The 144,179-nt window shown below is 38.4% G+C and overlaps 1 protein-coding gene and 1 long non-coding RNA gene across 4 annotated transcripts in view; one reads left to right on the top strand and one right to left on the bottom strand.

Annotated features, from left to right (window-relative positions):
• Positions 1 to 34,199: 34,199 nt before the first annotated feature.
• On the bottom strand, positions 34,200 to 94,512 carry LOC122000076 (protein SAR DEFICIENT 1-like). Of its 2 annotated transcripts, XM_042554632.1 has the most exons (9): positions 94,485 to 94,512; positions 94,323 to 94,407; positions 94,046 to 94,136; positions 93,903 to 93,964; positions 35,400 to 35,908; positions 35,148 to 35,302; positions 34,779 to 34,982; positions 34,576 to 34,675; positions 34,200 to 34,478 (listed from the first exon to the last, which is right to left on the bottom strand). In XM_042554632.1, exons 2-9 carry the CDS (start codon positions 94,388 to 94,390, stop codon positions 34,369 to 34,371), a joined length of 1,299 nt encoding a protein of 432 aa, XP_042410566.1. In that variant the 5' UTR covers positions 94,391 to 94,407; positions 94,485 to 94,512; the 3' UTR covers positions 34,200 to 34,368. The 2 variants fall into 2 exon arrangements, with proteins under 2 accessions (XP_042410566.1, XP_042410565.1); XM_042554631.1 differs by lacking the exon at positions 94,485 to 94,512 and having other exon boundaries at positions 94,323 to 94,476.
• Positions 94,513 to 134,084: 39,572 nt separating this feature from the next.
• The window catches only part of LOC122000075, a 10,689-nt gene continuing 594 nt past the window's right edge, over positions 134,085 to 144,179 (top strand). Inside the window, exons 1-3 of one of the 2 annotated variants that reach the window (XR_006116925.1) lie at positions 134,085 to 134,497; positions 134,626 to 134,820; positions 135,436 to 135,575. This is a non-coding gene — a long non-coding RNA (uncharacterized LOC122000075). Of the gene's footprint in view, positions 134,498 to 134,625; positions 134,821 to 135,435; positions 135,576 to 144,179 lie in introns of those variants that run through there. The other variant, XR_006116924.1, reaches the window with a different exon arrangement.

Raw genomic sequence — 144,179 nt, 5'->3', positions numbered from 1 at the left:
ATGCTCCACATCATCAAAGTGTGCCACCTCATGGGAGTTACAATGTCATTCTCTTTAATGGCTACATTAATTGTGAATGGGGGTTACACTTCATGAGTGGCCAGCCACTTTAGTATTGGAATGAAAATTGATTTTCATTCAAGTGCTCATTTACTTCTTCTTCCTCCTTGAGTTTTTTTTCTCCTCTCCCTCTCCTCCTCTCGTGGCCGAACAAGACAAGGTGCTAGCACACCTTTGTTTGGTCTTCTCCATCAAGGATTGTTCGTGTGGATACTTCTAGAGGACCATACGCTTGACGGTCTAGAGATCCGGCACCTTGGATGAGCGGGATTTGCAAGGGCACGCTTCAAAGGTATAAAATGTTTTTCCTTTGTAGATCTACTGTAGATCATAGTTTGAAACTCGTACTCGTATTTTTGAAATCTATCCTTCGCACGAGATCCAGTGGCATGGGTGATTCGGGGTTTCCGCGATGCGAAAAGCGATTTTCGCGGCCCGAAAAACCCAACAGTACGAAGGTGGGTATAGGTGGGTATAGTACTCTATAATTAAGAGGCTACGATAGGGACCGAGAGGAGGAATTGGTTTTGGTCTCCCGATGAAATTAAGCTTCCCGTGTTCACCCCGAACACACAACTTAACTTCATTAATAATAATTCATATTACTAAAGAATTATTATTGAACTACCGCACCAATCCCAAATTACATTTTTGGACTCTTTCTTATTATGAGTGTGTTAGTCTCCTTGTGTTTAAGATGTCGAATGCCCACTAATTAAATGAGTTACTGACAACTCATTTAATTAATATCTTAGTCCAAGGGTAGTACCACTCAATCTTATCGTCATGTCGGACTAAGTCCACCTGCAGGGTTTAACATGACAATCCTTATGAGCTCCTCTTGGGGACATTATCAACCTAGATCACTAAGACACAGTTTCCTTCTATAATCAACAACACACACTATAAGTGATATCATTTCCCAACTTATCGAGCTTATTGATTTATCAAACTAAATCTCACCCATTGATAAATTAAAGAAATAAATATCAAATATATGTGCTTGTTATTATATTAGAATTAAGAGCACACACTTCCATAATAACTGAGGTCTTTGTTGCTTTATAAAGTCAGTATAAAAGAAACGACCTCTAATGGTCCTACTCAATACATTCTAAGTGTACTAGTGTAATTATATAGTTAAGATAAACTAATACCTAATTACACTACGACCTTCCAATGATTTGTTCCTTTCCATCTTGGTCATGTTGGTTACTACTCGGAAAACCTAAAAGTTCCACTGTACAAAAATTTTGTACAAAGGTCTGAACCTTTTCCTAGCTACCATGTGTTCTTTTAAATTAAATTTGGATCGCCTGCGGAACTTAACACGTTTGATCCAAAACTTAATCTATTTGTTCTTTTAGGTTTTGACTTGGATCTCCTGCGGAACTTAACACGTTCGACCCAAACCACCTTAAGTTATTAATTCCATTAAATATTAATTTCCATAATTGGTTCCCAGTACTGACGTGGCGAGGCACATGGCCTTCTTGGATATGAGAGCAACCACCACCGACTAGACAAAACCTTTTATGGAAAGCTAATATTTAATTTCCTAAAATAACTTTAAGTTAACCGAAAGGAACAATCAAATCACAAGGAAAAATAAAATAAAAGAACACAACATCGAAAAACATAATCGAAATACTAGAATCGTAAGACTCTTGTATTTGGTATTATTTCCAAAAATAACTAGTATGATGCGGAAAGAAAAATTACTAGTTATACCTTTTAGAAAGACCTCTTGATCTTCTACCGTATTCCTCTTCTAACCTCGAACGTTGTGTGGGTAACAATCTTCTGAGATGAGAAACCACCAAACACCTTCTTCTCCTCCTAGCTAGGTTCGGCCAAAACAAGAAAGCTTCACCAAGGAAGAAGAAAAAAAAACACCAACCAAGCTCCAAGGGATGCAAGCTTTCTCTCCTTCTTCTTCTTCTTCTCCAAGTAGTATCCGGCCACCACAAGAGCTCCAAGCCAATAGAAAGTTTCGACCACCACCAAGAGGAAGAGGGGAAGAGAGATTGGCCGGCCACAACACCAAGGAAAAGAGGGAGAGAAATAATAGAGGTTGTGTCTCATGAATGCACCCCCACCCCTTCTTTTATATTCCTTGGCTTTGGCAAATAAGGAAACTTACTTATAATAAAATTTCCTTAACTTTCTTTGACAACAATTAATTAAGAAAAATTAAATAAAATTTCTCTTCAAAATCCCTTCATGGTTGATAAAAAGAAATTTCTATAATTTTAATTTTTCAACATGTGAATAATTTTTAAAGAGAAAATAAAATATCTCTCCAATCCACAAATAAGGAAAGAGATCTAATCGCTTTCTTTAATCTTTTGTGGATCCTTTTTAAAAGAGATATTTTAATTTTAATTCTCTTTAATAAATTATATCTTCCAAATAATAAAAATTAAAATTAAAATTCTTTTTAATTTAATTATGGTCGGCCCCCTCTAGCTTGGGTTCAAGCTAGGGCCGGCCACCCTAAACCATGCTTAGGTCGGCCCTACCTTGATTTCCAAGCTAGCTTGGCCGGCCCCCTTTAGGTGGGTATAGAAGGTGGGTATAGGTGGGTATAGTACTCTATAAATAAGAGGCTACGATAGGGACCGAGAGGAGGAATTGGTTTTAGTCTCCCGATAAAATTAAGCATCCCGTGTTCGCCCCGAACACACAACTTAATTTTATCAATAATAATTCATTTCACTAGAGAACTATTATTGAACTACCGCACCAATCCCAAATTACATTTTTGGGCTCCTTCTTATTATGAGTGTGTTAGTCTCCCTGTGTTTAAGATATCGAATGTCCACTAATTAAGTGAGTTCCTGACAACTCATTTAATTAATATCTTAGTCCAAGAGTAGTACCACTCAACCTTATCGTCATGTCGGAGTAAGTCCACCTGCAGGGTTTAACATGACAATCCTTATGAGCTCCTCTTGGGGACATTATCAACCTAGTATCTCTAGGACACAGTTTCCTTCTATAATCAACAACACACACTATAAGTGATATCATTTCCCAACTTATCGAGCTTATTGATTTATCGAACTAAATCTCACTCATTGATAAATTAAAGAAATAAATATCAAATATATGTGCTTGTTATTATATTAGGATTAAGAGCACACACTTCCATAATAACTGAGGTCTTTGTTCCTTTATAAAGTCAGTATAAAAGAAATGACCTCAATTGGTCCTACTCAATACACTCTAAGTGTACTAGTGTAATTATATAGTTAAGATAAACTAATTCCTAATTACACTACGATCTTCTAATGGTTTGTTCCTTTCCATTTTTGTCATGAGCTACTGTTTATAATTTATAAGGTACTGATAACATCATCTTCTGCATGTGGCACCACATACTATGTTATCTACAATATAAATTAATTGAACAACTACAAACAAATGTAGATAATTTGACCAAATGTGATTCTTTATTCAAACTAAATGTTTACAAAAGCTTAGGCTTTCAGTATACACTCCAACAATCTCCCACTTATACTAATGACTAAGCTGCCATATCTTCTGCCATACATCTGATTCTCATTCCCTCCACATGCCGATCGAAAGCTTTCGCCGGAAGGGCCTTAGTGAACGGATCTGCTAGGTTATCCGCTGATGCAATCTTGGCGATGACAACTTCTCCTCGCTTCACGATATCTCGTATCATGTGGTACTTGCGCTCTATATGTTTACTTGCCTTATGAGCTCGTGGTTCCTTCGAGTTTGCAACTGCACCGCTATTATCACAATAAATCGTGATAATTTTGGGCAAACCAGGAATCCCATCTAAGTCCATTAGAAAGTTCCTGAGCCATACTGCTTCTTTAGCTGCCTTAGAGGCTGCTACATACTCAGCTTCCATGGTTGAGTCTGAAATGCATTTCTGCTTAACACTCCTCCATGAAATGGCTCCACCTCCTAAAGTAAACACATAGCCTGATGTAGACTTATTGTTGTCCCTATCTGATTGGAAATCTGAATCCGTGTAACCCACAGGGAGCAATTCGTCTGCTTGGTAAACTAGCATATAATCTCTAGTCCTTCTCAAGTACTTTAATATATGCTTTACCGCAGTCCAATGTCCTTATCCAAGGTTACTTTGATATCTGCTGACCATGCCCACAGCAAAACAAATATCAGGTCTCGTACATAGCATTGCATACATAAGGCTTCCTACAGCCGAAGCATAAGGAACTGTTTTCATGTCTTCTATCTACTTTGATGTCTTTGGAGACATCTCTTTAGATACAGTTATTCCATGCCTAAAAGGTAAGAAACCTTTCTTGGAATCCTGCATGCTAAAACGAGCAAGGATTGTATCTATATATGAAGCTTGGGACGGACACAACATTCTTTTCTTGCGATCCCTTATTACTTTGATCCCAAGAATGTGTGCACACTCTCCTAAGTCCTTCATATCAAATTGTTTGGACAACCATACCCTTACGTCTGATAATACCTTGACATTGTTGCTAATTAACAAAATATCATCTACGTATAGTACAAGAAATACCACCACGTTTCCGTTACACTTCTTATATACACAAGACTCATCTGGACTTTGAATAAATCCATATGACTGGATTACTTCACTAAACCGGATGTTCCAAGATCTTGAAGCTTGCTTCAATCCATAAATGGACCGATTGAGCTTACACACTAGATGCTCTTTGCCTTTTTCAATGAACCCTTCTGGTTGCTTCATATGGATGTTCTCTTCAAGACTTCCATTAAGGATAGTTGTCTTGACATCCATTTGTCAAATCTCATAATCCATATGAGCAGCAATGGATAAGAGTATCCCGATAGACTTAAGCATGGCTACCGGTGAAAATGTTTCCTCATAATCGATTCCCTCTTTCTGAGTGTACCCTTTCGCAACAAGCCTAGCTTTGAAGGTTTCTACCTTCCCGTCTGTCCCTCTTTTCCTTTTGTAGATCCACTTGCATCCAACGGCTTTTACACCATCAGGTGGTTCTACAAGCTCCCAGACCTTATTAGAGTACATAGACTCTATTTCAGAATTCATCGCCTTTTGCCAAGATGCTGCATCTATATCTTGGAGTGCTTCGTCATATGTCCGGGGATCAGGTTCATGTTTACCCGGGATCAAGTCCAAGACTCTCCAAAACATGAATCTCTCGGTGCCTTACAACCCTCCCACTACGACGAGGCAGCTTCTGTGGTTGTGTATCATATGTGACACGTGTTGCGGTTTCTTGTGGTACTTCATCTTGTCTTGTTGGTACTAAAGTAGACGTGTCCTCTCTTTCTTCTAAAACAACTTTACTACTGGGCTTGTGATCCATTATATAGTCTTCTTCTAAAATCGGGCATTGGTGCTAACAATGACCTTCTAGTCTTAGGACTATAAAATAAACCACCTTCGCTCCTTCGGGATATCCTAACAACTTGACCATGGGATTCTAACTTATCAAGATCTGGTTTCAAAGACATGTGGGACTACCCCAAATCCGAATATGTCTTAGACTGGGTTTCCATTATGTGGGAGTAGAAGAAACTGATTTAGAAGGTACTAAGTTCGGAATGTGTGCATATCCCCAAAACGAATTTGGTAATTCTGAATAACTCATCATTGATCTAACCATCTCCATAAGAGTCCTATTCCTTCATTCTGCCACACCATTTTGTTGGGGTGTTCCAGGTGCAGACAGTTGGGATTGAATCCCGGCCTCTGATAAGTAATTCCTAAACTCTCCTAAGAGGTATTCGCCACCACGATCAGATCGTAGTGTCTTGATACTTTTACCTAGTCGTTTCTCCACATCAACCTTGTACTCTTTGAACTTATCAAAGCACTCGGACTTGCGGCGCATTAGGTAAATGTATCCATATCTTGAATAATCGTCTATGAAAGAGACAAAATATTCAAAACCTCCTCTTGCCTGGACAGACATAGGACCACACAAATCAGAGTGAACAAATTCTAACACTTCCTTGGCTCTATACCCCTTGGCCTTGAAAGGCCTTTTGGTCTTTTTACCTTCCAAGCAAGATTCACAAGTTGGAAAATTTTCAACTCTAATGAACCCAAAAGTCCATCGGCTATAAGCCTCTGAATCCTATTTAAGTTAATATGACCAAGCCTTAGATGCCAAAGATATGTTTGGTTCATTTCTGAAGGTTCTTTTCTCTTATTTGAGTTAGAAGATGAGTTATAAATTTCCATGTTTTGCTTTGTGGGAGAAATTGGATTTAAAGTATACAAATTGCCAACTAATGCACCAGAACAGATAATCACTTTATTTCTTTTAATAACTACATCGTTACTAAAGGAAACTGAATATCCATCTAAAAACAGTTTAGAAACTGAAATTAAATTCTTTCTAAAACTGGGTACATAAAGATAATTTCTTAAAACCAAATTTTTATTTCTACTAAAAGATAAGTAGACGTCTCCCACTGCAACAGCCGCCACCTTAGTAGCATTGCAGACATGATCAGTGGCTCCTGTATCTACACACCAGGTGCTGGTAGATAACACCGCTAAACATGTTTCAACAACTAGAGTATGAGATATACCTTTGTTGTTCTGATTCCTACGAGGGCAATCCGCCTTCCAATGCCCTAACTGCTTGCAGATGAAGCACTTTCCCTTCGGCTTCTTCATTCCAGCTTTAGGTCCCATACTCTGAGATTTATTCACTTTCTTTGCTGAACCAACTTGTTTCTTCTTCTTCTTTCCTTTCGGTTTAGAAGTAGAACCATTTTCAGCATAGTGAATTTGAGAATTGTGACGAAACAAACCTTCTGCTGCCTGAAGTTCTGTCAGTAGTTCTGCCAATGAATATACCCTTTTGTTCATATTGTAATTCAGGCAGAATTGCTCAAAACTTCTAGGTAGTGTTTGGAGGATCATATCGATTTGGGTTTCCCCATCAATTTCTCCTCCAAGGATCTGTATCTCGTTCAGATAAGCCATCATCTTTAGGATATGATCCCTTACAGGAGTACCCTCTTGCATGGTGGCTATCATTATCTTTCTCATGGCTTCTTGTCTAGAAGCCCGATCCTGATGACCAAAGAGTTCCTTGAGATTGTTCATAATATCATAAGCTGTTGGTAAATCTTGATGCTGATGTTGCAATACATTTGACATTGAAGCCAAAATATAACACCGCGCCATCTCATCTGCTTTTACCCATTTCCTATGATATTCAATCTCCTCTTGGGTAGACTCACCAGTGGGTGCATCAGGACAAGGCTCAGTCAGTACAAACTTATAGCTTTCAACAGTAAGAACAATGTCCAAGTTCCTTTTCCAATATATGTAGTTAGGACCAGTAAGTCTATTCTGTTGTAGTATGATGGACAGTGGGTTGAAAGTCATCCTAAGAATCACAAATAACTTTTGGTCAGAACTCTAAATTTAGAATAATATTGATTCCTCAAATAATACTATTTTAAATTAACCAACACCTTAAACCACCGTGAATTTTGTATGCCACGATAGTGTGGACGTATACAAATTCAACATTTGTAAAAGGAGGGTTTTAACCCATTAATTTTATTATCTTGTCAACCTAACTTTTTGACAAATAAAATTAATAGTTGGTATCCTTTGGTCACACAAATAATAGCAGTGACTCCGATGGGGAGGATACTATTAGTTGTGCCTAAGTGTATACCATTACTTGACACTAAGTCCATTAATAAGATTGTGCCCCTTCCGATGGGGAAGATCACACGCTCTTAATTAACTTCCTATAGTCATTCCAAATGGAAGTTTGTAATAGTGATACACAAACAAGCTCATCCGATATGGAGGAAAGCACTCAGAGCCAACGCGCAAGCTTGTTTGCATCACTTACAAACTAGTAATGGAGACCATGGGTTTTACTTAAAAATCCCTCTCCCACTTAGTTATTTATAAATGAGGAATTTTAACTATGCTAGCCTACTAAACATGTATACTAACATACACACACAGCACAATATAAAAGCAATAAATAGAAAATCTAATTTTCAACTATTATGGCTTTTATCTATGGTTGTCCTCCGTGTGTTGTCATCCCAAGCTGCTGCCATATTTGGCCACCGCCACCGGGTCTAGCTGTCGCATCCATCTTGCTCCTTGTTCCGCTGCGCCTCTGGTCCTCAGAAGGTTTCACGCTTTGCAAGATTCGATCCGCGACATAAATAGAATTTTATAATTTTGATCCTATATTCTATAAAAGGAATGTACATGTATCTAGATCAAAAATAAAATCCTAATAAAACTAAATACAACTCCTGTTGTATTTTATAATACAATCATGCACACACATATAAATGCCCTTGACATGTCCAAGGGTCCAATCACACACATAAAACTATAAGCCATAATAGTTGGATCCTGCATCCACAAAGTTAGCACATCCTACTATTATCCTGCCTAAATTATGTATGACATGTGCATAATTAAACTAATACCAAATACACAGAGGAAAAACCCTAGCTCTGATACCAATTGTTGGTTGCTACTCGGAAAACCTAGAAATTCCACTGTATAAAAATTTTGTACAAAGGTCTGAACATTTTCCTAGCTACCATGTGTTCTTTTAAATTAAATTTTGGATCGCCTGCGGAACTTAACACGTTTGATCCAAAACTTAATCTATTTGTTCTTTTAGATTTTGACTTGGATCTCCTGCGGAACTTAACACGTTCGACCCAAACCACCTTAAGTTATTAATTCCATTAAATATTAATTTCCATAATTGGTTCTCAGTACTGACGTGGCGAGGCACATGGCCTTCTTGGATATGGGAGCAACCACCACCGACTAGACAAAATCTTTTATGGAAAGCTAATATTTAATTTCCTAAAATAACTTTAGGTTAACCGAAAGGAACAATCAAATCACAAGGAAAAACAAAATAAAAGAACACATCATCGAAAAACATATTCGAAATACTAGAATCGTAAGCCTCTTGTATTTGGTATTATTTCCAAAAATAACTAGTATGATGCGCAAAGAAAAATTACTAGTTATACCTTTTAGAAAGACCTCTTGATCTTCTACCGTATTCCTCTTCTAACCTCGGACGTTGTGTGGGCAACAATCTTCCGAGATGAGAAACCACCAAACACCTTCTTCTCCTCCTAGCTAGGTTCGGCCAAAACAAGAAAGCGTCACCAAGGAAGAAGAAAAAAAACACCAACCAAGCTCCAAGGGATGCAAGCTTTCTCTCCTTCTTCTTCTTCTTCTCCAAGTAGTATCCGGCCACCACAAGAGCTCCAAGCCAATAGAAAGGTTTGGCCACCACCAAGAGGAAGAGGAGAAGAGAGATTGGCCGGCCACAACACCAAGGAAAAGAGGGAGAGAAATAATAGAGGTTGTGTCTCATAAAGGCACCCCCACCCCTTCTTTTATATTCCTTGGCTTTGGCAAATAAGGAAACTTACTTATAATAAAATTTCCTTAACTTTCTTTGACAACAATTAATTAAGAAAAATTAAATAAAATTTCTCATCAAAATCCCTTTATGGTTGATAAAAAGAAATTTCTATAATTTTAATTTTTCAACATGTGAATAATTTTTAAAGAGAAAATAAAATATCTCTCCAATCTACAAATAAGGAAAGAGATCTAATCTCTTTCTTTAATTTTTTGTAGATCTTTTTTAAAAGAGATATTTTGATTTTAATTCTCTTTAATAAATTATATCTTCCACATAATAAAAATTAAAATTAAAATTCTTTTTAATTTAATTATGGTCGGCCCCCTCTAGCTTGGGTTCAAGCTAGGGCCGGCCATCCTAAACCATGCTTAGGCCGGCCCTAGCTTGATTTCCAAGCTAGCTTGGCCGGCCCCCTTTAGGTGGGTATAGAAGGTGAGTATAGGTGGGTATAGTACTCTATAAATAAGAGGCAACGATAGGGACCGAGAGGAGGAATTGGTTTTGGTCTCCCGATAAAATTAAGCATTCCATGTTCGCCCCGAACACACAACTTAATTTTATCAATAATAATTCATTCCACTAGAGAACTATTATTGAACTACCGCACCAATCCCAAATTATATTTTTGGGCTCCTTCTTATTATGAGTGTGTTAGTCTCCCTGTGTTTAAGATATCGAATGTCCACTAATTAAGTGAGTTACTGATAACTCATTTAATTAATATCTTAGTCCAAGAGTAGTATCACTCAACCTTATCGTCATGTCGGACTAAGTCCACCTGCAGGGTTTAACATGACAATCCTTATGAGCTCCTCTTGGGGACATTATCAACCTAGTATCTCTAGGACACAGTTTCCTTCTATAATCAACAACACACACTATAAGTGATATCATTTCCCAACTTATCGAGCTTATTGATTTATCGAACTAAATCTCACCCATTGATAAATTAAAGAAATAAATATCAAATATATGTGCTTGTTATTATATTAGGATTAAGAGCACACACTTCCATAATAACTGAGGTCTTTGTTCCTTTATAAAGTCAGTATAAAAGAAATGACCTCAATTGGTCCTACTCAATACACTCTAAGTGTACTAGTGTAATTATATAGTTAAGATAAACTAATTTCTAATTACACTACGACCTTCCAATGGTTTGTTCCTTTCCATTTTGGTCGTGAGCTACTGTTTATAATTTATAAGGTACTGATAACATCATCTTCTGCATGTGACACCGCATACTATGTTATCTACAATATAAATTAATTGAACAACTACAAACAAATGTAGATAATTTGACCAAATGTGATTCTTTATTCAAACTAAATGTTTACAAAAGCTTAGGCTTTCAGTGTTCACTCCAACAGGTCGTGAGCTACTGTTTATAATTTATAAGGTACTGATAACATGATCCTCTATGTGTGACACCACACACCATGTTATCTACAATATAAATTAATTGAACAACTACATTTATCATAAATGTAGACATTTGACCAATGTGATTCTTATTTCTTGAAAAATATTTATACCAAAAGCTAGCCTTTTAGTATACATCCTAATAGGACGAACTCATTCTCTTTGACTTTTCCCAAAAACCCGCACAAGAAAGTCCCCTCTTCCTTTCTCTCTTGTGCTCATCTCATTTTTTTCCACCTCTCACCAATTGCCTTGGACGTCTATTTTATAGAGAAAGATGACTCTTCATCTTCCTCTACCTCCATTAATGGAGGAATGATAAAGGGTTGGAAGGTGAAGGGGAAGAGGCACCCTTTCACCTTCTTAACACCAACACTGACGACGACTACGCTCATGACCTGCTTCTAAGTTTTCGGTATTGTTTACATTTCAAATTGCATGTACTTATTGCATTTGCAATCTTTCCGATTGATTAGGGATTGCTCATCAAAACTACTCAACAAGTGCGAGCCTTGGAGTATGAGTTATCATAGGCTCCGAACCAAGTAAAACTTGGTCATATTAGTATTATTTTACTTTCTTTCTCTTTTTTTTCTACTGTACTTACTCTTTACGCAATCGATTTCCAAAAACGTAAAAAAGCTACTAGCACTATTCACCCCTCCCTCTAGCGCTTTAGATCCTACAATTGGTATCAGAGCGAGGTTACTCTGAATCTGTATAACTACCGTTCAAGCATTCTTTTTCATTACTTTTTTGTCCATTGTTTTTGGTAAAAATAAATTCTTACGTCTTTATTTCATTTTAAAAATTTTTTCGTAAATCAGAATTGGTCTAAGAACCTCTCCTGATAAATTTATTGATTTTTCAAATTTGTAACATCCTTAAGATGAGCCTGAACATCCTTAAGCAACCAAAAAAAAAAAAAAAAGGAGAACTAGCTAAAGTTTTAATCTCTTCTATTTCCTCTCTTTTATTGCTTCTTTTTTGTGAGAGTTTGAACAATTGTAATATTGCTATAAGAGGTTTCTTCATCTTTAATTTTGGTCTGAGAAGGAGAAGGTTTAGTAAAAGAAGAGAGTTAAGAATGGACCCTTTGATTAGTCTCCAGTCACCCTATAGAAGCGAATACCAAGTAAAATCATCCGAATTAACATTGTAGTGTGTTTTTGTGTTAAGATTCTGTTGCACTTTCAACTACGATACAATTTGAATTATTCAACCCCTTCGGCTTACAAAGTTCTAACAAGAATTAGACACTCAAGTACTTCACGTAGGACAAACTACTCTCGCTCATGGGTATGTGTTCCTTCATTGTAATCTATCCTTAGTAAATGAGGGATCCCATCTCAAATGATGACAATGATATTCTGAGAGAGTAGTGTAATGAAAATTTTATGTGTATACTAGTCTACCATGAAAAAACTGACGCTTCATAAGGTTATGAGAAAATAACACATCAAAAGAGTAGTGATATGAATAATTTATTGCGATATTAATCTTGTGGTATTATTGGAGGAAAAGGTGAATCCCTTACTTATAGCATCCTCTTTAGGATAGTTCTATACTCTTTAAAAAGGATAAATTATGAGAAGTATTTATCCTAGAATAACGCCTCTTTAGATAGAGGAGATTAGACTCTGAGTAAAGTATTTTATATCCGCTAGAAATTAATTTCAAAATTTATTATAATAATCATCTATGTAGATACCAACTATCAGACAAATCTCATGGTACTGTTGATGATATGCTAATTAGGAGTTATTTATTGTGTTTCTTCTCAATTTACTACTTGAGGTAAATGTGAGGAGTTCTGGTCGTTTAAGTATTTATTTTCAACGGTGTTACCTACAAACCTACACAAATTTTAATAGAGACGATTTAGTACTTTAATTGTACAATTAAAATTATTTTATCAATAATTTATTGTACCGCGTAACTAAGGATGGATCCAGAGGAGGAAGGGGGGGGGGGGGAGGGGCGGCATCGGCGGTCACCCCCCTTTGCCAGTAATGAAACCCCTAGTATTATGGGATTCCACCGGTGAAGATATAAAAATCGCTCCTCCATACCACCACTGCGCGTAATTAACTTTCCGTAATACCAAACAACTATTCAAATTTCATATTTATCAAAACACATACCTATATATTTTCCATTATGTATACCTCTCGCATTCGATTGCTACTGCATCATTAGTCAATTATTGTGGATTGCCAAACTTTTTATGCTCTCATTATGCCATAGTTCAATGAGTTAGTGATAAAATAATTCAAGGCTGTGTTAATTTAGAAATCCACAACTTTTATTTAGATAGTAAAATCTATGTCTCAGAGCATAGTTTCATTCAAGAGGATATAAATAGTGCGATAAACTTAACTTGAACTATTTTTGAGATGTTTAAGATGATCAATAAATTTTAATTAGACCTCGCTAATGATCCTATAATATTTAAAATTTTAAATTCTAGACATGGTATGAACCAAGGGAGTCGAAGGAATTCTATGGTGATATTTATGAGTAAGTATGACAAACTTAGACCTTTTTAATGAGTTTATATTAAATTGTCTAAAGATGGTAAAGATTTAAAAAATCCATAGAAAATTTTAAAAAATCATAAATTCTAAATCCTAATTTCAAATATGAGAGCATGATTATACTCAAAATACTCCTAAAAATATTATAATTTGATTCAAAGTACTTCTGAGATGTATAAAATTATTAATGAATTTTAATCAAAATTTATTGATGGTCTTAGATGCCGAAAAAAATACTTCAACCTAAGATAATTATACTATTTATAATTTTCTAATGTAATTATTCGGTCCATATGAATTTCACAGTTTAAATAGTTTAAATAGAGAAGTTTAAATTTGTAAATCCTAAATCCTATAATTTAATTATTTAATTAAACATTTATTAGACTGTAACTTAATAAAAATATAAAAAATTGAATAGTCATCATAATAATAATCGATTATTTATATTAATCGATCGATATGCTCAGAAATAATTAGACGTTTTAATAAATATGAAATTTAGTACGTATTGCTGTGATACTCCATATGTCAATTAACGTGTCACGATGTCTGGTCCTATGGATCGGCATGATTATGCTACACTGGTCGATTAGCTTTTCTACGTGTCATGTATGCGCCATTCTACGATGTCTTGTCTTGTGGAGGGACGTCCAGCACTGAGTCACGACGAGTTTGGCTCTTTATCGTAATTATGGCACGAAGAAGTCGTGTCGTTTGGAGGGTGACGTTTTCTATCATGTCCGTCTGTTTAACTTGGTAGATTCTTCTCTACGTGCTAACTACTAAACAGTTAAGTTTGCCACGAGTACCACCTTGCATTATTCCATTCTAATTAACTTAAGCTCTTTGGCATTTTACACAACAATTAAGCCTGGATGTTGACATTCACATGATTGGTAATATATCACCTAACGTTGTGCCAACATCTGTTTCCCTGAAATCCCGTATAATGGAAATTTTGTGTATCGGATTGTCTTTTTTGCGCTAACATCTATTTCCCTGTATTGGATGTATCTATCATACTGTATATAACGGAGCTAATACCACAAATTCATTATCACCAACAGCTAACTGAGTGTCGTAATCCCTGTTCTAAAATATCCATCTTCATAATCTTAACTTGTTTTTGTTTTTGTTTTATTTTTTGCCATTTTACCGGTCAATCAATGCAATGCAAGAAGGTTTTGAATTCATCAAACAGTGCATTGAACTATAGAATTGCATTGAACTTTAGGATTGTCTTAACCTGCACTGTCGTGAACTGAAATGAAGAAATTTATTATCCTCCTGTACTTTTGCCTCTTGCTCAAGCCACACACACGTCTTGCCTGAACTGTAAGTGAATTATAAATCTGACCATTCCATCACTCTGCAACTAGGGCGGCAAATGAGCCAAGCCGAGTTCGAGTTTGGATCGGTTCGAGGTCGAGATCGAGGTCAAATGAATTCCTGAATTTGAACTCAAGTTCGGTTCAATTATTTAATCATGAACTCGAACTCAACTTAAAAACAGTCAATTTAAATATAAAAATAAGCACGCAATAATTAAGTCTGGATGTTGACATTCACATTGTTGGAAATACATCAACTTAACTGTGCGCCAACATCTGGTTCCCTGTATTGGATGTATCTATCCTACTGTATATAACGGAGCTGATACCACAAGTTCATTATCCTTATCTGTACTGTACTGTACTGGCCAACAGCTGGCTGAGTGTCGTAATCCCTGTTCTAAAATATCCATCTTCATAATCTTCTTAACTTGTTTTAGTTTTTTTTTTTTTTGTTTTTTTTTTGCCATTTTACCGGTCAATCAATGGAATGCAAGAAGGTTTTGAATTCATCAAACAGTGCATTGAACTATAGAATTGCATTGAACTTTATAGGATTGACTTAAACTGCACCGTCGTGAACTGAAATGAACAAATTAATTATCCTCCTGTACTTTTGCCCCTTGCTCAAGCCACACACACGTCTTGCCTGAACTGAATTATAAATCTGACCATTCCATCACTGATCACTCTGCAACTAGGGTTGTAAAATGAGTCGAGTCAAGTTGAATCGAGTTGGAGCTTGGGTCAGCTCGAGCTCAAGCTCGAGAAAATTAAAGAGGCTCGGCTCGAGCTTGAGGAGTTTCTGAATTTGAGCTGGAGCTCGGCTCGATCTTTTAATCATGGGCTCTAGCTTGGTTCGAAAACAATGAATTTAAATGTAAAAATAAGTGTGCACAAGCTAGGATTTGAATCTATAATCTCTATCAATCTTATAAAATACTCTAGCTACAAACACCTCTTATTTTAAATATTAAAATATTAAATTAGTCGAGCTCGAACATACTCGACGAGCCTTCGAGCCAGTATTAAATGAGCTCAAGGTCGGTTCGAATATTAAACAAGTCGCCTCGAGCTCGGTCAACTCCGAGTTCGGCTCGAGCTCGGTCAACTCTGAGCTCGGCTCAAGCTCAGTCAACTCTGAATTCGAGTTGAACTTTGACCGAGTCGTTCGCGAACGTGTTGATTCATTTATACCCCTATGTTGAAAATATTTAATATATTAGAGATGCTAATGTTGACTTAGTTATGGAGTTAGTGGAATAATATTTGAAATCAAGACTTAATATTTATTTTATAGTTAGTGGATTAATGGTTGTATATGGAGTGTGATCCTGTCCGAACTATGAGTTGACGAAAGCTGGGGACGTGGCGCTCTTTGCTGGCTTCGTGTAGACGGCGGGATGAGATGAACCTTTGGCGAACCTGCAACAAAGTCGGGTCGGGAAGGGGTTCCCGGCGACGACCCTCCGACGCTCAAGTTAGGCGAGAAGAAAGCTGGAGCAAGACAATGAGAGCTGTAGCTACAGTATGGATGATTGCATACCTCCACTGAAGCTTAGGGGTCCTTATATAGGATCCCGGGGAGGTGCGTGCACGTTTCTCGAGGTGTGCACGCTTCCCCAAACATACCTCAAACATGGATGTCAAAAAAAGCATGTCTGACGCCATTCCGCAACCGTCTGAGCATATCCCTGACAGGACAGTGGAAACCTCCATCGTATGATTCTGTGTACGGCCTGGCTATCGACCATGTCGATTGTCGGCGGCAGCTGTCTCTAAGCTGATCTCCCCAGCTGTCTGTTTTGTCTTTTCCTGTCTTTCGTCTATTCCTGGGTCAGGCGAGCCGGTCGCCCGGCGCTCCAGGCGCGCGGGGATGTGAGTGTATCGGACCGAGCGAGAAGGCCCCCGGTCATGTGCTCGGATGAGATTGCGCCACCTTGATCTGCGACTCAGCCAAGCGGCTTGGCCGCTCGGCACAGAAACTCCTTTACCTTGCGTCGGAAACCTGACCTATGGTCGAGTTGTCTTTCGTCCAGCCTAGGAGATTCCGCTCGGCAGGACTTTAGGGTCGACCCTCTTGACCTTTGACTCCTACGTGTCACTGACCTCCTCCTGGGCGGGTCCCTCGTCCTTACCATCAGTTCATGTGCCTCCCCCTCAAGTCTAGTCGAAGGAGCGCTAAGTCCGACTGATTGGACTGCGAGTCGGGCCGAGTGACAGTCGTTCTCCCACTTTCGAAAATGTCATTTTGCTCGGCCAATATGAAGACAAGTATCGTCGTTCGGCCTCCTACTGATGATTGCCCTACAGACCCGCTGGCGGTCAACGCTGACGTCCCTAGGATCTCCCTGGAATACGTGCAAATCCTTACCATTAAGGTTGAGCACGCGGCCCCTGCCTCGTAATGGGGCTCATTAAATGTGCTCCTGTGACCTGATGCCACGTGTCGCCGCTGTCGTCATCGTATGGCGGCGGTGTCACGTTCGATGGGACCTTCGGCGGTTCAAAATGAGCGGCTGGATGCAGGCTTCGGGTCTTGTGACATGCATCCGACGGCTCGGGAGAATCAAACCCATCCTTATAGAGCCTTCGTCGCCCTTCTCCGCCGTAATTTCGTAGTCTTGCGTTCAAAAGCCTCTGCTTGCGCTCAGTGCACCGGCGAACTTGCTCCTTGGCATTCCGGCGACTCCTCGTCCTCTTTTTTCGACCGTCCTCCTTTTTGTAAGGATCCCTTGTCTCTTGCTCCTTGGTTCTCGTGTTTTCTTTGCATTCTTTGGCGTGTTCTTGCTTCTTGGTCACTGTTCCGTTCATCTTCCCCATTGAGCCCCTTGCTTTTTCTTCTGACTTCGCCTTTTCCACTATTCCGGCCATGGCTAGTTCTTCCTAGCCCTCAGACTTCGCCCCCGGCCCGTGGTATATTACCATGGAGTCACGGTTCGATCAGCGTGACGCGGAGGGCCTAGTTAACGCTTTTGATATTCCCTCTGATTTCGAACTTATTCTGCCCTCGCCTTCCACCCGGCCGCACAAACTGCCGCTCAACACTGTTTGTTTTTTCCGCGATCAGTTTATGGCCAGTCTGCGCTTTCCTCTTCATCCATTTATCGTCCAAGTCTGTAATTTCTTCGGTACTCCGCTCGGCCAACTGGTACCGAATTCCTTCCGCCTTTTGTGTGGAGTTGTTGTGTTATTCAAAATCTACAATATTCCCCTCCTCCCAGAGGTTTTTTACTACTTCTATTACCCCAAGCAATCCGAGCTGGGCACTTATCTGTTCCAGTCTCGGATCGGCTTGGTCTTCTTCGATAAGATGCCTACCTCCAACAAACATTGGAAGGAATACTTTTTCTTCCTTCGTCTTCCCGGACTGCTCCCCTTCTTGACTAAATGGCAGGTCGGACCACCGACCTCCCCCGAGATGAAGAGGTACAAGACCCGGCCGGACTATCTCCAGGCCACGAATATGCTGGTTGGCCTCAAGCTCGATATCAATAAGATTCTACCATAAGGGGTGATGCATATGTTCGGCCTGAGTCCGAGCCGAACCAAGCTCCCGAACACCTTCGGTAAGAAGTTCATCTTTGTCTGTAATTTGCGTCTAACTGATTTTTTTATTTTTCTTTCATAGCTAACATTGTGATGGAGTCCGTCATGTTCGGTATCCTGAAGAAGAAGGCGGCAGCAATTGAGGCAGCAGCAACCAAGGAAACGGAGCAGCTGAACATCGCTCTGGTCGGCTCTCACGAAGGTGAGAGCGAAGAGGACGCTGGGGAGTCGGCCGCTCCGACCACCCCTATGGAGGCGACGAGCGAAGCAACCACCAGCAGGGTTCCGACTGCCGGTGATTCCGAACCGGAAGATGATCTCCCCCTCAACAGGAAGAGACGCAGGATAGAGGCGCCCCTGCGCTCGGCCACTTCCGCGATACAAGCGTCCGAGCTGGCGGGCGTTCCTTCCCCGAGAGGGCAGGTGCCGTTTATTGAGGCCATCTCTTCCAACCGGACCCCTTCCCAGCTGGAATTGCCGGCAGATCCCATCGCGGCTCAGCCGGTCCGCTCCCTGCCTCCGCCGTCTCGGAGGCCTTGCTGCTCGACCATACTTTCCGCATCATCCACCCCAGCATCTGATCCCTCCGCATCCGCTCACACTAAGCCGGGCAGGCGCCGCACCATTAAGGCCACTCTGCATCTTCCTACCGAGGATTATCTTGCAGAGTCGGATCAGCCCACGACTCCTGAGCACATGATCGCCATCCGGGGGCCGCTCGTCGAGGTATGGGCGGATGCCCGAGCTCATGTTGCCGTAATGCCTCCCTGTCTGCTAGCTAGCAGTCACATGCGTCATGCCACCGGCGTAAGTCTTCTGTCCACCCAAACTTCTTTGCATCGTCTCCCCGTTTAGCACTAAAAAGTTCCTTTTTCGTTAGCGTTGGGCGGAAGACGTAGTGGTTGTCGCTCATTTGGCGATGCTGGAAGAAAAGCTGAAGCATCTCAAGACTTCTGGCGGGTCGTCCTCTTCTCAGGGCCCTTCATATGCCGAGTTGCAGAAGGAGCTGGCCAAGACCAAGGAGCTGCTAGAGGCCGAGAAGAAGAAGACAGCCGATCAGGCGTACATGCTGGACCAGCTCAAAAAGTAGGTCAAAACTTATGACCACAAGATAGAACTTGCGACCACTCGGAAGAATAACGCTATCGCCTATCTGGAAGCGAAGAATGTGGAGGCCCGCGCCCTGGAACAACGAGTAAAGGAATTGGCGGACCTGCTGGACGGTGAGAAGAAGGGTCGTTCGGCCAAGGTGGTGGCTCTCAAGGACGAGCTAAAGACCTTGCGGGAGGCCCTTGAGGCCTCTCGCTTTACTCTCAAGGAGTATCAGCAGGCTGAGCCGAGCCGGTTCGCCGTACTGAGGTAGAAGTACATTCGCTCGGATGAGTTCGTTTAGAAGGTCTGTGATCGGCTCGTCCATGCCTTCGAGTTGGCTATTACAGCCACGGCGGATTATCTGAAGGCAAAGGGTCATCTTCCGGAGTCCTTCCTGATTCTCGTCCGCGAGCATGCTTCCCTTCTTACCACTATGCTGAAGGATGTTTTTCACTTTCTAGAATGAAGTGTTTTTGTAGTTATGCCGATCAGTCGGCGAACTTCCCCTTTGTTTTATGAAAATTTTCTCGCACTTTGCTGGTTTACTTTTTCTGGTCTAACATAGATAGTCGTATATCCCGAGCGGGCTGTGTTGATTTTGTTGGTTGCTAATCGGAAAACCTAGAGGTTCTACTGTACAAAAATTTTGTACAAAGGTCTGAACCTTTTCCAGCTACCATGTGTTCTTTTAAATTAAATTTTTTTTGATCACCTGCGGAACTTAACACGTTTGATCCAAAACTTAATCTATTCGTTCTTTTAGGTTTTGACTTGAGTCTCCTGCGGAACTTAACACGTTCGACCCAAATCACCTTAAGTTATTAATTCCATTAAATATTAATTTCCATAATTGGTTCCCAGTACTGACGTGGCGAGGCACATGGCCTTCTTGGATATGGGAGCAACCACCACCGACTAGACAAAACCTTTTATAGAAAGCTAATATTTAATTTCCTAAAATAACTTTAGGTTAACCAAAAAGAACAATCAAATCACAAGGAAAAAATAAAACAAAAGAACACAACTTCGAAAAACATATTCGAAATACTAGAACGTAAGCCTCTTGTATTTGGTATTATTTCCATAAATAACTAGTATGATGCGGAAAGAAAAATTACTAGTTATACCTTGTAGAAAAACCTCTTGATCTTCTACCGTATTCCTCTTCTAACCTCGGACGTTGTGTGGGCAACGATCTTCCGAGATGAGAAACCACCAACCACCTTCTTTTCCTCCTAGCTAGGTTCGGCCACAAAGAAAGAAGCTTCACCAAGGAAGAAAACCAAAACACTAACCAAGCTCCAAGAGATGCTAGCTTCCTCTCCTTCTTCTTCTTCTTCTCCAAGTAGTATCCGGCCACCACAAGAGCTCCAAGCCTTTGAGAGAGGTTCGGCCACCACAAGAGGAAGAGAGGGAGATGATGATGATGGCCGGCCACACCAAGGAACAAAAGAGGGAGAGAAAATAATAAAGGTTGTCTCTTGAAGGCACCCTCACCCCTTCTTTTATATTCCTTGGCCTAGGCAAATTAGGAAATTTAATTACAATAAAATTTCCTCAATTTCCTTGACATGATTTAATTGAGAAAAATAAAATAAAATTTCCCAATTAAACTCTAATGGCCGGCCACATCAATGAAGGAAAAAATTAGACAAGTTTTAATCAACAATTAAAACTTCCTAATTTGTTTCCGGAAATTTTAAAAATAAAATTTCTCTTTAAAAATCTCTTCATGGTTGATAAAAGGAAATTTCTATAATTTTAATTTTATCAACATGTGGATAATTTTAAAGAGAAAATAAAATATCTCACCAATCTACAAATAAGGAAAGAGATCTAATCTCTTTCTTTAAGCGTTTGTAGATCTTTTACAAGAGAGATATTTTAATTTTAATTCTCCTTAATAAATTATTTCTTCGACATAATAAAAATTAAAATTAAAATCCTTTTAATTTAATTTGGCCTCAAGCTAGGGCCGGCCACCCCAATTTATACCTAGGCCGGGCCTAGCTTGGTTCCCAAGCTAGCTTGGCCGACCCCCTTTAGGTGGGTATAGAAGGTGAGTATAGGTGGGTATAATAGAGGCTACGATAGGGACCGAGAGGAGGAATTGGTTTTGGTAAAATTAAGCATCCCGTGTTCGCCCCGAACACACAACTTAATTTTATCAATAATAATTCATTCTACTAGAGAACTATTATTGAACTACCGCACCAATCCCAAATTACATTTTTTGGGCTCCTTCTTATTATGAGTGTGTTAGTCTCCCTGTGTTTAAGATATCGAATGTCCACTAATTAAGTGAGTTACTGACAACTCATTTAATTAATATCTTAGTCCAAAAGTAGTACCACTCAATCTTATCGTCATGTCGGACTAAGTCCACCTGCAGGGTTTAACATGACAATCCTTATGAGCTCCTCTTGGGGACATTATCAACCTAGTATCTCTAGGACACAGTTTCCTTCTATAATCAACAACACACACTATAAGTGATACCATTTCCCAACTTATCGGGCTTATTGATTCATCGAACTAAATCTCACCCATTGATAAATTAAAGAAATAAATATCAAATATATGTGCTTGTTATTATATTAGGATTAAGAGCACACACTTCCATAATAACCGAGGTCTTTGTTTCTTTATAAAGTCAGTATAAAAGAAACGACCTCAAATGGTCCTACTCAATACACTCTAAGTGTTCTAGTGTAATTATACAGTCAAGATAAACTGATACCTAATTACACTACGACCTTCTAATGGTTTGTTCCTTTCCATTTTGGTCGTGAGCTACTGTTTATAATTTATAAGGTACTGACAACATCATCTTCTGCATGTGACACCACATACTATGTTATCTACAGTATAAATTAATTGAACAACTACAACTAAATGTAGACAATTTGACCAAATGTGATTCTTTATTCATAATGAATGTTTACAAAGCTTAGGCTTTCAGTATACACTCCAACAGATTTCCTCCTGTCTTCTAATAATTACCACTCGTCTCTTGTTAGTCGTTGCGCTTCAATGTTGCCTTTGGGCGATCCTTAAGCGGGGGGAGGGGGGCTTATAGTCGCTGGTTAGACTCTGGGCTTTAACGTCGCCGCTCGACGATCTTCCGAGCGGGATATTTATGGTCGCCGCTTCGACCATAAATCGCTGCTCAACGGTCTTCCGAGCGGGATATTTATGGTCGCCGCTTCGACCCTAGAGTTTAACGTCGCCGCTCAACGGTCTTCCGAGCGGGATATTTATGGTCGCGGCTTCGACCCTAGAGTTTAATGTTGCCGCTCGACGGTCTTCCGAGCGGGATATTTATGGTCGCCGCTTTGACCTTAGAGTTTAACATCGCCGCTCGACGGTCTTCGGACCAGGGGGTTTATAGTCGTCGGTCCGACTTCATGGGGGTTCATCGTTTGGCGCACATGGCTCATACCCTTTGCCTTTTTTTCTAATCTTTACTCCAGCAGCTAAAGGATACATACGAACGGAACATACATGAAATGCATTACACTAGCATACCTTTCACCCAGCTCGGTACGGCTGGAGATTATTTGCGCTCCATGGTCAATCTAGCAACTGTCCGTCCTCATCTTCCAGGTAGTAGGCGCCCGATCGGAACTTCTCGATAACTTTGAAAAGCCCTGCCCAGGGGACCTCCAGCTTGCTTACATCGCCAACCGGTTTCACCTTCTTCTACACCAGGTCGCCGACCTGGAATGCTCTGGGAATTACTCGCCTGTTGTAGTTTTGCTTCATCCTCTGTCGGTACGCCATTAGCCGAACGCCTGCTTTGGCTCACGCCTCGTCCACCAGATCTAGTTCGAGTAATCTCCGCTCGGCATTGTCTACGTCATAGTTCTGGACTCGATCGGACTCTATGCCCACTTCGACCGGGATGACCGCCTCTCCTCCGTATACCAAGTGGAACGGAGTAACACTCGTTCCTTCCTTTGGGGTCATTCGGATCGCCCAGAGTATGCCTGGCAGCTCATCCACCCAACTTCCCCCAATGTGATCGAGCCGAACACGAAGAATTCGAAGGATTTCCCGGTTGGCTACTTCGGCTTGACCGTTGCTCTGAGGATATGTCACGGAAGTGAAATGCTGCTCGATGCCATACCCCGCACACCATTCTCCAAGCTGCTGACCGACGAACTGTCTCCCATTATCAGACACGAGCCTACGAGGAACACCGAACTGACATATTATATGTTGCCAGATGAACTTCTTGACCATCTGCTCAGTTATCTTTGCCAACGGTTCGGCCTCGACCCACTTGGAGAAATAATCGACCGCCACTAGTAGGAACTTTCGCTGCCCGGTGGTCATGGGGAAAGGTCCCATGATGTCCATGCCCCACTGATCGAACGGGCAGGACACTGTAGATGTCTTTATCTCCTCCGCTGGTCGATAGGAGAAGCTGTGATACTTCTGGCAGGACAAACAAGCAGCGACGGTCCGCCCAGCATCCTCGTGCAGGGTGGGCCAAAAGTACCCGGCTAGCAGAATCTTCCTCGCCAATGATTGACCGCCCGAGTGTTCCCCACAAGTCCCCTGGTGCACTTCCTCCAGTATATACTTTGCGTCTTCAGAGCTGACGTACTTCAGCAACGGTCAAGAAAAAGCCTTTCTATAGAGTTGATCCCCAATAAGGGTGAACCGACCGACTCTTCTTCTTAACAACTGGGCCTCGCCCCAATCGGATGGCGTGGCTCCCGATTGCAAGAATTCAACTATGGCCGTTCTCCAGTCACCTGGGAACGTGAGGCCTTCCATCTTGTCGATATGAACCACCAAGGATACTTGCTCGATCGGCAATTGGAACACCACCGGTGTTATCGAGCTGGCAAGTTTAGCTAATTCGTCCGCCGCCTGGTTCTCCGTTCGGGGTATCTTCTGTATGACTGCCTCCCTGAAGTTGGGTTTAAGTTTTTCGAAGGCTTCCGTGTAGAGCTTGAGCCTCACATTATTTATCTCTAAAGTGCCAGAGAGCTGCTGGGCGGCAAGCTGAGAATCCGAGTAAAGGATTACTCGGCTGGCCCCCACATGCTGGGCGGCCTGCAAGCCAGCTATGAGGGTTTCATACTCTGCTTCATTATTTGTTGCTCGATAGTCCAACCGGACAGACAGATGCATCCGCTCTTCTTGAGGAGAAAGTAGCAAGATACCAATCCCACTTTCCGAGCCGAGTGGATGATCCGTCTACAAATACTCTCCATAAAGCTCCAGGTTCGAGATTTTGTATCTCCGTTATGAAATCCGCCAAGGATTGCGACTTAATCGCCGAGCGGGGTTGATATTGGATGTCAAATTCACTGAGCTCCGTTGTCCACTTGATGAGCCGACCGGATGCTTCTGGATTTAGGAGCACTCTTCCCAGAGGGTTGTTCGTCATAACGATGATCGTATGTGCTAAGAAATAAGGGCGGAGCCTCTGTGCGGCCAAGACCAGCGCAAAAGCGAGCTTCTCGAGACCGGTATAGCGGGACTCAGCGTCTTTTAAAATGTGGCTAAGGAAATACACGGGCTACTCTTCCCCAACCTCTTTCACCAGCGCCGAGCCAACAGCATGCTCGGTTGATGACAAGTATATACGGAGTGGCTCGCCTATGTTCGACTTAGCCATACAGGTAACGAATTCAGATAGGCTTTCAAGTCTTCAAACGCCCGATCACACTCCCCGTCCCACTGAAACTTGGTAGCTTTACGCAGGATCTTGAAGAAAGGTAGGCTCCGGTCGGCCGTTCTGGAGCTGAATCGTAATAACGCCGTTATCCGACTTGTAAGATGCTGCACTTCCCTCAGGTTTTTGGGAGACGACATATCCTGTAGCACTTTCACCTTGTTAGGGTTCGCTTCTATACCCCGCTCGGTCACGATGTAATCGAGGAAGCGTCCGCCTTTTGCCCCGAACAAACACTTTTGTGGGTTTAGCTTGACTCCGTACTTCCTCAGCGTTCGACAGGTTTCCTCTATATCTGCACAAAGATCTGCTGCCCGGAAAGATTTAATAAGTATATCATCCACGTATACCTCCAGGTTGCGCCCGATTTGCTCCCGGAACACTTTGTTCATTAGCCTTTAGTATGTAGCTTCGGCGTTCTTCAGCCCGAACGACATTACGTTGTAGCAATAAGTCCCGTCCGCAGTAACGAAGCTCACCTTTTCTTGATCTTCCCAGGCGAGCGGCACTTGGTGGTAGCCCTGATATGCATCCAGCATGCATATCAGCTCGCACCCAGCGGTGGAGTCTACCAGTTGGTCGATTCAGGGCAGAGGGTAGAAATCCTTCGAGCACGCTTTATTTAGGTCACGGAAGTCGATGTCGATCCTCCATTTGTTGCCTGGCTTGGAGACTAGCACCACATTTGCGAGCCATCTTGGGAATTGTACCTCTCATATATGGCCGGCTTGCAAGAGCTTCTCGACTTCAGCTCGGATGATGACATTCTGTTCGGCGCTGAAGTCCCTCTTCCTCTGCTTCACCGGCCGAGCGTCCGGCCGAACATGAAGCTCATGCTGCGCTATGCTCGGCGAGACTCTCGGCAACTCGTGAGTCGACCAAGCGAAGATGTCGCAGTTCTGTTGGAGGCATTTAACCAGCCTCTCCTTCTGGCTCGCCTCCAGGTCGGATGCTATGAACGTAGTGAAGTCCGGTCGGGTAGGGTAGATCTGTACCTCTTCCTTTTCTTCATAAACCAAGGAAGGTGGCTTTTCAGTTATAGCATTTACCTCGATCCGTGGAGCTTTCCGAGCGGCCTTTGCCTCGACTCTGACTATTTCCACATAACATCGTCGGGCTGCCAGCTAGTCTCCTCGGACTTCCCCCACTTGATCTTCGACGGGGAATTTTATCTTTTGACAAAATGTTGAGACGACCGCTCAGAACTCGTTGAGAGACGGCCGTCCCAGGATCACATTGTATGCGTAAGGGGCATCCACCACGATAAAGTTAGTGGTCCGCATTCTCCTGAGCGGCTCCTCCCCTAGCGAGATAGCCAGTCTGGTCTGGCCGATCGGGAGGATCTCATTGCCCGTGAACCTATATAACGGGGTCGCCATTGGAAGTAGCTCGGCTCGGTCAATTTGAAGTTGATCGAACGCCTTCTTGAAAATGATGTTGACCGAGCTGCCTGTATCAATCAATATACGGTGAGTAGTGTAATTAGCTATTACCGCTCGGATGATGAGGGCGTCATTGTGGGGGACTTCGACTCCCTCGAGGTCTCGGGGCCCGAAGCTGATATCGGGCCCGCTCGCCTGCTCCTGGCTGTAGCCGACCGCGTGGATCCTGAGCTGCCGAGCGTGTGACTTTCTGGCCCGGTTCGAATCTCCTAAAATTAATAATAAAAAGGGATAATCAACTTTACATGAGTTCGCTAGATTGTCATCACAAAGTTTTGGTGCCCCTTTACAAGGATTCGAATTTAAATAAGAAAAGAAAGTCATACTAAGGTCAGCTAAGGAAATAGATCAGGAGGGTTGTCCTCAATAAGTTTGCGACGATTCAGGAAGTGAGGAGGAGGATTGCGAGATAAGTAGTTTTCCTCTCGTAATTGCTGAATCGCCCCTTCAGCTCCCACAGTAAAGGCCGCTAAGATTGACTTCACGATCGGCCTATTGAATTCAGGAGATTCAATCATGATGGTGGCCCGTTTCTTGTAACGAGTATCTTCGTTCGCCTTGTAGACCACCAGAGCTATTTGGAAAGTTTTCAATTCATTTTCTTTGACAGAAACCTCCGTTTTGACTAAATCAAGGGAGGTGTTCAAGGAAGTTATTTCATCTTCCTTCAGCTGCAGGACTTAGAGTTTTTCAGTCAATTTCGCTTCATAATCAGCCTTTAGTTCACCAATTTTGGAAGTTAATTCCTGGTTAAGATCCGTAGCTGATTGGAATTGTGCTTGAAGACTTTCAATCTGAGCTTCAAGTTGTTTCTTGGCAACAGCGGAATATGCGGCAGAAGATAACTCAGCAACTTGCTGTCTCAGCTTATCATTCTCATATCTCAGCTTCTTGTTCTCGTTGTATAAAATGTGCATCAACCGAGATAAGCCAATGTTTTCTATCCATCGCTAGAAATATAATGAGGGGCCATGAGATAATCTCTAAGAAATAGAAAGTAGACGTTAGTAAACATACATGATTCTCATTATGGGAGAAACGATCAATTGTTTCGGGAGTAGTGAGTTCTTCAAAAATGGGACGAACTTCATCCCAAGCGCTGGCGAAAGAACCTCCAAGCAATATGGGGAGGATAGGAATAGTAGAAGAACCAGCAAAGAAGGAGGAAGTAGGAATAGATGGAGGAGCAAAGACTAAATAAGAAGAAGGTGAGGAGGGTAAAGATCCGGATGCTGGAATAGACAATGGAAAGGTAAAAGAGACATTGCCAGAAGCATTGGTATTGAAGAAAGGTGAGGCAGGAAAACTAAGAGAAGGGTAAAGTTCAGCCAGCGTAGGTTCATCAGAAGGAAGGTCAGCAGGAACAAAACCTTCTGAAACCAGTTCGTCATTAGGAAGGATAAGCCTCCTTTTTGACAGAGGAACTCTGGTAAGTTTGCGCCCCGGACGCTTACCGGTAGCAATTTCAACTATCGATTTGCTTGGGCTACCAGGAGACGTGAGTTCAATGATAGGAAGAGGGGTGAATGATAAGGTAGCAGCAGCCACTGGAGAAGCAATAGCAAGTAAAGAAACAGCAGGGATTTCTGCGGGAAGACCTTCTAGAGCCTCAAGAACTCCCGAAGAGCTGGGTACCTCAGCTAAAGGAGTCGGCTCTTCAATTGAAGGTGGCGGAGTAATAGCAGCCAGAAGTTCTTTTTCTTTGGCACGAATTGCGTCCTCCTCCAGACGCAGTTCTTCATCAATCAAAGCGTCATAAAAGCTCTCCACTATATAGAAAAGAAAAATAATTTAGTTAGTTAAAATCAACAAGAAAGAAACAGAGTTTTACCTAAAGAGCCTTGTGTGTCAGGTTTGACGGGGCTTAGGCCGAACAAGTATAGAAGATCGACTCTCAGCCATTTGGAAATAGAAAGTCGACGATTTAACAACTTTTCACAATAAATAGGAAAAGAAGGATGGAGATGGAACTCTCTGATATCGGGCAAAGAGGGTAAGGAGGATTTCCAAGCATAAGACCAAGGAATGAGTCCGGGAAACTTTATGAAGAAGAAGCAGGATTTCCAAGCTTTAAGAGACGAGGGCATATCCTCAAAAAGAACCATTTTAGTTCGTGAGTGGAACAAGAAAACACCAGGTTCCGAACACTTGGGGTAAGAAAACATGAAGAAATTTTGAGTAGGAGGAATATCTAGCAAACGAAATAGCATGTAAGCACCACATAGATAATGAAAGGTGTTAGGGGCAAGCTGTTGCAAAGGAATATCAAAATACTGGCTTATTTCGATCGGGAAAGGAGGAATGGGAAACCTTAAACCTCCTATCAACTGATCCTTGAAAAAAGCCACGCAATTAGCAGGGGATGATGAGGACGATCATCCGGTTTCGGGATTATAATGCCATATTCCCGAGGAATTTCATATTGACGACAGATGGTAAGCCTAGCCCTTTTATCAAAGGAAGAAGACATTTGAACATACCAAGGGGCAATTGCTTCCTCAGCCATAAACAAGAATAGAGGCTAGCAAAACAACAGTTTACTTACTGAAAGCAAGAAAGAAGATCGTCGAGAAACGGTGAGCACGAGGTTTGGTCGAAAACTGCAGCAAGAAAAGAGTGCTAAGGTAAGAAAAGAAGGGACAAAGTTGAAAAGAAGACAAAGGGTTTAGGGTTTGAAAAACACATAGCCGTCGTCAGATCAAAACATTTATCTCAGCAAACGCTGAGGATCACAGGAAAAAGGCAAAAGCTTATGTGACTTAGCAGAGAGAGAGAGAGAGAGCATGTGTCACATAATCATAAAAAAAATATTTATGCTAGATGTGATAGATCGGATCACGCTGGGGTTAGTAACACCTCGTTATACGTTTTCAACATTCTCTTACCAGAGAAAGAGCCAATCATCAACTAGGAAGTTTTGAAAGGAGATGTAGTTAACTATGCATAATAAAGAAGAGAGGGACTGAGTTTGACTAAGCCTAGGCTAAGGACAAGAAAATTTAAGGAGAACGATTTAGGCGCATAACAGATTTTAAATTAATGTCATTATAAGGTACAAACTAGCATTAATCAAGATAATTTTATTTATATCGGCCGACATAACTTCGGCTATGTTAGACAAGTATAATATCAGTTTAAATAACATTGTTTGTGATCAATGGGCCCATACTAGTCGGTATAATGTCAGTTACAATAGATAAATATAACATCGATCAAGACAGTCTTGTTTATGATAGATAAGCTAATATTGGTTGGTATAACATTAGCTATAATATAGAAGTATTCCAGCGGTCAAGATAGCATCGGCCATGATAAATGACACATAAGATATACGAAGGGGTAATGAGCACAACATCACATTATTCTTATAAATCAGAAGGATTCAATAGAGTCACTTAATTCAATACAAAATATTGTTTTTACACTTAGAATATGGTCAAGTACATAACACTACATTTCCCCTCAGAACATTAAACCTCAAACAGATAACAAAAATTACAAACATAAGCTCTTGAGATGCTTAGAAAATTTTAATCCCACTGTAGTCAAACTTACCATGGAGCAGAAGTGGAAACATTTTACCTAGCGCAGAGGAAGCTCGTCCGAGCTTGTCAAGGCGCATAAGTGGCAATATTTTGCCCGGGACAAAGAAAATTATAAAGCAGAAAGATTCAAGGGAAAGGGGAAGGGGATGAATCTATTCAGGTCATGGTGCAAAGGTGACTGAAAGAGCCTCTCCCCTCCTCAAGCCCTGGAGTTCTGCAACTAGAGCCACCAAGCTTAGCCCGTCAGTAATATGTGCTGTGCTCTTCTCATGACATCCATGGGCTATTTAGTTGGCCCTCCATGAGTAACGAAAACCTCTCTGAAGTTTCTTGAGCCTTCAAAGCATTGGCACCTTTGGATGAAAATACTAGACTTTGAGAAACTCCATCCCCTGTCATAGGGCTCTGTGGTTATATAATCTAGCGCTTTACCTCTACAAGCTAACCAATCCACCATAATCCAGATGCATATACCACACACACATTTTGTCAAACATGTACAAGGTACAATACAAAAACATATCATAAACACTTCATTGAACAAGGAAATAAGATATACATAGTACATACCTCAATTAAAACATCACAATTACTCCCTATATCCTAAGAATTAGAGAATCTACTCCTTTACGAAGGCATTACAAACAAGAGACAAGAAAATAGCAATCTACAACTCAATAAATAGGATAAAGAGAGGAGAAAGTTTATCAATGTATCATCAGTCTTCTTGCTTGCAATCCTTACTCTGGAGGTGGATGGATTGGCAAAGATGGAAGCTCTAAGGCTCCCCCAAGGGAAAGAACGCTTCACCAAGGAATAGGGGCGAAGCCCCAAACCAAAGATCCCCGTAAGGAGAGAAACCCCCCCCCCATATAGGGGAGGACACGGCCAGGGTGTGAATCACCCCTAAGTGGGGAGGCACGGACCCTGCTTAGTTCTTTTCTGAAGAGGAGGTAAAGTCGTGCCATTTGGTACAGCCTAGCCCTGGTTGGGCTCTAAAAGTGGGCACAACCTTGTGGCTTCACATTGCCACCCCCTGGAAAGCTGCTAGTGGAGGCATGACTTGCTCCTGGGAAGACACACGGCTGTGTCTCACAGCCTTGGTGAAAGACATGGTCATGTCTCATGACCCTGGTAAAAGACATGGTTATGTCTCATGGGCCTGGTAAAAGACATAGCCTTGGTGAAGTAGATATGATCGTGTCTCATGGAAATATCTTTTATCCCATCTAAATATGGTTTTCTGTAGTTGAAGTCTGAAACAAAGTTGTATACCTCGAAGTTATCTACATTTTGGTATCTGGGATAGCTCATAACTCCAACAAAATAAAAAGTTATGGTCCTTTTACTTTCAGTCCACGGTGTAGAAAAATCACACGGTCGTGTCTGAAAAAAGACATGGTCGTGCCTACGAGGCATGACCAGGCCATGGGTTATGCCAGATTTTCACACGATCATGCCTCATTAGGACTACCCAAATATTTTGGTGGCTCTAGACTCAGTTTCAGCTCCATTTTCTATCGAATTTCTTTCGTAGGAACATACACATGTCAAGGAACATGACTAGAGTGTATTCCTTGATTGAAACTCTAATTTGAAAGTCTTTTCCTTCATGTATGTTTTATCTATTTGGCTAGCCTATGTTGAGTCTTTTTCTACTCTATTATTCATTCCAAATTGTGTCTTATCAATTAAGACAAGCAAAGAGCAAATCTCCGAAGAAATAGAATGGAAGTAAGACATTATAATGAAATAGGGTACAATAAACATAGATTATATGCATGAAATATAAGTATATATACATTAAACAATATCTTGAAACATATATAACCTATGCACATCACTCTTTCCATTATCGAAAGTTTGTGCTAGTAAGCACGATGATGTTATTAAGATTAACAGACATTAAAAGTACTACATAAACACAAATAAAGAACATAACTCAATTTAACAAATAAGACATGTATCTTTATAGCAATGCAATAATAAAATGTAACAAACAAAACATGCTACTAAATGAGCATTAATAGAGATGCCTAGTATAATATTACATCGTCTTTAGACTAAATTATAACTTGCTATTGGTACTCTCCAAATAACTCATATATACCATCATCTGCCACATAATTCACCTTTCTTTGGGCTGACGTATTATACGCATGATACTTTATTTATGAGTTTCCTTAAGTTATATTTTCAACTATCACTCACAATACTTCTAATTTTCATATAGTGCCCCTTCTTTTGGACCGACACATGTGCATGACTTAAAAATTTAACTTAATTTGTAAGTTTCCTTAAACATATATCGGGCATAAGAATGACTTTCCTTTGGGCCAAGCACCCATAGCATAGATATATATCCCTCTACACTAATACTCTTAGCCTCCCCAATAGTTCTTGCTTTGGTGATAGTATAGGTTTGACTAAGTAGCAAGAGCAAAGAAGAATCCAGGAAAAAATGTTGAAAAGCTGAGTTAAATTTAGTTTTCAAATGATTGATGTCAGATACCAATTGATTGACACCCTTCTTAATCGATTAAGAATAGATGGGAATCGATTCACACAAGTGCTAATAAATTGCCCAACATTGGCAATCGATTAGTATGCAGCAATCGATCCTCTGATCGATTCCAAAGCTCACTGTTTGCAGTTCATCCACTTTAATCGATTAGCATAATCGATTGGAGAATACCAATTGATCAACCGATCGATTTAGAAACTCTCTATAGATAACCCAAATAACTACAATTGATTATCTAATCGATTAGTGAAAATCAATAGATCAACCGATCGATTTGGAAATTTTTAATGGGCATCCTCAAACTCCATAATTGATTGGCTCCTCATGGTAATTGATTGATTAACATCAATTGATTACCCAATCGATTGATGAACATCAATCAATCACCCAATCGATTTGTAAATTCTCTGTTCGCAAATTAGGTTCAAGTAATTGATTGGCTCAATTGATTGGTGAACATCAATTGATCAACCCAATCGATTTGGAACTCTATCGTGACCTAGCAATCCCAATCGATAAGCCCTCATGATAATCAATTGGTAAAACCAATGATTAACCCAATCAATTTGGGAACCTTCATCGTGATCTCGCAATCCCAATCTATTGGCCCTCATGCTAATCAATTGGTAAACACCAATCGATAAGCTCAATCGATTTGGGAATTCTTTGTTCGTTATTTTGGGCATATTAATCGATTAAACCCGTATGGTAATCAATTAGTGAAGACTAATCAATTACCCAATCTATTAATAACTGAAAAAGCTTATTTTTTATTGATATTTTTTAGCCCAAAGAACCCTAAAACTGCATTGGCAATCATGTTCTTCACGAATAATGAAATAAACTCGATTCATAGGTTAAATCCTAACCTTTCCATACTACATTCAACATATATACATCAATTTCGTTCATTCATATGAAATCAAATGCAAAAAAATTGATGTATATGTGTTAATATATGTGTTAAACCGTTGAAAAATAATTCTTACGCCTTAAAAACTAATAATAAACTTACCCTTAACTCTGATTCCAATTGTAAGAATTATAATACATCAATAATGAACTAAAGAATGCATCTACAATATGATCTAGCTATCCTCAATCTCTAAAGTAATATAAAAAAAAAGTAAAACAATAGCTAGCAAAAAGATGACCAGAATCCTTCACAAATGACTATTATTCGTTACTTGTCAACATAGATCTTAGCTTGCAAACACAGTGGATATATTCCACAGAATTGAGCCGACAACCCAAGGTCCTTCTCAATGGGGTAGGAGAAGTAAAAGGAAAAGAGCAAGATTCAGCATGCTCTCATTGAACCAATCTCTTCCTTTATATACACGGCCCAACCGATAGAAATTATCCACCATAAAGTTTATTAACAGTCTATCAATCTTAATGAAGCGGTTAATTGATCTACACATTGAATTCATACCCATTTAATTTAAACCCCTTTTATATGCAATTAAACATTAGATCATCTAATTAAGATTTAATTTTTATAATGATAATTAATTATATGTTAATAAAATGTAAACTCATCTTATAATGATTAAATCCACTCATATGGACTTAATTAGATTTAGTTCGTTCATGTAATCTTAATCCTACATCCGTGTGTTTTATAAACTCAAATGGGTAAAGTCAATCAACATAATTCATTTTCCTTTCAACAAAAGCAAAATGTATAGCAAAGAGCAACTTTAACTCCTACTTCTCCTCGCTGTGTGAGTTTGCAAGCAATCAGGGCAGCGGATCCATCGGCCCTCCGAAAGAAGACGGGAAAGGAAAGTAACAGTCTTGTCCAAAATCAAACAGTGATGAGTCCATTGCACTTTGCGCCATTTCTGCATCTGCTAAGACAACATTATATTATATAAAAATCGACAATTAACAACTACAACTTAGACACAAACCAAAATATATAATAATTTTCTAACTAATTTTTACTTGGTTGCAGTGGAATGTCTGTGTTGGGGGGAGGTTCATGGTACTCCTCCATTCTATCCCAGTTTTCGTATGCTTCCCGAGCCAAGTGCTTTACTAGATCCTGCACGTACGATGGGTAAGAAAGAGTTATATCTGCATCTTAATCTAGGCTATATATCTAGACTGAATAATTAATGATCAAGTAACAGAACGGAGAACTTTACTATGTCCTGTGTGCTACTAAGTTCATTTGGAGTGAAAACTCGACCATCGGGTACAATTATCTTCTCAACCTGGCAAACTGAGTTAACGACGACGACGTTCAATTGGTCTCCCCTATGCAGATAAAGTTCGTTTCCGATAACGCATTTTTTTGCGTGATTCGTGATCGTCGCCCATGTTTGATCTGATATCCGTCGTCCGACAATCTGTTGCAAAAGAACTTTAACTAGCCACATGTTGAGTTCTGTAGAGCTAGCACTTATATGGATCTTAGAGAATTTTGATCAAATCACTTAAGTTAATTTGAAAATTATAAACTAAATGAAGACTTGCATATCCTGTATGATAGAATAGAATAGAAAGTTTTTTACACTCCGAAGCTTGGGTTCGTCGATGAAGAGTAGCTTCAAGAAATCTTGGACCGTCTTAATATTATGAGATGCTAGATTGGAGCGGAATTTGTTGCCAATCTTCTCGAGCCGCCACACATCATCACATAGAGCCGGCGGATTATGCTTCTCGTATGCTTCACAAACGCAACATATATATTTGTCGTTGCAGACAATTTAAACATAAAATATAGAGCTATCTTTGGCTCCTTACAAATAGAATGGGAGTCTTACCTCTTCCTCTGCGGTCCTTTACCCTGAATGGCTCGGTGAAGGCTTCTTTAATTCTTGGTCCCTCGTAGCTTCCTGGCACAACTCGAGCACCGATCCTGAACTTCCCACTCTTGTCCCAACTCGAGTTGTCCGTGAAGAGTACCTTGGGGAAGGCCACAGATCCATCACTTAGGTAAGCAGTAGTCTCTCCGACGAGGAGGGGCCTTTTTCCCGGCCGCGGATTCACCATTTTGCGTTCGAACTCTTGATTGCTCCAGTTCCCGTCCTTGGAATCGAAGTCTCCCTCAAGCACCAGCAGCTCAACTTTGGGAGATCGTAAATAATTGGTCAACAATGGACGAGCATCCACGTTGTTGGCGTCTGCGACAATGATTTGGAGTGGATCATGGTTGATATCCTCGATGTTGGTTAGTGTATAAATCGTCTCTGGGAAACGATTGTTGAAGTCAAGCTTCAAGTTTGATGAGGATCCCGTCGCCTCCGGGTCCATAGGAAGGGGCCCCATATACCTGAAATATGCTATATTTAGTTAAATATTTTTTTACTACAAAACTCAAATTACAAAACAATTAAAAAAGGGGGGGAAAAGTCCTTATTAGTTTATAAGGCATTTTACTAAACTGCTTGGGTAGGATTCACTATTATCCATATCACGTTTTAAAATTTAAAAAAAAAAAAAAACACTCGGTGCTTTACCATTATACCCCTACAATCTTTTCACGTTCAATTCTTTCTTTCTCAATTTTTTTTTTTTTTTTTTTTTTTTGAACCCGTTCACTTTTCTCAATTTACACGGTCAAATTCACATGCGATGACATGGAAAATTAAGAAGGATTTTTAAAACATTAATTTTGATTTTAAATAATTAATATTTTTTTCTATCAGTCAGTTTCGAATAAAACTAACTAATAAATATATATCATTCAAAATTTTAATTTTTTTTAAATTAAGGAGTCTTAATAATTCATTGATGGTGTTAAATAGTAAATATCATTATCTTGGACCATATAATGAGTTTGTGACATATTTTATTAAGCTTTTACAAGTTTAAAAAATTATTGTTCTCAAGAAGTTTTAAATCAAGAAGTTCTAAGAACCCATTGATGATGTTAATTAAGTAAATATCATTATCTTGAGTCATATAATGAGTTTGTGACATATTTTATTAAGCTTTTATAAATTTAAAAAATTATTGTTCTCAATCTACGCTGTCTAATTTGTTAGGACACATAAGAGCTAAAGGGGTTGAATAGCTGGCTTCACTTCTTTAAACTTTATGTTACAGCGGAAAACTTATAGCGAAAACTCCATGATATTAATATTTGGATTTTACTTAGTATCCATCTCCTTGAGATAACTAATTCAAGGGTCCACTCCTCACACTCACAGTTCTACTATTAATGCCTCCTCAAAAAATTTTCGGAGACAGAGAAACCTTGTACAAGTTATTCTTAGAAAAATATAATAAGAAAATGAAAATGCAAAGACAAATACAATCAACAAAGATTTTACAATAATTAACCTTGCTTTGCTTTATCTTTTCTTGCTTTGAATTGCTTTTTTTGGTAAGAAATGCAGAAGCGCTTATCTCTCGAACTCTCAAAAACTAGCTACTCAAAATGCCCATGAGAATTCCTTTTCTAGGGTTCCATTTGGGTTGGAAAACTCCCCAATTGATTGTTGGGACATTGTTGGTGCAATATTCCCCAGGTCAAGGTTGACCTAGTTTGACTGAGCTTGAATTGGGTCAAGCTCGAGTCTTAATGTTTATGTTTTGATGGTTTGACAATACATGTTGACAATACATGTAGACAACACATGGAGATTACAGGTGTAATTGTTTATGTGTAAAGATTGTGATGGAGAGTCAAGTAGGTCAAGGTTGACTAGATACTTGACTTGAAAATCCTGGTGAGTGAAATCAGGTGAAAGTCCTAACTTGGAGGTTAGGCAAAGGAAATCCTGGTGAAAGACCTAGTGAGTGAAGCTAGGCAGTGAGGAAATTCTAGTAAGTGAAGCTAGGTGAAAGTGTTGGTGAGTGAAGCCAGGCAGAGGAAAATCCTGGTGAGTGAAGCCAGGTGAAAATCCTAGTGAGTGAAGCTAGGTGAAAGACCTGGTGAGTGAAACCAAGCAGAAAAGAAGTCCTAGTGAGTGAAACTAGGTAGAAGGGAAGTCCTGGTGAGTGAAGCCAGGCACGGGGAAATCCAGATGGGTCAAGGTTGACCAGACATCTGGTAAAAGTCCAAATAGGTCAAAGGGATTGACCGGATACTTGGCACGAAGAAGAAAAGTCCAAGTAGGTCAAAGGGATTGACCGGATGCTTGGCAAGAGAAGAAAAGTCCAAGTGGGTCAAAGGGATTGACCAGACACTTGGTGAGAGAGTCCTAACAGGTCAAGGGTGACCGGATGCTAGGTTTTATGTACCAACAAGTCATGGTTGACCGGATGTTGGTTTAGGGGGCTTTGGACTTGGTTTTGGGCAAAAACCAAGATCTGGATCGATCAGCCGATCGATTGGATCATGCCCAATCGATCAGCCGATTTATCGGGTGAGTCCCCGCAACAGGTATTATTTTTGGGAGATTGTTGGTGCAATATTCCCCAGGTCAAGGTTGACCTAGTTTGACTGAGCTTAAATAGGGTCAAGCTCGAGTCTTAATGTTTATGTTTTGATGGTTTGACAATACATGTTTGACAATACATGTAGACAACACATGGAGATTGCAGGTGCAATTGTTCATGTGTGGAGATCGTGATGCAGAGTCAAGTAGGTCAAGGTTGACCGGATACTTGACTGGAAAATCCTGGTGAGTGAAGCTAGGTGAAAGTCCTGACTTGGAGGTTAGGCAAAGGAAGTCCTGGTGAGTGAAGCCAGGCAGAAGGAAATCCTAGTGAGTGAAACTAGGTGAAAGTCCTGGTGAGTGAAGCTAGGTAGATGAAAATCCTGGTGAGTGAAGCTAGGTAGATGAAAATCCTGGTGAGTGAATCCAGGTGAAAATCCTAGTGAGTGAAGCTAGGTGAAAGTCCTAGTGAGTGAAGCCAGATAGATGGGAAGTCCTAGTAAGTGAAGCTAGGCAGAAGGGAAGTCCTGGTGAGTGAAGCCAGGCAGAAGGAAAGTCCTAGTGAGTGAAGCTAGGCAGAAGGGAAGTTCTGGTGAGTGAAGTCAGGCACGAGAAAATCCAGATGGGTCAAGGTTGACCAGACATCTGGTGAAAGTCCAAGTAGGTCAAAGGGATTGACCGGATACTTGGCGCGAGGAAGAAAAGTCCAAGTAGGTCAAAGGGATTGACTGGATACTTGGCGCAAGGAGAAAAGTCCAAGTGGGTCAAAGGGATTGACCGGACACTTGATGAGGGAGTCCTAGCAAGTCAAGGGTGACCGGATGCTAGGCACGATGAACCAACAGGTCATGGTTGACCAGATGTTGGTTTAGAAGGCTTTAGACTTGATTTTGGGAGAAATCATGAGCTGGATCGATCAGCCAATCGATTGGCTCATGCCCAATCGATCGGCCGATCGATTGGGCGAGTCTTCGTTACAAGCCTCCTCCCAATTGATCAGTGGATCGATTGGGACGAGTGCGCGATCGCATAGAACAAGGCTAGATCGATCAGTGGATCGATCCAGAGCCCCCAATCGATCAGTGGATCGATTGGGAGTCGCGATTCTGCGCGATAAGCCCTGGATCGATCAGCCGATCAATCCAGGCAAATTCCCAGAGCACAGAGGTGCTCTGGATCGATCGGTTGATCGATCCAAAGCCTCCCCGATTGATTGGGAGCAATCCAATCGATCGGGATCCAACCGTTGGCGTCATATTTAGCTGCAGGCGTTCGATTCCTTCAGTAGAACTTCACAGAGCTTACACGATTCATCTCCAATCCTTTGCTGTGCTTTCAGCTCTTCTCCACAGGGTTCTCACCGCCAGTTCTTGAAGCTCTTGGAGGTTTTTCCAAGTCAAGAGGCGGATCTACAGCAAGAGGAAGAAAGCTAGGGTTAGGGTTTTCTGTACTCATTGTAAGCTCTTTCTTATATTTGTGTATCCTTTCCCTTTCTTTTTGTAGTGTGAACTTGTAGGGCTTCTCCGCCTTTGGTAGTTATCATAAAGGAGTGTTATTCATAGTGGAGGGTGTGTGAGTGTGTGGATCCTTGGACTAGTTACCTCCTTTGGAGGTGGATACCAAATAAATCTACTTGTTAGCATTGTGTGTGTTGTTTCTTGTATATTTCTGCTGCACATCTTCGAAGAAACAAGCAACGCCGACCACGAGCACGCAACGAGCTATTCACCCCCCCCCCCTCTAGCTACATTTCGGTCCCAACAATTGGTATCAGAGCGAGGTCGCTCTTCATCGGAGTCATCGCCGGAAGGGGCAAACATAACAAGAAGAGCTAGAGGGTGAAGAAGTTGGAGTAAAATTATCAAAGTCAAAGAATTCAAGAAGCTCAACTTCAAGATGCAATTCCAAGATGGACTTGGATTTGACACAAAGGTGGCTCCACCGTACACATCTACAAGCTTAGATTTTTGGAAATCAATGATTGAAAACTTCTTAATAGTGGAGATAGAGCAATGGTTTGCTCTTATGGAAGAAGCTCTAACGAATTCAAAGGGAAAAGTTCTCAAGAGGAGCAAATAGAGCCCGGAGCAAGTCCAAAGGTGCGAAGCAAATGACAAGGTAACCAAATTATTCGTTAATTTATTGCCTAGCACAATTCTATGCAAAATTGGACAATATGAAGATGCCAAAGAGCTTTGGAGCAAGTTGGCTAAGCTCCATGAAGAACCCTCCACTATACAAGATCAAGAAGAATCCAAAGAGAGCGACTCATTGGAGCAAGACCAAGAGGAGGACTTCGAAGTTGAGAGATGCTCAACTTCTGAAGAAGAAGTCCAAGAAGAAGCTTCATCTTCGAGGGAATGCAATGAAGGGAACAAGGAGGGAGCATACTCCTTGTTCCATGTACAAGATGATGAAGCCTCCACCTCTAGGATTGAGGGGGAGTATAGATCATTGACCCCTGAGCAAGAAGAAGCCTCCACATCCGGGTCAAAAGAAGAAGAGGATGAAAAAGCTTCCACCTCCACAAGTCGAGACAAAACTATTGGAGGAGTATCAAGTTCGGATCAAGAAGAAGCTTCTACCTCCGGATCAAAAGGAGAAGATGCCACCCCTACAAGCAAAGGTATAACAATTTCAATAGAAAATAACAAAAATCATATCATTTGTTTTGAGTGTAGGTAAAAAGGGCATTACAAAAGTAAATGCCCTAAATTGGCCAAGAAGAAGGGCCAAGTGGCACAAAAGGGCAAGGAGAAGCCCAAGGAGACCTCTCCCGGAACAAAAAGGAGCAAGGAGTACATTGTGTGCTTTTTGTGCAATCAAAAGGGACATTACCGGAGTCAATGTCCCAAGGGAAAGAAGGCGGTCAAGGCTCAAGGAGGAAGCTCAACTCAAGGGGGAGCCTCCAAGGTAAAAAGGAAGGTATCATTCATTGAGCCTATCCCCTTAAATAATGGTAAAAAGTATGTTAGTTCTAATTTATATCATTTCAATGCTATTTACCATGAAAATAGGAGGCATGGTAAAGTTAAGGAAAATCATATGGCTCTCCATTCTAAGACTACCACACCTAGGGTTAGGAAGGTAGATGAAAATTTAGGCAAGAAAACTAAGGGTTTTAGTTATAAGCCTAGAAATAAAAATGCTCATGGACTTAATGGAAAATCAAAAACTAAGGACTTAGTGATGGAAAATCAAGTCTTGAGGTCAAGACTTGACAAACTAGAAAAGACCCTAAAAAGGATGAAAATATTCTTAAAGGACAAAATGAGCAAAATCTAGGTTTAGGACAACAAGGGTCATCCAAGGGCCATAGAGGTTTGAGATACAAACCTAAAACAAAAAAGGATGTACCTACTTACCATAGAGTTCCATATAATTATGGAACAAACCCTAGGCCTAGTGGTCAAGTCAAGGATATAAGGGAAGTTATCCCTAGAAGTATCTTTGCAACAACAAATGTGACTAAGACTTCTAAGAAGTCAAAGAAAGTCACTAAGAAAGTCACAAGGGAAGAAATCCCTAGAGTTGACCTAGAAAATGTGACCAAGGCTTCTAAGAAGCCAAACAAGGTCACTAGGAATGTATCTAGGGAAGTTATCCCTAGTGAGTACCTAGAGCATCCAAGGAGTACCAATAGGTTTTGGGTTCTTAGGAGCATCTTCTCTACCCCATAGATGGGTTAGAGAATGTCAACTCTAAGTGGAATGATAGTTAACCCAATCATGATGAAGTTTACACTCAAGGAGCATTTTCAAGGTTATTATTAACCTTTGAAAATGAAATGGATTTAGGGTTTACTCTTGGAAAGAGTAAAATGTGTCATATTTTGAGAAATTGGATGAAATTTTAAATGACAAAATTTGAGAAAATCATAAGAACTACCAAGTTGGAATTTTGGTATGTTTTTAGGAAGTTAAAGGCAAATTTAAGCCTTAATTAAATTGGTTACTCTTTAAAAGAGTAAATTGTGCCAAAATTTGAGGAATATGCTTAATTTAAATTGGCACAAATTAGGAAAAGCAAAAGAAATGTCAAATTTGGTTTTTGACATTTTCTTGGGAAATAGTGGGCAATCTAGGGTTTAAATGTTTAAGTTAGCTAAGGGTTAAGGATACTTAGGTAGGTAATCTAGGTATTTTATTTATGCTAAACCTTGCCATGATTGTTTGCTCATTATATGTCATGACATCATGATTGTTTTTGCATTCATACCTTATGATGAAAAATACAAAAATACCATGTCATGACATACATACATCATGTAGTTATAGGAAATTTTCTTTTGAAAATTATTTCTTTTTGATGTATGCCATAACATTATCATGCATTATGTTTATTTCCTTAAAATTAAGGACAAATAACATTTATCAACAGGTGGTATCAACAAGTGGCATCCTAGGTGGATGTTCAATATCCACAAAATGCCTAGATAGATATGCATGATCCCTAGATTAGGGCAAAACCAAATTTTACATCTCACAAAGACCTATAAGATGACTTGTGTGTATTTTGTGCACAGTAGATACAAGTGAGATGTTAGGATGATGAACAAAACTCAACATGCTGATTTAGTGCATTTATTTGAGTTTTAAGTTCATCAAAATACATAATTATGTGTTTTCCCATCATTGGAAAAGCTGATGTACAAGTCATGTGCATTAAGCCCAAGGAACATGGTGGGATATTGGTTTTGAAAATCAGTTTAAAATTATTTTGGAAAACCTTGGTGAAGGTTATCTTTTGATAGTAATCACCATTGAATAGTTAGACACAAACTTGAAAAAAACACTAAAGCTTTTGCAAATTTTCAAGTTTGTATCAATCTTTGAAAATATGATGTATTTTCATAGAAAACTATTTTTCCATGATAAAGTATACCGTAAATAATGTCTACACAAATTTTCACAATTTTTGGATTTTTGTAGATTTTTCTAGGAGTTTCTGAAGTTGACTGAAATAGAATTTCAACAACTATCAGAACTCCAATCGATCACCCGATCGATTGGAGTGCCTCAATCGATCGGGAGATCGATTGAGAAGGCAAATCCCACGAGCAGAAGCTCACTGGATCGATCCACACTATCTGAATCGATCAGTGGATCGATTCAAGAAGGTTCAATCGATTGGGACCAACTCTAATCGATCGAAGATGCTGATTTTGGCTGGAAAGACCTGATTTCAGCATCTTTGAACCATGGTTAGTCTATGTAACCATTCCTAACCCCTCAAGATATGTTTGTACACATTTAGAGGGTGTTTTCATGATGAAAACAAGGATGGATTGGTTAAGGTAGACTAGGTAGAAGTTTAAGTGAGGTTTGCTTCAAATTTTGAACATTTGAACCTTAAACTTCTAAATTTAGGTTTCCTAAAGGTTTAGGGATTCTAAGTCATTGTTGGTGCAATGACAGAAGTCACGAGCATGCCTTTAGGGGGAGTTACTCTTTAAGGACATGAAAATTATTTTTCATACACCGTGGAAGGTGGTTAACCTTCCTTAGTGAAAGATGCTCAAGGTTGAGCATTGGATTACAATGGAGAGTGGATATCTTCATTGTTTAAGTTGTAAATGCTCAAGGTTGGGCATTTGTCTACATTTGGGGAGAATGTATGGTTAAGGATAAATGAAAGGTATGGGACTTTCATTATCGGGTTGATCACAACGAGTGAAGTTGTGAACAACGTTGAGTAACTCTTCAGGGGGAGAGTTTCTTTTTGATGTGTGCCTAAAGATGGGGAATGTTTGTGATGTGTGCCAATAGGGGGAGAATGAAGGGTTTAAGTTAGGACTTCATTATCTAAGAGGGAGTTTGCCCTCTTAGGAGGAGAATGAAGGGTTTAACTTATGCCTTCATTACCTAGTAGCATGAAGGAGGTTTAGGCTATGAGATTAGCCTAACTTAAAGAAGGTATTGTCAAACATCAAAAAGGGGGAGATTGTTGGTGCAATATTCCCCAGGTCAAGGTTGACCAAGTTTGACTGAGTTTGAATTGGGTCAAGCTCGAGTCTTAATGTTTATGTTTTGATGGTTTGACAATACATGTTGACAATACATGTTTGACAATACATGTATACAACACATGGAGATTGCAGGTGCAATTATTCATGTGTGGAGATCATGATGCAGAGTCAAGTAGGTCAAGGTTGACCGAATACTTGACTGGAAAATCCCGGTGAGTGAAGCCAGGTGAAAGTCCTGACTTGGATGTTAGGCAAAGGAAGTCCTGGTGAGTGAAGCCAGGCAGAAGGAAATCCTAGTGAGTGAAGCTAGGTGAAAGTCCTGGTGAGTGAAGCCAGGCAAAGGAAAATCCTGGTGAGTGAAGCCAGGTGAAAATCCTAGTGAGTGAAGCTAGGTGAAAGTCCTGGTGAGTGAAGCCAGGCAGATGGGAAGTCCTAGTGAGTGAAGCTAGGCAGAAGGGAAGTCCTGGTGAGTGAACCCAGGCAAAAGGAAAGTCCTAGTGAGTGAAGCTAGGCAGAAGGGAAGTCCTGGTGAGTGAAGCCAGGCACGAGAAAATCCAGATGGGTCAAGGTTGACCAGACATCTGGTGAAAGTCGAAGTAGGTCAAAGGAATTGATCGGATACTTGGCGCGAGGAAGAAAAGTCCAAGTAGGTCAAAGGGATTGACTGGATACTTGGTGCAAGGAGAAAAGTCCAAGTGGGTCAAAGGGATTGACCGGACACTTGGTGAGGGAGTCCTAGCAGGTCAAGGGTGACGGGATGCTAGGCACGATGAACCAACAGGTCATGGTTGACCAGATGTTGGTTTAGGATGCTTTAGACTTGATTTTGGGAGAAATCATGAGTTGGATCTATCATCCGATCGATTGGCTCATGCCCAATCGATCGGCCGATCGATTGGGCGAGTCTTCGTGACAAGCCTCCTCCCAATCGATCAGTGGATCGATTGGGAGTCGCGATTCTGCGCGATAAGCCCTGGATCGATCAGCCGATCGATCCAGGAAAATTCCCAGAGCACAGAGGCGCTCTGGATCAATCGGTTGATCGATCCAAAGCCTCCCCGATCGATTGGGAGCAATCCAATCGATCGGGATTCGACCGTTGGCGTCATATTTAGCTACAAGAGTTCGATTCCTTCAACAGAACTTCACAGAGCTTACACGATTCATCTCTGATCCTTTGCTGCGCTTTCAGCTCTTCTCCACAGGGTTCTCACCGCCAGTTCTTGAAGCTCTTGGAGGTTTTTCCAAGTCAAGAGGCGGATCTACAGCAAGAGGAAGAAAGCTAGGGTTAGGGTTTTCTATACTCATTGTAAGCTCTTGCTTGTACTTGTGTATCCTTTCCCTTTCTTCTTGTTGTGTGAACTTGTAGGGCTTCTACGCCTTTGGTAGTTACTATAAAGGAGTGTTATTCATAGTGGAGGGTGTGTGAGTGTGTGGATCCTTGGACTAGTTACCTCCTTTGGAGGTGGATACCAAGTAAATCTACTTGTTAGCGTTGTGTGTGTTGTTTCTTATATATTTCCGCTGCACATCTTCGAAGAAACAAGCAACGCCGACCACGAGCACGCGATGAGCTATTCACCCCCCCCCCCTCTAGCTACATTTCCATCCCAACAATTATCCCAATCGATTAGTGGATCGATTGGGGAGAAGTATCGCGCGAACAGAATCCCTCTGGATCAATCGGGCAATCGATTCAGAGGTCCCAATCGATCAGTGGATCGATTGGGAGTTTCTGTTTGTGCGCGATAAGCCCTGGATCGATCAGCCGATCGATCCAGGCAATTCCTGAGAGCACAAAGGCGCTCTGGATCAATCAGCCGATCGATCTAAAGCCTCCCCGATCGATTGGGAGTAATCCAATCGATCGGGATCCGACCGTTGGCGTTGTATTTAGCTGCATGCGTTCGATTCCTTCCGCAGAACTTCACGCATACAGCTCCGATCTTCACAGCAGCTTCTCCACAGTGTTTCTCCACTCTACCGCCAGTTCTTGAAGAGTTCTTAGAGTAAGGTTTGCTGGTTATCCAAGATCAAGAGGCAGGCTACAACAAGAAGTTAGGGTTAGGGTTTTTACTGTACATCTTGTAAGCTTTTGCTTATCCTGTATTTCTCTTTCTTCTTCTTGTACTGAGAGTGGTGTAGGGCTTCTCCGCCTTTGGTAGTAACCACAAAGGAGTGTTATTCATAGTGGAGGGTGTGTGAGTGCGTGGATCCTTGGATTAGTCACCTCTTGTGAGGTGGATACCAAGTAAATCCTTAGTGTTAGCGCTGTGTTTGTTTTCTTTGTATTCCGCTGCACATCTTTGAAGAAACAAACAACGAAGAGCACGACGAGCGCACCGAGCTATTCACCCCCCTCTAGCTACATTTTCGGTCCTAACAAGTGGTATCAGAGCGAGGCCGCTCTTCACCGGAATCATCGCCGGAAGGGGCAAAGCTAGAGGGTGAAGAAGTTGGAGCAATTCTATAAGTCGAAGACTTCATCACAAGAAGCTCAACTTCAAATGGAATTCCGAGATGGACTCGGTTTCGACACAAGGGTGCCTCCACCATTCACCATGATAAGCTTCGATCTTTGGAGATCAAGGATTGAAAATTTCTTGATGGTGGAGATAGAGCAATGGTTTGCTCTCATGGAAGGTTTCGAGGCTCCAACAAATTCCAAGGGCAAAGTCCTCAAGAAAAGTAAATGGAGTCAAGAACAAATCCAAAGATGTGAGGCCAATCATAAAGTGACCAAGCTTTTGGTCAATCTATTGCCTAGCCACATTCTTGGAAAGATTGGAGAGTTCAAGGATGCCAAGGAGCTTTGGAGCAAATTGGCATCAATTCATGGGATCCCCTCCACTGTACTAGACCAAGAAAAATCCAAAGAGGGCGACTCATTGGATTAAAATAAAGAGTAAGAGGACTCCGAAGTTGAGAAATGCTCAACTTCCAAAGAAGAGGAAGTCCAAGAAGCTTCATCTTCAAAGGAATGCAATGAAGAAGGTAAGGAGGGATCATACTCCTTGTTCCATGTACAAGAAGAGGATGAAGAAGCTTCCACCTCCACAAGTCAAGACAATTCTATTGGAGGAGTATCAAGTTCGGATCAAGAGGAAGCTTCTACCTCCGGATCAAAAGGAGAAGATGCCACCCCTACAAGCAAAGGTATAACAATTTTAATAGAAAATAACAAAAATCATATCATTTGCTTTGAGTGTAGGGAAAAAGGGCATTACAAAAGTAAATGCCCTAAATTGGCCAAGAAGAAGGGCCAAGTGGCACAAAAGGGCAAGGAGAAGCCCAAGGAGACCGCTCCCGGAATAAAAAGGAGCAAGGAGCACATTGTGTGCTTTTTGTGCAATCAAAAGGGACATTATCGGAGTCAATGTCCCAAGGGGAAGAAGGCGGTCAAGGCTCAAGGAGGAAGCACACCTCAAGGGGGAGTCTCCAAGGTAAAAAGTGTTGGAATGTATACTGAAAGTCTAAGCTTTTGTAAACATTTATGTTAAATAAAGAATCACATTTGGTCAATTTATCTACATTTGTTTGTAGTTGTTCAATTAATTTATATTGTAGATAACATAGTATGTGGTGTCACATATAGAAGATGATGTTATCAGTACCTTATAAATTATAAATAGTAGCTCACGACCAAAATGGAAAGGAACAAACCATTGGAAGGTCGTAGTGTAATTAGGAATTAGTTTATCTTGACTATATAATTACACTAGTACACTTAGAGTGTATTGAGTATGATCATTTGAGGTTGTTTCTTTTATACTGACTTTATAAAGGAACAAATACCTCAGTTATTATGGAAGTGTGTGCTCTTAATCCTAATATAATAACAAGCACATATCTTTGATATTTATTTCTTTAATTTATCAATGGGTGAGATTTAGTTCGATGAATCAATAAACCCGATAAGTTGGGAAATGATATCACTTATAGTGTGTGTTGTTGATTATAGAAGGCAACTGTGTCCTAGAGATACAAGGTTGATAATGTCCCCAAGAGGAGCTCATAAGGATTGTCATGTTAAACCCTGCAGGTGGACTTAGTCCGACATGACGATAAGGTTGAGTGGTACTACTCTTGGACTAAGATATTAATTAAATGAGTTGTCAGTAACTTACTTAATTAGTGGACATTCGATATCTTAAATACAGGGAGACTAACACACTCATAATAAGGAGCCCAAAAATGTAATTTGGAATTGGTGCGGTAGTTCAATAATAGTTCTCTAGTGGAATGAATTATTATTGATAAAATTAAGTTGTGTGTTCGGGGCGAACACGGGATGCTTAATTTTATCGGGAGACCAAAACCAATTCCTCCTCTCGGTCCCTATCGTAGCCTCTTATTTATAGAGTACTATACCCACCTATACCCACCTTCTATACCCACCTAAAAGGGGCCGGCCAAGATAGCTTGGAATCAAGCTAGGGCCGGCCTAAGCATGGTTTAGGGTGGCCGGCCCTAGCTTGAACCCAAGCTAGAGGGGCCGGCCATAATTAAATTAAAAAGAATTTTAATTTTAATTTTTATTATGTGGAAGATATAATTTATTAAAGAGAATTAAAATTAAAATATCTCTCTTGAAAAGGATCTACAAAAGATTAAAGAAAGAGATTAAATCTCTTTCCTTATTTGTAGATTGGAGAAATATTTTATTTTCTCTTTAAAAATTATTCACATGTTGAAAAATTAAAATTATAGAAATTTCTTTTTATCAACCATGAAGGGATTATAAAGGGAAATTTTATTTTTTAAAAATTTCCAAAGACAAATAAGGAAGTTTTAATTGTTGATTGAAACTCTCCTAATTTTTCTATTTGAGGTGGCCGGCCATGATTAGTTGATTAAGAAATTTTATTAAATTTTAATTAATTAATTATTGTCAAGGAAAGTTAAGGCAATTTTATTATAAATAAATTTCTTTATTTGCCAAAGCCAAGGAATATAAAAGAAGGGGTAGGGGTGCCTTCATGAGACACAACTTCTATTGTTCTCTCCCTCTTTTCCTTGGTGTTGTGGCCGACCATCCTCTCTTTCTTTCTTCCTCTTTGTGATGGCCGAATTCTTCATCTCCCTTGGAGCTCTTGTGGTGGCCGGATACTACTTGGAGAAGAAGAAGAAGAATGAGAGAAACCTTACATCCCTTCGAGCTTGGTTGGTGATTTGTTCTTCATCCTTGGTAAAGCTTCCTTGTTGTGGCCGAACCTAGCTAGGAGGAGAAGAAGGTGGTTGGTGGTTTCTCATCTCGGAAGATCGTTGCCCACACAACGTCTGAGGTTAGAAGAGGAATACGGTAGAAGATCAAGAGGTCTTTCTAAAAGGTATAACTAGTAATTTTTCTTTCCGCATCATACTAGTTATTTTTGGAAATAATACCAAATACAAGAGGCTTACGATTCTAGTATTTCGAATATGTTTTTCGATGTTGTGTTCTTTTGTTTTATTTTTCCTTGTGATTTGATTGTTCTTTTTGGTTAACCTAAAATTATTTTAGGAAATTAAATATTAGCTTTCCATAAAAGGTTTTGTCTAGTCGGTGGTGGTTGCTCCCATATCCAAGAAGGCCGTGTGCCTCGCCACGTCAGTACTGGGAACCAATTATGGAAATTAATATTTAATGGAATTAATAACTTAAGGTGATTTGGGTCGAACGTGTTAAGTTCCCAGGAGACCCAAGTCAAAACCTAAAAGAACGAATAGATTAAGTTTTGGATCAAACGTGTTAAGTTCCGCAGGCGATCCAAAATTTAATTTAAAAGAACACATGGTAGCTAGGAAAAGGTTCAGACCTTTGTACAAAATTTTTGTACAGTGGAACCTCTAGGTTTTCCGAGTAGCAACCAACAAAAAGAAAAGTATCATTTATTGAGTCTACTCCCTTGAACAATGGTAAAAAGCATGCTAAGTCAAGTCTTTATCATTTTAATGTTATTTACCATAAGAATAGAGAGCATGGTTGCATTAAGGAAAAACACATTGCTCTCCATGCTAAAACTATCACACCTAGGGTTAGGAAGGTAGATGGAATTTTAGGCAAGAACTCTAAGGATTTTAGCTACAAGCCTAGAAACAAAAATGCTCATGGACTTAATGGAAAACCAAAAACTAAGGACTTAGTGATGGAAAATCAAGTCTTGAGGTCAAGACTTGACAAACTAAAAAGGACCCTAAAAAGGATGAAAAATATCCTTAAAGGGAAAAATGAGCAAAATCTAGGGTTAGGACAACAAGGGTCATCCAAGGGCCATAGAAGTTTGGGATACAAACCTAAAACCAAAAAGGATGTACCTACTTACCATAGAGTTCCATATAGTTATGGAACAAACCCTAGGTCTAGTGGTCAAGTCAAGAATACTAGGGAGGTTATTCCTAAGAGTAGTTTTGCAACAAATGTGACTAAGACTTCTAAGAAGTCCAAGAAAGTCACAAAGAAGGTCACAAGGGAAGCAATTTCTAGGGTTGACCTAGAAAATGTGACCAAGGCTTCTAAGAAGCCAAACAAGGTCACTAGGAAGGTATCTAGGGAAGTCATCCCTAGTGAATACCTAGAGCATCCAAGGAGCACCAATAGGTTTTGGGTTTCTAGGAGCATTTTCTCTACCTTATAGATGGGTTAGAGAGTGTCAACTCTAAGTGGAAGGGTAGTTAACCCAATCATGATGAAGTTGACACTCAAGGAGCATTTTCAAGGTTATTATTAACCTTTGAAAATGAAAAGGATAAAAGGTTTACTCTTGGAAAGAGTAAAATGTGTCATATTTTGAGAAGTTGGATGAAATTTTAAATGACACAATTTGAGAAAATCATAAGAACTACCAAGTTGAGATTTTGGTATGTTCTTAGGAAATTAAAGGCAATATATGCCTTAACTTAAAGTGATTACTCTTTAAAAGAGTAAATAGTGTCAAAATTTGAGGAATGTGCTTAATTTAAATTGTCACAAATTAGGAAAAGCAAAAGAAATGTCAAATTTGGTTTTTGACATTTTCTTGGTAAATAGTGGGTAATTTAGGGTTAAATTTTTTATTTAGCTAAGGATTAAGGATACTTAGATAGGTAATCTAGGTATATTTCATTAATGCTAAAACTTGCCATGCTTTGTTTGCCCATCAAATGCCATGACATCATATTTATTTATTTGTGTTTGCATTCACATTTTATTATGAAAAATATAAAAATATCATGTCATGTCATAAATACATCATGTAGTTATAGGATATTTTCTTTTGAAAATTATTTCTTTTTTATGTATGTCATAACATTATCATGCATTATTTTATTTCCTTGTAAATTAAGGACCAATGACATTTATTAACAAATAACATTCTTGGTGGATGTTTACAACTCAAAATGCCTAGATAGATATGCATGCTCCCTAGATTAGGGCAAAACCAAACTTTACATCTTACAAAGACCCATAAGGTGACTTGTATGTGTTTTAGTGCACAATAGATACAAGTGAGATGTTAGGATGATGAACAAAACTCAAGATGTTGATTTAGTGCATTCTTTTGAGTTTTAAGTTCATTATAACACACAGTTATGTGTTTTCCAATCATTGGGAAAGCTAATATACAAGTCATGTGCACTGAGCCCAAGGAACATGGTTGGATATTAGTTTTGAAAATCATTTTAAAATGCTTTTGGAAAAACTTTGGTGAAGGCTATCTTTTGATAGTAATCATCATTGAATAGTTAAGCACAAACTTGAAGAAAATACTAAAGTTTTTACAAGTTTTATAGTTTGTGTCAATCTTGGAAAATATAAAGTATTTTCTTAGAAAAATATTTTTCCATGATAATATATGTCCTAAATAATGTCGACAATGATTTTTATGATTTTTGGAATTTTGTAGATTTATCTAGGGGTTTCTGAAATTGACTGAAATTGTATTTCAGCCTTTTCAGAGCTTCAATCGATCAGTGGATCGATTGAAGGATCTCAATCGATCACCCGATCGATTGAGAGCAAGCTTCTCGCGAACAGAAGCTTCCTGGATCGATCCACCGATTGATCCAGCTCTCATGAATCGATCAGTGGCTCGATTCAAGCTGGTTCAATCGATTGGGACCCAACTCCAATCGATTGAGGAAGCTGATTTTGGCTGGGAAAGCCTGATTTCAGCATTCCAAACCAAGTTTAGTCTAGGAAACCATTTCTAACCCCTCAAAATATATTTGTATACATAAAAAGGGTGTTTTCATGTTGAAAACAAGGATGGATTGGTTAAGAAAGACTAAATTGAAGTTTAGGTTGAGGTTTGGTTTCAATATTGAATTTTTGAACCTCAAACTTCTAAATTTGGGTTTCCTAAAGGTTTAGGGATTCCAAGTCATTGTAGGTGCAATGATAGAAGTTCACGACCATGTCTTTAGGGGGAGTTACTCTTTAAGGACATGAAAATTATTTTTCATACACTGTGGAAGGTGGTTAACCTTTCTTAGTGAAAGATGCTCAAGGTTGAGCATTGAATTACAATGGAGAGTGGATATCTTCATTGTTTAAGTTGTAAATGCTCAAGGTTCGGCATTTGTCTACATTGGGGGAGAATGTAGGGTTAAAGATAAATGAAAGGTATGGGACTTTCATTATCAGGTTGATCACAACGAGTGAAGTTGTGAACAACGTTAAGTAACTCTTCAGGGGGAGAGTTTGTTTTGATGTGTGCCAATAGGGGGAGAATGTAGGGTTTAAGTTAGGACTTCATTATCTAAGAGGGAGTTTGCCCTCTTAGGAGGAGAATGAAGGGTTTAACTTATGCTTTCATTACCTAGTGGCATGAAAGAGGTTTAGGCTATGAGATTAGCCTAACTTAAAGAAGGTATTGTCAAACATCAAAAAGTGGGAGATTGTTGGTGCAATATTCCCCAGGTCAAGGTTGACCTAGTTTGACTGAGCTTGAATTGGGTCAAGCTCGAGTCTTAATGTTTATGTTTTGATGGTTTGACAATACATGCTGACAATACATGTAGACAACACATGGAGATTGCAGGTGCAATTGTTCATGTGTAGAGATTGTGATGGAGAGTCAAGTAGGTCAAGGTTGACCAGATACTTGACTTGAAAATCCTGGTGAGTGAAGTCAGGTGAAAGTCCTAACTTAGAGGTTAGGCAAAGGAAATCCTGGTGAGTGAAGCCCGGTGAGTGAAGCCAGGTGAAAGACCTAGTGAGTGAAGCTAGGCAGTGAGGAAATCCTAGTGAGTGAAGCTAGGTGAGTGCTGGTGAGTGAAGCCAGGCAGAGGAAAATCCTGGTGAGTGAAGCCAGGTGAAAATCCTAGCGAGTGAAGCTAGGTGAAAGACCTGGTGAGTGAAGCTAGGCAGAAGAGAAGCCCTAGTGAGTGAAGCTAGGCAGAAGGGAAGTCCTGGTGAGTGAAGCCAGGCACGGGGAAATCCAAATGGGTCAAGGTTGACCAGACATCTGGTGAAAGTCCAAGTAAGTCAAAGGGATTGACCGGATACTTGGCACGAGGAAGAAAAGTCCAAGTAGGTCAAACGGATTGACCTGATGCTTGGCAAGAGGAGAAAAGTCCAAGTGGGTCAAAGGGATTGTCCAGACACTTGATGAGAGAGTCCTAGCTGGTCAAGGGTGACCGGATGCTAGGTTTTATGTACCAACAAGTCATGGTTGACCGGATGTTGGTTTAGGGGGCTTTGGACTTGGTTTTGGGCGAAAACCAAGATCTGGATCGATCAACCGATCGATTGGATCATGCCCAATCGATCAGCCGATCGATCGGGTGAGTCCCCGCAACAAGCATTATCCCAATCGATCAGTGGATCGATTGGGGAGAAGTGTCGTGCGAATAGAACCCCTCTGGATTGATCGGGTGATTGATTCAGAGGTCCCAATCGATCAGTGGATCGATTGAGAGCTGCTATTTGTGCGCGATAAGCCCTGGATCGATCAACCGATCGATCCAGGCAATTCTTGAGAGCACTGAGGCGCTCTGGATCGATCAGCCGATCGATCCAAAGCCTCCCCGATCGATTGGGAGCAATCCAATCCATCAGGATCCGACCGCTGGCGTCGTATTTAGCTACAGGCGTTCGATTCCTTCAGTAGAACTTCACGCATACAGCTCCGATCTTCACAGCAGCTTCTCCACTGCGTTTCTCCACTCTACCGCCAGTTCTTGAAGAGTTCTTGGAGCAAGGTTTGCTGGTGATCCAAGATCAAGAGGCGGGCTACAACAAGAAGTTAGGGTTAGGGTTTTTACTGTACATCTTGTAAGCTTTTGCTTATCCTGTATTTCCCTTTCTTCTTCTTGTACTGAGAGTGGTGTAGGGCTTCTCCGCCTTTGGTAGTAACCACAAAGGAGTGTTATTCATAGTGGAGGGTGTGTGAGTGCGTGGATCCTTGGATTAGTCACCTCTTGTGAGGTGGATACCAAGTAAATCCTTAGTGTTAGCGTTGTGTTGTTTTCTTTGTATTTTCCGCTGTACATCTTTGAAGAAACAAGCAACGAAGAACACGACGAGCGCACCGAGCTATTCACCCCCCCTCTAGCTATATTTTCGGTCCTAATATTGATTGTCCTTACTCCCAATCGATTGGCACATCAGATCGACCATTCAAAACCTGCAAAATGACTCCTTTTCGTCCGAGCAATCTATTGGTAAGGCATAGTAATCGATTGATAGCTTCCTAATTGATTGAGTAAATCGATTCTGAAGTCTTCTGTTTTCGTGAGAAAACACTCCCAATCGATGACCATGCTGAATCGATTGCCCCAATCAATTCATCACTTTTCTGTTTCCTCACAAAATCGTCTAATCAATTTTCCTAATCGATTGGCGATGTTGGAATTGATTGCCCTAATCGATTGGCGATGCTGGAATTGATTGCCCTAATCGATTGATAGCTTCCTAATTGATTGAGTAAATCGATTCTGAAGTCTTCTGTTTTCGTGAGAAAACACTCCCAATCGATGACCATGCTGAATCGATTGCCCCAATCAATTCATCACTTTTTTGTTTCCTCACAAAATCGTCTAATCAATTTTCCTAATCGATTGGCGATGCTGGAATTTATTGCCCTAATCGATTCTGGCACCTTCTGTGCTCCATGAAAAGCTTTCAATCGATTAGGCAATTAGCCTAATCAATTCAAACAACTTCTATTCAAATCATGTCTCATGTCATTCGATCACTCAGCACTGCTTAATCAATTAGACTAATCGATTCATGTATCAAACCCAAAATTCTGGGTTTAGAGTTTGTCAATCGATTCCACTTTCTGACAATCGATTACTAACCCTAATTTCATCCATTTCGAGGCTGAAATCATATCTTGCCTGGTATTTGGTTGACTCAACCTACCAAGATCTCCATTGCCCAACATCTAATCGTCTGTGACTTATTGGGACTTCACGTTGTCTAACATTCGGTTAACCTTGACCTACCAAGACTTCTTTATCAAGTGTTCGATCAACCTTTGACCCACTAGGATTTTTCACCTCGTGCTAAGTGTCTGGTCCTCCATAACCCACCTGCATTTTTTCCTTGTCAAGCCCTGTGTTACTATTAGCTCTTAGAGCTAATTATGAAATGATTGATAAGGGAACTTTTGTATCATATTTCATTAATAAAAGGCAAAGTTTATGGTTATTATATTTACTTTAAATTTGTGGCAAACGAATAAGTATAATAATATCCTAAGTTAGTAGGTTCTATTCTACATCATATCAATTGGTTCTATATATATATATATATATAACACTACTCTTAATTATTCCTAGTCAAGCATTAATATACAAAGACAATATTAATACATTGAGACTAGCATGTAAGCCAATTGATGACCTAATCTCACAAGTGATAGATATAAGATATCAAGTTGACACATGGGTATATATTAGAGAATATGTACTAAATTAACTGGTCATTAGAATGTTTCATGGATCATTATATGTGAAGGATCAAGTAGAGACAATAGAGACGGGGTCAATATCGTTCATTTAAAAAACCTTTTCTTTTCATGTTAATTCGTAAAATAAGTATCAAAGAAACAGTGGAAGTTAAACTAAAAGATAGAAAGATTTAGTTACTTGGTTCGAAGCCTGTGGTGACTCTTACTCCAAGACCCGCAATCCTTGATCGTATCATTGGGTAATTCACTAATAGTCTTCTTTTTGAAAACTTTGGAGAAGAAGTAACTCATACAAGTGATGTATAGGATAGTAACAAACTACTATCTTACAAAAATAATGCAAGTATAAAATATACCGACAATAATTGAAGAATTAGAGTGTAGATCATCAGAGAAGATTCATAGCAGATTGCATACGTAGTTGAAGCATAGTAGCAGTACAAACAGAAGAGTAGTAGATCAGAAGGTTGCACAGAAAGTTAATCTTCGACACTGATCTCGAGGTTCTTTTATATGCCACGTTCGATCGACTAATCCCTTCGGATGACCGATCTGCCTATTGGTAAACTGATCACATGGATTTCCTTATTCCCCGAGATCCAATCTTTGCTCCATTAAGTGCATTAATTGTTCGGTCGATCGATCACCTTGTTCGGTCAACCGATCCCTCAAATTGCCTTCTTCGCTACGATCTGAATCTACTTTATCAGTAATACTTTATTGTTTGGTCAACCAATTCTCCTGACTTCCAAGTTTGCTTCTATACAATCTAAACTCTACCACATCATCTAGGGTCGATCAACAGATCCTCCTATTCGATCAACAGATCCTTCAGTTTTTACAAGACAAAGTTAGTTCGATACAATAATATTCCTGCAAAATAAAGTTAGCACATTATAAAATATGAAAGACAATAAGACCTGTCTTGATCTCAACTTGGAAACCTTCCGATTTCTTCAGTTAGATCAACAACCTAGGGTTTGTCCCTTCTCGGAACATAACCTCCCCGTCACTCCTCTCTAATTGCTTACCTCAATCTACCTTCCAAACATCGGGTTCTCCAAACCTATTTGGACTTTGGCTCAGCATTGGATCGGCTCACCCGGACTTTCTCTCGATATCAGGTCCTCCAGACCTATCGAATCCAACTACTAGGTGTCAAGTCCTTGACTCGCCTAGACTTCTTGCCTGATTTCCATGATCTGCTAAGATTTCCCTACCTAGCCACAACTAGGACTTTCCTAGTTGAGTAAACAGTATACATACTTAGTCAAATCATTAGATCATAATAAGACTTAATTTAAACCTTTAATAACATCAAAACTCAGGTTTGATTAATATGAGTTTCAAAAATATTCTCATAGTGACTATTTGTATGAATAATACTTAAACCTAAAGTCACTGAGAATCCCTATATAAGAAGTTGTGTTGGTATCGATAATCATCAACAGTAACAAGTGGACTATAAAGTCGATCACTAGGTATATAATATGTTATGCAGAGAGTTGTGAGTGATGTAAATGAGATCTATCCCTTCCATATGATGGAAGTAATTGTTAGTTAGAGCCCTAGAGCTAATCATATGATGGTTGTTGTATTGACTCATTGTATCATATTCCTATGTATATAAAGACATTTGTTTGGTTATTATACTTACTTGTATTGGTGCCAAATAACTAAGTATAGTAGCGTCCTTGAGTAGAAGGTTCTTATCTATATCAATCGATTGGTTGAATCGATAGTGAGATGATATAGAGAACACTACTCTTAATCATTCCTAGTCAAGTATTAACATTCAGGAACAATGTTAATGCGACAAGACTAGTATGTAGGTCAACTCATTGACTTGATCTCACAAGTCATGGATATAGAGATATCAAGTTGACACATGGGTATGCATTGGAGAATGTATACTGAAGGACCCACCATGAAAAAATATCATGGATCATTATATGAGTGTCATATACTTTCTCATGTGGCTATTAGTATGACTATTAGTCCTTGGACCTGAAGTCACCATTGTTCTCTACATAAGGAGTTGCATACTTTGGCTTCATCAAACATCACCCGTAATTGGGTGGACTATAAAGGCGATTACTGGGTATGTAACAAATTATGCGGAGGGATGTGAGTAATGTAGATGGGATCTATCTCTCCTATATAACGGGAGTGACATCGTTATTCTTGATAGAGTGAAACCACTAAGTGCATAGTCATGTCCAAATGAGTCAATATAAGATATTGAGCTCATTTGATTATAGTGAGTCTACTTGAAGTTCAAGATTTAGATTGATCATAGGATGACACCGTCTATGCCTCAGATAGATCAATCTAGGTGTCAATGATAGAAGGACACTTGTCATATATTGTGAAGAGTCACAATTAGTAGTCACAATGTGATGTTGGATCTCAACATTCTTGTAACTTGGGTAGTAATGATGTGTTACTAGATATCACTCATTACTTATGCTTCTAAATGGGTTTAGGAGCATTGCCAACGTTACAAGAACCTATAGGGTCACACACAAAGGGTAATTAGATGGAGATTAGGTTCATTTGATGTACCTAGAGGATTAGGTTCATGTGATGAACCAAATTGGATTAAGAGTAATCCAAACTAGACTAATTGAGTTGGACTCAATTTGATTCATGTGTTCAATGAGTCTAATTTGGACTTGGATTCATTGAATCAATTTAATTCAATGAATATAGATTCATTAAATTAATTGGTTTGAATCAAATGGTTAGATTTGATCAACCATGGGAGAGAAAAGGTCAAGTTTGACTTGACTTGAGAGGGAAGATAAAAGGTCAAGTTTGACTTGACCTTGACTTGACCATTTGCCACCTCATTTGTGAGTTGGCATAAGGTGGGCCAATGATGATGTTCCACATCATCAAGATTGGCTTATGTGTGTGCCACCTCATGAGGGAGATCAAGAGTTGTGACTCTTGGTATCCCATGGAGGTTTAAAAACCTCTAAAGTGCCCGGCCACATTACTCTGTGAGTTACAATTGTGAGAACTCATTCAAGGCTTCATCTTCTTCCTCCTTGTTTCTTCTTCTCTCCCTCTCCTCCACCTTGGTCGAAACCTTCAAGGGTGCTAGCACACTCTAAGGTTTCTTCTCCACCTTGGATGAGCGGGATAAGCGAAGGGCTTTGCATCAAAGGTATAAACTCCTAAACATGTAGATCTAAAGTAGATCTAGGATTAGAAAACTTGTACATGTAAAATTTTAATATTCGCACGGATCCGGTGGCATGGGATTTCGAGGTTTCCATAACGTAAAAGCGGTTTTTGCGTCTCGAAAATCCCAACAGTAATATTTGTGAGACCCTTAATTAAGTAGGACACAAGAATATATAGTCATGCTCAAATTAGTCAATATGAGATATTGAGCTTATTTGATTGAGTGTGTCTACTTAGAGATTAAGAAATACAAAGATTGATAAGAGGATGACATAGTCTATACCTCATGGATCAATCTAGATATCAAGGATAGAAGGACTATGTTATACAAGATAATAAACATAAAAAGATTATGTTAGATCTCGACATTCTTGTCACTTGGGTAGCAATGATGCATTGTTAGATGTCACTCATTATATATGTATCTAAAATACTTTTAAAGACATTATCAACGTTATGATAACTTATTGGATCACACACAAAGAACATGTTGATTTAGAGATGAGTTTATTTTAATTTGACCAAAATATGATGGACCCTAAGATTATTGGGTTAAGTCTAATCCAAATTAGTCTCATTGAGTTTGAATCAAATAAATTCAACCATTGGATTATTGGATTGAGTCTAATCCAAATTAGACTCATTGGATTATACTCAACCACTAAAGAGGATTAATGTCCATTAATAGAGATTAATAGAACATTAATGAAATGGAGACTAAAAGGCAAAGACATTTTGTATTCATTGGATAAGTACAAAAAATATTTGCAATGCATTTTCATTTGAATCATTCTAGTCTTCCTCTTCTTCTTCTCTTGGTCGAACCATCCAAGTTACTAGCACACCGAGGGTGGTTCTTCTCCAAAACTAAGTTCGTGCGATGAATGTGGAACATGTTCGTGTGGATACTGAAGAGGCGTGGTCATTCAGATCATGCTAAGATCTGCCGAATTAAAGTTGCTATCAGATTGTATCATTTATGTAACAAAGGTAGTCATTCTATCAAACTTGATATAATGTATTCGCATGGATCTCTAGAGGGATCAATTTTTCCACTGCGTTTATATATTATTTTTCGTAAAAGATCCCTACAGTGGTATCAAAGTCGCTTGTGAATGTATATACATCATTTTAGTTCTGTTTCATATGTGATATAGATAACAAATATGTGTTATTATGATTTGCATAATTATATAAGTGTTTTTGTCAAGCATGAAATAGTTTGTATTGATCAAACTAAAGGATTGTAGTATCTTCATACATAATATGAACATGTACAATAGTCTAATTTCATTCGACAAATCTTACATGACCTACGATTTTCATAATGGTTGATACGGTTGCCTCAATCCATTCAGAACATATTATGAAATAACTCACAAATTGTTGTGAACATATTGTATAGTATTTGTCACAAGTATGCATCAATCTATTATGAGGGAGGTCTCGGGTTATTCTTCATGAACTGTGGGTAGTAACTCATTCAATGAGTTAATAAAAAAATTTAGCAGGACCGCCGTAAGATTGAAGCTCATAAATCGTTGTTGAGAATCATAATAAAAGTATATTATAGTGTATGGTTAAGATCTATTACGAATGATGTATGTCATAGTACATTGTTATAGCCCATTATCCAATGTGATTGGATTATGTGTGTGTGTACATGTTATAATTCATAATACGACCTATGAGTCGTACCTTTCACCTTTTATACTTCCAGTTGTAAAACATTAGACAACTCTCGATTGTAACTCAAGATTTCTTTAAATTTGTAATGTATAATTAAGAATAGTACTAGTCTACTAGACGATGATGGAAAGAGAGGAGGCCAACAACACACGACAACTAAGGAAGTACTTGGAGAAGATGCAATTCCCTAGGTTGGCCTTTCAATCTTCTCATTAGCTTGAGAAGATCGTAGTAGACGGGTTATAACCATGTCACGTTTCTGATAATGCATATATGTTGATGTGTGTCATGCTTGTATGTGATGTGTGTTTAATTAGTTGTTTTATCATAATTAGGTCAATTTCATATGCCTGACCAAAGTTTGATACTCACTATTATCTTTATCAATTGTAAACATATTTGCCAAAGCAAAGTGAATCAATTTATCTTAGTAGAGTGCCATAAGATAATTGTGATGTCTAAATACTAAACTTTGGGTGTGACTTAACTAAGTTACCTCAATTAGATTGAAAACTTAGAGGCATTTCCCATATATTAGGCAAATGAACAAATAGTCTTATTCATCTAACTATCCAAAAGTTGTATACGATGTAATTGGTAAATGTTGCTTACCTAAATTATACGAATCTTGGGTAATTATCCAAAGCTAACTCAAGATGAGGTATAATATGAATCTTGTCCCACTTGGGTTTGGAGCTAGCAGTATGGGTAAACTCTGGTTGCCCACATATATGACTTGCTCCTACCAAACTTTATAGTTCAATCAGAGAATCGTTTAATTAAAGGTCTAATTAAATGATTTAAATATGATATTTATTTCTGCATTTCATATTGTAGATCACCATGTCATCAAATACGTCGAATACTCTCTCTCTCTCTCTCTGCAATCATTCCTTGATAAGGATAAGCTCAAAGAAGTTAATTTCCTATACTAGTATACAAACTTGAGAATTGTTCTCAAGTAAGAAAGAAAGCTATATGTCCTAGAGAAACCTATTCCTGAACCGCCAACCAGTACTGCTACTCATGTTGATAAGGATGCTTATAAGAAGTATTAAAATGATGTATTAGATATGTCATGCCTTATGCTTACCATCATGAACTCTGAGATTCAGAAGCAACATGAGAACATGGATGTTCATGATATGGTTGAACATCTTAAATAACTATATCAAGGGCAGGCAAGACACGAAATATTTGAGATATTTAAATCTTTATTTCAATGCAAGATGTAGGAAGGAAGTCCTATAGGAACTCATGTACTTAAAATGATTGGGTACGTTGAGAATCTTGTAAGATTGAATTTACATTGGATCAAGAATTAGCTACTGACCTTGTTCTGCAATCATTACCAGAAGGCTACAGTCAATTTTTCATGAACTATAGCATGAATGAACTTGATAAGAAATTGCCTAAGATGTTAAGCATGTTAAGAACTACTCAACCTTAAGAAGGCAATGCCAAGTACAATACTAATGGTGCAAAAGGGAAAAGGAAAATGGTAGCCCAAAGGTAAGGGTAAGACCCAGGCTAAAGGCAAGACCAAATCTTATACATCAAAACCTAAAGGTGGGATGCCTAAGGAAAGAATCTGCATCCATTGTGGTGAGATTGAACATTAAAAGATGAACTATAAATCATATCTAGAGGAAGTTAAAAAGAAGAGAAGTGAGACTTCTATCTCAGGTATATATGTTATAGAAGTCAATCTATCTATTTCTTCTTCATAGTTATTAGATACTGGTTGTGCATTTCATTTTATACTAATGTGCAAGGCCTAAGAAAGACTAGATTGTTGACAAAGGGTAAACTGGACCTACGAGTAGGTAATGATGCAAGAGTTACTTCTATAGCTGTAGGAATATATTCTTTATCTTTGCCCACTGGACTTATTTTGGAACTTGAAGAGTGCTATTCTGTGCCTTCTTTAACTAAGAATATTATCTCTATTTCTTGTTTGGACAATAAAGGATTCTCATTTATAATAAAGTAAAATTGTTGTTCTATTCATTTGAATGATATGTTTTATTGTAGTGCACTTCTTATAAATGGAATCTATGTTATAGACTTTTAAAACTCAATCTATAACATAAATACCATATAGTTTAAATCTAATTATTTGAACCAAACATATCTCTGGTATTGTTGCTTGAGTCACATAAATGAGAATCACATATCACAGCTCCATAAGGATGGACTTTTGGACTCATTTAATTTTGAATCATATGAGGTATATGAATCTTATCTATAAGGCAAGATGACAAAGACTTCTTTTAGTGGACATAACGAAAGAGCTAATGATTTGTTAGGACTCATATATACTGATATTTTTAGCCCTTTCAATATAGTAGCTAGAGGAGGCTATCAGTGTTCCATTACTTTTATTGATGATGTTAGTAGATATGGATATGTGTATCTCATGAAACACAAGTCTGAATCCTTTGAAAAGTTTAAAGAATTCAAGAATAAAGTACGAAACCAACTTGATAAGCATATTAAGATACTTTGATTAGATCGAGGTGGGGAATACCTTAGCTAAGAGTTTTGTGACCATCTCGTTGAGTTTGAAATCATATCTCAACTCACTACACTTGGAACACCATAGTGGAATGGTGTATTAGAGAGGAGAAATCATATTTTATTAGATATGGTATGATTAATGATGAGTCAGACAGATCTTCCTACTTCTTTCTAGAGACATGCTCTAGAGATGATTGCTTTCACACTTAATCGTGTTCTGTCTAAGGTAGTCATAAAAACACCATATATGATATGAACTGGGAATAATCTTAAGATGACTTTCATGAAGATTTAGGGTTATGAGGCTTATGCTTGACATCAAGTTTCAGAGAAACTAGGATGCAAATCTGATAAATACTATTTTATAAGGTATCTTAAGGAAATGAAAGGATATTACTTTTATAATCTCACATCAGTTTAAGTGTTTGTTGTTAGAAATGGTATTTTTCTAGAAAGAGAGTTAATTTCCAGAAGAACTAATGGGAGTAAAGTCGATCTTGAAAAAATTCAAGATACACAAATTAGTACTGAGGCCTTGATGGAAATTGAATAAAGTTGTGGATCAACAACCTGTTTGAGTTGACCAAGTTCCACGTAGATCTGATAGGATATGTCATCAACCTGAGAGATATTCTTTTCTGTTGTCTGACCACAGTGATGTAATGCTTGTTAGTCTCAACCAGCATACATCCTATCAGGAAGCTGTAATGAGCCCAAATTCTAAGAAATGGCTTGAGGTCATGATGTCCAAAATGGAATACATGCACACTAACCAAGTATGGACTTTGGTTGATCTACTTGTAGGGATCAAAGCCATTGGATGTAAGTGAGTCTTTAAGAGAAAAACTGACATGGATGGTATTATGTATACATATAAAGGGTGATTAGTAGTTAAAGGATTCAAGCATATTCATGGTATAGACTATGATAAAACATTTTCACTAGTTGTGATGCTTAAGTCTATTTGGATTATATTTGCTATTGCAGCTTACCCTGATTATGAGATCTAGCATATATATGTCAAAACTATATTTTTGAATGAAAATCTACTTGAGAATGTGTACATGACATAACTTGAGGGTTTTATAGATCTAAAGGATGCTGGAAAGATATGTAAATTGCAAAAGTCCATTTATAGTTTAAAGCAAGATTCTAGAAGCTAGAATATTTGATTCGATGATGCAATCAAAGCGTTTGGTTTCATTAAGAATAAAAATGAACCTTGTGTCTATAAAAGGGTTAGTGGGAGCACAGTCATCTTTCTCATCCTGTATATAGATGACATACTTCTCATTGAAAATAATATCCCTATACTACAATCTGTGAATACATGGCATAAGAATTGTTTCTCAATGAAAGACTTAGGTGAAGCAACCTACATTTTTAGGCATCAAGATATATAGGGATAGATCTAACAGATTGCTTGACCTAAGTCAGAGTACATATATTGATAAGTGGCTTAATCATTTTACCAATGCAGAATTCCAAAAGGGGATTCTTGCCGATGTCACATGGTTTGAGTCTTTCGAAGACTCAATGCCCTCTTCTGAGGGAGAAAGGGACGGCATGAATCAGATTCCTTATACATTTGTTATAGGATATATCATGTACAGCATGCTTTGTACTCACCTTGATGTCTCGTATGCATTAAGAATGATGAGCAGATACCAGTCACACCTAGGTGAAGGTCACTAGACAACAATCAAGAATATTCTTGAGTACTTGAGAAGAATAAAAAAATATCTCTTGGTATTTGGAGGTGATGAGAAGCTCACTATAAAGGGTTACAGTGATGCAAGCTTCCAAACGATAAGGATGATTCTAAATCATAGTCAAGATATGTATTTTGCTTAAATAATGGTGCCATAAGCTGGAAGAGTTTAAAGCAAGACACAGTTACTAATTCTACTAAAAAGGTCGAGTATATTGCTACTTCAGGTGCAACAAAAGAGGCTATTTGGATCAAAAAATTTATTATAGAACTTAGTGTAGTTCCTAGCATAGTAAACCCAATAGACCTCTATTGTGATAACAATTGGGCTATTTCATAGTCTAGGGAACCTCGCTTCATCAGCGATCCAAACACATACTATGGTAGTTCCATCTCATTCAAAAGATCATCGATAGAGGAGATGTGAGGATATGCAAAGTACCAACCGATGCTAACATTATAGATCCTTTGACCAAGGCTTTAGAATAGAGGAAATATAATGGTACACTAGTTCACTAGGTATTAGATATTTCAATTATTGACACTAGTACTAGTGGGAGATTGTTGGTATTAGCTCTTAAAGTTAATTATGAGATGATTGACAAAGAAACTTTTGTATCATATTTTATTAATAAAAGACAAAGTTTATGATTATTATATTTATTTCAGACCTGTGCTAGATGAATAAGTATAATAATATTCTAGGGTAATAGATTCTAGTTTACAGCATATCAATTAGTTGAATTGATAGTAGGAGGCTGTAGATATATATATATAACACTACTCTTAACTATTCCTAGTCAAGCATTAATATACAAGAGCAATATTAATACATTAATACTAGCATGTATGTCAATTGCTAATTAATCCCCTAAAGTCACTATGATTCTCTACATAAGGAGTTGTATATTTTGGTATTACTAAACATCACCTATAATGAGGTGGACTATAAAGTAGATCACTAAGTATGAAATAAGTTATGCGAAGGGATATGAGTGATGTAGATGGGATCTATCCCTTCCATATAATGGAAGTGAACTTTATGGACCCCTTGATTAAGTAGGACACAAGAATGCATGGTCATGCACAAATTAGTCAATATGAGATATTGAGCTTATTTGATTGAGTGTGTCTACTTAGAGATTAAGAAACATAAAAATTGATAAGAGGATGACACGGTCTATGCATCATAGATTAATCTAGATATCAAGAATAGAATGATTAAATTATACAAGATAATAGACACAGAAAGGTTAAGTCAAATTTTGACATTCTCGTCACTTGGGTAGCAATGATGCATTGCTAGATTCCAGTCAATATATATGTATCTAAAATAGTTTTAGATATATTGGTAACATTACAAGAACTTATTAGGTTACACACAAAGAACATATTGATTGGAAGATGGATTTATTTTAGTTTGACTAAAATATGATGGATCCTAAGATTATTGAGTTAAGTCTAATCCGAATTAAACACATTGAATTAGACTCGAATGAATCCAACCATTGAATTATTATATTGAGTCTAATCTAAATTAGACTCATTGGATTAGACTCAACCACTAAAGAGGATAAATGCTCATTAATAGAGATTAATAGAGTATTAATGAAAATAAGACCAAAAGGCAAAAACCTTTTGTATTCATTGCATAAATTCAAAAGTTATTTACAATGTATTTTCGTGTGAATCATTCTAATCTTACACTTCTTATTCTCTTGGTTGAACCATCCAAGTTTCTAGCACATTGAAGGTGGTTCTTCTCCGAAATTGAGTTCGTGTGACGAACGCAGAATGTGTTTGTGTGGATATCGATGAGGCATAGTCATTCTGATAGTGCTAAGATCTATCAAATCAAAGTTACTACTAGGATTGTACCATTCACGCAATAAAGGTAGTCATTCTTTCATACTTTGTTTATTGTATTTGCATGAATCTCTGGAGGGATTGGTTTTTCTGCTACGTTTATATATTATTTTTCATAAAAGATCCCTACACCCCGCTAGGACTTTCATTGCCTAGTTCCCAACTAGGTTTTCCACTGTTTAGTCCCACTAGGACTTCTATTGGCTAGTTACCAACTAGGTCCTCCACTGTCTAGCCCTGCTAGAATTTTTATTACCTAGTTTCCAACTAGGTCTTCAACTGTCTAGCCTCTCTAGGACTTTCATTGTCTAGTTCCCAACTAGGTCTTCCACTACCTAGCACCACTAGGACTTTCTATTGCTTAACCTCTAATTAGGGAGTTTCCAATTAAGTATCTAGTCTTTCCTTGACCTACTTGACTTTCTCTCACATATTGTCAAACATCAAAACTCAAGCTCAAACCAACCCGTTCTTAGTCAAACTGGCCAACCTTGACCCGAGGAAGATTGCACTAATAATCTTCTCCTTTTTAATGTTTGACAATATGATTAAGTTAGGTTTACCCATTAGCCCAACTTTCTTCTTCGCATACCAAAGTATGAATGAGAGTTTCCTAACTTAAACTCTACATTCTCCCCCTTTGACACACATCAAAAATCTTCTCCCAAGATTCATTCCTCATATCCTCCAAACATCCCAATAAAGTCTTATACCTTTCATTGTATTCAATCCTCTACCTTGAACATTCAGACAGTTTATTTTAAAATTTCTCCTTCCATACTTAAATCATGTCTTTAAGGTGATCCTTCCCCTCAAAATATACTCCAACTTCTATTATTGCACCAACAATGATTTACAGCTTCAAACCTATAGAAAATCCCAAAATTGAAGTTATGAGATTAAAAATTCAACCTTAAATTTAAACCTCCTCCTTAACTCTAAATTTGTCCTTTTTAACCATTCCTTTCTCATTTTCATTAAGAAAATTATCTTTAAATGCTTACCTAAGTACTTCATAGGTTACAAATAGTTAAAATACCTAAATGTGACTTAATCCACTGAAATAAACTTATTTAAGCAAAAACCTAAGTAGCTACCAATCGATTGGTATCTGACACCAACCGATTTTGACCCATGTTAATCGATGGATGTGAGTTGCCAATCGATTACCACATGTGTCAATCAATTGGTAATAATGCCTAATCAATTAGTATTATTGATTTCTTAAATCTGATTTTTGCTTAAAATTCATAAATTCATAAATAATTCTATGATATTTGAAAAATTATGAAATTTTATGTAGATATTATTTATATCATATACTATCACGAAAAAAATAGTTTTAGTTGAAAATATATTTTATTTTCAAGGAATGATATAAAATTGAAAATTATTGAAAACTTTAATGTTTCACTCTAACTTTGTATTTAACTAATCAATGGTGATTCCTATCAATAAATAAACTTCTCCAAGGTTTTCCAAATTATTTTTGAATCATTTTTAAAATAAATTTCTAACCATGATCTTTGGTCTAAATACATGACTTGCATATTTTTTTCCCATGATTGGACTTCACAAAATCTATGTATTTTGTTAAAACTCAAACTCAAATAGATGCACTAATTAAATCGACATCTGAAGTTTTGCTCATCCTCTTAACATCTCACTTATATATAATGTGTCTTAATACACAAACAAGTCATCCTATAATCTTGTGAGATGTAAAGATAGATTTTTCATAACCAAAGAATCATGCATCTCTATCTAGACATTTTAACTTTGATTATCTAGGATGTCAATTAATGTCATTGTCCTTAATTACAAATAATTAAAATAATGCATGGTAATGAATATGTCATATATCAAATGCATAATTTTTCAAAAGAAAATTGATCATATTTAAATGATGCATGTATGACATAACATGTGTCAAAACACTAACACTATAATATTATGTCAAGATGAATGAATAATATGATGTCATGACATGTGATAAGGCACACAAAACATAACAATTATAGTACAAAGAAAATACCTAAAGTTTGATCTAAGTTCCAATAACTAATCATTATGCCAAAAACATGATTTGATATAGAAGGCCCTATCTCTCTCGAATGTGTCAAAATCCCAACTTGACATATTTTTTACTTTTATCCTTTTTGTGCCAATTTAATTATCTCAATACCTCAAATTTTATTATCATATTTTAAACTTTTCAAGAGTAAAAATTGAATTTCCATTTTTAAGATATCATAATGCCTTGAAAATGACCTAAAGTATCAACTTTATTATAGTTGGGTTAACTACCCTTTCATTTAGAGTTGACACACTCTAAACTCATTTAGTGTGAAGAGATCACACTCTTAGGAACATAATACGTATTGGGTATACTTGGTACTCACTAGGGATAACTTCCTTAGATACCTTCCTAATGACTTTCCTTGGATATACTTGGTACTCACTAGGGATAACTTCCCTAGATACCTTCCTAATGACTTTCCTAGGTTTCTTAGAAGCCTTAGTCATGCTAGTCTCCTCAAGGTCAATGCTAGAGATATCTTCCCTTCTAACCTTTGTGAGAAAACATCCTGTGAGAAAATAACTGCTTGGTTAGACCAAGGAGTATAATCCATGCTGGTCTATCAGAATTGATGATGTCTGAACTCATCAATTCTTCGACTAAGGAATATTCCAATACATTTATAATTGTATATGTAGAGATACTCACAAGTTGTGATCTAATCACAAATTCTCTCTTGCGATGAATTGTATCGTGGGCATTCAGTACGTGAGTTTAAGATCCAATCATACACATAGAGAATGTGCACTTGAATAATGAATATATATTTATCAAATAAATAGTAAAAATCATAAGGAGATTGTCTTAGGATATTCCTCAAAATCTAACAGGTAGTAGGTCTGGCGATGGTAGGGTTCCGACAACAACTTTGCTCATTGAAACAACACCTTTAGGCAGTGGAATTGGACTGCTAGTAGCCTAGAACATCAATTACTATGCGACAACATCTTCTCTTGGTCAGAGCTGCAGTTGGCCAGAAGGAACAAAAACTGGCGGCACAACCTTTGGCTAAAACAGCCCCTTTCGTAGAGGTGCAGCAGTCTTTTTGCTTGAGTAATAGTTGGTTGCCCAGAACAGCACCTTTGTGTGGAGGTTCAGTAGCCTGGGTAGAGCAGAACCACCCCAGTAGCATCACAACCAACAACAACAATTTCTTAGAGAAGGAGGCTTGCTGGGTGGTGCTTCCTTTATCCAGAATAGCAGTTGTCAGCCATAACATCACCTTTGAGTGGTTGAGGTGTTGTGGGTGGCGATGGAGAGTAGGAGAGGGGAGAGGAAATTAAAACCTAAACCCTAACTTCATGAATCAAATTCATTATATTATGTTTCTCCCATCTATATTAATATATAGATCTCCAATCGGATTTGAAGAGCAAATTCAAACCCATACCTGCTAACCCAAAACCCCATCTATTAGCCTTAAGTTTGGTTTAAGATCAAACCATCTTGATTCAAAAATAAAACCACCTTGGTTCAAAAACCAACCCACCTTAGTTTATGATTAAACCAAAGAGGGTCTAACGTCTACAAGAGACGTGACTCATCTACGCTTCCATTTCAATAAAATATCTTCTATATTTGCCCTTCGTCTAGTTCAACCAGACTTAATTTCTCTCAATCTGAGAATTCAATTCTCAAACTTATTTTATGTCTTTTGGATAAATTCTTAGTGTGTAACCTTATAGGTTTCTATTTATGTTGATCATTTGTAATTAATCATTAACTATGAACAAATCATGAGTGACACCTAGTAGTACATCATGACCCTCAATTGGTCGAGAAATCATAGTTGATTCTAAAACCACTTCTGAACCCTTTAGCAGCTATAGTTATTCGTGCATCTATTTCTTTTACTCATCTTACACTCGCTTGGTTTAGAACATGTTTTATGTGTTAATCCCCACTATACTGACTATATCAGACCTAACTCAAGTAGTAGTTCCTTGTCCTACGGATTCAAATTACTCAATATGTGTCCAAGAAGATCATCCTCTTGATGTGTAATGCTTTGGTAAAAAACTTATGCATGAGTAATCATCCTGACAAGTAGTCATAGGGTGTACATCTCTTTATTGAAGGAATGGTGAACCCTCTATAGGTTATCCAATCACCTTCAAACATTTTGACTTATACCCAATTATCCTAGGACAATACCTTTAAGGTGATGTTTACCTAAGATGTCAAAGTATAAGTCTTCATGACCAAGATTATTTGACTATCTTAAATTTAAGGAAACTTGTACTCGAGCTACAATAAGATTTTCATAGACGTGTATAGAACTAAGTCTTATAGTAGGTCACATTCAATGAACTAGTTACTCTTAACCAACATTCATATGTTAACTCTCAACATTCTAATATTTTTAGCAGTGAGGGCCAACTGCTTGGATAAACTAAGGAGCACAATATATGCTAGTCTTATAAATCTAATGATGTTCAATCTCATCAATTCATCAGCTATGGATTATTTCAATACGTACATAATTATACATGGATAGATTCCTACTAATATTGTGATCCAATCACAATATCTCTCATGCTAGACATTGTATTATGGACTTCATTAATTTAGTTTAAGATCAATATCATATACATTAAGAATATACACTCAAATAGTAAATTTATTTATCTAATAAATAATAAAATATCTAAGATGATTGCCTTATGATACCTCTCAAATATAAAACCATGATTGACTCCTAGCCTTAGGGTTAGTTTTATAGTTATATGGAACTTTATGATATAATACCGCATTCTCCTTGGCTTTAGGTTTGTATCCCAAACTTTCTTGCCCTTAGATCCTTCTTGTTTACCTAAACATAGGTTTTGCTTCTTAGACCATTTGACATTATTTGACATTTTCTCTAAGGTCTTCTCTAATTTTTCAAGTGTTTACCCCAAAACTTGATTTTCGATCCTTAAATCCTCAAACTTAGATTTTCCTTGATTTCCTTGAGCATTTTTCTTTCTAGGAATATATCTAACTTCCTTAAAGTTCTCTAGGTTTTTTTCTAATTTTTTAAGTCTTGGCTTCAAAACTTGATTTTCAATCCTTAAATCCTCAAACTTAGATTTTTCTTGATTTCCTTGAGCATTTTTATTTCTAGGAATATATCTAACTTCTTTAGAGTTCTTGCATAAATTAGTTTCTACCTTCCTCGTGGGAAAAGGCAAATACGTTCGCCCTCAGCTGTTAGTTAGAGCCCTAGAGCCAATCATTTGATGATTGTATGGACTCATGTATATCATATTCTTATATTAATAAAGGCAATAGTTTGGTTATTATGCTTATTTGTTTTAGTGCCAAATAAACTAAGTATAGTAACGTCCTTGAGTAGAGCGTTCTTACCTATATCAATCGATTGGTTGAATCGATAGTGAGATGATATAGGGAACACTACTCTTAATCATTCCTAGTCGAGTATTAACATTCAGGGACGATGTTAATGCAATAAGACTAGCATGTAGGTCAACTCGATGACTTGATCTCACAAGTCATGGATATGGAGATATCAAGTTGACACATGGGTATATATTGGAGAATGTATACTGAATGACCCGCCATGAGAAAGTATCATGGATCGTTATATGAGTGTCATATACTTTCTCATGTGGCTATTAGTATGATTATTAGTCCTTAGACCTGAAGTCACCATGGATCCCTACATAAGGAGTTATGTACTTTGGTTTCGTCAAACGTCACTCGTAATTGGGTGGATTATAAAGGCGATTACTAGGTATATAACGAATTATGCAGAGGGATGTGAGTGATGTAGATGCGATCTATTCCTCCCATATGACGGGAGCGACATCGCTATTCTTGATAGAGTGAGACCACTAAGTGCATGGCCATGCCCAAATGAGTCAACATTAGATGTTGAGCTCATTTGATCGAGTGCGTCTACTTGGAGTTTAAGATTTAGATTGATTAGAGGATGACACGGTCTATGCCTCACATTGATCAATCTAGATGTCTAGGATAGAAGGACAATGTCACATATTATGAGGAGTCACAATTAGTAGTCACAAGGTGATGTTGGATCTCAACATTTTTTGTAACTTGGGTAGCAATGATGTATTGCTAGATGCCGCTCATTGCTTATGTTTCTAAAAGAGTTTAGAAACATTGCCAACGTTACAAAAACCTATTGGGTCACACACAAAGAACATGTGGATGGAGATTAGGTTCATATGATGAACCAATAGGATTAGGTTCATATGATGAACCAAAGATTGGATTCGAATTAGACTTATTGAGTTAGACTCAATTAGATTCAATTGTTGAATGAGTCTAATTTACATTTGATTCATTGAGTCAATTTATATTAATGAATTGAGATTCATTAAATTAAAATTGACTTGAATCAAAGCTTGAATTTAACTCAACAAGGAAGAGATTGGGTCAAGTTTGACTTGACCAAATTGGAAGTTGAAACATCAAGTTTGACTTGATGCATTGCCACATCATGTAGGTTGACTCATCCTACATGGCATGACACATAGTTGCCACATCACCTCCACTTCATGAGGTGTGCCACCTCATTGGAGGTTACACTCTCCTTTCTTTAATGTGGCCGGCCACATTAATGAGAGGAGTTATGTGGCCGGCCACACTTAATGGTGTGGAGTTTTTTCATTTGTGTGTATTGATGTGGTTTTATTGTATCATCTTCCTTCTTGCTTCCTCTCTCCATGGCTGATGGTTGCCGTGCACTTCATTGGGAGGAGAGGTGTGAGTTAAGTCCAAGACAATAAGAGAGTGTGAAGGTCACAAAGGAGAAGACTACTAGAGGAGTGGTGAGATTCTTCTTGTTTTCTCTTCTTTTCTCTTCTTTCCAATCCCATCCGAGAGCATCTAGAGAGTGCTAGCACACTTGTGGTGCTCTCTCTTCCATCCTTGAGAGTTAGAGAACCCTCCTTGTTCGTGTGGATACCGAGAGAGGAGTGTCTACATTGACACTCTCGAGATCCAACGCTTCCTTGGACGAGCGGGACTAAACGAAGGGCACGCTTCAAGGGTAAACACTTTTTCTCGTAGATCTAAGTAGTAGATCGGTTTTTGAACTCGTACAAGAAATAGTTTTTTGAATTTTGTATACGAATCTTTGCACGGATCTACGGCTTTGGGTCCTTCGGGGTTTCCGCGACGTTTTGCGGCCCGAAGAACCCAACAGTGGTATCAGAGCCACGTGCAAAGACTTGTACGAGTTAGTTTTTGGTTTTTGGAAAACAAAAACTTCTGTGATTTTCTGTAAAAATTCAATTTTTATGTTTTTATGGGTAATTTTTCCTTATAGGCGAAGCACAAGTGTCTCGGCACTTGTAGGCTTCGGCTATCGGGAAGAATTTTCCCAAACGGCTTCGTTTCGACCCAAAATCTTTTGGGACAGCGGACTTGGGCGCCTTTAGATCACAACGGAGCAACTCAAGATGGTTAGATCGTGGGTAGGGGTGCTGCCCCTAACCCCGCAAGGGGATTTGCTCCGCGATCGCACCCGAAATCGCTAAAAACGAACCCGTCGGGAAGATTTTTCCGAAACGGTAATGTCTCGGCCCAAATCGTTTTGGGACAGCGGGTTTGGGCGCTGTTGGATCGCAATGGGACCCTCGCGATGGTTAGATCACGGGTAGGGGCGCTGCCCCTGGCCCCGCCGCGATTGCGCCCGAAACCGCTAACCGGGACCGCCGGAAAATTTTACTTGTAAAATTATAAAAAAAAAATTATTTTTAAAATTACAGAAAATAAGAAAATATATAATTTTGAATTATATATTAATTTTGTGATAGTCATGGCCCAAAACCCAATATGATTGGTTGTGTTGTAATTCATAATACGGCCTGCGTGCCTTGATGTGTTTTCGCGTGTTGTATTTATTTTATTATTCGCGACCTGCGCGTCGTGCCTCGTTCTTTATTCTTGTTGTAAATTAGATTTAGACTCGAATGTAACTCGAGTTTCAAATTGTAATGTACAAATTGGAGCGGTGGAGGGTCCACACGAGACGGAGTTCCGAGGCGGGTACGAGCAACACAAGGTGGTCAAAGGGAGGAGCTTGGAGAAGCTGTTGACCCTAGGTTGACCATTCGATCTTCTCATTGGCTTGAGAAGATCGTAGTAGGGCCATGACTAAATCACAAATAGATTAATTAATTAATTATTATGTATCTGATGCATGTTTAATAGTTAATTAATTAATTAGTGCCTTAACGATTAGATTAGATCTAAGTCGTGCACATGATGCACCCTTGCGATTAGATTAGATCTAAGTCATGCACAAGATGCATCCTTCTCGATTAGATTAGATCTAGATCGAACCAACTCTAAATGCCTAACCGTGCCGTGATACCTATCACTACCTCGATCACATGTATTGTTGAATCTGCCAAAGCAGAGCAATACATATTATCTTGGTAGGATACGGAGGGACAATCTTGGTCCCGTCTATCAACACATGGGTGAATACAAACTAAATTAGATTGAGTATTCATAGTTGGATCGAGTCAACTATAGGCATTCTTCCAATAGTTGGAAAGATAGGTCAATATCACATCTATATTAACTCTCGGGCGTATTAGCCAAAGCTAACTCGAGTTTTAATATAAATGCGGATATTGATTCTATAAACAAGAGTTGCATAGAGATGTAATTGGTAATCGTTACCTACCGATCATACTAAGCCTTGGGCGAATTAGCCAAAGCTAACTCAAGGGTTAGTATGATGTGGATCTTGTCCCACAAGAATTATAGATTTCAGTGGGAGCATCATTTAATTAAAGGCCTAATTAAATGATTTTAAAAGAATTTGATATTTATTTCTGCAAATTTTTCTGTTGTAGATAACCATGACGTCAAATACGAACACTTTCTCCCTGCGATCTGTCCTTGAGAAGGACAAGCTCAACGGAGCGAATTTCCTGGACTGGTACAGGAACTTGAGAATAGTTCTCACCCAGGAACGTAAACTGTACGTTCTGGAGCAGCCCATTCCGGAGGCTCCTCCTGCCAATGCCCCGCGAGCCGACAAAGATGCTTATAAGAAGCATCAAGACGACGCATTAGATGTGTCCTGTCTAATGCTCGCGACCATGAACTCAGAGCTTCAGAAGCAACATGAGTTGATGGGCGCTTACGATATGGTTGAGCATCTTCGCCAACTATATCAGGGACAAGCGAGGCATGAGAGATTTGAGATCTCGAAGGCACTGTTTCAGTGCAATATGTCAGACGGGGCTCCTGTAGGTCCTTATGTACTCAAGATGATTGGGTACATAGAGAATCTACAAAGACTGGGGTTCCCACTTGGTCAAGAGCTGGCCACTGACTTGATCTTGCAGTCCTTGCCAGATAGCTATAGTCAATTCGTTCTGAACTATAACATGAACGAGATTGACAAGCCACTGCCCGAGCTACTTAGTATGTTACGAACTGCTGAGATTAACCTTAAGAAGGTTAAGCCCATTCTGATGGTTCAGAAGCACAAGGGCAAGGGCAAGCCCAAAGGTAAGGGAAAGTCCCAAACCAAGGGCAAAGGCAAGGCACTGAAGCCTGGAGGAGGGGTCGCCAAGGATGCTACCTGCTTCCACTGCGGTCAGACCGGGCACTGGAAGAGGAACTGCAAGGTATACTTAGAGGATCTTAAGAAGAAGCGAAGTGATACTTCCACTTCAAGTATATATATTATAGAAGTCAATCTATCTATTTCTACATCTTGGGTATTAGATACTGGATGTGCTTCTCACATTTGTATTGATGTGCAGGCGCTGAGAAATAGCAGGACATTGACAAAGGGCGAGGTAGACCTACGAGAAGGCAATGGAGCACAGGTTGCTGCTGTTGCTGTAGGGATTTACTTTCTATCTCTGCCCTCTGGGCTTGTACTAGAGTTAGTCGATTGTTGTTATGTGCCTGCTCTTACTAAGAACATAGTTTCAGTTTCTTGTTTAGACAAGAAAGGATACTCTTTTATAATAAAAAGACAAATGTTGTTCTGTGTATTTGAAAGATATGTTCTATTGTAGTGCACCACTGATAAACGGACTCTATATTCTAGACCTTGAGAGCCCTATCTATAACATTAGTACCAATTGGTTCAAGTCAAATGGCATGAACCAAACATACCTCTGGCACTGTCGCTTAGGTCATATAAATGACAAGCGCTTATCCCAGCTCCATAAGGATGGCATGCTGGACTCATTTGATTTAAAATCATATGAGATATGCGAGTCATGCCTACGAGGCAAGATGACCAAGACCCCCTTTAGTGGGCCTAGCGAGAGAGCAACTGATTTGTTAGGACTCATACATAGTGATGTATGTGGCCCTTTCAATGTCGCTGCTAGAGGTGGTTATAGATACTTCATCACATTTACTGATGACTTCAGTAGATACAGTTATGTGTACCTGATGACACATAAATCTGAATCCTTTGAAAAGTTCAAAGAATTCAAGAATAAAGTACAGAACCAGCTTGGCAAGAGTATTAAAATACTTCGATCAGATCGAGGTGGTGAATACTTAAGCCATGAGTTTCGTGACTATCTAGTTGAGTGTGGGATCCTATCCCAACTCACTCCTCCTGATACACCACAGTGGAATGGTGTATCCGAAAGGAGGAATCACACCCTATTAGATATGGTACGATCTATGGTGAGTCACACAGATCTTCCAACATATCTATGGGGATATGCTCTAGACACGGCAGCTTTCATTCTCAACCGAGTTCCATCCAAGGCCGTGATAAAGACACCATATAGGATATGGACTGGGAGAGATGCCCAGGTGTCTTTCATGAGGATTTAGGGTTGTGAGGCTTACGTACGACGTCAAGTCTCAGACAAATTAGGACCCAAATCCGACGAGTGTTATTTCATTGGATATCCCAAGGAAACTAAGGGATATTACTTCTACATTCCCAGTCAGCACAAGGTAGTTGTGGCAAAGACTGGGGTCTTTCTAGAAAGGGACTTTGTTTCTAGAAAGACTAGTGGGAGTACCTTTGATCTTGAAGAAGTTCAAGATGCGAACGATAGCACTAGAGCCTCAATGGAAGTTGAACTAGAACCACAAAGTGTTGTGGATGATGTTGTTCCACAAGGAGTTGAGGAACAACAACCAGTTCAAGTTGACATACTTCTTCGCAGGTCTGATAGGGTACATCGTCAGCCTGAGAGATATTCATTTCTCGTGTCTGACCATGATGACGTTGTGCTCATAGAGGTGAGCCTAACACCTTTCAGGAAGCTGTGATGAGACCAGATTCCAGGATATGGCGGATGGATATCAAAAACCACGTTTCTGAATGGAAACATACTCGAGGATGTGTACATGACACAACCTGAGGGTTTTTGTAGTTCCACAGCCATAGGATCTATCATGTATGTCATGTTATGTACTCGACCTGATGTCTCGTATGCTATGAGCATGACGAGCAGATACCAGTAAGATCCAGGTGAAAGTCACTGGATAGCGGTCAAGAATATTCTTAAGTACTTGAGAAGGACTAAAGAATATTTCTTGATATATGGAGGCGATGATGAGCTAGCTGTAAAGAGTTACAGTGATACTAGCTTCCAGACCGACTAGGATGATTAAATCGCAGTCGAGGTTCGTGTTTTGCTTGAATGGTAGTGCTATGAGCTGGCAGAGTTCACAGCAGTTCTACAACATTTCCATCTCATTCGAGAGATTATCGATAGAGGAGATGTGAAGATTTGCAGAGTACTTACAGAGGCTAACATTGCAGATCCCTTGACCAAGGCTTTGGCACAGAGGAAGCATGACGGTCACACTAGGTCTTTAGGCCTTAGAGGCTATACTGATTGGCACTAGTGCTAGTGGGAGATTGTTAGTTAGAGTCCTAGAGCCAATCATTTGATGATTGTATGGACTCATGTATATCATATTCTTATATTAATAAAGGCAATAGTTTGGTTATTATGCTTATTTGTTTTAGTGCCAAATAAACTAAGTATAGTAACGTCCTTGAGTAGAGCGTTCTTACCTATATCAATCGATTGGTTGAATCGATAGTGAGATGATATAGGGAACACTACTCTTAATCATTCCTAGTCGAGTATTAACATTCAGGAACAATGTTAATGCAATAAGACTAGCATGTAGGTCAACTCGATGACTTGATCTCACAAGTCATGGATATGGAGATATCAAGTTGACACATGGGTATATATTGGAGAATGTATACTGAATGACCCGCCATGAGAAAGTATCATGGATCGTTATATGAGTGTCATATACTTTCTCATGTGGCTATTAGTATGACTATTAGTCCTTAGACCTGAAGTCACCATGGATCCCTACATAAGGAGTTATGTACTTTGGTTTCGTCAAACGTCACCCGTAACTGGGTGGACTATAAAGGTGATTACTGGGTATATAACGAATTATGCAGAGTGATGTGAGTGATGTAGATGGGATCTATTCCTCCCATATGACGGGAGCGACATCGCTATTCTTGATAGAGTGAGACCACTAAGTGAATGGTCATGCCCAAATGAGTCAACATTAGATGTTGAGCTCATTTGATCGAAAGCTCTACTTGGAGTTCAAGATTTAGATTGATTAGAGGATGACACGGTCTATGCCTCACATTGATCAATCTAGATGTCTAGGATAGAAGGACAATGTCACATATTGTGAGGAGTCACAATTAGTAGTCACAAGGTGATGTTGGATCTCAACATTTTTTGTAACTTGGGTAGCAATGATGTATTGCTAGATGCCGCTCATTGCTTATGTTTCTAAAAGAGTTTAGAAACATTGCCAACGTTACAAAAACCTATTGGGTCACACACAAAGAACATGTGGATGGAGATTAGGTTCATATGATGAACCAATAGGATTAGGTTCATATGATGAACCAAAGATTGGATTCGAATTAGACTTATTGAGTTAGACTCAATTAGATTCAATTGTTGAATGAGTCTAATTTACATTTGATTCATTGAGTCAATTTATATTAATGAATTGAGATTCATTAAATTAAAATTGACTTGAATCAAAGCTTGAATTTAACTCAACAAGGAAGAGATTGGGTCAAGTTTGACTTGACCAAATTGGAAGTTGAAACATCAAGTTTGACTTGATGCATTGCCACATCATGTAGGTTGACTCATCCTACATGGCATGACACATAGTTGCCACATCACCTCCACTTCATGAGGTGTGCCACCTCATTGGAGGTTACACTCTCCTTTCTTTAATGTGGCCGGCCACATTAATGAGAGGAGTTATGTGGCCGGCCACACTTAATGGTGTGGAGTTTTTTCATTTGTGTGTATTGATGTGGTTTTATTGTATCATCTTCCTTCTTGCTTCCTCTCTCCATGGCTGATGGTTGCCGTGCACTTCATTGGGAGGAGAGGTGTGAGTTAAGTCCAAGACAATAAGAGAGTGTGAAGGTCACAAAGGAGAAGACTACTAGAGGAGTGGTGAGATTCTTCTTGTTTTCTCTTCTTTTCTCTTCTTTCCAATCCCATCCGAGAGCATCTAGAGAGTGCTAGCACACTTGTGGTGCTCTCTCTTCCATCCTTGAGAGTTAGAGAACCCTCCTTGTTCGTGTGGATACCGAGAGAGGAGTGTCTACATTTACACTCTCGAGATCCAACGCTTCCTTGGACGAGCGGGACTAAACGAAGGGCACGCTTCATGGGTAAACACTTTTTCTCGTAGATCTAAGTAGTAGATCGGTTTTTGAACTCGTACAAGAAATAGTTTTTCGAATTTTGTATACGAATCTTTGCACGGATCTACAGCTTTGGGTCCTTCGGGGTTTCCGCGACGCAGAAAAGCGGTTTTCGCGGCCCGAAGAACCCAACATCAGTGCCCTCGCCCACTCATCTAGGGTCAACATGGAGGAGGTAAATCACGGGCGACTACTAGCCTTTGAAATAATGACTAACACATAAGGGAGACATTTATCTCGACTTTACTGAGATTCGAACCCCATATCTCATGGTGGCAACACCTCATATGCTAGTCACTAGACCGTCCCAAGGGGACTAGTTCCTACCTTCCTATCTTTAGGTAAGGTTGTTCTAGCATTATGTAGTCTATACTTTTTCTTAGAATTATCAAATTCCTTATTTTCATGATAAATAATACTAAAATGATAACATTTATTTCTAATATGCTCTTTATCATGGCATAAAGAAATATCATTAATTAATGGTATCTTAAGTTTATTTTTAGAAACTCCCCCTTGATTTAAGCTTCCTCCTTTATTTTTATTTTAAAGCCTCCTTTTTAGACATTGATTTTGATAGTGTCCCTTATGATTGCATAAGAAGCACACAATATGATCTTTGCCCTTTTGTATCAAGGTTTCAGTCTCTTTTGATTTTTCCTTTGCCCTTGGTGCCATTTGAACCTTCTTCATCATTAATTTGGAACACTTGCTCTTATAGTGCCCTTTTTACCTATACTCAAAGCAAATGATATGATTTCTATTTTTAACAATTGAAATTGTTATACCTTCACTCGTAGAGGTGGCACATTTATTGTCTTCATTTGATCTGGAGGTAGAGTCATCCTCTTGGTCCGGTATCAATGGCCTCTACCCCTCAATCCTTGAGGTGGATGCTTCTTTATTTTCATCCTCGAATGTTGAGCACCCCTCAACTTCTGAATCCTCAAGCTCTTGATCCAATGAGTCTCCACCTTTGGATGTGCTTTCACTTGGTGTTGAGGTAGGATCTTCATGAAACTTGGCCAACTTACTCTATTTTTTCTTGGCATCTTGATATTCATCTATCTTGCACAAAATATCATTATGCAAAATACTAACTAGTAATCTAGTTACCTTTATATTTGCCATGGAATTTTGAACTCATTCCTCAATCCATTTACTCCTCTAAAGAAGTTTTCCTTTTGTATCTCTTGGATCTTTAAATCCCTACATTAGAATAAGTCATTGCTCTATGTCTATCATCAAGAAATTCTCCATTCTTGATTTCTAAAGATCAATGTTTTCCATTCCAAATGATGGAGGCAATCAAATGTCAAATCTGAATGCACCTTGGGGATCCATTTATAAACTTGAGCTCCTTTGATAATTAGTCCGATGACTTGTTGAAATTTAGGGCTCAAAATCTCAACTTCTTCTTCTTTTTTCCTTTAGCTCTTTTTTCCTTATGGTGATTAGTCCAACAAAGAGTAACCTTGCTTTGATACCACTTGTTAGGACACATATGAGCTAGAGGGGGTGAATAGCTCGTTTCGCTTCTTTAAACTTAATGTTGCAGTGAAAAACTTGAAGTGAAGACTCCATAATACTAACAATTGGATTTTACTTGGTATCCACCTCCTAAGTTGACTAATCCAAGAGTTCACTCTTCACACTCATAGCTCCACTATGAATGTCTCATTCTCGAAAACTTTTCGAAGGCAGAGAAACCTTGTACAAGCTATTCTTATCAAAACACAACAAGAAAATAAGATTGCAAAGACAAATACAATTGGCACGACTTTACAACAATTAAGCTTACTTTTCTTGATCTTTTCTTGCTTTAAATTATCTCTTGGTGGTAGGACATGTAGCAGCATTTGTCTCGCAAACCCTCAAAAATTGGTTACTCAAAATGTCCATGAGAACCCCTTTTCTAGGGTTCCTTTCGTGTTGGAAAATGTCTTTCAATTGATTGGTCTTACCCTCAATTGATTACCATGTCAGATCGACTATTCAAAACTAGAACAACTCTTTTTCGTCTGACCAATTGATTGGTGAGTCATATTAATCGAATGATAGTTTCCTAATTGATTGCGTGAATCAATTACAAAGCCTTCGTAACTAATTGACCATGCTGAATCGACTGCCCCAATTGATTGAACACCTTTCTATTTCTTCACAAAAACCATCCAATGGATTGCCCTAATGAATTGGTGATGTCAGAATTAATTGCCCTAATAGATTCATACACCCTTATGCTCCACGAAAAAGCTCCTAATCAATTAGGAAATCAGTCTAATAGATTGGAACAACTTCTATTCCAATGGTGTCTCCTGCCAATCGATCACTCTTGTCATTACTCAATCTATCAGACTAATCAATTCAAGCAGCAAACTCAGAAGTCCAGGTTTAGGATTTGTCAATCGATTTCACTCCTGACAATCGATTACTAATGCTAATTTCAGCCTTTTCAAGGCTAAAATCATGTCTTTCCTAGTATTTAGTTGAGCTCAATCTACAAGAACTTCCATTACCCAATATCCAATTGTTTGTGACCTGTGGGGACTTTCCGTTGCCTAGCATCCTATCAACCTTGACGTGCCAGGGCTTCTTTACCAAGCGTTCAATCAACCTTTGACATACTTGGATTTTTTATTTCATGTCAAGTGCCTGATCCTTCATGACCTACTTGGACTTATGGTCTTATGCCAAGAGTTTGTTAGGACCTTTGTGCCTGCTAGAGGGGGGGGGGGGGGGGGAATAGCATTTCATTGCGCTTGAGTTGGTTTGCTTCTTCTTGATGATGTGCAGCGAAAAATACAAGAACCAAACACCAACAATGCTAACTCTAGGGATTTACTTGGTATCCACCTCAAACAGAGGTGACTAGTCCAAGGATCCACACACTCACACACCCTCCACTATGAAACCACTCCTTTGTGGTAACTACCAAAGGTGGAGATGCCTTACAAGCTCATAATACAACAAGAATATAAAGAGAAGTAAACACAAGGGAAATCTTACAAGATTTGTACAATAAACCCTAACCCTAGCTTCTTCTTCTTGTTGTAACTCGCCTCTTGACTTGGGCGTGCCTCCAAGAACCTTCAAGACTGGTGGAGAGAGCTGTGGAGAAGTCGCTGTGAAAGTCGCAAAAGAATTGCAGGAAAGAACACAAAGTTCTACGGAGAAAATGCTCCGCCGAGGCTTTAAACAGTGCTCCCAATCGATCCAATCCATCCCCAATCCATTGCCATGTTAGCACCCAACAATTCCAGCCGTCCATCGCCTACAACCTGCACAACGGTCACTTCCCAATTGATCGACCGATCGATTGGGACTGCCTGAATCAATCAGTCGATCGATTCAGAGCCTTTCTATGCTCTCGCGTCCGCGCGAGAGCTTTTGCTGCCCAATCGATCGATTGATCGATTGGCAGCTCCCAATCGATCACCCTATTGATTGGAAAGGCCTCTGTGCTCGTGAATAATGCTCCCAATCGATCGGCCAATCGTTTGGGGCCATCCCACATGCGCAGCACAGTCCAATCGATCGACCGATCGATTGGACCCTGTTCAATCGATGGCCCGATCGATTGAATAGACTGAACTTGACTCAAACTCAAGTCCAAAATCTCCAACCCAACTCCTGGTCAACCGTGACCTGTTGAGTATCCGTGCCTAGCATTTGGCCACAACCGATCAACCTCGAACTAGCCTTCTAGCCTCCTCTATCAGCCTTGCGTCCCTCGGATATCTCCCCATCCTTCATGTCTTGCCTTCAAGAGCTTCCTTCGGCCTCATCCTAGTTGTCAAGTTCTCCTTACCAAGTCACACTAGGACTTACCTTGCCAAGACCACATGCTTGGATTTACAACCTTTGCCAAGATCACACTTGGACTTTCTAATTACCTGGCTCCCCACCAGGACTTTCTCCTTTACTAAGATCACACTTGGACTTTCCAATTGCCTGGCTCCTCACCAGGACTTTCTCCTTTACCAAGATTACACTTGGACTTTTCCGGCTGCCTGGCTCCTCACCAGGACTTTCCAATTGCCTGGCTTCTTACCAGGACTTTCTCCTGCCTAGCTCCTCACTAGGATTTTCCCGTTGCCTTGCTCCTCACCAGGACTTTCTCCTGCCTAACCTCCAATTAGGACTTACCCAGCCAAGTCTCCTATCATCCCTGACTTACTTGACTTGTCTTCTTATCAACCTGGTCAACCCTTTGACCATCTCCATAACTGGATGATTGCCCTAGCAATCTCTATATATTGTCAAACATCAAAAACTCAAATCCCGACTCAAGCTTGACTCAACTCAAGCTTAGTCAAACTAGTCAAACATGACCTAGGGAAATTGCCCCAACAATCTCTCCCTTTTTGATGTTTGACAATACTACTAAGTTAGGCTAAATCCCATAGCCTTAACTTCTTCTTTACACTAAGGCTAAATCTCATAGCTTTAACCTCTTCTTTATCACAAGGCTAAATCCCATAGCCTTACCTCTTCTTTACTCCAAGGCTAAATCTCATAGCCTTAACATCTTCTTTATACCAAGGCTAAATCTCATAGCCTTAACCCTTTCATGACAAAGCATGAATGAAGGTTCCCTTCATTCTCTCCCTTTCCTAGAGAGCAAACTCTCCCTGCTTGAGATGAAGGTCTAACTTAACCTTCCATTCTCCCCCTTTGTCACACATTAATAGCCTTAACCTCTTCTTTATACCAAGGATAAATCTCATAGCCTTAACCTCTTCTTTATACCAAGGATAAATCTCATAGCCTTAACCCTTTCATGACAAAGCATGAATGAAGGTTTCCTTCATTCTCTCCCTTTCCTAGAGAGCAAACTCTCCCTACTTGAGATGAAGGTCTAACTTAACCTTCCATTCTCCCCCTTTGTCACACATTAAAAACTGAAAACAAACGCTTCTCCCTAAGAGTTACCTCTACATTGTTTACAACCTCATATGTTGTTAACAACCCCACAATGAAGATCTCATAGCCTCCATTATCTCCAAAACTCCCCCTTGAGCTCTACTTCACTTCATAATGCTCATCCTAGAGCATGCATCAACTTCCCAATGAAACTTCTATTCATTGGATTCAATGCTCCCCCTTGAGCAGTAATCTTCTCTACAATGCTCATCCAAGAATATTTTTCACTTTACCAATAAAGGTTCGATCCCCTTCATTAACCCAATGCTCCCACTTGAGCAGTAATCTACTCCACAATGCTCATCCGAGAGCATTTATCATCTTAGCAATAAAGATAACCAATCTTCCATTGCTCCCCAATACTCGAACCTGAGTATTTAAATCATCACGAAGGTTTAACCCCCTTCCAAAGTCTTTGAAAAGATTTTTATGTTTTCAAAGAGTAACTCCCCCTGAAATATGGTTAAACTTCTATCATTGCACCAACAATGACTTGGGGTTCCTAAATAATTAGGAAAACCAAAACTCGAAGTTTTGAGGTTCAAAATTCAATAATGAAACTAACCTCAACCTAAACTTCACCTAAATCGGCATTAACCAAACCATGCTTGTTTTCATCATGAAAACTTCTCCTAAGTGTATACAAATATATTCCAAAGGGTTAGGAATGGTTAATGACCCTTGAAAACCAAAACTTGAAGTTTTATGGTTTCAAAATTCAGAATTGAAACTAAACTTTATCCTAAACTTCACTTTGATTTCTCTTAACCAATCTATACTTATTTTCATCATGAAAAACTCCCCCTAAATGTATACAAATGTATTCCAAGGGGTTTGGAGTGGTTAACGGGACTCGAAGTGACTTGAAATGCTGAAATCAGGCTTTTCAGGCCAAAATCAGACTTCCCAACAGATTGAAGTTTGGACTCAATCGATTGAAATCACGTCAATTGATCCATTGATTGATTCCTCAAGCTACTGCTCGCAGAAATTCCCTCTGAATCGATCAACTGATCGATCCAGACTGGGTCAATCGATCGACTGATCAATTCACTACCCTTCTATTCGTGGGAATTGGCTTCCCAATCGATCGACTGATCGATCGAAACCAGCCCAATCGATCGGCTGATCAATTAGATTTCTGACTTCCTGAAATTTAATTTCAGCGAAATTCAGAAACTCTCCAAAAATTCTACACAACTCTAAAAATCATGAAACTTCATGTAGACATTATTTAGAATATACTTTATCAAGGAAAAATAGTTTTCTATTAAAATACTACCTATTTTCAAAGATTGACACAAACTTGAAAAGTCTTGAAAACTTCAATGTTTTCTTCTAGTTTGTGTCTAACTTTCCAATGATGATTACTATCAAAAGATAGTCTTCACCAAGGTTTTTCAAAAGCATTTTAAAATATTTTTCAAAACCAATATCCAACCATGTTCTTTGAGCTCAATGCACATGACTTATACATTAGCTTTCCCAATGATTGGAAGACATATAACTATGTGTTTTGATGAACCTAAAACTCAACAAGATGCACTAAATCAACATCTTGAATTTTGTTCACCATCCTAACATCTCACTTGTATCTAATGTGTACCAAAACACATACAAGTCACCTTATGATTCTTTGTGAGATATATATTTGGTTTTGCCGTAAACTAAGGGATCATGCATCTCTATCTAGGTATTGTGAAAATCATGATTATCCATCTAGGATATCACTTGATATGATCCCACTTGTTGGGACACTTCCATTCATAATAAATGCCTTTTGTCCTTAATTACAAGGAAATTGACATAATGCATGATGATTAATGGTATACATTAAAATAAGTAATCTTTCAAAAGATAATTTCCTATAACTACATGATGTATGTATGACATGACATGATATTTTTATATTTTTCATAATAATCATGAATGCAACGCATGATGTCATGACATATGATAGGAAATCAATCATGGCATTTTAGTATAAATAAAATACACCTAGATAATCTATCTAAGTATCCTTAAACCTTAGCTAAAATCTTAAAATTAAGCCTAGATTGCTTATCTCTTGAAGGAATGCCAAAACCCAACTTGGCATTTCTTTTACCCTCTTTTTATTTGTGCCAATTGAAATTAAGAATTCAATCCTCAAATATTTGTTTGGCACATATTACTCTCTTTAAGGATCAAACATTTAGATTGAGACTTAATTTTGCTCTTAATCCCTTAAGAACATACTAATATCTCAACTAGACATTTCTTATCCTTTCTCCAAGTGTGCCAACTTACCTTTGATGTGATTCCTCAATGTTAGGCACAACTTACTCTTTCAAGGAGTAAATGAAATCAGATTAAGGCTTAGATTCGCTTTAACCTTCTAAGAAAATGTCAAAACGCCCAACTTGGCATTTCTTATCCTTTTCTAAATATGTCAATTTAAATTAAGTTCAAATCCTCAAAGTTTAACACATTTTACTCTTCTAAAGAGTAAATATCTTGCATTAGGACCTAGATTTTCCTTTAATTACCTTAAGAAAATACCAAAATCCCAACTTGGTATTTCTTATAGTTTCCTTAGGTGTACCAATTTTAGATTAATTTTAATTCCTCAAATTTTAGCACATTTTGCTCTTCTCAAGGAGTAATCACATTTGATTAAAGCATGAGTTTTCTCTTAATTCCTTAAGAAGGTATCGAAATTCTAACTTGATTTTTCTTATACTTTTCTTAAGTGTGTCAATTTAGATTAAGTTCAATTCTTCAAATTTTGGCACATATATTACTCTTTCAAAGAGTAACTCCCATAATCCTTTTCATTTTCATAGGTTAACAATAACCTTGAAAATGCTCTCAAGTGTCAACTTTAACAAGGTTAGGTTAACTATCCTTCCAATTGGAGTTGATACTCTTTAAACCCATTTAGGGTGTAGAGAATATGCTCCTAGGAACCCAAAACCTATTGGTGCTCCTTGGATGCTCTAGGTACTCACTAGGGATGACTTCCCTAGATACCTTTCTAAGGACCTCTCTTGGCTTCTTAGAAACCTTGGTCACTTCTACTAGGTCAACTCTAGGGATTGCTTCCCTTGTAACATTCTTTGTGACTTTATTAGGCCTTTTTGGAGCCTTAGTCACCTTTACTAGATCAACTTTAGGGATGACCTCCCTTGTGACCCTCTTTGTGACTTTGTTAGACTTCTTAGAAGTCTTGGTCACATTGGTCTTGCCAAAGAACCTTTAGGGATTCCTTCCCTAGTATCTTTGACTTGACCTCTAAACTTAGGGCTGGTCCCATAGCTATATGGAACTCTATGAAAGGAAGTCACATCCCTCTTGGCTTTAGGTTTGCATTCCAAACCTCTATAACCATTGGATGACTCTTGTCTAGACTTTCCTAAGTTAAGCTCATTTTGACGCTTAAGCATATTTTCCATTTTTGCTAGGGTTCTTTCTAAGTTATCAAGTCTTGATCTCAAGACTTGGTTCTCCGTCATTAAATCCATAGATTTGGATTTTTCTTGACCCCTATAAGCATTTTTATATTTAGGCATATATCTATAATCCTTAGAGTTATTGCCTAAATTATTATCTACCTTTCTAACCTTAGGTGTGGTAGTTCTAGCATGAGGAGGAATATATTTTCCCTTAACACTATCATGCTTTCTACTTTCATGATAATTTGCATTAAACTGATAAGTGTTATTTCTAACATGTATTTTATCATGACTAAAAGGAATTGCACTATTAAAGGTTACCTTGGGTTTGCTCTTAGAAGCTCCCCCTAGATTTGTGCTTCCTCTAATCACCTTGGTTGGCTTCTTCCCTTTAGGACATTGACTTCAGTAATGTTATCTATGATTGCAAGAGAAGCACATAATGTGCTCCTTGCTTCTCTTTATTGTGGGGTTGGTCTCCTTGAGCTTTTCTTTGCCCTTTATTGCTACTTGGCCCTTTTTCTTGGCCAATTTGGGACATTTGCTCTTGTAGTGTCCATGCTACCTACACTCAAAGCAAATGATATGATTTTTATCTTTAATAATTGAAATCTTTATACCTTTGCTTGTAGGGTTGATGCTTGATCCTCCATTTGATTTTTATTGCAATGTAGAGATGGCATCATCTTCTATTTCTTCCTCTTCACTTGAGGATGTGGACTCTTCCACTTCTTCATCGCTTGAGGATGTGGAAGATCTCTCCTCTTCCTTCTCTTTCTCTTCCTCCTCTTCCTTTTCCTCCTCGAATGTTGACTTCTCGTCAACATTGGATTTCATCTTTTCTTCCTCATCTTCTTCGGATGTTGACCTCGTGTCAACATCGGATTGGTCCTTCTCTTCTTGGACCAATGAGCCCTTCTCCTTGGGCTCTTCCACTCCTTGGACTTGTGTAGGGTCTTCATGATAGGCAATGACTTTTTTTTCCAAAGATCACTTACATTTGTGGTTTCACCTACACTCAACAAAATATTAGAATGTAGTAAATTATGCAAAATTCTCGTTACCTCCTTGTCATTCTCCGATTGCTCACGTTGCTCTTTGGTCCAATGCCGAGGTCGGAGGCATTTACCCTTCTTGTCCGTAGGAGCTTCAAATGGGTCATTCAAGACAACCCATTGGTTCCACTCCATTTGGAACCATGTCTCCAGCCGATTCCTCCAAAAGGCGAAGTCTTCCTTGTCGTATGGCGGAGGAATCTGAATGTCCCATCCAAGTGGACCTCCCAAGTCCATCTTCTTCTTCCTCTAGCTTCTTGCTCTCTTGGCGGTTAGTCCGTAGAAGAGTGACCTCGCTCTGATACCAATTGTTAGGACATTTGTGCCCACTAGAGGGGGTGAATAGCATTTCATCACGCTTGAGTTGGTTTGCTTCTTCTTGATGATGTGCAGTGGAAAATACAAGAACCAAACACCAACAATGCTAACTCTAGGGATTTACTTAGTATCCACCTCAAGCAGAGGTGACTAGTCCAAGGATCCACACACTCATACACCCTCCACTATGAAACCACTCCTTTGCGGTAACTACCGAAGGTGGAGAACACTTACAATCTCACAATACAACAAGAATATAAAGAGAAGTAAACACAAGGGAAATCTTACAAGATTTGTACAATAAACTCTAACCCTAGCTTCTTCTTCTTGTTGCAACTCGCCTCTTGACTTGGACGTGCCTCCATGAACCTTCAAGACTAGCGGAGAGAGCTATGGAGAAGTTGCTGTGAAAGTCGCAGAAGAATCGCAGGAAAAAACGCAAAGTTCTGCGGAGAAAACACTCCGCCTAGGCTTTAAACAGTGCTCCCAATCGATCCAATCCATCCCCAATCCATTGCCATAGCAGCACCCAGCAATCCCAGCCGTCCATCGCCTGCAACCTACACAACGGTCACATCCCAATTGATAGACCGATCGATTGGGACTGCCTCAATCGATCGGCCGATCGATTCAGAGCCTTTATGTGCTCTCGCGTCCGCGCGAGAGCTTCTGCTGCCCAATCGATCGACCGATCAATTGGCAGCTCCCAATCAATCGCCCGATCGATTGGAAAGGCCTCTGTGCTCACGAATAATGCTCCCAATCGATCGGTCGATCGATTGGGGCCATCCCACACTTGCAGCACAGTCCAATCGATCGACCGATCGATTGGACCTTGTTCAATCGATGACCCGATCGATTGACCAGCCTGGACTTGACTCAAACTCAAGTCCAAAATCTCCAACCCAACTCCTGGTCAACTGTGACCTGTTGGGTCTCCATGCCTAGTATTTGGCCACAACTGACCAACCTCGAACTAGCCTTCTAGCCTCGTCTATCAGCTTTGCGTCCCTCGGATATCTCCCCATCCTTCACATCTTGCCTTCAAGAACTTCCTTCGGCTTCATCCTAGTTGTCAAGTTCTCCTTGCCAAGTCACACTAGGACTTATCTTGCCAAGACCACATGCTTGGACTTACAACCTTTGCCAAGATCACACTTGGACTTTCTAATTGCCTGGCTCCCCACCAGGACCTTCTCCTTTGCCAAGATTACACTTGGACTTTCCAATTGCCTGACTCCTCACCAGGACTTTCTCCTTTGCCAAGATCACACTTGGACTTTCTGACTGTCTGGCTCCTCACCAGGACTTTCCAATTGTCTGGCTCCTTACCGGACTTTCTGTTGGAACACCAAGGTGTTTTGATGTGATCAAACAAGCTAAGTTAAGTCCTGCGTTTGTTTAACCCTTGTGTCTAAGTGTGCAGGAGCTTAGGAACACAGGAAGTCAAGCGGAAGATGCGGCTAGCGAGAAGGACGACACGGGGAGAGAGCCGACGGGCTCGGTGCATCCGAGGGACGAGGTGACCGTGAAAGAGTCCACCGGTGGACGAGAAGAACGTGCGCGGCGTTCGAGGGATGAGAAATCGAGAAGGAAAGCTGCTCGAGCAGAAGGCCGGAACTTGGGTTCGGGTGAGCCCTATTCCGGATGGTCGAGATCACCCAAGCTAGTGGAGCTGGAGCGAACAAGACCCGGACCGAGACGAGCTGAACCGCAGGTGAAAAAGTCAACATTGTTGACTTCGGGCTCCGGGGCGCCCGGAGCCCTCCGAGGCGCCCGGAGCCGAGGGCCCGGAACCCTCCGGGGCGCCCGGAACCCTTCCGGGCGCTCGGACCTGGATTTTGACCAGGATCGCGTCAAACGCGATCTGATCGTTGGGGATAGAATTTTATCCCCCCCCCCCCAGGGTGCCCGGAACTCCTTTCAGGCGCCCAGACCAGTACTATAAATAGAGTACTGGTCTGCACATTCAGAACAACTCACTTGTAATCAATTCTTTCTGTGCTTTCAGTTGTGTTCTTTTCATTTGTGTTGTCAACGTTGTAAAGAGGTTTCTCCGCCCAGAGGAGATCATAGTGCGCTTACTTTCCTTGGATTAGCAATCCTCTGATTGCAAACCAAGTAAATCTCTAGTGTATGATTTCTTTACTTAGTCTCTACTTTTTATTACAACTGTTTATGATATAGTTGAAATCCGAGAAAGGTTCAAGTTTTATTTTGTAGGGCAATTCACCCCTCCCCTCTTGCCGGCCTCCAAAGGGACCAACACTTTCTCCTGCCTAGCTCCTCCCTAGGACTTTCCCGTTGCTTGGCTCCTCACTAGGACTTTCTCTTGCCTAACCTCCAGTTAGGACTTACCCAGCCAAGTCTCCTGTCATCCCTGACCTACTTGTCTTGTCTTCTTATCAACCTGGTCAACCCTTTAACCATCTCCATAACCGGGCGATTGCCCTAGCAATCTCCATATATTGTCAAACATCAAAACTCAAATCCCGACTTAAGCTTGACTCAACTCAAGCTTAGTCAAACTGGTCAAACATGACCTAGGGAAATTGCCCCAACAGAGTTCAGTCAACCTTTAACCCACTTGGATTTTTCCCTTGCCTAGCCCAGCTAGACTTTCATTGTCTGGTTCACAACTAGGTCTTCCATTGCCTAGTCCCACTAGAACTTTAATTGTCTATTTCCCAACTAGGTGTTTTATTGTTTAGCCCCGCTATGACTTTCATTACCTAGTTCCCAAATAGGTTTTCCATTGCCTAGCCTCGCTAGGATTTTTCATTGTTTAACCTCTAGTTAGGGTTTTACCAATCAAGTATCCGATCCTCCCTTGACCTTCTTGACTTTTCTTTGGCACATTGTCAAACATTAAAACTCAAGCACAGACCAACCCAAGTTCAATTAACTGATCAACCTTGATCCTAAGACAATTGCACCAATAGAATTCAAATTTAAGGATATAGATATATTAAGGAGGATTTATGAGTATATTAGTTTTGATTTGGAATTCTTTATGTCCAACAGTTAATTTTGTCTGAAATTGACTAATAGATATACACTATTTAAAAATTAAAAAATTTGCTATTGTTTGAATTAAGAGAGTCCTAAGAATTCATTTGTAGTGTTGGTTAGTGAATATCACATATAATGAGTTTGTGATAAATTTTATTAATTCTTTATAATAAATTTTTTATAAATTTTAACAAGTATTTACAAGTTAAAAAATTCGCTATTATCAATTTATACTATCAAATTCAAATATTAAGGTATAGATGTATTAAGAAGACTTTCAAGAGTATAACGATTTTAGTTTGAAATGATTCTAAATTATCTCTATTTATCCATTAATTTTATTTAAAATGGACTTAAAAAACCCCTGAAACACTACGAACAAAAAAGAATATATTCTTACGAGCTCCTTAATATGTCTATGCCCTCTTATTTTAATTTGAATAGTAAATTTTTGAGTTAGCAGAGCAAAAATGTAAAGGTGGAAAGACGGGAGAGACCCAACCAAAAAACTGTTTTTTTAGGATTTTAAAACTATAGTACGTGAAATGATTAATATTGAATCTTGCGCGGTTGCCGTAGTTTATATCTTCTACCTTTGAAGCCCCATAGCAAGACGAATCATGCTTCTTTTCCTCAGTTTCTTTACTTCCTCCGCCTGGAAAGAAAAATAAAGCTCTAATTCATTAGATTAAATAAAAGCACGAGAAGATGGTCAGAAATAAAGATATCTCCATACCGCAAGACGAAAGAATTTCTCCAATTTTTGTTCATAGTTCTTCATAAACTCTTCTTCTTCTTCTGGCCATGGCATGGTATGTTGTGTGTCCCTGTTAACATATATTCATTCATATTCGAGAAATAAAGATGATAGCATTGAAAAAGGAAAATATAATCTCGAAAAAGCATCTTGAAGAATTAATTTACTGCGAAATAGAAAAAAAAAAGTAGACGTAGTAGATCATGAAATGGAAAACATGTACAAAAGAAACAAAATCAAGAGTTGAAAATCCAACGTTGAGAATTCATCTCCTTCCTCGTCCTGATCTCCATTAGAAGCCTCCCAAGGACTCTTAGCCTTCATATTCTTAGTGAAGAGTGCTAAAAAAGAGCAAACGCAGAGACGAATTACAACTCTTAATTGGGAGAAATATAAGATCTGGAAAGTAGTAGATTACAATTGTCAAGACTGTACTAACGAATAACAAAGGAGCAGGGCCGGAGACCGGGCTTTTTTAGTTTTTTATATAGGACGTTACGTGTAGTCTCTATATGTTATGGAGTTTCCAAGAAGTACCTTCCAACTTGGAAGTTGAAGGGATGTGTTAGTGGAGAATGACGTTGGATCCTTTGGAGTTTATTGAAATTTCTAGAGCATTTTACTAAACCCTAAAGTTTGTATTATTCATATGCACCCAATTTATATAATTTTAAAAATGCATATTACATTCCTATTATATTCCTCTATTTTTTTCACATTTAAAATTTTATTTTTTCCATTTACAAATTTACTATTGTCAATTTATATTGTCGAATTTAGATTTACAAGAGTACATTGATTTTGATTAATTTTAAGTAATTCAAAATTTTCTAGATCCATAAGTTAATCTTGGACAATGGATTTTAAAATTATAAAGTCTTGATAAAATTTATAACAAATTTATTATTAGGTTTAGAATAACATGTTCCATGAGTGGGTTCCTGAGACTTTCTAGTTTAAAAAATATTGAACTTTTGAATTTTTAAATAATATATATCCATTAGCAAGTTTGGTCTGAAATTAATAGATTTAGGAAATTTCAAATCATTTTTAAATATAATTAATAAATTATTTTAACCATAAATTATTAATTTTCTATATTTAGACTGAATCAAACTCAATCAAACCTAACTAAATCTGTAATAATAATAATAATAATAATAACTTAACTATTTTATCACGGAACATCATTAAAAAATTGATAATTGTAAAAAAAAAAACTTATTTTTTAATAAAAAATTAAGTCATTAAACTCATGATAAATCTTAATTTTATTCATATTTTTTCAAAATTTTATAGTTTAAATAATTTTTTTTAAAAAAAATAAATATTAAAAAGAATATTAATACAAAAAATTAAATTAAATTAACATTTATAAAAGTAAAAAATAGTAATAAATTATTATTTTTTTTATCTTTTTTAATATTTAATTAAAAGATAAAAAATAAAACAAAATTAAAAAAGAAATATCAAAAATTAAAAATTAAGAATTAAAAATTAAAAAAATTACTTTAGTGTTGTTTTGGTTAAAGCATTACCCACCACCTTGGTATTGATTTCATCAAAACATTATCATCTTAGTGTTAATTTTGTCAAAACATGATCGTGTTGTTGATTTTCCAAAAGTATCATTACTTTGGTATTGATTTCATCAAAGCATTACCACCTATATGAATTTTTGAAAACAGACTAGAAGTGTATTGATTTCATCAAAGCATTACCACCTATATGAATTTTTGAAAACAGACTATTCACTTATAGGAAGACCTTGAATATGAGACTTTAAGGTACAATGAGATTGAGAAGTTATGTAGAAATCTATAAGACTTGGATTTGCTCCCATTAGAGCTATCTAAAGGTTATCAATGAGTTTTTTTTGAAGCTTATTAGTGAACCTAAAAGATTTGAAATTTTGAAACTTGTGTTGGTTCTTTGGTGGTTGGCAAGAGGGGAGGGATGAATTACCTTGTAAAAACAAACTCAACCCTTTCTCGACTTATAGCTTAATAAAGAACACTTGTAATAAAAAATTAAGAAATTAATTACAGAGGCAGAAACACAAGGAGACTTACTTAGTTTGCAATCAGAAAATTGCTAATCCAAGGAAAATGAAGTGCACTTTATGACGATCTCCTTCGGGCGGTGTAGTCTCTTACAACGTTAACAGCTCACAAATGAAAGTAGAATAGAAAGAAATGAATTACAAGTTGTTGTCTGAATTACTGAAATCAAAGCTATATTTATAGCACTGTTTCGGGCGCCTAGAGTGGAATAAAATTCTATCCCTGACGCGTCGGTCAACGTACACGTCGATTCTGATAAAAGTTGAGTTATGGGCGCCCGGAAGGGTTCCGAGCGCCTGAAATGGCTCCGGACGCCCATACCCACAAAAGTCAAGATGGTTGACTTTTCGGTACGGGCCCTCTACTCCGATTCTACTCGCCTCAGTTCGAGTCTTCCACTCCGGTTCCGCTCGCTTGGGTGATCTCGACTATCCGGAATAGGGCTCACCCGAACCCAATTTTCGACCTTCTCCTCGAGCAGCCTTCCTCCCAGGCTTCTCATCCCTCGAACGTTGCGTACGTTCTTCTCGTCAACCGGTGTACTCTTCCACGACACCCCTCGGATGCACCGAGCCCGTTGGCTCTCTCCCGTGCTGTCCTTTTTGCTAGCCACGTCTTCCGCTCGACTTCATGTGCTCCTCTTGTACACTTAGACACAAGGGTTAAACTAAACAGGAGCTATCTGAACTTGTTTGATTACATAAAAACAATCTTGGAGTTCCAATAACTTGGACATGGAATGAAAAAGCAGAGTGTGAAAAAGGTAGATATGATGTGCAACCATAGTTCTGAGCCTCCTACATGAAATTATGAGTTTGTGACAATTGACACGCCACCTGAGTTTTGAAAATAGATTATGAATGACTATTAAATTCTTGAATTTGAGATTTTAGAAAATAAAATGTGGAATCATCACATCAACGACCCCCTAGAACTAGTCCCACGGATATCGAAAGAGGTAAATATAGGTACACAAGTGGAAGGCACGTGACAGAGACATTAACCCTAGGTAGTGACACCCCGAGGATCGACCCCTGAACCTTTCGACCACAAAATCATGTGCACCCCGCCCCCATTAATAGATTTTATTCCAAACTTATTAATGAATCTAGAGGATTTTGAATTCTAAAACATGGCATGGAGTGAAAAGGAGAAGATAGAAACCTATAGGACTTCAATTGGATCCCATTAAAGTTGGCTAAGACTATTAACACATTTTAACATAAACGTATTGATAGACCTATATGATTTGAAATTCTGAAACCAAGATATGAAGTGAAAGGTGTAGAGAATGTATAGATGGTGTGTAACCCTGGTTTTGAGCTTTCAACATGATGATAAAAGATAAATACGCTCGTCCCTAATGTCTCCGTCAACCCGTCCCAAGGATTCAACATGAAATTATGGGTGTTGATTTTGAAGGATTGGGACCATCGTGGTATTGTGGTGGTATTGTTTTATAAAGATTAGTACCACTGTATTGGAGAAACAACAATGTAGTGGTGTTGAGCAGTTGGAGTCGAAGGAGCGAGAGCAGTTGGTGGTGAAAGAGGAAGAGTAGACGAGGATAAGTGTGGAGAAATGACGAAGGTTGGAAGCGATGGAGGCTGTAACTTTGTTGACTGTAGGCAATAAAAGTTTTTTTTGTTAGTTAAATCAATTAATCTTCGGTGAAGTGTCGTTTGATTTAGGTTAAAGGCGCATGATCTTACTATTGTCGTTGGATATCGCTTGACAAGATCGAGATGTTCTGGGGATTTATATTACCCAGTGGTAGATGAAGCGACTGTACAAAACTCCGAGGTTTTCAAATTCCCAAGACATTTTGCACATTATATGGATAATTGTGGGGGTATTCTGCTGGTTGGTCTCATACTGAGCACGATACTTTAGCAAGTCAGCCTCGCAGCTGAGAAGTGTGTGTCAGGTTCCTTAGCCATGTTGGGAATGCATTTATCGGGTAAATATTGTCCTTGTCCTAAAAAATTCTGATCTTACTATAGTTTTGCCATAGTAATTTACTGTCTAATCAGTCCGTTGGGTCCTCTTTTGACTAAATTTGAATGGGAGATTTGTGATGAGAAGATGAATAGAGATGTTACCTAGTACATCATTGACCTGGTCAACATAGGCTTCACATAGTGCATTCTTGACTTGGTCAATATAGATCTCGTGTGACATGAGCTGGATGTGGTCAAGCTAGATCTGAATCACTTAAGAGTTCCCATTGTGGCTTGATCAAAATGGATTGGGTTGTGATGATTTTGAAAGACATTGGTTATGCAGCCTCCCGGACGCCAAATGAAGGAGAGACGTGGTCGCCAACAGAAGGTATGATTTGATCTCGAATGCACATTAGATTCCAGAAATACCATTCTTCTACTTTTCTCTCCTGTTTCTCCAATTTTAACTTGAGCGCCAAAAGAGTCACATAAATGTGCGCCTTGCCCCTAGATGTATATCTGACCCATTGACAACCGACCCAATTAAAATCGCAGATCCAATTAGTTGACTCAGAAGAAGTCAACCAAAAACGACTCGACGGGGAGTTGACCTATCCTATCCATTGTTCTCACACCAGAACATTCAACATTAGTCACAACTTAATTTGCATAGAGTGATAAAGTTAACATGTCTTATCGAATATGTCATAATTTAGATTACTTGATCAAGGTAAGTGCAAAAACTTTGTTGCTTTAATTTTTTTTTTAAAAAAACTTTAACAAAGGTAATAATCAACTTAAACATAAATCTTTTTAGGTATCGCTGACTTTGAAAATTTTATTCTGGATAAGTACAACCTTATCAACTTCAAATATCAACAAATACTTCAAATATACGTTCTTCTAAATATCATAAATGTGAAGGATGTCAATGAGCACTGGCTCTGTTTTTTTGAAGTCATCTTTGGTTTTTCATAGTCCTGTTACATATGAAAAGTTTGTTAGACAATTTGTCAAAGATTTTAGAGAAATTAGTCGATTTAAAATTACAATAAATCAAATTCAACTTATCTATTGAGATGATCTAACAGATAATCTCAGACTACCAGCAGGAGTTAGTTTCTGTTAATTGCAGAGTGGTCGAGTGTAAAACGGCTGAGCGGCTAAAGATTACACACCAAGTATTGGTTTTTGTGTGTAGTCCTTTACCTGTGATCACAACCTCCTTATATAGGAGTTCAGATCAATTGACAATGCTTAATAATCAATATAATTAATAATCATTACCAGTCTGACATTCGGGGCATGTAGGTCGTGCTCGCACACGAGTCAACTTGATTCAATATAATCCGAACCATGAATTTACACCCTTGCACATCCATATGTAAGAGAGAGTCTCTTCCAATGTATTTGTTAAAATTATTATTGCATGTAAATCAATATAAACCAATCAATATATCTTAAAAGTTTTCAATGTGAAATTAAAATCTCATTCACAATGAAATTTTTTTCCTCTTCTTTTCCACCTCTTTTTCCATTCACATTTCTAACAAAGTTTGTATCCAAGATTAAGGTGTACAAGGAGAGCATTTACGTATCTCCTTCCATTTCAACCCACTAATTTTTAAGAGTATGCACCATATTAATTTCAAGTGAAAGCAATGTGGTATATCAAAAACAATCCGAATGATGCATCTATCTAACATAATCTAGTTATCATCAATCAATATGACCAAATTAAAATTGAAACAATGGCTAATTGAAATGCTGACCAGAGCCCCAAGCAAGAGTCATTGTTCGAGTTCCTACAAGTGCAGTAGTGTCTCTTTTGTAGGCATCGGGCAACAACAGGAATCATGTTCAATTGGGAAGAGAGAAGAGGAAGAAGAAGAGCCTGATTTTAACATGTTCAATTAAAATCAAATCCTCTCCTTTTATACCCAAATTCATCCGGTAGGGATCATCCATCATAGATCTCATAACTCGTTAATAGCTCATTAATATTAATGAATTAGATTATTACATTTACACATACAATCTCCATCTAATATCTAAAACCTTTTTATGTATCATATATTATATCACTTAATTGAGATTTAATTTTAATAACAATTAATGTATATTGTTAATTCATATATTAGCCCATAGACTTAATCCTTCATGAGTATCATCACAAAATATATATAAAGTTGAATATTATAGAATTATATTTTCCTTCGTTGGCGTGTTCATCTTTATTCCACGAACCTCTTAATTGTGATATTTTTTTAAAAGTCTATTTCGTCTGATTTGTATGTATCATTTAACAACTCTCAACAAGGTGACTTGGCTGACTTTGTTGAATTATTTATATTGTATGATGCATCTTTTAGCCTATTGAGAATAGAAATATGTTTCTTTCTTCCCTGCTATTAGTGTCATCTTTGATTGAGAATTATCGTTCATCATAATAAGTGCATATTTTAGTAAGAAGCTTATCAGGTTTCAAGTCAGAGATCAAATCTCCTAGAATTTTTTAGATCAGAAGAGACTTTATTTATTCATTGGATGAATGAATTAGGCTCCACATGTTAAACAGATAGAATCTAACTCATTCAACTAATGAATAAACAAACGATCAACACTGATCCAGGATCCGGGATCAAACAATTCCTACCCTTAAAGTCATCATATAATTAATGCATTTACCCTGCACCTTGAAATTGGTGTAAAAGAATTTCTATGACTACTCTCTGAACAAGAAGCAGACTCATGGTTTTTTCTCCTTTGGGTGATTTGTTTATGTTTTTTTTTGGGTGGCTTAGGATAGTGGGTCGACGATTTGATGGTGTGGATGATGATTATATATATATATATATAATCGACATAGCTTGTCAAGGGGTGAGCTTGTTGTCTTATTGGTGGCTCAAAATGATCGGTTAATGGGTTGATGAAGTGGATCATAATATTTTAATTTATAGATGTCCACCTTGTCAAGGGGTGAGCTTGTTGTCTTATTGGTGGCTCAAAATGATAGGTTAATGGGTTGATGAAGTGGATCATAATTTTTTAATTTATAGATGTCCACCTTCAAATAGCTAAGGCACTCTTCTAGGTTAATTACATACTCCTTTTTATAATTGAGGGACCCCTCCAATTAGTCAATGACTCTTCGATTATTCAATTCACCTTTACCGGTAGTTAAATCACTTTGTTTTTTTTGGGACTTTTGACACACCTCATTGTATTGTGTGATTTGTGATGCAGACAGAGTTCTCTCATTAGATTGTTATATATGTTTATGTTCTTTTCAGGAACAAACTAACCTGTGAAAGAAGTTCATGTTTTTATATCATCGATTTGTTTACATCTTCTCAGAGTCCTCCAACTTGCTGCGAAGATGTAAATCTCATCAAAATTTCTTTGTCGAACTAACATATAATGCATATATATGAAACATAGTGTTTTTCTTCTTTAATTAGCAGAAAAACAAGCCCTGTGGATATATGTTTTTCACAATCTATTGCGACGTGTCATTGCAGATCATCAAATACTGTCATTGATTTTAAAAAATAAAACAAACATAAGTTTTTCTAAATATATTGACATATTTCAACAAAGATTCTACAAATCATGAATACAAATAAATAAATAATACAAGTATAACACAAATAACTATTAGAATGTATATTAAAAATCTAATTTTTTATAAATATTTATTTTGAAATAAAAAATTATATTGGTCAAATATCTATATTTATATGTTAAGTGTAGTTGTTCAATTAATTTATATTGTAGATAGCATGGTGTGTGGTGTCACACACAGAAGAACATGTTATCGGTTCCTTATAAATTATAAATAGTAGCTCACGACTAAGATGGATAGGAACAAACAATTGGAATAGTCATAGTGTAATTTGGTATTAGTTTATTTTGACTATAAAGTTACACTAGTACACTCTGAGTGTATTGAGCATGATCATTTAAGGTAGTTTCTTTTTATATTGACAACATAAAAGAACAAGACCTTTGTTATTATAGAAGTGTGTGCTCTTAATCCTGATATAATAACAAACATATATATTTAGTATTTATTTCTTTAATTTATCAGTGGATGAGATTTAGTTCGATAAATCAATAGGCCTGATAAGTTGAGAAATAATATTATTTATAGTGTGTGTTGTTGATTATAGAAGGAAACTGTGTCCTAGGAATCTAGGTTGATGACGTCCCCAAGAAGAGCTCATAAGGATTGTCATGTAAACCCTGCAGGTGGACTTAGTCCGACATGAGGATAAAGTTGAGTGATACTACTCTTGGAGCTAGATATTAATTAAGTGAGTTGTCAGTAACTCATTTAATTAGTGGATATTCGATATCCTAAATATAGGGAGATTAACACACTCATGATAAAAAGAAGCCCATATAGTAATATGAGATTGGTACGGTAGTTCAATAATAACTCTTTAGTGGTATGAGTTATTATTGATGAACTCGAGTTGGGTGTTCGGGGCGAACACGGGAAGCTCAAGTTCATCGGGAGACCAAAACCAATTCCTTCTCTCGGTCCTTGTCGTAGCCTCTTATTTATAAAGTCTTATACCCACCTAAACCCAACTTCCTACCCACCTTAAGGTGGTCGGCCAAGCCTAGCTTGGAGCCCAAGCTAGGGCCGGCCAAACCAAGGAGAGATGGGTTCAAGTAGGTGGCCGGCCTAGTGTCTCGCCATGTTTAACCTGGAAGTCGAGCTCTGAAATAAATATTTAATCAAATTTGTAACATAGGTGGATTTGGATTAATAATGTTAAGCATCGTTTGCGATCCAAGTCTAAACCTCTAAGAACAGATAAGTTGAATTTGGAATTAATAATGTTAAATTCTGTTTGCGATCCCAAATTTAATTTCTAAAGAACACAATAGGTTGTTAGGAAAGGTTCAGGACTTGTACAAAATTTTTGTACAGGGGAACCGATACGATATTCGGAGTAGCAACCAACAAGTGGTATCAGAGCTAGGGTTTGCCTCTGTGTGTTTGGTTTTCAGTTTAATTATGCACATGTCATACATAATTTACACATGATAATAGTAGGATATGCTAACTCTATGGTTGCAGGCTCCAACTATTATGTCTTATTGTGATTGTATGTGTTGGACCCTTAGAATGTCGAGGGTATTTTATGTGTGTGCATGATTGTATGTATTAAATACAGCATGAGCTGTATTAGTTTTAGGATTTTATATTTTTATTTCAATCTAGATTACATGTACATTCCCTTGTGTAATATAGGATCGATAAATGTAAAATTCTATTTTTGTCGTGGATCGTATCTTTGTGAGGCGTGGTATTATTTAAAGACCAGAGGCTCAGCGAAATAAGAAGCAAGATAGATGTGACGACTAGACCCGATTGCGGTGGCTAAAGATAGTAGCAGGTAGGGTTGGCAGCACACGGAGGGCAGTGATGGAAGAAGCCATAATAGTTGGAAAATTAATTTCCATATTTATTGCTTTTATTTACTATGATGTGTGTGATGTGTGATTGCATGGTTAAAATTTCTCACCTTAAATAACTAAGTGGGCGAGGGATTAGTAAATAAAATCCACGGTCTCCATTACTGGTTTGTAAGTGATGCAACAAACTTGCGTGTTGGCTCTGAGTACCTCCCTCCACAACGGATGAGTTTGTTTGCGGATCACTAGATCAAACTTCCTTTATGGATGGTTATAGGAAATTATTTAGGAGCGTGCGATCTTCTCCAACTGAAGGGGCACAATCCTAGTTAATGGACTAAGTATCAAGTAATGATATAAACTTAGGCACATTTAATAGTATCCTCCCCAACGGAGTCACTGCTATTATTTGTGTGACCAAAGGAATACCAACTATTAATTTTATTTGTCATAAAGTTAGGACGACAAGAATAAAATTAATGGGTAAAACCTCCTCTTACAAATGTTTGAATTTGTATACGTCCACACTAACGTGACATGCAAAATTCATGGTGTTTTAAGGTGTTGGTAAATTTCAATAGTATTATTTGAAGAATCAATATTATTCTAAATTTAGAGTCTTGACCAAAAGTTTATTTTGTAATTCTTAGGATGACTTTCAACCCACTAGCTATTATACTGAAAGAGAACACAAACTTACTAGTCCCAGTTACATAGATTGGAAAAGAAACCTGGACAATGTCCTAACTACTGAAGGCTATAAGTTTGTAATGTTAGAGGTTTGCCCTAATGTGCCTAATAGTGATTCTAGTGAAGAGGAGATTGAGTATCATAAGAAATGGGTAAAGGCAGATGAGATGGCGCGGTGTTACATTTTGGCTTCAATGTCAAATGTGCTGCAACATCAGTATCAGAACTTACCAACTGCTTATGACATGATGAACAATCTCAAGGAACTCTTCGGACACCAGAATCGGGCTGCTAGGCAAGAGGCAATGAGAAAATTAATGACAACCACCATGTTAAAGGGGACACCCGTAAGAGATCATATCCTAAAGATGATGACTTATTTGAACGAAATACAAATCCTTGGAGCTGAAATCGATGGGGAAACCCAGATTGATATTATTCTCCAAAAGCTACTCAGAAGTTTTGAGCAGTTTCGCCTGAACTATAACATGAACAAAAGGGCTTATACGTTGGCGGAACTTCTGACAGAACTTCAGGTAACAAAAGGTATATTTCGTCATAGTTCTCAGATTCACTTTATTGAAAATGTTTCTATTTCTAAGTCGAAAGGCAAGAAGAAGAAGAAACAGGCTGGCTCAGTAAAGAAGGTGAATAGATCTCTAGTACTGGACCAAAAGCTAGAATGAAGAAGCCAAATGGCAAGTGCTTCATCTGCAAGCAGTCTGGGCATTGGAAGGCGAACTGTCCTTGTAGGAAAGAGAACAATAAAGGTATATCTTATTCTCTAGAAGTTGAAACATGTTTAGCGGTGTTATCTACCAGCACCTAGTGTGTAGATACAGGAGCCACTGATCATGTCTGTAATACATTGTAGGGGTTCAGGAAACCCGACGACTATATGAATTTTGATAACCGTCTACATAGGCAATGCTACGAAAGTGGCGGTTGTTGCAGTGGGAGACGTCTACTTATCATTCGATAGGAATAGGACTTTGATTTTGAGAAATTATCTTTATGTACCAAATTTTAGAAAGAATTTAATTTTAGTTTTTAAACTGTTTTTGGATGGATATACTATTTCTTTTGATGACAAAGTGGGTGTCAAGAAAAATAGAATTATTATCTGTTCTAGTACATTAGTAGGCAATTTGTATACTCTAAATCTAATTATTCCCACAAAACAACAAATGAAAATTAATAACACATCTTCTAATTCTAATAAGAGAAAGGAATATTCGGAAATGAACCAAACATATCTTTGGCATCTAAGGTTTGCTCATATTAACTTGAGTAGGATTAATAGGCTAATAACCGATGGACTCTTGGGTTCATTAGTGGTGGACAACTTTCCAACTTGTGAATCTTGCTTGGAAGGAAAAATGACCAAGAGACCTTTTAAGGCCAAGGGGTATAGAGCCAAAGATGTGTTAGAACTGGTTTATTCTGATTTGTGTTGTCCTATGTCTATCTAGGCAAGAGATGGTTTCGAATATTTTATCTCTTTTATAGATGACTATTCGAGATATAAGTACATTTACTTGATGCGTCGCAAGTCTGAATGCTTTGATAAGTTCAAAGAGTACAAGGCTGATGTCGAGAAACGTCATGGTAAAAGTATCAAGACACTACGGTCTGATCATGGTGGCGAATACCTCTTTGGAGAGTTTAGGAATTACTTATCAGAGGCCGGGATTCAATCCCAATTGTCTGCACCTGGGACACGCCAACAGAATGGTGTGGCAGAACGAAGGAATATGACTCTTATGAAAATGGTTAGATCGATGGGGAGTTATTCGGAATTACCAAATTCGTTTTGGGGATATGCTCTGGAAACAACAGTGTACATTCTGAATATGGTACATTCTAAATCAGTACCCTCTACTCTCATGAAATTGTAGAATGGGTGTAAGCCTAATCTGAGTCATATTCGGATATGGGGTAGTCCAACACATGTGTTGAAGGGAGATACTGACAAGTTGGAATCATGTATAGAAGTTTGTCTGTTTGTAGGATATCCTAAGGGAACAAAAGGTGTTTTGTTTTATAATCCTAAAAATCAGAATATCATTGTAAGTACCAATGCTCGATTTTTAGAGGAAGATTATGTAGTGAACCATAAGCCCATGAGTGAAATTATTATAGAAGAAATTGGAGAGGACACGTCTAGTCTAGTATCAATAGTACAAGATGAAATATCACAAGGAACTGCAATACGTGTCACAAATGATGCAGAGTTACAGACAGTGCCTCTTCGTAGTGGGAGGGTTGTGAGGCAACCTGAGAGATTCATATTTTTGGGAGAGTCTTCGGACTTGATCCTTGGTGAACATGAACCTGATCCCCGGACATATGACGAAACACTCCAAGATAAAGATGCAGTATCTTGGCAAAGAGCGATGAATTCTGATATAGAATCTATGTATTCTAATAAGGTCTGGGAGCTTGTAGAACCACCAAATGGTGTAAAAGTTGTTGGATGTAAGTGGATCCACAAAAGAAAAAGAGGGATATGGGAAGATGGAAACCTTCAAAGCAAGGCTTGTTGCGAAGGGGTATACTCAGAAAGAGGGAATCGATTATGAGGAAACCTTTTCGCCAGTAGCTATGCTTAAATCTATTCGGATAATTTTATCTATTGCTGCTCATATAAATTATGAGGTTTGGCAAATGGATGTCAAGATAGCTTTCCTTAACTGAAGTCTTGAAGAAAACATTCATTTGAATCAACCAGAGGGATTTATTGCAAAAGGCAAAGAGCATATAGTGTGTAAGCTCAATCGGTCGATTTATGGACTGAAGTAAGCTTCAAGATCTTGGAACATCCAGTTTAATGAAGTAATCTAGTCATATAGATTTATTCAGTGTTCGGATGAGTCTTGTGTATACAAGAAGTGTGATGAAAAAGTAGTGGTATTTCTTGTACTATACGTAGATGACATTTTGTTAGTTGGAAACAATATCAAAGTGTTGTGGGAAGTAAGGGTATAGTTGTCCAAGCAATTCGATATGAAGGATTTGTGAGAATGTGCACATATTCTATGGATCAAAGAAATAAGGGATAGCAAGAAAAGAATATTTTGCTTATCCCAAGCTTCATATATTGATACAATCCTAGCTGGTTTTAGCATGCAAGACTCCAAGAAAGGTTTTCTACCCTTTAGGCATGAAGTATCTTTATCTAAAGAGATGTCTCTGAAGACATCAAAAGAGATAGAAGAAATGAAGGCAGTTCCTTATGCTTCAGCTGTAGGAAGCCTAATGTATGCTATATTATGCACGAGACTAGATATCTGTTTTGCCGTGGGCATGGTTAGCAAATATCAAAGTAATCCAGGACAGGGACATTGGACTACCGTAAAACATATATTAAAGTACCTGAGGAGAATTAGAGATTATATGTTGGTTTACCAAGCAGATGATTTGCTCCCTGTGGGTTACACGAATTCCGACTTCCAATCAGATAGGGACAATAGTAAGTCTACATCAGGTTATGATTTTACTTTAGGAGGTGGAGCTATTGTATTGTAACGCCTCGCCCCTCCTACTAAGGCGACGGGGGTTACTTGGACACATACATACTTACCCAATACAGTGGAAGTCTTGCTTAGAGAATTTAAAAACTTTTCCTTACTTTAAAATCACTATGGACATATAAACCATATAGCATACTTATCATGATTTTTGAGTCTTAATACCCAAACACATAATTAATGTCATGGAGTCATAATGAAATAACATAAACATGGCATATTTCTTTATTAACAAAAGCAGGTCTTTCCCTCTAGCCAAGCCACTACCACACACATCCTTCTAGCCCCTCCTGCTGCTCCCCTAGTACATCCATTCCTTGCCTTTATCTGTGGTACAAGAAAGTAAGCTGTGAGCACTCATGGCTCAGTAAGTTCCTTTCCTACTCACAAAAATCGTATAGCATATCAAAATCATAAGTCAAAATGCATGGAAACAATTTATCATATCAAGCAGCATATCATGGCATATCGTACATAATCATCATAAAGTATCATAGCATATTCTAACATGAACATCAAATGAATCCTGACATAGCATAACATCATCATAAATATCATGACATAATCATAAAGTATATGCAAGGTGAATTCCTTGCAACGACCACCCTTCTTACTACTACTACACTCTAAGGATGACCGTTACTTGACTACTAACTCTACTTAACCGGTATGATAAAAATCTTTAGGAAAACCCTACCGAAAAATTTCGGCAGAGTCTCCCCTGTACCGGTGACCATATCCGTAAATACATACAGAATATACTCAGCCACAGGCGGCTGGAACATATAATTTCACAACCACACAGTATAATAGCATAATAAAAATATGAAACTACTCTAGCAATGGCAACAACCATATCACTCCAACAATAGGAGGTATCAAACTACAAATGCGGAAATAAACTCAATTCAATATAACATTAAAAGAGAACTAAAAGAAAAGTCTTGACAATTTTGCCAGCTAATTCTAGATCTCTCCATAGTCCTGGCATCACACACTGTCACAGCATCTCCTTGTCGCCTTCCTTCTTATACTTTTCCTTTTCCTTTATCTGCAGTAGGAGGAAAATAGTATCTATAAGCTAAAAGCTTAGTGAGCGCTATCCTACTCACAAAAACTCGATATGCATGTATATAAATAAAAATATGCTAAAACTGAATGCTAACATGTAAAGCTACTCATGCTCATAAATAGCAATAAAGGAATCATACTAACTGAAATACTAAACATGTATAGCTAATCATGCTCATAAATAGCAATAAAGGAATCATACTAACTGAAAAGCTAACATGTAAAGCTAATCATAGAACTATCATGCGTATCAATAAGAAACTGAATTGATACCTAAGCTAAACTAATTAATGCTAAACTGAGTCTAACTTGTATTCACATAACTAATTTGTGAAGTTTTGAAAACTATTTACATAATAGATCAAAATAATAATCATGCTGCTGATGGGCCCGGCAACTGTACTTGCTGTGCGCGCATCCCTAACTAAACCTGGGATTGCAAGTTCCGAGTCTAGTAGGGTTTACTAGGTTATCTAAACCTAGGGACGACTGTGGGAGCCCAACCCAATGGATATCTAATCCAGTACAGTGCCACTGCTGAAAATAAAATACTGATTTCATAGCTAATTTTCTTACCTTGCTTTAACTAGGTTATCTGAACCTAGAACTAGGTTATCTGAACCTAGAGGCGACTGTGGGAGCCCACCCATTGGACCGTAGTCCCATATAAGCTGAAGCAAGACTAAATAAGTTATTTTAAATGCTTCTACTGCATTAACTGAGCTATTAAAATGCCTACTGTAGCATTATATTGAGCTAAGCATTTTATCAAGCACTTGGTGTGCACTAGAACACACCCTACGTACTGAAAATCTGTATACAAAGCTTAACATAAATCTGCATGCAAAGCCTAACAAAAATCTGCATATTAAGCCTATCAAAATCTGCATACTTTACTTATAAAAATCTGCATGCTATAAAGATAGAGCAAAGAAAGCAACTTGGACTTTCTAAACATGCTGTAAAATAGAGCAAAAGAAAGCTAACTTAGACTTACTAAACATGCTGTAAAATAGAGCAATTGAAAGCTAACTTGGACTTTCTAAACATGCTGTAAGGTAGAGCAAAATAAACTAATTCTGAACTGTTATAACAAGGTTATTCTTGCCCTTAAACCAGTAACAAATAATCTATCCAAACTTACTAGTATACTAAGTTGTGCATGCTCATTTAGTGGCAAGGGAAACTGAATCAGCATACTACTACATGCTATAATCCTTAACGTAATTGGAAATAAGCACCTTTCATGGAAACCGAGATATAAGAAGGGATATTGCTGTTATCAAACATCTACGCATGATATACTAAAACTTCGTGTATGGATTAGCTACTAAGGATCCAACTGAAACTTCCCTAATTAAATCTGTTCATTGTTGTTCATTTACAAGCCGATCATGCTTAAAAAAATAAATCTATTTAACTAACTGTTCTTAAACTAATAGCAGGTTCCAAAGGCAAGGAAGGACTAAATCCCTAGCAACCATAATCTGTTACAGCAGGTTCCAAAGGCTGTTCTTTTCAATGCATGGCACAAACAAAGCTAAAATCTGCTGAAGCTTAAAATCTAATTAAAAATCTCTTCTCCTCTTCTTTATCAAACTCACGGCAGTAACTAAATGGTTCTAAAACTGCACACTAAATCTGAAATAGGAAACACTGAAACACTTGCTGTACAGAAAAATCCAAGCATGGAATCAAAGCATACTAGAATCCTGACTGTAACAAGCTCTAAGAGGGGCTGTTCTAAGCTCTAATTAAGCTGTTCATGGTTACGAAATGCAAATAAAACTGCATGTACAATCCGGAACCAACAGCAAGGGCTGTTCTTGCCCACTAGCAAACTAACAGATCCAAGGGTTTCATACATGCTCCGGCAACAAAAAAAGGAAACCATTGTAACTAGTAAGGGGTTTGCTACTGGAAAACAAAACAAATACCATTCCTCATACTCAGATTTAACAAAAGAAATTCTGGAATTGAAAACTATACTACACCACCAATGGATCAAATATTGTATGCTTAAAACTAACAACAAAGAAATCCATTCCAGAATCTCTACAAGCTGAAATGCTAAACTACATGCTCATCTGATTAATTTGTTCCTTTTCCAAACCTAAACAAATATGAACTTGAGATTCACGGCAGCAAACCTCAAGAACAACAATCCTACTGCATACTTCGGCCAAACAAGAAGAGAATAGAATCCAGAAAAAGGAAGAAACAAGGAATAAAACCTCGGAGCTATCCTACTGCAGGTGAGTAGCAACTCACCTTCGTTTCCTTGATTCACAGCCGAAGGAGGAACCTTCTAGTGCTTCTAGGGCTCGGGTGAACTTGAAATCGGGGCCTCTTCCTCGCTCACGGCTTCCTTCTTGACGAGCGACCTCGGATCGACGAAGAACTCCCGGAGTTCGCCCCTCGCCGGCCGCCGGAGGGATGCCCTAGCTGCGGCTTGTTTCCGCCCGGGCTTCCCTTGTCGCGCGAGAGAGGGAAAGGATTCGGGAAAAAAAGAAAACTTAATTCTTTTCTTATAACTAGGGTTTCAATCATAACATATATATATAGATCTCGCACCCTACCTTTTCACGAAATACTCGCGGAAGAGTTGGTTGGCTGCGGTTTTGACCAAGTCAAGAGCCCCGGGTTCAATTCTCGGCTGCTACCTCTTTTTCTTCCTTTTATTTCTATTATCTAACTACGGCTTAAGAATATTTCGCACCATATATATTTAACAAAACTTGCTTAGACCAGATGGTTGGCTGCATCCGATTAGAACCTGGTTCGGGTCCGAGGTCTTGGGTTCAAAACCCGGCTTCAACACTTTCTTTTTAAAACTTCTTTCTCTTGGTAAAAATACCAAACGAACTCCAAAAATTCCATAAAAATACTCTAAAAATTTCTAAAAATCTCTAGAATTTTTCTAAAACATTTCTAGATTTTAATAAGGTCTTTTAGAACTCTAAATCATGAAATTTGGGGTGTTACAATTCTCCCTCCCTTATAAAAAGTTCGTCCTCGAACTTAGAATAATTCTGGACATTTCTATCTCATACTGTCCTCATGCTCCTTAGTAACTTCCTCATGCTTCTGGTTCTAAATGACTTCTACTAATGATACTCTTTTGTTCCTTAGTCTCTTAACTTCTCTATCCTTTCTAAACATACTTATGTATATATGAATATAAGAGAAACAAAACTAAAATTGTCTATATTCTTTCTAAGCATATGTATCAAAACATAGAAAATTAAAACATGAATTGTCTTCTTCCCTAAGCACATATAAGCAGGTACTCTATACTGCAAATAATAAAGAAAGCATAAAAGAAAATTAAATACTTTCTTACTTGAAGACGGCAAGGTTGGTGCTGATGTGTGATGCTGGAGAATGGGAACTGCTCTGATACCAACTGTAACGACCCACCTTTCTACACTACTACTATTCTCTAAAGGTGGACGCTACTTGACTACTAACTCTACTTAACCGGTATGCTAAAAATCTTGAGGAAAACCCTACCGAAAAATTTCGGCAGAGTCTCCCCTGTACCGGTGACCATATCCGTAAATACATACAGAATATACTCAGCCACAGGCGGCTGGAACATATAATTTCACAACCACGCAGTATAATAGCACAATAAAAATATGAAACTACTCTAGCAATGGCAACAACCATATCACTCCAACAATAGGAGGTATCAAACTACAAATGCGGAAAGAAACTCAATTTCAATATAACATTAAAAGAGAACTAAAAGAAAAGTCTTGACAATTTTGCCAGCTAATTCTGGATCTCTCCATAGTCCTGGCATCACACACACTGTCACAGCATCTCCTTGTCGCCTTCCTTCTTATACTTTTCCTTTTCCTTTATCTGCAGTAGGAGGAAAATAGTATCTATAAGCTAAAAGCTTAGTGAGCGCTATCCTACTCACAAAAACTCGATATGCATGTATATAAATAAAAATATGCTAAAACTGAATGCTAACATGTAAAGCTACTCATGCTCATAAATAGCAATAAAGGAATCATACTAACTGAAATACTAAACATGTATAGCTAATCATGCTCATAAATAGCAATAAAGGAATCATACTAACTGAAAAGCTAACATGTAAAGCTAATCATAGAACTATCATGCGTATCAATAAGAAACTGAATTGATACCTAAGCTAAACTAATTAATGCTAAACTGAGTCTAACTTGTATTCACATAACTAATTTGTGAAGTTTTGAAAACTATTTACATAATAGATCAAAATAATAATCATGCTGCTGATGGGCCCGGCAACTGTACTTGCTGTGCGCGCATCCCTAACTAAACCCAGGATTGCAAGTTCCGAGTCTAGTAGGGTTTACTAGGTTATCTAAACCTAGGGACGACTGTGGGAGCCCAACCCAATGGATATCTAATCCAGTACAGTGCCACTGCTGAAAATAAAATACTGATTTCATAGCTAATTTTCTTACCTTGCTTTAACTAGGTTATCTGAACCTAGAACTAGGTTATCTGAACCTAGAGGCGACTGTGGGAGCCCACCCATTGGACCGTAGTCCCATATAAGCTGAAGCAAGACTAAATAAGTTATTTTAAATGCTTCTACTGCATTAATTGAGCTATTAAAATGCCTACTGTAGCATTATATTGAGCTAAGCATTTTATCAAGCACTTGGTGTGCAATAGAACACACCCTACATACTGAAAATCTGTATACAAAGCTTAACATAAATCTGCATGCAAAGCCTAACAAAATCTGCATATTAAGCCTATCAAAATCTGCATACTTTACTTATAAAAATCTGCATGCTATAAAGATAGAGCAAAGAAAGCAACTTGGACTTTCTAAACATGCTGTAAAATAGAGCAGAAGAAAGCTAACTTAGACTTACTAAACATGCTGTAAAATAGAGCAATTGAAAGCTAACTTGGACTTTCTAAACCTGCTGTAAGGTAGAGCAAAATAAACTAATTCTGAACTGTTATAACAAGGTTATTCTTGCCCTTAAACCAGTAACAAATAATCTATCCAAACTTACTAGTATACTAAGTTGTGCATGCTCATTTAGTGGCAAGGGAAACTGAATCAGCATACTACTACATGCTATAATCCTTAACATAATTGGAAATAAGCACCTTTCATGGAAACCGAGATATAAGAAGGGATATTGCTGTTGTCAAACATCTACGCATGATATACTAAAACTTCGTGTATGGATTAGCTACTAAGGATCCAACTGAAACTTCCCTAATTAAATCTATTCATTGTTGTTCATTTACAAGCCGATCATGCTTAAAAAAATAAATCTATTTAACTAACTATTCTTAAACTAATAGCAGGTTCCAAAGGCAAGGAAGGACTAAATCCCTAGCAACCATAATCTGTTACAGCAGGTTCCAAAGGCTGTTCTTTTCAATGCATGGCACAAACAAAGCTAAAATCTGCTGAAGCTTAAAATCTAATTAAAAATCTCTTCTCCTCTTCTTTATCAAACTCACGGCAGTAACTAAATGGTTCTAAAACTGCACACTAAATCTGAAACAGGAAACACTGAAACACTTGCTGTACAGAAAAATCCAAGCATGGAATCAAAGCATACTAGAATCCTGACTGTAACAAGCTCTAAGAGGGGCTGTTCTAAGCTCTAATTAAGCTGTTCATGGTTACGAAATGCAAATAAAACTGCATGTACAATCCGGAACCAACAGCAAGGGCTGTTCTTGCCCACTAGCAAACTAACAGATCCAAGGGTTTCATACATGCTCCGGCAACAAAAAAGGAAACCATTGTAACTAGTAAGGGGTTTGCTACTGGAAAACAAAACAAATACCATTCCTCATACTCAGATTTAACAAAAGAAATTCTGGAATTGAAAACTATACTACACCACCAATGGATCAAATATTGTATGCTTAAAACTAACAACAAAGAAATCCATTCCAGAATCTCTACAAGCTGAAATGCTAAACTACATGCTCATCTGATTAATTTGTTCCTTTTCCAAACCTAAACAAATCTGAACTTGAGATTCACGGCAGCAAACCTCAAGAACAACAATCCTACTGCATACTTCGGCCAAACAAGAAGAGAATAGAATCCAGAAAAAGGAAGAAACAAGGAATAAAACCTCGGAGCTATCCTACTGCAGGTGAGTAGCAACTCACCTTCGTTTCCTTGATTCACAGCCGAAGGAGGAACCTTCTAGTGCTTCTAGGGCTCGGGTGAACTTGAAATCGGGGCCTCTTCCTCGCTCACGGCTTCCTTCTTGACGAGCGACCTCGGATCGACGAAGAACTCCCGGAGTTCGCCCCTCGCCGGCCGCCGGAGGGATGCCCTAGCTGCGGCTTGTTTCCGCCCGGGCTTCCCTTGTCGCGCGAGAGAGGGAAAGGATTCGGGAAAAAAAGAAAACTTAATTCTTTTCTTATAACTAGGGTTTCAATCATAACATATATATATAGATCTCGCACCCTACCTTTTCGCGAAATACTCGCGGAAGAGTTGGTTGGCTGCGGTTTTGACCAAGTCAAGAGCCCCGGGTTCAATTCTCGGCTGCTACCTCTTTTTCTTCCTTTTATTTCTATTATCTAACTACGGCTTAAGAATATTTCGCACCATATATATTTAACAAAACTTGCTTAGACCAGATGGTTGGCTGCATCCGATTAGAACCTGGTTCGGGCCCGAGGTCTTGGGTTCAAAACCCGGCTTCAACACTTTCTTTTTAAAACTTCTTTCTCTTGGTAAAAATACCAAACGAACTCCAAAAATTCCATAAAAATACTCTAAAAATTTCTAAAAATCTCTAGAATTTTTCTAAAACATTTCTAGATTTTAATAAGGTCTTTTAGAACTCTAAATCATGAAATTTGGGGTGTTACAATTCTCCCTCCCTTATAAAAAGTTCGTCCTCGAACTTAGAATAATTCTGGACATTTCTATCTCATACTGTCCTCATGCTCCTTAGTAACTTCCTCATGCTTCTGGTTCTAAATGACTTCTACTAATGATACTCTTTTGTTCCTTAGTCTCTTAACTTCTCTATCCTTTCTAAACATACTTATGTATATATGAATATAAGAGAAACAAAACTAAAATTGTCTATATTCTTTCTAAGCATATGTATCAAAACATAGAAAATTAAAACATGAATTGTCTTCTTCCCTAAGCACATATAGGCAGGTACTCTATACTGCAAATAATAAAGAAAGCATAAAAGAAAATTAAATACTTTCTTACTTGAAGACGGCAAGGATGGTGCTGATGTGTGATGCTGGAGAATGGGAACTGCTCTGATACCAACTGTAACGACCCACCTTTCTACACTACTACTATTCTCTAAAGGTGGACGCTACTTGACTTCTAACTCTACTTAACCGGTACGCTACTTAACTTCGAGGAATCCCTACCGAAAAATTTCGGCAGAGTCTCCCCTGTACCGGTGACCATATCCGTAAATACATACAGAATATACTCAGCCACAGGCGGCTGGAACATATAATTTCACAACCACGCAGTATAATAGCACAATAAAAATATGAAACTACTCTAGCAATGGCAACAACCATATCACTCCAACAATAGGAGGTATCAAACTACAAATGCGGAAATAAACTCAATTCAATATAACATTAAAAGAGAACTAAAAGAAAAGTCTTGACAATTTTGCCAGCTAATTCTGGATCTCTCCATAGTCCTGGCATCACACACACTGTCACAGCATCTCCTTGTCGCCTTCCTTCTTATACTTTTCCTTTTCCTTTATCTGCAGTAGGAGGAAAATAGTATCTATAAGCTAAAAGCTTAGTGAGCGCTATCCTACTCACAAAAACTCGATATGCATGTATATAAATAAAAATATGCTAAAACTGAATGCTAACATGTAAAGCTACTCATGCTCATAAATAGCAATAAAGGAATCATACTAACTGAAATACTAAACATGTATAGCTAATCATGCTCATAAATAGCAATAAAGGAATCATACTAACTGAAAAGCTAACATGTAAAGCTAATCATAGAACTATCATGTGTATCAATAAGAAACTGAATTGATACCTAAGCTAAACTAATTAATGCTAAACTGAGTCTAACTTGTATTCACATAACTAATTTGTGAAGTTTTGAAAACTATTTACATAATAGATCAAAATAATAATCATGCTGCTGATGGGCCCGGCAACTGTACTTGCTGTGCGCGCATCCCTAACTAAACCCGGGATTGCAAGTTCCGAGTCTAGTAGGGTTTACTAGGTTATCTAAACCTAGGGACGACTGTGGGAGCCCAACCCAATGGATATCTAATCCAGTACAGTGCCACTGCTGAAAATAAAATACTGATTTCATAGCTAATTTTCTTACCTTGCTTTAACTAGGTTATCTGAACCTAGAACTAGGTTATCTGAACCTAGAGGCGACTGTGGGAGCCCACCCATTGGACCGTAGTCCCATATAAGCTGAAGCAAGACTAAATAAGTTATTTTAAATGCTTCTACTGCATTAACTGAGCTATTAAAATGCCTACTGTAGCATTATATTGAGCTAAGCATTTTATCAAGCACTTGGTGTGCACTAGAACACACCCTACGTACTGAAAATCTGTATACAAAGCTTAACATAAATCTGCATGCAAAGCCTAACAAAATCTGCATATTAAGCCTATCAAAATCTGCATACTTTACTTATAAAAATCTGCATGCTATAAAGATAGAGCAAAGAAAGCAACTTGGACTTTCTAAACATGCTGTAAAATAGAGCAAAAGAAAGCTAACTTAGACTTACTAAACATGCTGTAAAATAGAGCAATTGAAAGCTAACTTGGACTTTCTAAACATGCTGTAAGGTAGAGCAAAATAAACTAATTCTGAACTGTTATAACAAGGTTATTCTTGCCCTTAAACCAGTAACAAATAATCTATCCAAACTTACTAGTATACTAAGTTGTGCATGCTCATTTAGTGGCAAGGGAAACTGAATCAGCATACTACTACATGCTATAATCCTTAACGTAATTGGAAATAAGCACCTTTCATGGAAACCGAGATATAAGAAGGGATATTGCTGTTATCAAACATCTACGCATGATATACTAAAACTTCGTGTATGGATTAGCTACTAAGGATCCAACTGAAACTTCCCTAATTAAATCTGTTCATTGTTGTTCATTTACAAGCCGATCATGCTTAAAAAAATAAATCTATTTAACTAACTGTTCTTAAACTAATAGCAGGTTCCAAAGGCAAGGAAGGACTAAATCCCTAGCAACCATAATCTGTTACAGCAGGTTCCAAAGGCTGTTCTTTTCAATGCATGGCACAAACAAAGCTAAAATCTGCTGAAGCTTAAAATCTAATTAAAAATCTCTTCTCCTCTTCTTTATCAAACTCACGGCAGTAACTAAATGGTTCTAAAACTGCACACTAAATCTGAAACAGGAAACACTGAAACACTTGCTGTACAGAAAAATCCAAGCATGGAATCAAAGCATACTAGAATCCTGACTGTAACAAGCTCTAAGAGGGGCTGTTCTAAGCTCTAATTAAGCTGTTCATGGTTACGAAATGCAAATAAAACTGCATGTACAATCCGGAACCAACAGCAAGGGCTGTTCTTGCCCACTAGCAAACTAACAGATCCAAGGGTTTCATACATGCTCCGGCAACAAAAAAGGAAACCATTGTAACTAGTAAGGGGTTTGCTACTGGAAAACAAAACAAATACCATTCCTCATACTCAGATTTAACAAAAGAAATTCTGGAATTGAAAACTATACTACACAACCAATGGATCAAATACTGTATGCTTAAAACTAACAACAAAGAAATCTATTCCAGAATCTCTACAAGCTGAAATGCTAAACTACATGCTCATCTGATTAATTTGTTCCTTTTCCAAACCTAAACAAATCTGAACTTGAGATTCACGGCAGCAAACCTCAAGAACAACAATCCTACTGCATACTTCGGCCAAACAAGAAGAGAATAGAATCCAGAAAAAGGAAGAAACAAGGAATAAAACCTCGGAGCTATCCTACTGCAGGTGAGTAGCAACTCACCTTCGTTTCCTTGATTCACAGCCGAAGGAGGAACCTTCTAGTGCTTCTAGGGCTCGGGTGAACTTGAAATCGGGGCCTCTTCCTCGCTCACGGCTTCCTTCTTGACGAGCGACCTCGGATCGACGAAGAACTCCCGGAGTTCGCCCCTCGCCGGCCGCCGGAGGGATGCCCTAGCTGCGGCTTGTTTCCGCCCGGGCTTCCCTTGTCGCGCGAGAGAGGGAAAGGATTCGGGAAAAAAAGAAAACTTAATTCTTTTCTTATAACTAGTGTTTCAATCATAACATATATATATAGATCTCGCACCCTACCTTTTCACGAAATACTCGTGGAAGAGTTGGTTGGCTGCGGTTTTGACCAAGTCAAGAGCCCCGGGTTCAATTCTCGGCTGCTACCTCTTTTTCTTCCTTTTATTTCTATTATCTAACTACGGCTTAAGAATATTTCGCACCATATATATTTAACAAAACTTGCTTAGACCAGATGGTTGGCTGCATCTGATTAGAACCTAGTTCGGGTCCGAGGTCTTGGGTTCAAAACCCGGCTTCAACACTTTCTTTTTAAAACTTCTTTCTCTTGGTAAAAATACCAAACGAACTCCAAAAATTCCATAAAAATACTCTAAAAATTTCTAAAAATCTCTAGAATTTTTCTAAAACATTTCTAGATTTTAATAAGGTCTTTTAGAACTCTAAATCATGAAATTTGGGGTGTTACATTTCTAAACATGTATCATGACACATATGCAACATGTCTTTTGAAAACTTATAATATACATACTTAAACATAATCTCAACATGATTAGGGCCCCGACTTGTACCACATACATAAATGCAAGCGTCCTATGTAGGTCTAAGGTAGCAAGTCTTGAACCCTACAAGGCATACATACTAGGCCCGTTTCTTAGTCCATCGACCTAGGGGCACTTAGGAGCCCATCCCTAATGAGGCCCGTTTCTTAGTCCATCGACCCCGGGGCGCTTATGGAGCCCACTCTTGGTACAAGTCATACATAAAGTAAAGTAGCATGTCATACATATCATAGTTCTTATCCTTTCATGCATATCATGTTTCTTAACATATCATAAAACATGCATATTTGAGAACACAACACATGCATGAATCATAAACATACATAATGAACATATCACTTATCATGTCATAAAACATGCATATTTAGGCACACAACACATGCATGGATCATAAACATACATAATGAACATGTCATTTATCATAACATAAAGCATGCATAATTGGGCACATAGCACATGCATGGATCATAAGAATACATAATGAACATGTCATTTAACTTAACATAAAGCATGCATAATTGGGAACATAGCACATACATGGATCATAAGCATACATAAAAGAGCATATCACCTATCATAGAAAGACATAACCATTCATGGAATCATTAAATAACATCTCTAAATTCATTTACATAGCATGTGAGATACATCTAGGTCACTAAACCTATTATGGCCGAAAGTCATGAGTAGGGACATGATCTCTAGACAACATACAACATAAGAATCTCATGATATCTTCACATACTAGCATAAGAAAGATCATAAGCATGTTAACCTAAATTTTAAGCCCTCCTAGGTTTCTAATTCTTTCATGGCCGAAACCTTCATGAAGAGCAATCAAGTTCTAAGCAACATGTAAACATGTAAACCCTAAACTCATATCATATCATATTTCATAAGGAACAACTTGAGCATGTTTAGTTTGGGTTCTAAGTTCCCTAAGCTTTTAACCTTATCATGGCCGAACCCTAGCATGCCTCATTCTAGGTTACAAGTAGCATGAAAGTGTTGAACCTTAAGCCAATATCCTACACATTTCATGAGGAACATCATAAGCACATTTGGTTCAAGTTCCAAACTTCCTAAACCCATTAACTCAAGGTGGCCGAAACACATCAAACATGGAACTAGGTTTCTAGTGGCATAAGAGCATGGAAACCATAACTACATTTCATAGCATTTATCACAAGAAACATCATGAGCATATCTAAGTTGGATTCTAAATTTCTCTAGGCCTTTAGACTATTAGTGGCCGAAACATGTGAGCATGGAAACTAAGTTTCTAGTGGCATAAGAACATGGAAACCACAACTACATTTCATAGCATTTATTGCAAGAAACATTATAAGCCTATCTAAGTTGGGTTCTAAGTTTTCCTAGGCCTTCAAACCAATGTGGCCGAAACATGTGAGCATGGATTTGTTTTTCATGTGGCCTAAAAGCATGGAAACCCTACACAATTTTCATGGCATCATTACAAGAAACATCATGAGTAAACTTAGTTTAAAATCTAAGCATCCTACTTTAAAACTTAGTGTGGCCGAGAGTTACATGTAACCAATTTTCTATGTAACAAGCAACCATAAGAATCTCAAATTAGTTTCATATCATTTCATCAAGAAGGTCATGAGCCTCCTAGACTTGGTTTAAACTTTCCTAGGCCTCAAATATCCTCATAACCGAATCTTCATAAGCATGAAATAGAATTCAAACCAACATACAATCATGGCATAACATTTTAGCTTCATATCTTGTCTTAGGAAAAATCTTAGCATGCTTAGTTTTAGGTTTAAAACTCTCCTAGGCCTTTAGTTCTTCCATGGCCGAATATTCATTAGCATGGAGATGGAGTTTCAAACAACATACAAGTAAGAGAAAAAGTTAACAACACCATTATCATAGGGTACATAACACAAGAACAAGGAAACATGTTTAGTTGAGTCTTAAGCTTACCTAGACCTCTTGTTCATACTTGGCCGAGAGTCTAAGGTTCATGGAACTAAGTTTTCATTATTCATTCTAGCATGGAAACCTAAGCTTAACCTCTTACATAAGATACATGTCACAAGAAAATAATAAGCATATCTAGTTTAAAATTTCTTAGACTCTTCCTCTTATATTGGCCGAAATTTCATAAAGCAAACCCTAGGTTTTTAAGCGTTCTATCTTCATGGGAAAAACCATATAAGCCATTGTACCACAGGTGAGAGGAAGCTTACATAGTGTTCACTTGTTAATCCTTAAAGAAAAGGGTACCCTTGGTGAAGAGGAGGAAGGGAGCTTCTTCTTCTAGCACTCCTTTTGATTTCACTTGCTTGGAAAGGGTACACCTTGAAGGCTCCTTCTTGTAATTTAGTTTTCTTTAGAGAGAAAACCTAAACTTGGATTTTGGAGGTGAGGGAGGAGAGCTCTAGTTTCGGCAATAGTGAGGAAGGAGGAAGAAAATGAAATCCTTTTCTTTCTTTCCTTTTTATGCTAAGTGGGTGGAAGATACAAAGATGAACTTTGCTTCTCTTTCTCCTTAATTCATGTATATACTTTTCTAATGGGAATATGTCCTCATTCCCCTCCCTTAATCCTTCTCATCATTGCTCTCTTAAACCCCACGAAAATAGAGAAGAAAAAAAAAAAGAAAGACAACTTGTCTTTTGCTTACTTCTTTTCTTAACCAAGAGGTAAACAAGAGGGAGAAAGCCACTTGATTTCCTCTTGTTCCCTCACTTAATTATATCCTCACTTTTAACTACAATTCCCTCATTTTCCATTCATATGTTATTCATTATCCTAGTGGTTATCATACATAATTTTATTTCTATCCTTTGTGAGAGGTTCAAGGTTCAAACCTTCACCTCTTCTTTTTATTTCTCTTATTTCTTTTTCTTTTGATTCTTCTTACTTTTATGCTCTAAAGCAAATAACACCCATATACTTAGCTTATAATTTTGTGGGTGTTACATGTATGGAGGAGTGTTAAGCAGAAATGCATTTCAGACTCAACCATGGAAGCTGAGTATGTGACAGCCTCTAAGGCAGCCAAAGAAGTTGTATGGCTTAGGAACTTCCTAATAGACTAAGATGTAATTCCTGGTTTGCCCAAAATTATCACAATTTATTGTGATAATAGTGATGCAGTAGCAAACTCAAAGGAACCACGAGCCCATAAGGCAAGTAAACACATAGAGAGTAAGTACCACATGATACGAGACATCGTAAAGCCAGGAGAAGTTGTTGTCTCCAAGATTGCATCAACAGATAACCTGGTAGATCCTTTCACTAAGGCCCTTCCAGCGAAAGCTTTTGATCGGCATGTTGAAGGAATGAGAATCAGATGTATGACAGCGTTTATGACAACATAGTCTTTTAGTATAAGTGGGAAACTGTTAGAGTGTATACTAAAAGCCTAGCTTTTTGTAAATATTTATTTTGAAATAAAGAATCACATTGGTCAAATGTCTACATTTATATGCTAAGTGTAGTTGTTCAATTAATTTATATTGTAGATAACATGGTGTGTGATGTCACACACAGAAGATCATGTTATCGGTTCCTTATAAATTATAAATAGTAGCTCACGATTAAGATGGATAGGAACATACCATTGAAATAGTCGTAGTGTAATTTGGTATTAGTTTATCTTGACTATAAAGTTACACTAGTACACTCTGAGTGTATTGAGCAGGACCATTTAAGGTAGTTTCTTTTATACTGACTGCATAAAAGAACAAGACCTTTGTTATTATGGAAGTGTGCACTCTTAATCCTGATATAATAATAAGCGTATATATTTAGTATTTATTTCTTTAATTTATCAGTAGATGAGATTTAGTTCGATAAATCAATAGGCCTGATAAGTTGGGAAATAATATTATTTATAGTGTGTGTTATTGATTATAGAAGGAAACTGTGTCCTAGGAATCTAGGTTGATGATGCCCCTAAGAGAAGCTCATAAGGATTGTCATGTAAACTCTGCAGGTGGACTTAGTCTGACATGACGATAAGGTTGAGTGATACTACTCCTGGAGCTAGATATTAATTAAGTGAGTTGTCAGTAACTCATTTAATTAGTGGACATTCGACATCTTAAACATAGGGAGATTAACACACTCATGATAAAAAGGAGCCCATATAGTAATATGGGATTGGTGCGGTAGTTCAATAATAACTCTTTAGTGATATGAGTTATTATTGATGAACTTGAGTTGGGTGTTCGGGGCGAACACGGGAAGCTCAAGTTCATCGGGAAACCAAAACCAATTCCTCCTCTCGGTCTCTGTCGTAGCCTCTTATTTATAAAGTCTTATACCCACCTAAACCCAACTTCCTACCCACCTTAAGGTGGTCGGCCAAGCCTAGCTTGGAGCCCAAGCTAGGGCCGACCAAACCAAGGAGAGATGGGTTCAAGTAGGTGGCCGACCTAGCTTGAAGCCCAAGAAAGTGGCCGACCACAATAAAAATAAAAGGTATTTTAATTTTAAATTTTTTTCCTTATGTGGAAGCCATGATTTAAAAGAGAGTTTTAAAATTAAAATTTTCCTTTTATAGTTTCTACAAAGGATTAAGAGAAAGGTTTGATATCTTTCCTTATTTGTAGTTAAAACGAAGATTTTAATTTTGGAGAAAACTTTCCTTTTGAAATTATCCACATGTTTTAATAGAAATATTTTAATTTATAAAAATTTCCTTTTATAACCAACCATGAAGGGAATTTTAAAAGAGAAATTTTTATTTTAAAAATTTTCAGAAACAAATTAGGAAGTTTTAATTTTGTGTTTAAAACTTTCCTTGTTTAGAGGAATTATAGGGGCCGGCCATAGAAACAATAAAAGGAAATTTTAATTAAATTTTCCTTTCATTGGCAAGGAAAATAAGGAAGTTTTAATTAAAACTTTCCTTATTTACGAAAACCAAGGAATATAAAAGAAAGGGTAGAGGTGCCTCACCTCACAACACATCTAGAAAGGGTAGAGGTTTTAATTGATTTTAGATGTATATATGCCATATAAACCAATGCTAGGGATGCATTGTGGGTTAGTATGAGCAAATACATCAAGAGGAAGCCAAAACTAGGACTTTAGGTCAAGGTTCAATTGAACTTTTTAGCTAGTTTTGTATTTTGTATTAATCTTGGGATTTGTGATAAATATATTATATATATATTTTCCCAAGTATACACTGATAAAATAGACCTCTCCACAAAATTTGAGAATTTTTGGAGGTTTGTGGAATTTCTGGTGCATTTTTGAAGTTGGTCAAATAAGACTGATTTTTTTAGAAATAGCGTATCAGTCAACTGCTACAGTTAGTAGTCGACTGGTAACAGTGTTTTTGAGCACAGAATGTCTCTATAAGCTCATTTCAATAAGGGCAGTCGACTGGTACTTCTTGCAGTCGACTGATACCAGTCTGAAAGTGTTTTCAGCACTGGATTTTGACCGAGTCAGCTCGTATAGATGTATAGGATCCATGGGGTATAAATACATGAATTTAGGGTCAGTTGGATGATAATTTTCAACAATTGGGATATTGTTTGAAAGCTTTTTGGATGTTAGGCAAAGGGGGAGAAGGTTTAGTTGGGAAAACCTTAGTGCCTTTGCATAGGGGGAGCCTTGGGATAGGTTCTTAAAAATCCCTGTAGAAAAATTCCTAGCTCAATGGGGAGCATAGGTGTATAGGGAGCCTTGGGATAGGTTCCAATGCATGTTTACATTTTTATTTCAGTGTTGTAAGTCCAAGTATGTAGCCTTGGCATCCTAAGTCCATTCGGTAGTGTAAGTTCAAGTGTGTAGCCTTGACAATGTAAGTCCATTCGGTAGTGTAAGTCCAAGTGTGTAGCCTTGGCAACGTAAGTACATTTATTTTAGTATGTTTATTTTCTATTATGTTTCCCTAACTTAAACGTATTGCCAAACATCAAAAAGAGGGAGATTGTTGGAGCAATCCCAATGGTCCGTGGGACCATGTGTTTTGGCGTTTGGGCAAAGGGTTTAAGTTAGGTTCACCTTTTTTATTTGATATGTGTATGTGAGTGTGTAGGTATGCAGGATACACATGTGACTCAGGTTGATGGCTTCGGGTCCGGTGAAGGATGGAGCATCCGAGGGACCGTGGACAAGGCAACGAGGACAAGGGCCAAGGGAAGCGACTTCGAGGCATACGCGAAGGATGACATTGGGGACGAGCCGCGGGCTTGTATGCATCCGAGGGACGAGAGCCAAAGGAAGTAGGCTTGAAGGCAAGAGGTCAAGGCTGCAAAGAAGCGTCAAGTGAGTCATAAGGGTGAGGGTACGAGTACACGAGAGATTGTACTCGGAGTAAAATCTTAGTTTTAGGGTTTTACTATAGCATTACTGTAGCAATACTATAGTGTAACTGTAGCAGTTGACTGCATATTTTAGCAGTCGACTGGTTCAGTCGATTGGCAGCGAACAGAATGTTTCTGTTTGCTCGGTCAGTGTGGAGCAGTCGACTGCTAGTTTTAGCAGTCAACTGATATTGAGCCGTTGGGATGTAACGGTCGAATTTCCACAGAGGGCAGTCGACTGCATGTTTTAGCAGTCGACTGGTAGGCGGGGTTTTCAAACCGCGGCCTATATAACCAAGGCTTGAAAGCTTGGTTATCCCTGACGAAATTAGTGGTGGTAAACCCTAATTAGTAGTTTACTGTTCTCAAGTGTTTGTGAGTGTTGTGGTGAGGTTTCTCCACCCACAAGGAGCTACTTGAGATAACCAGAGTTTGCCGGGGGCTAATCCCCGACGGATCGAGATCGTCCACCTCAAGGACACGCCGTGGAGTAGGAGCCCTAATATCCGAACCACGTTAAACAACGTGTTAGCGGTTTGCTTGTTTCTTTCCTTTAGTATTTAGCTTGTTTGTTTTTGTATTATTCCGCTGCGCAAGCTAACAATAGTGTAGGAAGCTATCGATTTGGGGGTGCCGTCTATTCAACCCCCCTTCAAGCTGACCACCGATCCCTTACACTCTCTTCTTTCTCTCTTCTCCTTTTGTTGAGGCCAGCAACACTTGGGGGTCTTACTTCATCTTGGTGGCCGGTTGCTTGTGGAGAAGAAGAAGAGAAAGAAAGCTTCCCTTGAAGAAGAGTTGGTGGCCGATACTTGCAAGGAGAAGAAGGAGGCTTGGGTGGATTCTCATCTCGGTAGATCGTTGCCCACACGACGTCCGAGATAAGAATAGGAATACGACAGAAGATCGTGAGTTCTATAAGCTACAAAAGGTATAACTAGTTATTAGATTCCGCATCATAACTAGTTTATTCTTTTGTTTAGATCTTGAAATACCAAACACAAGAGACTAACGATTCTAGGTTTCATATTTATGATTCGATTTTGTGTTTCTTTTGTTTTTTGATCTTGTGATTTGATTGTTCTTAATGGTTAAACCTAGGGTTACTATAAGAAGATTAAATATTGAATTTCGTTGAAAGACTTTGTCTAGGAAGTGGTGGATGATCTCATACCCAAGAAGGCCTAGTGCCTCGCCATGTTTAACCTGGAAGCCGAGCTCTGAAATAAATATTTAATCAAATTTGTAATATAGGTGGATTTGGATTAATAATGTTAAGTATTGTTTACGATCCAAGTCTAAACCTCTAAGAACAGATAAGTTGAATTTGAAATTAATAATGTTAAGTTCTGTTTGCGGTTCCAAATTTAATTTCTAAAGAACACAATAAGTTGTTAGGAAATGTTCAGGATTTGTACAAAATTTTTGTACAGAAAAATCGGTACGATATTCCGAATAACAACCAACAATAGCAACAATAATAGCAATAACACCATCATATTATATTAACGACAATATCAATATCACATTCACATCACAAATAAATATAGATAAGATGGAATAAACAAATTATAATTTTTAATCCAATATTTAAAGTGTAAATTAGTTAGAATGAAACAAATATAAATAGTTAGCAAACGAAACAACAAAACAAAACCAATTAAGTAGGGGTTTAGATTGGGCAAGGGAGACTGCTAGGAGATTTTATGGTCAAGAATGATAAAGCAACTAGAATAGTAGGGAGAGATAGGCATGGATGCATTAATTCACACTTAATTTAATGCCTTCAATCCAACCGTGAATAATATGTCTCTCATTCCTCTATAATAGTCATCGTCGACTTCATGAAGGTCTTCTTGGACTCCATGACAGCCATCATAGACCTCATATATGTATCTTTGTATCTCATTTGACATTGGATTTAGAAATATGGAGGTCCATACTATTCTACATAATAATGCTTGGTGCTATCTTTCCTTATTAGACTATTCTATAAAACACGAAGAAATGTTCAACTAAATGACCGATAGAATTAAATTCATACATAGAATGTAGTAAAACACTTATAACATTAGGGAGGTCACTATTTAAGAGCTAAAAAAAAATTGAAGTGATGATGTTAAAGATGAGATATTTAAATTAATGGGGAATAAAGTTCATATGGCTCGAGGCACAAAATCAAAGATCCAATTAATAAAAGAGTCCTTGAAGAGACTGGGTTGCTACAAGGAATTACCAATAATAGATTTGCATAGTGTGCCCAAGTTTCTAGCAATAAGTTGCATTGGACTTAGTAACACTATTAACTTACATGACATGCTGTGACTTTTAATTTTGTAAGTTTGAATTTGTCACGTCTTAGGTAGTCCTTGTCAGAAGAAATTTCGACAATATTTTTCTTGTACCGATGACAATCTGAAATATTACTACAAACCCTCTGGGCTATACTAATCTCGGCCAACACAGCCGGAGAAATAACAATAAAAATACTAAACAAACCACGCAGTTTATATCAAAACAACCTCCAACTGTCACCACAATACAAAAGAAAGCAAAAACAACATCTAAACTTACCTCTTCTGTCGATCGGCAGGCGCGTAGCAAAACATAACAAATACAAATCCACCAAGCAAATAAAAATTCAACTAGTACAATACTTAAAGACAAACCACATAAAATTCAGAGTGCAAAACTAATACAAGTATGAAACATGGCTCTAAGTAAATAACTAGAAATCAAAAGACCAAGTCGAAAGTTCTTACGGCAAGGGGACTAGCAATTGGAACCTCCTGACGACATCAACCTGAAATAAAATATAAAGCAACGAAGTGAGTTCAACAACTCAGCGGATATCGGATAGACATGCATAATAAGGTATAACTAACAGTAATACTCAAGCGAGTTTTCTGAACAATAAAAGGAAATGCAAACAGGAAAGTGTTAGAGTATATATTAAAAGCCTAGCTTTTTGTAAATATTTATTTTGAAATAAAGAATTACATTGGTCAAATGTCTACATTTATACTAAGTATAGTTGTTCAATTAATTTATATTGTAAATAACATGGTGTGTGGTGTGACACATAGAAGATAATGTTATCAGTTCTTTATAAATTATAAACAGTTGCTCAAGACTAAGATGAATAGGAACTGTTGGCGCAGCTGGGGCCGGCAAGAGAGGGGTGAATTGCCTACCTAAATAAAAGTACACCCTCCTCGATTCTTTCAACTTCAAAATATGCAATAGTAATAAAAGTAAACTAACATAAACAAAAAGAAAGATTCAGCTATTTACTTGGTTACAATCAAGAAGGTTGTTAATCCAAGGCAGTAGAAAAAGCTTTGAAGAATCTCTTTCTCTAAAGGCGGAGAAGCCTTTTACATACTAGAAGCTCAAAACTATTGCAAGAAAGGAATACAAAGTTGTTTGCTTAATTGAATGATTAGATCTGGACCAAGGTTATATTTATAGCCTTGGTCGGGGCGCCCTGAAGGATTCCAGGCGCCCTAGGGGGATAAAATTTTATCCCCCAACTAATAGATTACGGTTTGACCACGATCAAGATAAGAAGGCATCCCGGGCGCCCAGAATGGTTCTGGGCGCCCGGACTGTGAAGTCAACCAGGTTGACTTTTTGTCCAGGCCTTCTGCTCCATTTCAGCTCGGCTTGGTCCGGGTCTCTTCTGCTCCGATTCCGTTTGCTTGGGTGATCTTCGCTATCTAGAATAGGGCTCACCCGAACCCAACTTCCGGTCTTCTCCTCGAGCAGCCTTCCTTCTCGGTTTCTCGTCCCTTGAATGCCGTGTTCGTTCTTCTTGTCCACCGGTGTACTCTTCCGCGGTCACCTCGTCTCTCAGACACACTGAGCTCGTCAGCTCTCTCTCCGTGCCATCCTTCTCGCTAGCCGCGTCTTCCGCTCGACATCCTGCGCTCCTGCACACTTAGACACATTGATCAAATAACAAGTAGGACCTAACCTAAGTTGGTTGATCACATGAAAACAACCACGGGGTCCAACAGGAACAAACCATTGGAATAGTCATAGTGTAATTTGGTATTAGTTTATCTTGACTATAAAATTACACTAGTACACTCAGAGTATATTGAGCTGGATCATTTAAGGTAAGTACTTTTATACTGACTAAATAAAAGAACAAGACCTTTGTTATTATGGAAGTGTATGCTCTTAATCATGATATAATAACAAACACATATACTTAATATTCATTTCTTTAATTTATCAAAGGGTGCGATTTAGTTTGATAAATCAATAGACCTGATAAGTTGGGAAATGATATTATTTATTTGGTGTGTTGTTGATTATAGAATGAAACAGTGTCATAGTAATTTAGGTTGATAATGCCCCCAAGAGGAGCTCATAAGAATTGTCATATAAACCCTGCAGGTGGACTTAGTCCGACATGATGATAAGGTTGAGTGGTACTACTCTTGGACTAAGATATTAATTAAAGTGAGTTGTCAGTAACTCATTTAATTAGTGGACATTCGACATCTTAAACACAGGGAGATTAGCACACTCATGATAAGAAGGAGTCTAAAATGTAATTTGGGATTGGTGCGATAGTTCAATAATAATTCTTTAGTGATATGAATTATTATTGATGAAATTAAGTTGGGTGTTCGGGGCGAACACGGGAAGCTTAATTTCATCGGGAGACCAAAATCAATTCCTCCTCTCGGTCCTTATCGTAGCCTCTTATTTATAGAGAATTATATCCATCAAATACCCACTTCTTACCCACCCTTAGGTGGTCGGCCAAGTAAGCTTGGAGCCCAAGCTTGGGCCGGCCAAGCCAAAGGCTTGAGCCAAGTAAGGTGGCCGACCATAGCTTGGAGCCCAAGCTTGGTGTGGCCTGCCATATAAAATAAAAGGATTTTATTTTTTAAAATCTTTTCTTATGAGGAAGTCATGGTTTTAAAAGAGAGTTTAAAATTTAAATCTTTCCTTTTATAGTTTTCTACAAAAGATTAAGAGAAATGTTTGATATCTTTCCTTATTTGTAGTTAAAAGGAAGATTTTATTTTTTGGGAAAATTTTCTTTTTATGTAACCATCTTCATGATTTTAAAAGAGAGTTTTAAAATTAAATCTTTCCTTTTATAGTTTCTACAAAAGATTGAGAGAAAAAATTTGATATCTTTTCTTATTTGTAGATTGAAAGGAAGATTTTAATTTTGAGAAAACTTTTCTTTTTGTAATCATCCACATGTTTTAATAGAGAGATTTTAATTTATAAAAGTTTCCTTTTATAACCAACCATGAAGGGAATTTTTAAAGAGAAATTTTATTTTTAAAATTTTCGGAAACAAATAAGGAAGTTTTAATTTTGTGTTTAAAACTTGCCTTATTTGGAGCACTTGTAGGGGCCGGCCATAAGAAGGGTTAAAAGGAATTTTTAATTAAATTTTCCTTATTAACCAATGGCAAGGAAAATAAGGGAATTTTAATAATAATTAAATTTCCTTATTTGCCAAGACCAAGGAATATAAAAGAGAGGGTAGAGGTGCCTCACCTCACAATACATCTTCTATTATTTCTCTCTTCTCCTCCTTGGTGTGGCCGACCCTATACTCCTCCTTTTCTCTTCTTCTTTAGTGGCCGGTGCATCCCTCTCTGGGAGTTCTTGTGGTGGCCGGTTCTTGCTAGGAGAAGAAGGAGAGAAATGAGGCTTTTGTTCTAGCATCCCTTGGAGCTTGAAGGTTGGTGGTCGAAACTTGCAAGAAGGAAGGTGTCTTGGTGGTTCTCATCTCGGTAGATCGTTGTCCACACAACGTCCGAGATAAGAAGAGGAATACGATAGAAGCTCAAGAGGTTGTTGCTTACAAAGAAAGGTATAACTAGTAATTTTATTCCGCATCATACTAGTTTTCTTTGTATGGATTTTGAAATACCAAACACAAGAGGCTAGTGATTCTAGATTTTTGAATTTGTGATTCAAAGTTGTGTTTCTTTTGTTTTTTTATCTTGTGATTTGATTGTTCTTTTTGGTTAAACTTAGGGTTACTATAAGGAAATTAAATATTGAATTTCGTTGAGAGGCTTTGTCGAGGCAGTGGTGGATGTTCCCATACCCAAGAAGGCCAAGTGCCTCGCCATGTATGACCTGAGAGCCGATCTCTGAAATAAATATTTAATTGAATTTGTAACATGAGTGGATTTGGATCTATAATGTTAAGTATCATTTGCGATCCAAGTCTAAACCTCTAAGAACAGATAAGTTAAATTTAGAATCAATAATGTTAAGTTCTGTTTGCGATTTCGAATTTAATTTCTAAAGAACACAATAGGTTGTTAGGAAAGGTTCAAGACTTGTACAAAATTTTTGTATAAGAGAATTGGTATGATATTCTAATAGCAACCAATATAAAGGAAATGCAAACTGGAAAGGGCTGAAGAAAAATGTACTCACCAGGACCTCCTATATGAATATAAAGGATCCTCAGACCAGATACTAAAATGTCACCTGTATGCATGTCAAACATATGCAACCCAAACAAATGCAGCATCCAAAATGCAGCAATCACAAACAATAAATGCAATATATGTATATGATGCAAAAATGACATGTGTCACCCCTAACGCCAGTCAACCATCTCACACGTGATGGTAAGACCGAGTGGGTAGGACTATGACAACTGTGCACTCTGTCATCACTGCTCCTGAGTGATTGAGTTGACAAGATGCTGTCGGAGTACACCTATCCTCCTACCCCAAACAGAGTGGGGGAGCTCATTGCTCTCATCTCCCTATATCATAGTCAAGGGGAGGGATCTCTGCCCACTACACGCTGCACTCATCGCTAATCATGAGCGGACCAGCGGAGCCCTGACAGAGCAAACTGCACACACCCTGCCTGATGTACCACTGCCCCATGAGTGGTTGTGTATGCAGATTATGTAACTGACGATGCGCTCAACAATAATGGAGTCGACAATCGCCAGCATGCAATCATGCAAGATGGTGCATGATACTAAACATGTAGATACTGACAATATACACCTCCATATCAAATGCACTAAAAGAAAATAAATCATACGATGATCTAAGTATCAAAAACCTAAGTACACAAATCAGATATGACGAACAACAAGACTACTACACAGTAGGTAATGTAAGTCACTATTTCTATGAACAGGGATACACATGGAGGCAATCAAAGAAAATATAAGTAGGAATGCATAACAGATAAGTATATAGGCAGACAACATGAACTAGATAGTGGCATATCAAAGCAGATGCAAACATAATCATTACCACTAGAAATAAATTATTATGTATATCTAAAATGACTATATCAAGAGATAAGTAAGAAGCATCTGCCTCAATAGAAGATCGTGAACAGAAATCCTACATCAAGACGTCCGTCTCGAATCAACGTCATGTGATCACATAATGTATTTAGCTAATTACATATACAGCAAATAGCCAAACAAAATCCCTAAACCTATTAAACCAAGAAACCCCTATTCATCATTTAATCTCGGTTAGCTTGTAAAAAATCGGATCTAACTCGAATCCTAGATTAATCCATGAATAAATGTTTAACTCCTTTAATCACATGGGTTGATCAATATAGAGTTAGCTCAATCACATAAATCAACCTAACTTACCCAAAATTGACCTATCATTTAACCATGTAATCAAACTCATACTTAATTCAACAGTCTTACCTCAAAAGTGTCGGCTGTTGGCTCTTGGCAAATACCAAATCTCGACAACCACGACTAATGAAAAGTGACACCGAAGGCTCAAGCCACAGCAGCAACCTCCGATCTCAAATCTGGCCGTCGAAAACCCTAGGTCAGCGCTGGCGAAGAGAGCTCAACCGAAGAAGGACTAGGGCTAGGGCACGAGATATACCTGTAAAATACAGCACCCAAATATTAATTAAATAATAAGGTTATTTGAGAAATAATCTTATTGGAATTTTAAGAAATTTTTAGCAATTTTCGGAAAATTAATTGGAGCTCATATGATGTAGGTTAAGGGGATCAATTATTGGGCTACGGAAAAATCTGTTTAAGCTATCCTTTTTTAACGAGGAAATGTTTAAAAATTTTATTTCTTTTCTTTTTTTTTATTTCCTCACCTGGGTGCCCTAAAAACTACGCCGACACCCCTCTATTCCTCTTCATCCTTCCTGATGTCGCTCTCCCCTCTCTCGGACCCAATCGCGCCGATCGCCGGCCGCTAGGCATCGACGTCAACGACCACAAAGGAACATACATCTCTCCCCATTGCCTCCATTGCTCGTGCTACCGTTGTCCCGATGCCTCATCAAGCGTCGGCGCCAGGATTCATTATAGCCGTGGATGCCACTTCTTCCCTTTTCCCTAGCGTCGACCGCCCGATCCACTACCACCTTTGGCCACGACAAGAGTTAGCCAGCAAGTGCCGAGCTTCCTCGCGCATTTCTGGCCAAGACCCCTTCAGCCGAATCCCTCTCCCTCTTCCATCGAGGCACATTCCTCTTCGCTGAATTTGGCATTGCTGCTATCAGACCCCCTTCTTGGTCCATAGGAGGCATGGTGAGCATCTCGGTTTCCCATTTTCTTCCCAACCAATCGCTAGCTTTCCTCCTCCGGTCACCTGATCTTTTCTTCTAGCAGACTACTATTGATCCGTTCTGATGCTGGCATCTTTCATGCATGAGCAGGGGGGATCTATGCCTTGTCCAATTTTGGTGAGGATGACAACGGAACATTGTCATCTTTGTGGATTCAATGAGAGCTCCAACTCCTTACAATTGCACTTGAGGTCTTTGAGAGTAGCTATGAATCTGAGTGGGAAGCTCCATTTCCTTCATAATGGCTTTGGATCTCTTCATTGAAGGTTGTAGATCAGTTTTGGGGTAAGTTATGGAGGCAATTCTTATATGAATTGGATTCGATTTTGGTTGTGGAATGAGTATGATTTATGTAATTGGGATTGATTGAATAGCATGATTTTATGTTTGTCGTTAGGATCATTGGATTGATTATTGGAGTGTTTGATTATTGATTAAGGATTATTAGGAGGTTGTTGGATTTTCAGATGTGATTAGGTGATGATTTAGTTAAATATGATCTAATTAATGCATGGGATTTGTTATCAGCCATAGTGGTAAATAATTGATCATGTGGATGAGTTTTGCATGTTTGATTCATAATCCAATTTGATTATGGTAGAACTATGGATATCTATTCCAATATGGTTGTGATGGTTTATGGATTAAGATTAATAAATTCTTATTGAGATGAATTAAGTATAGTTGATTCATGTTGGATTAGATTTAATCATTGGATTTATTAGAGATGATCATATGGCTAATCTCAAGTTGATTAACGAAAGGGGAAAATTGAGGTTAATCATTAACTTGGGATTAATGAATGATTGTTCGATTAGCGGTTTTCCTAATTAAGTTGGGGATTTTATATAGTTATTTGATTCATATGAAATTAGCTAAATAACATATATGTGATCGCAGAACTCGGGTTCGGGACAAGCATCTCCACATGAGGTCACTTGACACGATCTACGTATAAAGGCGGATACTTCTCACTTTGACTCTTTAGTTCTTTGAACTTAGTGCATGAGCTATCTTTGGTTAGAAACTGCTTTTACCTTGACTCCACTCTTATTTTTCCTGCGTTTGATACTTCCACTCGATCTTTGAGATATTCATTTTCATATCTATACAGTCTCTCATGTTGGTGCGGAAAGCATCCGACGATTGAACCTTAGTTTTGATAATGGCAAAGAGATTCAAAGTTAAGTTTAATTATTATCTAATGTGTTTGATTGAGCATTTCAGGAAAGTCCTAGCTGCGGTTAGGCAAGTGGAAAACCCTAGGGGGTGGTAACCCTAGGTCACAGGGGGTGGTAACCCTATGCGGGAAGTCTTGACGGGTTGAAGCTTCGGGCAAAAATCCTAGGGGGCGGTAACCCTAGGTTGAAATCTTGGTGTCGTGAACCGGGTGGAAATCTGGACGGGTCATGGACCGGACATCCAGCATGAAGACCAGAAGCAACGGACGCTGAGCAAAAGTCCAGTCGATCTGGAGGATCAAATTGGCAAAGGTAAACTCTCATGAGTGGAGTAGGTGAGGACGCGTTCCCCGGAAGAGGGAACAGTAGGCGTCGGTTCGACCTACGATTTCCGGTAGGAAATCCGAAGTCAGAACCAGACAGTCCGATGACTGTCAAACTTTATATTTATGATATTATATGTGCTAACTTTTGTATTGCAGGATATGCTTTTGTTTTGGGTCTAACATGTCTTGCAAGTACAAAAGAACAAGGTTGAGCCTCGGATAAACAGTGTCCGAGACGCCTCCATGGAGCATAAAGGTGCCTCAGGTGCAAAGCAGAAGCTGGCTACATAGCAGGCTTGGAGGCGCCTCAGATGGAGCTAGAGGCGCCTCGGACCATATCTTGGAGGCGCCTTGGAGTGGCTTGGAGGCACCTTTAAGTGGATGAGTTGCGACCGGATCAGTGCTGATCCACGCGGCTGACTCGGTGGGTTGGAGGTGCTTCGGATGGGCTTTAAGGCACCTTCAGCAGTGTATAAAAGGACATCTCTACCAGCAACTCAATATATCTTCTTCTAAGCAATCTTTCTGCATCCAGCTGCTAACGAGACAGTCCGACAAAGCTACAACTCGACGCCGACGACCCGGAGCCTCAGATTTAGTATTTTAGTTGTCGGTATAAAATTTATTTACAACTTTTTCTGTACTTATCTTGTAATAACTTTATGAAATATAGTTGTTGCCCACTGGAAGCGATCAACTATCGTTGGCCTTAGAGTAGGAGTCACCACAGGCTCCGAACCAAGTAACCAACTTGTGTTAGCGTGTGTTTGTGTTTAATTTCCGCTGCGTTTTACTCGATACATTTTAATCGAACGAAATAGCCATGAGCGTTATTCACCTCCCTCTAGCGCTTCTCGATCCAACAATTGGTATCAAAGCGGGGTTGCTCTGAATTGGTACAACTACCATTCGAGCATTTTTTTCGTCGCTTTTTCATTCTTATAGGGTAAAAATAAAATCTTACGCCTTTCATTTTTTCCTTTCAAAATTAATTTCGAAAAATTCATTGCCATCTTTTCACCATTGGTCCATATTAGCAAAATATCACAATTTCAAAATTTTGAAATAATATTTTTTTATATATTTTTTAATATTTTATTATTATTTTTTTCCCAAAATTAGTTACTTGTTATCTTTATCCCTCTCTCGCACTACTAATCCAGGATCAAGTCTTGGGACCAGTTGTTTTTTTCTTTTTTTTTTTGCAGGCTTTTCAAATGGCCCTCCAAGAAGGCTTTAGCATAGTCCACCCGCTACTCTTCTCCGGCGAGGACTTTGCCTATTGGAAAAATCGGATGGAATACCACCTCAAGACGCAAGTCGAAATGTGGATCATTATCCAGACCGATCTCGAGCTTCCATGCGACGACACCGGAGAACTCGTCTCATGCATCAACTGGGATGCTAGCATAAAGAAGAAGGTGGAAGCTGATGCCAAAGCAACCTGCATGCTACAATGCGGCCTTTCAAAAGAAGAACTTAACAGAGTTGGACCATTCTCAAGTGCAAAAGAGTTGTGGAACAAACTAATCGAGCTGCACGAGGGCACCTCCGATACTAAAGTAAGTAAGCGCGACTTAATTTTCAATAAATTATACAATATTAAAATGCAGGAAGGTGAGATGGCCAGCCAGCTCCATGCACGCATCCAGGACCTACTCAACGGGCTTCATGCGATCGACCAAAAGGTGGAGAACAGGGATGTCATAAGGTATGCCTTAAATGCCTTTCCAAGGAATACCTTGTGAGCATCCATGGTAGATGCTTACAAGGTTTCCAAGGATCTTTCTTCTATTAAATTAGATGAAATGTTTTCTGAATTCGAGTTACATGAGCAGATTAATGCACGCTCGGTCGAAAAGGGTATAGCTTTTGTTGTAGGTACTAGCAGAACGCGCGAACCGACATCAAGGTGCAAAACCAAACCAAAGTCCAAAGACGAATCAGACATAGAGGACGAAGACGAAGTTACTTTCGAACTGATAAAGTTCGTACGGAAGATATGCAAATTGAAAAAGGTGACTCAAACGAACACAAAGGACAATACTAGAGTCACCTGCTACGGCTGTAACCAGAAGGGGCACTACAAGCCAGATTGTCCAAATAAGAAGAAAAGAAGGAAGGTGTTGAAGGTGACTTGGTTCGAGTCATCAGATGAATCCGAGACTGATAAAGAAGAACCGACGAGCTTCCTCGCATTACCAGTGCAAGCGAACATTGTCGAAACCGATTCAGAAACTAAGAGCGAGTCAGAAACTAAGTCCAAGCGAAGCCACGGATCCGCATCCGTTTCCGAAGGACCGAACCCCACTGTAAGTGCCCTACTCGCCGAAACTCATTTGGATGAATTGCAAGAATTAGTACCTTGTTAAAAAAGTTGGCTAAATCTAACGTTCGGGTCAAGTCACTCCAAAAGGAGGTAGCCGCCCTTAAGGAAGCGACTGACTTGAGTTCTTTAACTGAGCCAGTTGAAATTGGAAACTCAACTCAAGTCGAACAACTTGAAGAAGAAAATTCTAATTCGAAAACTCAAATTAAAGAACTCAAGGTCACGTTGGAACGGTTCACCATGGGTTCCAAGAATTTGGATCTGATTCTTGGAAAACAGCGAGCCGTTTACAACAAGTCCGGACTTGGATTCAAAACCAAAAGTAAATATAAATCATATCTATCCTTAGTTAATAGAAATAATAGAAATATAATTCAAGCATGGGTCCCCAGGTCAAACTTGGTTAATCAAGTTGGACTTGGACAATATTGGGTCACCAAGGATCAGATCCATTACCTTGATAGACCATATCGAGGTTATGATCCAGGGGGAGCCAATAGAAAGACCATCTTTACTAATAGATAGAACTAATTGATGCTTGTTTATTTTTTTTTTATACATGTTTAGATTTAGGATAGTTTAAGGACGTAGGCGTAATTTACACTTGTCTAGTTAAATCTAGGAGTTTCAAAAAGAAAATTAAATATAATTTTCTTGAGCGGTTCTGTTTAGGAAGTGGTGGATGATCCCATACCCAAGAAGGCCAAGTGCCTCGCCACGACCTAGGAACCAATCTTTGAAATACATATTTAATTGACTAATTGGAAAACCTAAGTTTAACTCAAATGTAAATTAATCCTTAGAACTAACCTAAATTAAAGATAACCATCTCACAAAATTACTTAAGATTACCTGATTGATAACGAAGAATCGGGTGAGATGGATCTAGGTTAACTTTATTCTAAAAATAATCAAATACATTCAATTTAAAATAAATTAATTCAATCAAATTCAAATCAACTTAATTAACTCTATAATCAGATGTATTAATTATTCAAAAATCATTTTAAAAATTATTTAAAAATTATTTTAAATTGTTTAAAAATTATTTTAAAAATTATCATTTTAAAAATTATCTAAAATTATTTGAAAAATTATTTAAAAATTATTTTAAAATTATTTGAAAAATTATTTAAAACCATTTTAAAATTATTTGAAAAATTATTTAAAAATCATTTTAAAATTATTTGAAAAATTATTTAAAAAACCTTTAAAAATTATTTGAAAAATATTTTAAAATTCTTTAAAAATTATTTGAAGAATCTTTTAAAATCCTTTAACTTTTAAAATTCTTTAAAAAATTATTTGAAAAATCTTTTAAAATCCTTTAAAAAATTATTTGAAAAATAGTTTAAAATCCTTTAAAAAAAATTATTTGAAAAATCTTTTAAAAATCCTTTAAAAGTTATTTAAAAATCATTTTAAAAATAATTTTAAAAATGTTTAAAAACTTTGAAAATTATTTGAAAATACTTTGAAAATTATTTCAAAATCATTTGAAAATTATTTGAAAATACTTTGAAAATTATTTTGTAAATTATTTCAAAATTATTTGAAAATTATTTTTGAAAATTATTTGAAAATACTTTGAAAATAATTACAAAATCATTTGAAAAATTATTTAAAAAATAATTTCAAAAATCATTTGAAAAATCTTAGATAAATCTTAGATGAAATTATTTCTCAAACATAGATTTTAAAAGAAAAAAGTTATGTTTCCAAACTTCTGGCAATTTTTTTTACTTAGCTAAATGTTTACAAGAAAATTAATTCTAAAAAGCTAAGCATTTATTTCTATACTCAATTTTTCTCTTATTTATTTTGATATATGGCAAAGGGGGAGAGTATAAGGAAATTCAAAGAAAATTAAAGAAATTTCAAAATAACAAGAAATTTTTTGTTAAGGGGGGAGCTTTTAACAAGGGGGAACTTTGTATGTGTTGGGTTCGTCGGGCCGCGAAAACCGCTTTTTCGCGTCGCGGAAACCCCGAGTCACCCAAAGCCATGGATCTCGTGCAAAGATTCGTAAACAAAACTTTTCGAAAAACCTTTTCTTGTACGAGTTTGTTAAAAACTTTAGATCTACACTAAAGTTAAGATCATTACCCTTGATGCGCGCCCCACGCGAATCCCGCTCGTCCAAATGGTGCCGGATCTCAAGACCGTCAAGCGTACGGTCCTCTAGAAGTATCCACACGGACACACTAGATGGAGGTGACCAAAAACCAAGGTGTGCTAGCACCTATGTGGTTCGGCCAAGGAAGGAGGAGAGGGAGAGAGCAAGAAGAACTCTAGGAGGAAAAAGAAGGAATGAATGATGGAATCAATTTTCAAAATGAAAATTCTTCTCCACATTCAAGTGGCCGGCCACCTTCTAGGAGGTGTAACCCCCACATTAATTCCAATTAATGTGGAGACCATTAAGAGTTGTAACCCCCATGAGGTGGCACTCTAGGATGATGTGGATCAGCACTATTGGTCCACATCTTGCCACCTCACTAAATGACATGGCAACAAGTGTAACCTCCTCATTTAATGTGGGTCAGCCACATTAAATGCTATGGAGGCTTGTAACCTCAATGAGGTGGTACACATTGATGATGTGGAGCAATTCTATTGGTCCACATCTTGCCAACTCACTAGTGATGTGGCAAAAAGTCAAGTCAAACATGACTTTTTCTCTTCCTCTCAAATCAAGTCAAACTTGATCAAATCTCTCTCATGGTTGATCTAATCCAACTATATGATTCAAGCCAACTTAATATAATGAATCTAATTCATTAAATTAAGTTGATTTAATGAGTCATAATCTAAATTAGACTCATTGAATACATGAATCAACTTGAGTCCAACTCAATTAGCCCAATTTGGATTACTCTTAATCCAATATGATTCATCAAATGAATCTAATCCTCTTAGTTCATCATATGAACCAAATCTCCATCTAATTGTCCTTAGTGTGTGACCCTATAGGTTCTTGTAATGTTGGCAATGCCCTAAACCCATTTAGGAGCATAAGTAATGAGCGGTATCTAGCAACACATCATTACTACCCAAGTTACAAGAATGTCGAGATCCGACATCACCTTGTGACTACTAATTGTAACTCCTCACAATATATGTGACATTGTCCTTCTATCCTAGACATCTAGATTGATCAATATGAGGCATAGACCGTGTCATCCTCTAATCAATCTAAATCTTGAACTCCAAGTAGACTCACTCGATCAAATGAGCTCAACATCTCATGTTGACTCATTTGGGCATGGCCATGTACTTAGTGGTCTCACTCTATCAAGAATACCGATGTCGCTCCCGTCATATGGGAGGGATAGATCCCATCTACATCACTCACATCCCTCTACATAATTTGTTATATACCCAGTAATCGCCTTTATAGTCCACCCAGTTACGGGTGACGTTTGACGAAACCAAAGTACATAACTCCTTATGTAGGGATCCATGGTGACTTCAGGTCTAAGGACTAATAGTCATACTAATAGCCACATGAGAAAGTATATGACACTCATATAACGATCCATGATACTTTCTCATGGCGGGTCATTCAGTATACATTTTCCAATATATACCCATGTGTCAGCTTGATATCTCTATATCCATGACTTGTGAGATCAAGTCATCGAGCTGACCTACATGCTAGTCTTATTGCATTAACATTGTCCCTGAATGTTAATACTCGACTAGGAATGATTTAGATTAGTGTTCCCTATATCATCTCACTATCGATTCAACTAATCGATTGATATAGATATGAACCTTCTACTCAAGGACGCTATTATACTTAGTCTATTTGGCACTAATACAAATAAGTATAATAACCAAACAAATGCCTTTATTAATATACAAGAATATGATACAATGAGTCCATACAATCATCAAATGATTGGCTCTAGGGCTCTAACTAACAGTATGTGCTTATGTTTTATTTATGCTTGTGCTCATTTATGTTTATCTTTATTGCATTTTTTACTTAACTTTGAATTTCGGTTGCTATAATCAAAAAGGGGGAGATTGTTGGTGCGGAAAACATCCGATGATTGAACCTTAGTTTTGATAATGACAAAAGGATTCAAAGTTAAGTTTAATTGTTATCTAATGTGTATGATTGAGTGTTTCAGGAAAGTCCTAACTGCGGTTAGGCAAGTGGAAAACCCTAGGAGGTGGTAACCCTAGGTCATAGGAGGTGGTAACCCTATGCGGGAAGTCTTGACGGGTCGAAGCTTCGGGCAAAAATCTTAGGGGGTAGTAACCCTAGGTTGAAATCCTTGTGTCGCGAACCGGATGGAAGTATGGATGGGTCGTGGACTGGACGTCCAGCGTGAAGACCGGAAGCATCGGACGTTGAGCAAAAGTCCAGTCAATCTAGAGGATCGAACTGGCAAAGGTCAACTCTCTTGAGTGGAGTAGGTGAGGGCACGTTCCCCGGAAGAGGGAACAGTAGGCGTCGGTTCGACCTAAGGTTTCCGGGAGGAAATCCGAAGTCAGAACCGGACAATCCGATGACTGTTAAACTTTATATTTATGATATTATATGTGCTAACTTTTGTATTGCAGGATATGCTTGTGTTTTGGGTCTAACATGTCTTGTAGGTACAAAAGAACAAGGTTGAGCCTCGGATGAACAATGTCCGAGGCGCTTCCATGGAGCTTGGAGGTGCCTCGGGTGCAAAGAAGAAGCTGGCTGTGCAGCAGGCTTGGAGACACCTCGGATGGAGCTGGAGGCGCCTCGGACCAGAGCTTGGAGGCGCCTTGGAGTGGCTTGGAGGCGCCTTCAAGTGGATGAGGTGTGACTAGATCAGTGCTAATCCACGCGGCTGACTCGGCGGGTTGGAGGCGCCTCGGATGGGCTTTAAGGCGCCTTCAGCAGTGTATAAAAGGACATCTTGACCAGAAACTCAATATATCTTCTTCCAAGCAATCTTTTTGCATCCAGCTGCTAACGAGACAGTCCGACAAAGCTACAACTCGATGCCGACGACCCGAAGTCTCAGATTTAGTATTTTAGTTGTCGGTATAAAATTTATTTACAACTTTTTCTGTACTTAGCTTGTAATAACTTTACGAAATATAGTTGTTGCCCACTGAAAGCGATCAACGATCACGGGCCTTGGAGTAGGAGTCGCCACAGGCTCCGAACCAAGTAACCAACTTGTGTTAGCGTGTGTTTGTGTTTAATTTTCGCCGCGTTTTACTCGATACGTTTTAATCGAACGAAATAACCACGAGCGCTATTCACCCCCATCTAGCGCTTCTCGATCCAACATCTCATTATTATCCATGATACATAGCAGATACTAGATACCATGTTTACATATTTTGATTGTTGTTTATTTATGTTCCGTATTGAGCATACTGGCTTCATGTAGCATACCTAATTTCTACTTATATTTGTATGATGATTGTTGCATCTTGTGCATCTTATGATTGATGTCAATGATAAATTCTCCCTTGTCCTCGAGAGAGTCGTTGACTAGGGCCGCACACTCGACCACTTGAGAGAGTGGTAGATGGAGCAGATGTTGCTTGTCCTATCCTGCTTCCACTCGCTCACTCATAGGTAGTGATAGCTGGAGTTGCGAGCAGCAGGGACCCCCATCGTAGATGTAGCTAGTTAGCTACTATGCAACTGTCCCCTCGATCACTCGAGAGAGTGATAGCTGGAGTAGTGTACAGTCTGTCACTGACTCGCCCTTTCGACCATACAGGGGTCATGGTGCAGAGAGGTGGGAGGGAGTAACCATCCGTGCATAGGCTGTTATTATACTTGCTTTGGCTGCTGTTGTTTAC

Source organism: Zingiber officinale, chromosome 7A (assembly GCF_018446385.1).
Source record: "Zingiber officinale cultivar Zhangliang chromosome 7A, Zo_v1.1, whole genome shotgun sequence".
NCBI classification, from domain to species: Eukaryota; Viridiplantae; Streptophyta; class Magnoliopsida; order Zingiberales; family Zingiberaceae; genus Zingiber; species Zingiber officinale.
The sequence above is the reverse complement of the archived record's forward strand: the minus strand, read 5'-3'. Positions and strand labels throughout refer to the sequence as shown.

Excerpts from the sequence above, each read along its gene's own strand:
- LOC122000076 (XM_042554632.1), bottom strand. The coding sequence starts at position 94,390 with ATGAAGGCTAAGAGTCCTTGGGAGGCTTCTAATGGAGATCAGGACGAG. Across the intron at positions 94,137-94,322 it reads GAAGGAGATGAATTCTCAAC|GGACACACAACATACCATGC; the intron begins GTTGGATTTTCA and ends ATATGTTAACAG. Across the intron at positions 34,479-34,575 it reads AGACATTCCACTGCAACCAA|ATGCAGAAATGGCGCAAAGT; the intron begins GTAAAAATTAGT and ends TTGTCTTAGCAG.